This window comes from Phocoena phocoena, chromosome 14, assembly GCF_963924675.1.
Source record: "Phocoena phocoena chromosome 14, mPhoPho1.1, whole genome shotgun sequence".
Lineage (NCBI taxonomy): Eukaryota > Metazoa > Chordata > Mammalia > Artiodactyla > Phocoenidae > Phocoena > Phocoena phocoena.
Genome location: NC_089232.1, coordinates 32,807,633 through 32,932,441, shown reverse-complemented (window position 1 = coordinate 32,932,441; position 124,809 = coordinate 32,807,633). Strand labels below are relative to the sequence as shown.

The following is a 124,809-nucleotide window of genomic DNA, read 5'->3' as shown; positions in this document are numbered from 1 at the left end:
CACACTTTATGTATGACCAAGAGAAAAGTTTTTTAAAAGAATCCTTACCATTTGCAATGAACTCTGATTCATTCACTTATTCCTCCATTTGTTCAGTATATGTTTGTAATGTTATATAAACTAGATGGAGTAACATCTGTTTAGAGAACAGGGATGTAGAAAAGAGAACAAATACCCCATTTGTCTCACTTGATCTCATTTCTGAATATCTAACTAAAATTATGCAGGAGACATAATTTCTTTTCTGCCATAGGAAGCCCACAAACCTGATGTTCATGTAGCCTGATTATTATAAAGGAAACTTTGAGTATTTTTCTTGAGAACTGCAGAACCTAGGCACATATGTGTCATTTAGATCCTGTGACCTGTCCTGGGTCAAAATGCGTAATCCTAAAGGGACTGCAGAACTTCTGACCCCGGGCAACAGCCTCCACTCCAGTGCTCTCTTATGCCCTCTCCTGGTGGATTTTCTGCATCAAAGTATCCATCCAGGCAGCTCAGAGTCCCAAACCCTAGACAATTAAACATATCCTTTGCTTAAGCAGTGGGCAGACTACTTGAACTTCCGTTCACCCTGGACCCAGCAGAAAAAAGAAAATGAAAAGGATACGGAAAAGAGAGAAGAAAACATTTGGCTATGTCTAGCTTTGGTAATTCCAATTAAATTAGAATTATTTCTCATCAACCCATCTACCACTTAGTTTCTTTTTCTTTTCTTTTCCTTTTGTTCCTTTTTCAAGAAATAAACACAAAATAGCTCATCAAAATAGCAATGACTAAGGGGTTGGGAAGAAGGAGCCCAAGTTTGATGTTGCTTTGTTTCTAACAGAATGAAAAAAAAATTATAAACCCAAACCCTATAATTCAACCCAACTTGTCATGACCCTCTGATTAAAGCATTTTTTAAAAATAACAGATAGAAGTAGAGATCTGCACTGAGATAAGGATGGTTAGCATAGATCAAAAGGAATTGTACATATGTCAGTTAGATTAAGTGACAGGATGTGGGGAAGTGGTGGGTTCCATATCCAGTTACTTCATGCAAGAGTACATTTGCTGAATGCAGGTACTCTAACGGGAGCCGCACGTAGACGGAAACTGGGGAAATTAATGGAAGGCGACCTATAACGGTTAGAGTGTTTGTTCTAATACGGATCCAGGACCACATTTCTCCTAATTGGTAATATTACTGTAATTTTTTATAACTGTCTATCTTGCCCCACCCAGGATAGTAAATTATCTTTGAAGCTTTCATCTGGCATTTCTGAGAGGTCAGCATTATGTGGTAAGTACTCTATAGCCCACGTATATAAACTTAGTCATCAGATATAGACAGACTACTTCCCCAAGCCTAAGAGAAGGAAAAATATTTAAAATCCTCCCCCTCTCCACACACACACAAAGATTCCATCTATGGCATTTTAGGGAACAAAAGGGGCAAGTAATGTAGAAGAATGTCAATATCAATGGATCCCGAAAAAGAAGAGTCAGGAGGCTTTATGGTGAGGTGGGGCTGGGAGATGAGAGGATGAGAAGGAGAAATAGTAAAATGGGAAAGTCACGCCATGTTTATTTTTCTGACAGGGAAATTTGCAATAGAAGAGTGTCGCTAAAGAGTATAGTTAATGCCACGTATTTCGTTGGGATGCCATTCATACATTACATTTTATAATGAAGATGATCTTGGCTAACTGAGGCCAGGCTATAAATCAGAGAAGTTAGAAAGCCATGTTACAGAAATTCTATACAGCTTAACATAGGGGTGCTTCCTTATTTAACTTAGTCATCAAAGTCTAAAATTCTAGAGCTGGAAAAGACCTTCTCATTTACCTCCACCACGCTTACCTATTCCTCAGCTTAGTAATACTCAAATCGAATCACCTTTGAGCTGAAATGATTCCACACCCTTGATAATCCAACAGGTCAGGACTACAGTGAGGGGACTGAGGTCCTTGCCTGGGGCACAAAATTTAAGCGAGATGCCCCAAACCTCAGTAATCAAGATAAACAAGATTTTAACTTCCTCTATGCAAATCCCATCTCTGTTGGATCCTGTCTTTATTTAAAATTTTGATACACTGTTCATCATGGATTTTTTGCACTGATTTTTAAAAAATATTATTTATCTTGATTACTGAGGTTTTTGACACTCAAATTATGCACCCAGAGGCCAATGCTTCACTCACCCCACAGTCGTCCTGGACCTGTAAACCCACTCCGATACTTATATAACTCCAAGTTCAGAAATTTCTTTCTTACATCAAACCCAGAGTTTCTCAACTTCAACACTATTGACATTTCTGGCTCAGATAATTCTTCATTGTGGGATTTTTTTCCTATGCATTGTAGGACGTTTAGTGGCATTCTGGGCCTCCACCCACTAGATGCTAGTAGCACCCTCCCTTTTCCGTCTCCTTACCATCATTGCCAAATCACCTCTGGTTGAAAGCCACTGATCTAAGCAAGGTCACCTCATTTCTTCCCGTTCTCAGGAGAGACAGAAAGCAGCTTTTCATCATCCTCTAAATAACAACCCCATGAAAGTCTTTGCTTTGTAGAGTGTGTGTTTAATTTACAACCTGATTAGAGTGACGATAACCATATTAGTGTGTCTAGACTTACGAAGGTCAAACCCCTGGCCTCTGTAAGGTTTATTCCTATCTTATATCTGACATCTCAGTAGACCACTTGGCCATCTGAAGCAGTAGCTTCTTCCAGAAGTTCAGAGATGCCTTGTAATTATAAACCCCTTTGTCAAACGGCAAATTCAACTCTCTCATTGCATTAGGCCAGAGAGATTCGTTACCCGGCAACCACATTTCACCCTCTTCAAAGTGAATTCCATCTTGGAATTTATCAGTAACTTTTTTGTAAGCTATCGTATCTTCTTCCATCTCAGAAGCTAAGCCTCTAATGAGTCAGATTACGTTAAATAATTCAGCAGTTCAACTTCCTCTGTGATCTCAGTTTTGTAAGTACTACAATTTGAGGAAGCCATCTTGCTTATAACAGCAGGAAAGGTAAGTAGTAATTTTCTTTCTTATTATTCAAAGGTCAAATTCATCACAAAATTTTTAAAGCACAGAGTCAGACTTGGAAGTCAACTTACACTTGGAAGGTAAAAGTCCACTTCTGGACACCGGTTTTGTAACAACACGCTGAAAAATCCTATAATCATCCATGCAAACTGCAACATGAATCATAAATAGATCAACGAGCTAGAAATTGTTCCCAATGATCCACCACCTTCCACCTTCACCCTCTACTCTGTTGAACTTTCATAAAATTCTGGGTCCATGTGTGTTTTTTCTTCCAGGTGGGAATGATGTATGTTGGAGTCAACCTACATTAAAGGTAATGAGTCTATATATTATACCAGTCAGGGTCGTTGGCTGCAAGCAACAGAAACTAATTCTGGTTGATTAAGCAGAAAAAAAAAAGCATTCGTTGGTGAGTTGTGAAATAGTTCCAGGACTTTCCAACATGAGTGGAACCAGGCAAGAAAAGGAAACCAGACGAGGGAAGCTTTGCCGCAGGAGGACCCCAGCCAAGACACATCACCTAACCCACCGGGTAGGGAAACCACCACTACTGACCCACCATTGAAAAATGGAAGCCACAGATTGCCTGGCAACCACGGACACCGGACTTTAGTCCTGTGTCCACCCTGCTACCACCCCCTTGGCACCTCTGCATTCTCCACTGTCTCTGCCTCTTTATGTCACCAGCTCCCAATTCAGAGTCTCTAGCAGAGGCATCTGTTTAGTCAGGCCTGGGTCACCTGCCTGCATTCTAGCTGCAAGAGAGGATGGGACAATGTCTGGACTTTTCAGCTTCTAAAATAGGAGGCAGGTCGCCAAGGAAATGACAGGTGTCCATTAGAGGTGTGATAAAGGGAGGTGGTTAATAGTAACAGATGAAGTTTTGGTCTCTGAAGTCGGACTATCTGAATTTGAATTTATGCTCTATTACTAGTTACGTGACCTTGGGCAAATTACTTAAACCTTTAATCATTTCTCTTTCCTTATGAGGATTAAATTAAAATATCCCTGTATGTACAGTATATGGTACATAGTAAGTAGTTCTATCTATCTGTATATGTGTGTGTGTGTATAGACACATATGTGTGTGTGTGTGTATGCCAGCATGCAACATTGATAAAAGAGATAGAGTTCCTCCACCTCCATTCCCTTCCCTCTTTTATAAACACCTACCAGATACTGAGACCGTACTTGCCTATCTTAGACTTTTCATTTAGTTTAACGCAGGACAAGGCAATTCAGTTTAACTTTGGTCTCCCCAAGTTAAAGCATACGTGATCTAGCAGAGTGACACCAATGAAGGAATAATTATAATTCAACATATGCTATAGTAGCATGAAAATGAAATTTCAGAGAAGGATAGGATTAATTTTGTCTGGGGAGCTAGAAAAATCATTATAGAAGGAACTTGCCTGGGAACATAATGAATGGGTAATAAGATTTTTCCAAAGAGTTGATAGAGAAGGATTTCTACCAGGCAGTGAGGATACCCTCAGCACAGCTGTGTAAGTGCAGGGTGTGCCTGGGAATTGGGAAGAGTTCAGAAGGACAAAAACAAGGAATTGATGGGAAGGTGGGAAAAGATGAACTGGGAAAGATAGACTGGGGCCAGATGGTCCAAACCCTCAGAGTCACACCAGAGTGGTATCTTTTCTTCTGCTAACACACATGCCAGCAAGACTGCTAAGAACTGATCAAAAGCCCCAGCAATGTGTCTCATCACTGCTATCAATATGTTAGGTCAATATTTATTCCTGGTAAGATTTTTAATTCATTATTCAGAAGTTCAACCTATCAACTGAAAAACAATGCACAACTAAAAGTTGAGAATTATATTTTATTCAGCAGACTTGCTGAGGACTTAAGCTCGGGATACAGCCTCTCAGATAGCTCTGAGGGAATGTTCCAAAGAGGTAATGGAGGGGTCAGGATATATTGGAGGTCTTGCAACAAAAAACGGGTGGTCAGAACATCAAAAATTAATTACTGTTAATTAAAGAGAAAGCAGATATCTCAAAGTCATGAACTTAGCGCTTTTCTCTGTATGGGAAGATGCGAGAGTCTGGGCTCATTGAAGTCATTCCTTTGATATGCACCTTAACTACCTAGGACCACTGTCCTGCTTTTCTCCATCCTGAATCCCCTCAGGGTGGGTGCACAGTCGGGGGCGGCTGCCGTGGTTAATAGTTTGATGGTTGCACCATCCTTTGTTTACTGATATGGCAGGTGACATTTTTCATCCACAAACCCCAGGGATTAAGGTTGGCTTAAGGGAGACAGGGGAACAGGCAAAGCTTGTCCCAGTCCTTCATTTTGTTAAGTCTTCCTGTCCCTCCTAACCTAGGTCCCCAAGGCCACCTGGAAGCCTCTGCCTGTACAGGACACCCAATGCTATACTGCCAGAGGCTTCAGGCTCTCACTTGTGCTCCCAGCTCCATGTCCTGCCATTCTTCTTCCCCCACCACTCATCAGAGCCCCGATCTCTGTCCAGGACGAGATTGAGAATGGGCCAGACAGATAAACCAGCCTCCACGGCAGCCCTGGTCCATGGCCATTCTTAGCGACACAGTGTGCTAATCGCACAGGTCTCCCCAGAAACACCATGAACGGTTCTCCAACCTCAATTTCTGTTTGCTCCTAGACGTACATTTTTCCCAACCTCTCTTCCGCCCACCCCTGCCACAGTTAGAACAGATGCTCTCATCAGATAGAAGAACTTCTATCCACCACAAAATAAGCGTGCTCAAAAGAGGATTGCTCCAGAAAGTCTAAAGAGAGTGGCTGCTTCTTCGTTTCTCCTCAGGAAATAGAAGCAGCTTTGGGCTGGGCCTGAATCTGCTCTTTCCTTCTGCACCTAGAGTTTGGTCTCAACTTCTCCAACCCTATTAACCAACAGATCTGAGCCCAGTGGCTCCAGCCTCCGCAGGACTGGAAATGGAAGGGTTTGGCCCCTTCCTATGAACTGGGGCTTCAGCACACTGATTGCAGAGCCCAGTGGGTTTCTTTCAGCTTTTGTTTCAGCTGCCAAGAGCCCGGGGGCTCATGACCTGGGAGAAGCTCAAGAATGTCAGGGAGGAGGGGTGAGCCCAGCAAAGGCAAGGAGGCCTGGGGCTGAGGGCCATCCGCAGAGCTCAGGCTGAGAGGCCTCTGTGCTGCGGGGCCAGCCTCTTTAGTAACCTATTCTGGTAAGACACGAGGGATGGATAAAAATGAGCCATTATACACGAGACAGATCCGTTCCTCCAGTGGCAATATATTTTCCTCACATGCTTTTCTCTTCACAGCAAGTAAATGCATGTGAAGCCAGTGACTCTGAAGTCGGTCATATTGAATTTACTCAGTTTTCCTCAAGTCTTCAAGCGTGAAGTGTTACAAACCTTCATATGTACACTGGGGAAAGAAAGGATGAAAAAAAAGCTCCAAGGCAAGGCCTAAGGAAAAGCCTGTGAAAGAAAACGGTAAGATAAAGCAACACAATTTCAAATCTTAATCTCTTGAAATGGTGCCTTGAAAGCCACACTTTCCACATTTCTGAGTGGAGCCTTCAAAACTCCGTGTCAAATCACGTTATAACCTTGCTTCTTATCTGTTTGTGAGAGATTTCAAGGGCCAGTAATTCCCCCAGATGTGGCAGAAAAGTTCACAGTAGAGATTTGCACACTTGACTAAGCTTCCTGCATTGCTTTTTGTGAGGACTGGTGAAGGAGAGAGATTTGTTCTCCCTTTCAGAACTAAATCATGCCACTGCCAAGGACACAGTGTCGAAGCCAACTCCCTTGGTCAGATACTCTCCAGGACAATGACTTAATACTATATACTCCCTGCTCTGGTCCGGCAAAACACGTAGCCTGGGAGAATGTCCCTGCATTTTTTTCTACCTCATTTTTTTCTTCTCAAGTAAAAACTAAGAGACGAGACCTCTCCTATGAGGGACGCCTTTGGGTGCCCTCTCCCCAGACACTCTCCTGTGATACCCCATCCCATAACCAGTGATGGCCTGGATATTTGGGTGCTGGCTGGAGGCTGCGGTGATGACAGTGCAGGGGGACTTAGGAGAGAAGAGTCATGGAAACACTAATAGCTGTGGAGAGAGGGTGTCACCTGCCATAGGAAGGGCGGAGACAACTTATTTTGTCTTCTCCTCTACCCGCCTGGTGGCACTCTGACTGGCCTGAGGCTTCCACAGGAAGAGGCAGGCGTGATGAGCTCTCAACAGCATCCTCAGGACCAGGGGTCCCAACACAAGCGTCAACTGGGGTCAGGCAGGTAATGTCAGTGAGTGACTCACCTCAGTCGGTGAGGTGTAAGGCTGTAAAGATGGCTGGAGTCTAGAAGAGAAAAGAAGAAAAAGACAACATCTACTGTGTTATTTGTTTGTTTGTTAAAATAAAGATAACTTTCTGAAACAAAACCAAAATTAGTGCTTCTTGGCAAACTAATATACTTTCTTGTAGGCATGACATTCATCATTCCCTTTTCCTCTTGACTGTCCAGAGGCTCAAAGCTATATTTTGTGCTTTGATTTTTTGATTTTCCCTTTGATTTTTTTCCCTCTCCTTCCCATCCTCTTCCTCTCCCATACACACATACACACACACACACACACACACACACACACACACACACACCCCTGCTTGGTAGTCTGTAAAGATGTGACATAGATAACATAGGAGTAATACTGGTTAAGTATTTCAGAGTTCTTAATTCCTTTTTATTAAGCATTAATATATGCCAAGGTTCTGTTTTTTATTTTCTTCTGTTTTATGTATTTTCATGTAAAACTCTCTACTGAATGTCCAGACTCAATAGAAAAGACTGTTAGGTTAATTCTAAATTCTGGCTCTGCCAGTGAACTCCAAGGGATTCTAATTTTAAAAACATCCTGTTATCTTCATTTTCAGGACTTAAAGTATCTCCCTTTGGAAGCTTTTTCATTTTGTCGTTTTTGTTGTTGTTGTTTTCTTTCACTCACTATCATCTCTGTCTGCAAGCCAAGATCATGAATAGAGATAATATATTTTAGGGAGGGGCCATAGATCAAAAATTAATCTCTACCAAAGTTAATTCCTGCATAAATTAAGTTGAATGTGTTTTTCAACACCATAAATCCTGTGTCATAGGTATAAATAAAACATGAACGTGGGTTTCCTTATTTATAACTTCATATCTATGACACTCTAGTGCAGAAAGGGCAAATTTGTTTTTTCTTTTTTAGAGCTGTTGGGCTAGCCATCTCAAAGGTGGTAGCAGACAGTGTAAAATTAGATTTCCTCTCTATGGCTGAAACAGCTAATAATCAGAAGCTCACAGAAAAATTTCCTCTGTGTACTTGTGTAATACCTCATGACCCTCCTCTTGGAACCAGCAAACCAGTAGAACTGCCAGGGATGATTTGAGAATGAGGTGGGAGAGAAACCAACATCTCTGGGGACTGGGAAGTTTGTTCTGCTCCATGAAGTCGGTGGCCAGGTTGTTGGCTTCAGGTTATTCTGGGACTGTAATTCAGTTCTTAGAGAATCTGTGAGGTAGGATGAAAATAGGGCGTCAGGATGACCCAGTTGATCATCCTGTGACCTGCAGGGGGCGCGCTAGTGCCTCATCCGCTTTACTTGGCCAGAACGCACACCCCACACCCCTCGACTGTCTGAATGTCCACTGCTAACAGTTTTTTTTTTAAATTTTTATAGAAATAGAGTTGATTTACAATGTTGTGCTAGTTTCAGATGTACGGCAAAGTGATTCAGTTATACATATATATAAATATATATATTCTTTTTTTACATTCTATTCCATTATAAATTATTACAAGATATTGAGTATAGTTCCCTGTGCTATACAGTAGCGCCTTGTTAGTTACCTATTTTATATATAGCAGTGTGTATATTTTAATCCCAAACTCCTAATATATCCCTCTTCCCCTTCCCCCTTGGTAACCATAAGTTTGTTTTCTATAACGTATTTACAAAACATAAATAGACTCACAGACATAGAAAGGATCTGTTGATTAAGAAGAGAAATGTAGAGTGAAAAGCACTGCTAACAGTTTTGCCTGGGAAATTATGCTCTACCTACCCTCCCACCAAAGCCAGGGCAGCCCATAGCCAATGAGAGCATAAGACGCTCACCCCTTCTTCTCAATTCTGACTTGACATTTATACTCCAGGACTGCGTTGTCCAACAGTAGCCATGACTCTTATGTGACTATTTACATTTTAATTTAATTTAATTAAAAATTGTATGTCAGTTACACCAGCCATATTTCAAATGCTCGATGGTCCTATGTAGATAGTGGTAACTGTACTGGATTGTGCCAATTACATAGAACATTCCCCTCAGTGCAATAACTTCTACTGGACAGCACTGCTCCAGAGTCTACCTCTATGGATCACAAAAAGGCCTGTCCTGCTTCCATATCTGACTTCCCTACCTCCCTTGTATTTTTAAATTTATTTTCTTTTTTCTTTAATAGTTAACAGATTTTATTCTAATAGCTGTAATTATAGTGCTTGTTTGTCAAAATGAAAACTGAAAACAAGTATACAAAACAGTTGATTATTCATTGTGTATTGAAAGCCGTAAGAGGTTCCATGACGCCAAATAAACCAGTTGGGAGGTTTTCCCCAAGACAAAGTTTAACAGCTCCAGCTTCTTCAGTGTTTATCCAAATACAAAAGAAAAAAGTAGAGGTTATCGTTTTCGATGGCAAATCTGATGCTTGCAGGCTGAGGGAGCGAAAGCACATGTAGACAGGGGCTCCGTCCGAGGGGCTGGGGCTCAAGGATGACCACCCGCGCCCCTGCTGGTGAGACCCCAGAGCCCGGAGCAGGCAAGCAAGGGGGCTGCAGGGCTCCCGCTCAAACCAGAGCGTTCCAACCAAAGTGCCCATGCTGACCCAAGAAAAGGCTGGGGTTCCTCCAAGGGGTCTGAGAGTGGTGGATGCAGCCTCCAGCCCATCTCCTGGGAGGCCATGTAAGCACAGATACAAACACAAATGCTGCGGTGTATGGGATGACCCGAGACAGAGCAAATCACAGGGACTCTACTGTGACCATGCAGAATGGATCATGGCTGGTTCTGCCCTGTTCCACATTCCCAGTGGGAAGCAGACCACTGGTGGACTGGACTCAAGCCATTACTGCAGAACCTACACTAGGCACATTTCTCCCTTCTGTGTGTTCAAGTCTTCTCCTTATCTTGTATTTGTAACTGTTTTTAAAAATGCACTGCGGGCTTCCCTGGTGGCGCAGTGGTTGAGAGTCCGCCTGCCGATACAGGGGACACGGGTTCGTGCCCCGGTCCGGGAAGATCCCACATGCCGCGGAGTGGCTGGGCCCGTGAGCCATGGCCGCTGAGCCTGCGCGTCGTTGCGGAGAGGCCAGAGCAGTGAGAGGCCCGCGTACCACACACACAAAAAAGGAATACAGTTCAATTCAGAGTAGCCGCATTTTTATTTAATCATCGTGTAGTTGACTTACAATGTTGTGTTAGTTTCAGGTGTACAACAAAGTGATCCGGTTATACATACATATATATCTTTTCTTCTTCTTCAGATTTTTTTCCCTTATAGGTTATTACAAAACATTAAGTATAGCTCCCCAGACTAGCCACTTTTCAAGTGCTTGCTCTCACCGTATTGGGTATTGCAGTTCCAACCATGGCCTTAACTTAAAATCTGTCCATCTGTCAGTATATCAGGAATGAGTTCCATGAACAAGGACAAATAAGTTTGTCTTCTGGGGCCTCATGTACAACTACTTGATCTCTAAAAACCCCCTCAAGCTCTAAAGTTCTTAAGCTCTGTGATGTCTGTTTCCAAAGTCTCCTCCAGCTGATTTAACCAGTGTGACCTACTGCCTACCAAACCAGCAAGATTTGAGGTAGTGAGCTATCCATTCGTGTGTGTGTTTGGGCCTGTGTGCAAAAGTCGGCCCGTTTTCAGATGGCATAGGCTGTCTGCAACTGGGAAAGGAGACTGGCCTGTGAAAAGAGTACAGTTTGGTTCATGGCTTTTAAAGATAATTAAATTAATTTTTAAATCATTTTTAAATTTAGTTTAAAAGCAGTGAGCTTTACCCATCTATGTGTAAAATTTAACTGTATATCCACACAACTATTAAGTAAATATATACATACACACAGGGATATTCATTGCAATATTTTTTAATATAGCAAAATATTGGAAATTAATTTTGTCTACCCAAAGGTAGCTATTAAAAAAATAATAATAAGAGGCAGTTCTACAAACTAGTGGTTACCAGTGGGGAGATGGGGAGGGGTAATATAGGAGTGGGGCAGTAGGAGGTACAAACTATTGGGTGTAAGATAAGCTATAAGGATGTATTGGACAACACAGAGACGTTAGCCCATATTTTGTAATAACTGTAAATGGAGTGTAACCTTTAAAAATCGTATTAAAAATTGAACGTGCAAACAATAAAGCCATAAATCAACTTAAAAAAAATGAGGCAGTTCTAGACTGAAGTGGAAAGATCCCCAAGAAATTTTATAAAGTGAAAAACACTAGATGCAGTACAATGTATACTATCACGTATAAGGGGAAAGAAAAATACACACACATGTTGCAAGTACATAGAACAGTTCTGGAAAGTTGCAAAATCGACTGGTAACAATGAACAGGTGGATGTCTGTGAGGAGGGCAACTATATAGTTTCCTAAGGAATAGAAGAGGGGAGAGATTGACTCTTACTCTTGCTGTATACTTTTTCATACACCTAAATTGTGTGCATATATCATCTACACAAAATAAAGTGCAAATGATTAATTTTAAGTGAGATTAGAAACAAAATAATTTAGAACAAATGTTTCCAAACAATTAAACGTGTCCACCTTACAGAGGATTTTAAGGTCAAACAATATTGTTCACGTGAATGCCCTGCACAGCCTGCCATGGAGTAGGTGTGAAATAGATCATCAATAAGCGTGAATTAAAACAAGAAAAATTACAGCTACCCTCATTTACATTAAATAGTGAATTGCTTTGAAACCTATGGGTTTAAAAAGACAGAGCCACATACAGAAAATCCCACCCTCTCTTAGGAAAGCCAGATGGGACACACTTAAAATGTTCTCAACGTTGCCCAGATATATGCTGCATTCACTTCTCCCTCTTGCTTTCCCTTACTCTTCTCCAGTGGAACTCCTTTGCCATCAATCAGGCATCCAGCCTGGGGATTTGTATCAGGACACTCCATCTGTATGATAATGGCTAGGTTTGTCCATGGAAAGAAGGAAGAAATAGATAAAGCAAGTAGGGTGAGACAAGGAGGGCAGTGTAGAACCACCAATTATCCGGACAAAGAAACTTCCTAGTCACCAGCCCAGGAGAAAAGAAATCTGGGTAGGTGGATAGGACAGGAATGAACTCTCCTCCTACAAAAAAGTGTAAAGGAAAGCCTCTGGATTCTCTTTTGCAAAAACATTTCATCTAGTTCCGGAGTATCTCCCCTGGGATTTACGATGGCCCTGGGTGTGGCCCCAGGTATGAGAAGCAACCTCACTGCAGAGGCTCTGCCTGTAGACTGGTCCATAAGGTCATGGAAATAAACATATTCTTCAAAGACTGTGGTCTGAGACCACACAAAATGCAAGGTGTTCGAAAATTGGAAATAACAGGATAAACTTTAAACAGTCATATTAGTTACTTTTTAAAGAATCAGCTCAGTATATTTTCAGGTGAAATATCTCTAAATTTAAAGCAATGGGCCCAATTTTTAAAAATCCGGGGCCCAATTTTGAAAAAAATTGCAGTAAGAACTCCATTTTTAATGTGTTTCTCAGACTTGTGAACACCCTTTGGAATTTCTGGAATGTATGCACAGTAGTCCCCCACCTTATCCATGGTTTCTCTTTTTGAGGTTTCAGTTACCTCGGTCACCTGAGGTCTGGAAACGTTAAATGGAAAAATCCCAGAAATAGACAATTCCTAAGTTTTAAATTGCATGCCACTCTGAGTAGCATGATGAAATCTCACACCATCCCTCCCCGTCCTGCCCAGGGGTCCCCAACCACCAACATCATTGCTCCTGATATGTAACCATCAACATCATCATGTCTTAATGATCCAGGATCACCCAAAGCCGATGATCCTCCTTGATGTATTTGTATGTTTTGTTTTGTTTTTTGCGGTACGCGGGCCTCTCACTGTTGTGGCCTCTCCTGTTGCGGAGCACAGGCTCCGGACGCGCAGGATCAGCGGCCATGGCTCACGGGCCCCCAGCCGCTCCGCGGCATGTGGGATCTTCCCGGACCGGGGCACGAACCCGTGTCCCCTGCATCGGCAGGTGGACTCTCAACCACTGTGCCACCAGGGAAGCCCCCGTGATGTATTTTTAGAAGGTCAATAGTAGCCTAACGCTCCGTCACAATGCCTACATCACTCACCTCACTTTATCTCATCAAGTAAGCATTTTGTCATCTCACAACATCATGAAGATAGGGTTTGGTACTATCCACGGTCTCAAGCATCCACTAGATAAGGGGGGACTACTATATTACTTTTTTTAGAATTGTGTTGAATTGTCAGGACACCCAGCTGGTGTCTGGAGCATTGCTTGGTGGTGTGAAGGAAACCCCCTTCTCATGTTGGAATCGGGAACAATCCTTTTAGTAAATTAACAGTAAGTTTATCCTATAATTCCCAACTTTGCAGATATCCTATTGAACCACTTGGTTGAAAATGCAGACTCCTCTGCCGACTCCAGACCTACGGCAAGCGCGTTTCGGGAGGGTAAAAATTTGCATCAGTAGCTGTCCTTCTCTCCCAGGTGATTCTTACATATACCCAGGTCTGAGAAAAGGACCACTCTGGACGGGCTGCACAGGCTACTGCATAGCTGTCAGCTAAGACAGATTCTGAGGGCCGACCGCAGTCCATCACCTTTGATGCGCCTCACAGCAGAACGGGCCAAGAGCACCAGCTCTGAAGTCAGATGTGCTGGCCTGAATCTTGGCTCTACTGAAACCACACAACTCAGATGGCATTCGAACGCAGCCAGAACTCAGATTGGGACTCAAACCCACTGTCTTTTAATTCAGCCCCCAAACTTTTTGGCACCAGGGATTGGTTTCGTGGAAGATAATTTTTCCACAGATGGGGGGATGGGTGGGTTGGGAATAATGCGAGTGGTAATGCGAGCGATGGTTCAGGTGGTAATGCAAGCGATGGGGAGTGATGGGGGCAGGCAGATGAAGCTTCGCTTGCTCGTCTGCCGCTCACCTCCCGCTGGGCGGCGGGATCCCTAACAGGACTTGGACCAGCACCTGTCCTCGGCCCTGGGGTTGGGGACCCCAGGTGTGCAAGTAGCCCGGCCTTAGGACTTAAGAAGTTCATGTTCTTTATGTCTCAGCGCGGAAAGAATTCAGCAAGAGGCAAAGTGATAGGTAAGAAGTAGATTTATTGAGAGATAAACAATCCATAGACAGAGTGTGGACCATCTCAAAAGGAGAGAGCGGCCCTGAAATAGGGAGTGGTTAGTTGTTTTATGGGCTGGGTAATTTCATAGGCTAATAAGTGGGAGGATTATTCCAACTATTTTGGAGAAGGGGCAGAAATTTCCAGGAATTGGGCCACCACCCACTTTTAGGCCTTTTATGGTCTGCCTCGGAACGTTCGTGTCACCTGTTGATGGGGCATTTAGCTAATGTATTACAATGAGCATATAATGAAGCCAAAGGTCTATTGGAAGTCTTGGGCCTGCATCTCGGGCCTAATCAGTTCTAACCAGATGCTGTCGTGTTGCCAATGGCTATGTCATCCTTTTCAAGGCTGTGCCCTGCCCCCTTACCTCCTGTCTCACTACAGTTAGTCCACCACAAGTTGCAAACTTTCCAAGATGCTAGCGTGCATTCTCGTGTCCAGTCACGTAAGTTAGTTCACGTATCTGGCGTACACTGTCACGTGTGTGCATCCTCTACAAGTGGGGTTGTGCTTTTGTGTACTTCCTGTACAGTACTATATAGAGTACAGTAGTACGGTGTCCTTATTTCAAGCCCAAGGATGTTGGGAAACAAGCGTAAAAGCACAAGTGATGTAGCTGGTACTGCTAAGAAGTGCCAGGTGTTGTACCACACTACTGTACTTTTTAAGGTACTGTGCTGTAAGATTAAAAACGTTTTCTTTACTTTTTGTGTGTGTTTTTTATGTAGTATTTGTGTGAAAAGTATTATAAACCTATTACAGCACAGCACTACATAGCCGATTGTGTTTGTTGGGTACCTAGGCTAACACTTGGACATACGAACAAATTGGACTTAGGAACTCGCTCTCGGAACAGAACTCGTTCGTATGTAGGGGACTTACTGTACCACTTTATAGCTGGGTGACCAAGAGCAAAAGCTACTTAAACCCTTAACCTTTGTTTCCTCATCTACCAAGTAGGGTTAATGATTGCACCTAACTCGTAGGGTTGTAAGGATGCCATCAAGGGAAGTGATGGTTAATTCTATGTGTCAACTTGACTGGGTGACAGGATGTCCAAATAGCTGGTAAAACGTTATTTCTGGATGTGTCTGTGAGACTGATTCTGGAAGAATTGGTAGGTTGAGTAAAAAAGGTCATCCTCACCAGTGCAGGTGGGCACCATCCAATCTGTTGACAGCCTGAATAGAACCAAAGGGTGGAGGGAAGGTCAACTTGCTTTTTCTGCTTGAGCTGGGATGTCCATCTTCTCCTGCCTTTAGACATCAGTGCTCTTGGCTATTGGGCCTTTGGACTCAGACTGGGACTTTCACCAGTGTCTCCCCCCGTTCTCAGGCCTTCGGTTTGGGACTGGAACTACCGCACCAGCCCTTCTGGGCTTCCAGCTTGCAGAGGGTAGATGGTGAGATTTTTCAGTCTCCATAATCATGTGACCCAACCCCTCATTCTAAATCTCTCTCTATCTCTATAGATCCGATTAGTTCTGTTCCTCTGGAGAACCCTGACTAATACAGACTTCAACATATCTTTTTCAGGGGGGCACAGATCAATCATTCACTACATGACACATGGCAACATCCAGAGAAGACAAAAATCTGAGGAAGAGTTGGGAGCTGGAAGCCATGGACAGAGGACCAAATCAGGCATCAGGCCGTGGATCGTACTTCCTGAAGTTAAGGGTATGAAGGAGAGTGAAGGCGGTTAGATATGAGCTGCTATTTCTGTCTGTCTCCAGCCGAGGAAGCCAACTGCAATTCCAAAGAACACAAAGGGAAGCGCTCTAAAATGTGCCGCAAAATGCCCAGTTCCTGAGCCAGACGCCGTACTGGAGCTAAAAAAAGAAGAAAGTGGGGGCAGAGGGTGGCTTTGTACTTATTTTCCTCCAGTCCCAAGGGAACAGACAGTTTTAGCTGGAGACTTTTACTGCCGAGATTCTAGCAAGGTTTTTCAGAGTGCCCCAGTCATCGGCACATCCATTATTGCTTGGGAATCCCAATTTCTTCAGCATTTTCAACAACCCATTCAGACTCCGTCAGCAACCAAATCCTCCTACAGGGATGTCTCTTGATTTAATTTCATCAGACCTGAATGACTTGGCTGGAGCCCTCAGGATGCTTCACTTAGACATTACGCATCCGGAGTGAACATCCAAAAACATTCTGACGCACAAGCCACATCTGCTGGGCATTAACACAAAGATTCTGGCCCTTCGTACTTAGAATTCCCTTCTTGGCATCCATATATGTGCTTTTAAATGCTTTGTCGGACAAGCCCTGGGTATCGGTCATGCTGATGCTTGTGAGGGGGGCGTGGAGAGGAGAGGGTCTGGATGCTAGCATTAAAGCTGAGATGCACTGGGGTCCTAGAGGTGAAAATGAGTGGATGACACGCTGACACATGACCATCAATGAACTTGGTTGCACACAGTGACCAGAGGGAGGGAATATCCAGAAATAAAAGTAATAATAATAATTGCTCCTTACATTTTCTGAGCATTTACTAAGTGCTCTACAAGTATTATATAAGCCTCTAAGAGATAGGAACTTATTGCCCCCATTTTAAGGGTGAGAATACTGAGGCTTGAAGGAGATAAGCGATTTACCCAAGGTCATACAACCAGTTAAGTAGCGGTGGCAGGACTGAAACACAGGCAATCTGACTTTGAAGCCAGCCCTACTCTATTTTTTATTTTGTTCTATAATAATTGATACACACACACACACACACACATATATATATATGGCACATATGTTACAAAGTGTAGTAGTAACATAAATACTCATAAACCCACCATGCAACTTAAAAGATGTGTCATTACCAATATCTTTGAAGTGAGCCACATGTTTCCATATGTCCCATCTCCTGTCTACTCCCAGCAGAAACCACCATTCTGGGATTTTGTGTTTATCACTCTCTTTGTGTTGTAAAACAGCTTTTATCTAATAGGTATATATCCTTAAAATTCAGTTTAGTTTGGTTTTGAGCTTCAAAAATGGGGTTATATCATATACAATCTTCTGTGACTTGCCTTTTTTTTAGTCAACATTATGTTTCTAAATTTCATCCACATTGTACTGGTTAGCTGCCCTTTCCTCATTTCCACTGTTGGGCTCCGTTTGTTTAAATAGACCACAATTTTTTTTTGGATGAATAAGTGTTTTATTCACATTTTAAATTATAATTCACATTTAATTGCATGGAGAAACAAGGATCTTATATTGAGAAAGATAATTCAGGATAACCTGCTTGAAACTAATTTACTAAGTTCAACCTATAATCTCTATGCAATTTCTTTCTTTATTGAAGTATAGTTGATTTACAATGTTACTGCTATACAGCAAAGTGACTCAATTATACACATATATACATTCTTTTTTATATTCTTTTTCATTATGGTTTATGCCAGGATATTGAATATAGTTCCCTGTGCTATACAGTAGGCTCTTGTTGTTTAGACCACAATTTATTTATACATTCTTCTATTAAGGAACATTTGCATTGTTTCCAGTTTTTGCTGTTACAAACTATGCTGTTATGAACAATTTTGAACTTGTCATCAGGTACACATGTACAAGGATTTCTCTAGATATTGTAGGGCCAAATTATTTTCCAAAATATTTGCATCAAAATACACTCTTCAGATGTGTATAGGAGTCCTTGTTTGTCCACATTTTCACCAGCGCTAGGTATGGTCAGTCTTCTTAGTGTTTGCTAAGTTGGTGGGTGTGTAAAATGGTGTCTCACTTGGTTTCAATTTGCATTTGTATCTTATTATTATTATAAATCATATTCAGACAATGTTTGTTTACATTTACCCCAATTTAGCCTTCAGGTTTACTGGGTATTTTTGCTCAGCACTCCTGCTTATATTTCTGACCTTGCTACTGAGATAAATGTTGCTTCTTCTTGAATTATATCCTTTAGAATTTCATGTTGTTAAGAGCCATTGGTTGTAAATCCTCTCATTCTTTGCTACTCTGAAGATGCCTCTATTTATTCCTTGTTCTTAAAAAAAAAAATCTCCTGGAACCCAATCCTATTTTGACAGTATGTTAACCAACTTGAAGGTATTCTTCTACTGTTGTCTGTTTTCTTTTGTTATAATTGAGAAGTTTGCCATCAGCCAATTTGTCTTTACTTTGTGGGTGATCCTTTTTCTCTGGTGATTTTTGAGATCTTCTCTTGGGCTTTGGTATTTGGTAGAATCATACGGATATGTGTCTAGGTGTGGAAATTTTTATCCTGCTTGATACATGTTGGTCTAAACTCCACTTGATCATGGTGTATGATCCATTTAGTGTGCTTTTGGATTCTGTTTGCTAGTATTTTGTTGAGGATTTTTGCACCTACGTTCATCAATGATATTGGCCTGTAGTTTTCTTTCTTTTTGACATCTTTGTCTGGTTTTGGTATCAGGGTGATGGTGGCCTCATAGAATGAGTTTGGGAGTGTTCCTCCCTCTGCTATATTTTGGAAGAGTTTGAGGAGGATAGGTGTTAGCTCTTCTCTAAATGTTTGCTAAATTTGCCTGTGAAGCCTTCTGGTCCTGGGTTTTTGATTGTTGGAAGATTTTTAATCATAGTTTCAATTTCAGTGCTTCTGATTAGTCTGTTTATAATTTCTCTTTCTTCCTGGTTCAGTCTCGGAAGGTTGTGCTTTCCTAAGTATTTGTCCATTTCTTACAGGTTTTCCATTTTATTGGCATATAGTTTCCTGTAGTAATCTCTCATGATTCCTTGTATTTCTGCAGGGTCAGTTGTTACTTCTCCTTTTTCATTTTTAATTCTGTTGGTTTGAGCCTTCTCCCTTTTTTTCTTGATGAGTGTGGCTAATGGTTTATCAATTTTGTTTATCTTCTCAAAGAACCAGGTTTTAGTTTTATTCATCTTTGCTATTGTTTCCTTCACTTCTTTTTCATTTATTTCTGATCTGATCTTTATGATTTCTTTCCTTCTGCTAACTTTGGGATGTTTCTGTTCTTATTTCTCTAATTGCTTTAGGTGTAAGGATGGTTGTTTGAGATTTTTCTTGTTTCTTGAGGTAGAATTGTATTGCTATAAACTTCCCTCTTAGAACTGCTTTTACTGCATCCCATAGGTTTTGGGTCATCGTGTTTTCACTGTCATTTGTTTCTAGGTATTTTTTGATTTCCTCTTTGAGTTCTTCAGTAATCTCTTGGTTATTCAGTAGTGTATTGTTTAGCCTCCAAGTGTTTGTATTTTTTACAGTTTTTTTTCCTGTAATTGATATCTAGTGTCATAGTGTTGTTATTGGAAAAGATACTTGACACGATTTCAATTTTCTCAAATTTACCAAGGCTTGATTTGTGACCCAAGATACGATCTATCCTGGAAAACGTTCCATGAGAACTTGAGAAGAAACTGTATTCTGTTGTTTTTGGATGGAATGTCCTATAAATATCAATTAAGTCCATCTTGTTTAATGTGTCATTTAAAGCTTGTGTTTCCTTATTTATTTTCATTTTGGATGATCTGTCCATTGGTGAAAGTGGGGTGTTAAAGTCCCCTACTATTACTGTGTTACTGTTGATTTCACCGTTTATGGCTGTTAGCATTTGCCTTATGTATTGAGGAGCTCCTATGTTGGGTGCATAAATATTTACAATTGTTATATCTTCTTCTTGGATCGATCCCTTGATCATTATGTAGTGTCCTTCTTTGTCTCTTCTATAGTCTACTTTAAAGTCTATTTTTTCTGATATGAGAATTGCTACTCCAGCTTTCTTTTGAGTTCTATTTGCATGGAGTATCTTTTTCCAGCCCCTCACTTTCATTCTGTATGTGTCCCTAGGTCTGAAGTGGGTCTCTTGTCGACAGCATATATATGGGTCTTGTTTTTGTATCCATTCAGTCAGTCTATGTCTTTTGATTGGAGCATTTAAGCCATTTACATTTAAGGTAATTATCGACATGTATGTTCCTATTACCATTTTCTTAATTGTTTTGGCTTTGTTTTTGTAGGTCTTTTCCTTCTCCTGTTCTTCCTGCCTAGAGAAGTTCCTTTAGCATTTGTTGTAAAGCTGGTTTGGTGGTGCTGAATTCTCTTAACTTTTGCTTATCTGTAAAGATTTTAATTTCTCTGTTGAATCTGAATGAGATCCTTGCTGGGTAGAGTCATCCTGGTTGTAGGATTTTCCCTTTCATCACTTTAAATATGTCCTGCCACTCCCATTTGGCTTGCAGAGTTTCTGTTGAAAAATCAGCTAACCTTATGGGGATTCCCTTGTATGTTATTTGTTGCTTTTCCCTTGTTGCTTTTAATATTTTTTCTTTGTATTTAATTTTGGATAGTTTGATTAATATGTGTTTCTCTATGGATTTATCCTGTATGGGACTCTCTATGTTTCCTGGAACTGATTGACTATTTCCTTTCTCATGTTAGAGAAGTTTTCAACTATAAACTCTTCAAATATTTTCTCAGACCCTTTCTTTTTCTCTTCTTCTTCTGAGACCCCTATAATCCAAATGTTGCTCCACTTAATGGTGTCCCAGGGGTCTTTGAGACTGTCCTCAATTCTTTTCATTCTTTTTTCTTTATTCTGCTCTGTGGTAGTTATTTCCACTATTTTATCTTCCAGGTCACTTATCCGTTTTCTGCCTCAGTTATTCTGCTATTGATTCCTTCTAGAGAATTTTAAATTTCATTTATTGTGTTGTTTATCATTGTTTGTTTGCTCTTTAGTTCTTCTAGGTCCTTGTTAAACGTTTCTTGTATTTTCCCCATTCTATTTCCAAGATTTTGGATCATCGTTACTATCATTACCCTGAATTCTTTTTCAGGCAGACTGTCTATTTCCTCTTCATTTGTTAGGTCTGGTGGGTTTTTACCTTGCTCCTTCATCTGCTGCATATTTCTCTGTCTTCTCATTTTGCTTATCTTACTGTGTTTGGGGTCTCCTTTTCACAAGTTGCAGGTTCGTAGTTCCTGTTGTTTTTGGTGTCTGCCTCCAGTGGGTGAGGTTGGTCCAGTGGCTTGTGTAGGCTTCCTGGTGGAGGGGACTGGTGCCTGTGTTCTGGTGGGTGGGGCTGGATCTTGTCTTTCTGGTGGGCAGGGCCACGTCCAGTGGTGTGTTTTGGGGTGTCTGTGAACTTAGTATGATTTTAGGCAGCCTCTCTGCTAATGGGTGGGGTTGTGTTCCTGTCTTGCTATTTGAGTGGCAAGGGGCGTCCAGCACTGAAGCTTGCTGGCCGTTGGGTGGAGCTGGGTCTTAGTGCTGAGATGGAGATCTCTGGGAGAGCCTTCACAGTTTGATATCACATGGGGCCCGGAGGTCTCTAGTGGTCTAATGTGCTGAACTCAGCTCTCCCACCTCAGAGGCTCAGGCCTGACACCAGGCCGGAGCACCAAGACCCTGTCAGCCAGGCAGCTCAGAAAAAAATGGAGAAAAAAAGAAAGGAAAAAAAATAATAAATTTAAAAAATTATTAAAATAAAACAATAATAATAAAAAGAGAGCAACCAAACCAATAAATCCACCAATGATAACAAGTGCTAAAATCTATACTAAGATAAACATAAAAATCAGAAATCAGTCACAGACAGCAAACCCCAAGTCTACAGTTGCTCCCAAAGTCCACCTCCTCAATTTGGGATGATTCGTTGTCTATTCAGGTATTCCACAGATGCAGGGTACATCAAGTTGATTGCGGGGATTTAATCCGCTGCTTCTGAGGCTGCTGGGAGAGATTTCCCTTTCTCTTCTTTGTACGCACAGCTCCCAGGTTCAGCTTTGGACTGGTCCCCGCCTCTGCGTGTAGGTCGCTGGAGGGCGTCTGTTCTTCGCTCAGACAGGACGGGGTTAAAGGAGCCGCTGCTTCGGGGGCTCTGGCTCACTCAGGCCAGTGGTGGGGGGGGGAAGGAGGGACATGGAGTGCGGGGCGGGCCTGCGGCGGCAGAAGCCGGCGTGACGTTGCACCAGCCTGAGGCGTGCCGTGCGTTCTCCCGGGGCAGTTGTCTCTGGATCCGGGGACCCTGGCAGTGGCTGGCTGCACACGCTCCCAGAAGCGGGGTGTGGATAGTGACCTGTGCTCGCACACAGGCTTCTTGGTGGCGGCAGCAGCAGCCTTAGCGTCTCATGCCGCCATGTTAGCCGCGGCTCGCGCCCGTCTCTGGAGCTCCTTTAAGCAGCACTCTTAATCCCCTCTCCTCGCGCACCAGGAAACAAAGAGGGAAGAAAAAGTCTCTCGCCTCTTTGGCAGCTCCAGACTTTTCCCGGACTCCCTCCCGGCTAGCCGTGGTGCACTAACCCCCTGCAGTCTGTGTTCACGCCGCCAACCCCAGTCCTCTCCCGGCGCTCCGACCGAAGCCCGAGCCTCAACTCCCAGCCCCGCCCGCCCCGGCAGGTGAGCAGACAAGCCTCTCCGGCTGGTGAGTGCCGGTCGGCCCTGATCCTCTGTGCGGGAATCTCTCCGCTTTGCCCCCCGCACCCCTGTTGCTGTGCTCTCCTCCGCGGCTCCGAAGCTCCCCCCTCTGCCACCCGCAGTCTCCCCCCGCGAAGAGGCTGCCTAGTGTGTGGAAAGCTTTCCTCCTTCACAGCTCCCTCCCACTGGTGCAGGTCCCGTCCCTATCCTTTTGTCTCTGTTTATTCTTTTGCCCTACCCAGGTACGAGGGGAGTTTCTTGCCTTTTGGGAGGTCTGGGGTCTTCTGCCAGCGTTCAGTAGGTGTTCTGTAGGAGTTGTTCCACGTGTAGATGTATTTCTGATGTGTTTGTGGGCAGGAAGGTGATCTCCACGTCCTACTCCTCCGCCATCTTGAAGGTCCTCTCTTCCAGCAAATGTTTTTAAAGAGAATAGGCATGCTCTTCTTGCCCTTCCATCCACCGTGACCTGGAGCGTGCATATCTGGAGCCCTAGCAGTTCTTAGATCATAAGAACAAGGGCCCTAACTGAGATCTCAGAGGATGCACGGACCGGCCGGAAGCAGGTCCCTGACAAATTTGTGTTAAACCTGCTCTGGATACCTGCTTCCTGACTTACGTAAAAACAAATAAAACCATGTATGTTTAAGTCACTATGACTTTAGATTCTCTGCCAGGTGTGGCTAAATTTTGTCCTAAGTGACATAATCATTGCATCTTGTTTCCTTGTGTGTTTGGTAATTTCTTACTTTGATCTTTTTTTGGTTTTACATAATCTGTGGGAATCCTGAAAGCCTGAATTAATGACACCTTCCTCCAAAAAGGATTTGCATTTACTTTTTCCTGGAGTCATGTGTCCTACCAACAGGGAATGGCTTTAAACTTCTTAATGAGGGCATGGGCCCTGACAGCAGGCTCAGGGCTTAGCTTCCAATCCCTACATTTGGGGCTGACACTGGCATTGATCCTCCAAGCCTTGCAGTTTGCTTCCCCCTCTTGATTCTAGCTTTAGCTCATTATGCATGTATGTGTATGTTCTATTATTTTGTTTTGTTGTCATTGGAAATTTCCCGCTGTTTCTTGTGAGAGTTCAATGTATTACAAAGCATGTTTCATCTGGATCTAATGCCATTGCAGCAGAATATTACATCAGGGCATCATTCTGCCAGCAGCATCCCAGTTTCACCCTTAAGATGTGCTGCAAAGGCTTCACATCCGCTTGGCCCACCCAACATTTTGGTGCAAATTTGGTCCAAGCAGAACTCTTCTGGAAGCTAGGTTAGTACCACTTTCTCTGACCACAGACTTGACTCTTTTATTTGTATCAGGAGTTCAGCTCAGTCATTAATTATGTTTTTTAGCATTTCTGACAGCTCTTTCAACTTACACAGGCTCATTTCTCTGTCTGCTAAGACTCTGATACATCTCCAGGAACATGTATAATAAAATGTTACTAATGGGATCATATACTTATTACAATATGTATAATATCCTGCAGCTTGCTTCTTGGTTTAAGAACATATCCTAGTCCATCTCAGTACTTACAGTCACCTCATTCTTCTGTCATAGATGCAATACTATTCCATCATATTACCACAGTGATTGAACAATTGGATAATCGATGGACAGTTAGGTTGTTTCCAATTTTCTGATATTATAAGTAGTACTGTGCTGTAATAAACATATGTGTGTGTGCGTACGTATGTGAGAGTCATCTGTAGAAAGGATTTCTAAGAATAAAATTTTTGGTTCAGAGAGTATGAATATTTCACATTTTGAGGGATGTCACCAATTTATCTCCCTCCAAAACTGTGCTAATGTAATGGTGCTTGTGACAGAAACTACTAATGCCAACGCAGTGTCCATTTCCCCCTAATTCCTTAGTAAGAGATTCCCTTTTTCGTTTCAGAGTGGTGTTTTGCCTAACTAAAAGCTGCATTTCACAGCCTCGCTTTCGGCTAAGTGTGACCACGTGACTACCTTCTGGCCACGGAACTGTGAGTGCAAGTGTTTGTGTGGAACATTCTGGAATACTGGAAGTTATGCCACTTTGGGCCCTTCTGCCTTTATTCCTCCTTCCAACATGCATGGTGGTTGGATGGCTAGCATCCCCCTGGCCATCTTGGACCATGAAGTGATGAGGACAGAAACCATGCACTAGGCATTGTGGAGAAGAAAGAAAGGAGGCAGAATCATGGAGCACCACCCTACAACCCTAGACTGCCTACATCTTGACTGCCATTGTATTGAGAATAAACCCAGGATTCTCTGGGTCTTTGTTACATGCAACTGAATGCAATTCCTAAATGACACCTTTCCTTCCAAACATTTAACCAATAAGCCAGTCTTTACTGAGTGCTTGCTATGATGAGCCCAGTCATGTGCTGTGGATTATTATCACAGTGCCCTTGCCCATCCCCCAATTGGGCTGTCATTCTTGGAGGGGTAAGTGCCACCAGGTATGTGGCCTTGTACATTGACTCCCCATCCTTTCTCCCTCAAAGGTGATCTCAATCCACAGAACTGAGCAAACTTGACATTCTCATCTTTGGCTCAGATCACCTAAGGAAATCAGTCTATGGACATGCACACACAGACACACACAGACACACACACACACACACACACACACACACCAGTGCATACAGAAAACCAAACAGCTTCTCGCAGGATCCACAAAACTTCCTTATCTTCCAGTCTCAGGAATTCTCCAGAATAACCCTTTAGCACTCTTTAAGACAGGGGTCCCCAAGCCCCAGTACCGGTCCGCGGCCTGTTAGGAACAGGGCCGCACAGCAGGAGGTGAGTGGCGGGCGAGCGAAGCTTCATCTGCCGCTCCCCCATCGCTCGCGTTACCGCCTGAACAAACCCTACCCTCCCACCACACACCCCAGCCCGGTCCGTGGAAAGATTGTCTTCCACGAAACTGGTCCCTGGTGCCAAAAAACACTGGGGACCGCTGCTTTAAGAGACACCCTGCCCGATGACAAATGTGACAGCTCTACGGAATAAAAATGTACAGAGTTAATAATTCAAAACTACTATTACATCAATGCAATTCTTGTTGGTTTGTCAATATGGACTTTTTCAATTAGACAGTTGTATTACAGTGATTAATATCAACAGCACAATTAAGAGACTACTGTCCTAACTTATGGTTGGCTTTGCCTAACAATCCGTATTTGCTATTGAATAAATGTGGTGTCTGTGGCCTTCCAAAGACTGACGGGCCTTTATCAGCAGCTGAACCTCTCCTGTCCCTGGTGAGGCTCGGGCAGGAGTGACCTTGCCAGCAGGATCCTTCCTGACTGTTGTAGTGGCCCATCACCTCCCCTCCCTCCCCGGGGTCTTCTCTACTCTACGTCAGGAGCCCCACCCTGCTGGCGACAGGTATCACAGAGAGCGTCTGACAAGTAAGCTCTGAGTCCCAAACCAAATCTCACTTTTCCTGGTAAATAAAGACAGCAAATAAAATTCCTTTTCAATCGCCATGGGGTCCTATAGAACTTGTCAAATGGGAATCATGTGTGGCAAAAGCTCAATCAAACCAAGGGGATCTCTGTTCTGGGTAATCATTCATTGCCACCTGAGTCATTTAGCATGTTTGTAGGGGAAGGAACAGAAGTCTGGGGACCGAAGCTCACTGGTCTGGCTGGGCCTGGGCTCTCCTGAGCTAATCGGGATGGTCAGAGAGAAGGAGTGCTTCCATCTCATGACCCAGGCTGATAAAAGAAATGATCACATACTGAGGTCTGGGGAAGTCATTCTGGTTTAGCCATGAGTTAACTTGAATTTTATGTCAACTAAAGCAGCCTGTTTGGGGCCTGTCAAGCATACGGTGTACATGTGCTTTAATTATTAAAGAAAAGGGCACATTGACCAGAAGTAAAGATTGTCCATGTTAAAAATAAAGATTAAATGCCTCCCCTTCTGGGACACCAATGCTGGTACTCCTTCCGTGATAAGACTTCCTTTCCAGGTGCCAAAGCCATACGGACCCACTGTGTACGTGCTGGTGTGGTTTTTTTCGTTGTTGTTCTGTCTTTTTGAAACCTTGAAGGAATATATCCCTGACTTGTTCAATGTTCTTTGTTCTGACAACATAGAAAACTGTGCTGGAAACCATGCCTCTCCAGAGCACTTCCTCAGTCATCTGAGAGTTTGTCTCCCAGGCTATTGTCCTCAATTGGCTCAAATAAAACTTTCTATTCCTATTATAGATTGTTTATTGATTATTTTCATCAACAAGGCCCAATCATAGGCCCACAGATTCTAAGCAACGTGAAGTTTGGGGTGGTTCCCACAGCAAAGTCAGGCTGCACCCGCAGAGAAGCAGGCCTGCAGCTGGGCGGCCGGGACCACAGATGTGCGTAGAAGGCTGGGTCACAGTCTGCCCTGTGGACACCGAGCTCCGGCATCAGACCTGGGGACGGCAGCCTTACAGAGACTGTTTAACCAGCTTCCACAAGCTGTATGGTCACAACCCTGAAACAAGCCCTAGTGACTTCGCTTCTCTGATTGAACGCCAGCTGATACCCACCCCCAATCCTCCTAATAGAGTCCTCTTTAATGTAAGTTATCTAGGGTCTATTTCTGTTGCTTGCAGCCCCCAAATCCCAAACCATACACATTGCATAATGCATGTGAAAATGTTTTCAAATTATAAAGCACTACATACATGCATGTTCCTGTTCCTTTTGCTAGTACAGACTGCGCTAGAAAGACGAAAACTCTAGGGTCAGACGGACAGATGCACATCTGAACTCTGCCAGGTAATACGTGGACGACTTTGGATAAAGATACTTACTCTTTCTGAGCCTGAGTTCCCCTTTGTAAAATGTGGGTGAAAGTCAGTAGTTATTACGAGTATCCATGCATACAAGAAATTCCCAAGCTGTCTCTGGCTTAAAAAAGAAACAAGTCCATTTGTCTTCAGGCAGCAGTCAAAGTAAACAGGCTGGGGCAGGCCGGGGGTGGGGGGTGGCTCCCCGGCCATCAGGCCCCAGGCTCCCCACATTCTAGGCTCTACCGTCTTCCTCAGGGTGCCCCCCTCCCCATGGTAGCCACATCTACCTGAAAGGGAGGCCGGCAAGTGTAATCTTCATTATGTGTTGTAATAAAGACTGGGCTCCTGTTATTGAGGAAGGGGGAAATCGTGGGCACGGGCTGTCGTTAGGTGTGGTGGAACCCGGTGCCAGCGTACCCGTGAGGGGTAGTTTTCCTTCTCCCCTCCTCCCCTTACAGTGCTCCCTGCTCCCTTCTGCTCCCACCAGAATCCCTCCCAAAGTCTCCCTTCACTCAGATAACACTTTTTTTTTTTTCTTTTTTTTTGCGGTACGCGGGCCTCTCAGTCGTGGCCTCTCCCGTTGCGGAGCACAGGCTCCAGACGCACAGGCTCAGCGGCCATGGCTCACGGGCCCAGCCCCTCCGCCGCATGTGGCATCTTCCCGGACCGGGGCCCGAACCCGTGTCCCCTGCATCGGCAGGCGGACTCTCAACCACTGCGCCACCAGGGAAGCCCTGATAACACTTTTTAACAGGATTTATATCCTTAAGTTAAAGTGGCAAAATTGATGGGAAAAAAAAAAAAATGCTCCAACAGCTTCCACCAATGTATCAAAGAGGGGAGGTTCAGAGTTTGGGTTCTAGAGATGGACAAACCATGTTTCCACTTCCTGCTTCCTGGCCATGGGGCTTCGGGCAAACCTCCTAGCCTCTTGAAGACTGTCCCTCAATTGCCAATGTCCACAACGACAGTGCTGACCTCAGAGTTCTGTGGTGAGGACTGAAGAATCTAATGCAGAAGGGGAGACACTTAGTATAGGGCACAGTAAATATCACCTGCTATTGTTGTCAATGTTACTATCTGTATATATGTCGTCTTGGTCAAGTCTCTCCAGGAGCAAGCTAATGGTTTTCCCTCTGCGTTCAGCCTTTACGGCCTTCTTCAGTTTCAGTAGCCTGAACAGTGAGAAAGAGAATGAGGCTTCTGACGTTTCTCCTAAGAAGCTTTACTGAGCAGATCTGGGAAATCCAGAGCAAGCCTGATGGCCCTTTGCAGATGAGTAGGGACTGTGGCCGCGAGCACTCCCGAGACTTCTGGGTATGTCCTCTTAGCCTGTGACCACACCCCCCCCCCCACCAGGAGCTCAGCACCCCCTGGGCGGGTGTTAACATTTCCCCCCATCTATTGTTCCCGAGTCCATCGCTCAGAGCCATTGTTCTGTGGCTGTGAGGACCAGACCAGCTCCATTGTTACTGCAGGCACAGGCTTCCTCGAGTGTGAATGTTATCTGTCACCAGATAACGGATATGCTCAGCCCAGGTCAAACACTTGCTTATCTGCAGGCGGCTGAGCGCCAAGTCTCTGCTTCTGTTCCTCCAGGTCATTTATTTGCTACCCTTATCGCCTCTGACCATGGTGTGGTTTGCACACCGGATCTCAGATTCTGGTTTGTGGCCTGAGAGGTGCCCTGCTTCTAGGGAACTGGAGTGTGGAGCGGCCTCCTCGGGCAGTGCAGGGAGAAGAGCCCTGGGCCAGGGGTCAGGACACGCAGCACCCAGTCTGTCTCTAAATGATCGGATTGGGCTCAGCGGTCTCTGATGCTTCTTCCAGAGCCAATATTCTGATTTACTACAAAAGGCCCAGTGTGAGCATTCTTAGGGCCTGTGGATGAGGAGTGTCACCTGCCATATCAGTAAACAACGGATGTTGCAGCCATCAAGCCCTCAGCCACCGCAGCTGCCCAGACTGTGCACTCTGAGGGGATTCAGGATGGAGAAGGGCAGAATACTGGCTCTAGATACTCAAGGTGCACGTCAAAGCAATGATTCAATGAGCCCAGACTCTTGCACCTTCCCATACAAAAAAAAAGTGCTAACTTCATTAATTTGAGATGTCTGGTTTTCTTGAATTAACAGTAGCTTTTTTTTTTTTTTTTTTTTTTTGCGGTACGCGGGCCTCTCACTGTTGTGGAGCACAGGCTCCGGACGCGCAGGCTCAGCGGCCATGGCTCACGGGCCCAGCCGCTCTGCGGCATGTGGGATCTTCCCGGACCGGGGCACGAACCCGTGTCCCCTGCATCGGCAGGCGGACTCTCAACCACCGTGCCACCAGGGAAGCCCAACAGTAGCCTTTTGATGCTCCAACAACCGGTCTTTGTTGCAGAACTCCTGTGTATCCTGGCTACTCTCTTACCTCTCGGGGCAGAGTCCCTCAGAGCGCGTGAGAGGCTGCCTCCTGGGCTTGAGTCCTCAGAAAGTCCACCAAATAAAACATCATTCTCAAATTTTAGGTGGTGGGCTTTCTTTCAGTCAACAGGCCAGAGAAGAAAAGTTGAAGAAGATTTAAAACGAGGAGCAGGAAGTGGGAGTGTCTTCAGCCTCCTAGTGAGGGAAAACCGTGAGTTCCTCTTGTCCGCACTGTGGATTTGATGTTGCTCGTTTTAGCTTCTGTGGTCCACGGCGCCGAAAGTGGGCAGGTGGAGGCCTCCCGCTCATCGACTTGTTCATTCAGAAATAGCTTGTAGGGAAATTCCCTGGCGGTTCAGTGGTTAGGTTTTGGCGCTTTCACTGCCGTGAGCCCGGGTTCAATGCCTGGTTGAGGAACTAAGATCCCGTAAGCCACAAGATGTGGCAAAAAAAAAAAAAAAAGAAAGAAATAGCTTGTAAAAACAATGACTATATCCCATGCAGATCCCAAACAAGGTGGGGGAAAATTGTAGAACGACTGCAGGAAGTTAAGTAATGGCATAAAGTACTCCTTACTTTAAGAAATACTTCACGTTACAAACAACTTACAGAATGAACTGGTGGGGGGGGGGGCGGTGGAGGCGTATTTATTTACTTTATAAGATGATTCCTTACTTTATAAAAAGCCAGACGTCTCCTCTTGGAAGTCAGCTCTCACGGTGCACTAAAAGTACGGTTGACACTATAATAAAGCTAATTAGACAACTTTTGAGTAATAAACCCATTGTGTAAAACAAACATAGCCATGTTATGCAATGTTATATACGAAGTGTTTTGGGGGTTTTTTTGTAATAAACACACTCACATTTGGGGGATAAATTTCTGTTAAGATAATGTCTTATGTGACTTGTGTGCCTACTGTGAATTGAACAGTGAAGATTTTTCAGGTGCATGTGAAGGCAAAATCCATTTTCTTCTGTGATGAAAGGTCTGCAATGCCCACCTTTTTCCACAAGGCGGAAGCATGCCACAGGGTAGTTAGTTACAGCAAAGGCCTGGGGTCGGGGGGAGTGCATAGCCTTGGGCGAGAGTGCCTCCTTCCCCGGGGAAGACAATTCACTAAAAGTTGAGCAAAAGGGCTTCCCTGGTGGCGCAGTGGTTGAGAGTCCGCTTGCCGACGCAGGGGACACGGGTTCGTGCCCCGGTCCGGGAAGATCCCACATGCCGCGGCGGCTGGGCCCGTGAGCCATGGCCGCTGAGCCTGCGCGTCCGGAGCCTGCGCTCCGCAACGGGAGAGGCCCCAACAGTGAGAGGCCCGCGTACCGCAAAAAAAAAAAAAAAAAACCACTCTCCAAAAAGTTGAGCACGGGCAGATCTGATGGTGCCTTGGCAAATCGAAAGCCCAGAGTACAATATTTGCCAGGAAACTTTTGGCTGTTCTACAGAGAAAGGACGAAATCATTTTGTGTGATGGACATTCCTTAGACAGAAACAAATTATTTTTCCTGTATAAATACAAAATTTGCCCACCTAAGTCATCAACAAATGTGATTTTAGGTAGATACCAATACACACTGAATCATAAACATGTTGTTTTCCCTTCAAGTTTCTTTTGTGAATTTATAGAAACGCACGAGTTAAAATCATTCATTCATGTTCTAGTGCTTGTGTCTTTGGACAAGCCCTGGATGGAAAGAGTGCTTAAGACTTGAAGTAAATTGTTACTGAGTAAAAATAAACTCCCAAGAAAAGAGATTTAGGGTAGAAAATTAGAGTTTGGCTCTTTGGGTTTTTTTTTAGGGGGAATTTTCCTTTCATATTTTTGTACTGGGCTGTACTTCCATTGAATGTATGTAAAGGATAATAAAATGATTCAACAGGTCAGGAAACAAGTGATTCTACTGTATCTTGTCTATACCAGCTGAAGGAGAAACCAAAGGGCCTATTAGGTGCCAAGACCCAGATCTGGCCTAAAGCAACGTGAATTGATCACGCCATAGTTTTCACTTCATGGGAGAACTTAGCCAGGGGGACTTTATGCTTGACTATGTGGCAGAATCCACTTATGTCTCCTAATGCCCATTTCCCTGTCTTCCTCGGTACCAGAGCTCCCAGCTGTCAGCTGAGTATATCACTGCAGAGAATAAAGTCTGTGTTTCTCGGACTTACTCTGTAGGTGTAACCAAGCCGTGGCCAGTGGGATGAAAGCAGAAGTGGTGTTCTTCGAAGTGGCAGGGCATTACTTTCCTGATGGTTGAATGTGGATGTGATGGTTGGAGCTGGAGCAGCCACACTGGGTGTTGAGGAGAAAGGTGGATCACGAGGAGGGTGGAAAAACAAGAAAGAGAGACCCAGGTCTCTCATCATTATGGAGCCATCATAGCAGCCTGGACTGCCTACCTAGATTTTCATAAAAAAGAAAAATACAAATATTTTGTGTTCTTAGTTACCTGCAGCTGAACCTCTACATCAATAGAGGTATTTTGAGAAAACAGTTCAGAGGTAAGATGGAATTTTTACTCATTGTGTCATTATTTTATAATTTTTATCACCAGTCAACGCTTAAGTGAACATTGTGTGAAGGACAACGCTGGGTGACCTGGTGTTATCCTTAAGGATGGAGCTGGATCAGGACACCATAAGCAAAGGTCAGTTGCTAAAAAAAAATCCTTCAAGAAAATTGCTCCAGCACTATTGTATAAATGCCGCTATATGTGGTCACAGCCATAGCTGTGTTTTCCCTGGGAGCAGAGGTTGTGTTTATCCTGACTTTCTCTTTGCGATTTAAGAACACGAAGTCAAAAGCCTGTTCCTCCCTTCAAGGCTGATGTTTGATGCAAAACATGCAAAACCCATGCATACTGCATTAATAGCTGTGGCACTGTGAGGCCAAGATGCATCTGTGCTGTTCTGATTAAGAACCACTTTTCTGGTTCTAGGTTGAGGACGGGCAGGTTATTTTCCCTCTAGATCCCTAAACAGTGTCACAGATTCTAAATAAATGAGCTCCCGTGCTGTCCCTTATCCACGCTAGCCCCACAGGGAAGATGGAGTGGGGAGTCCACGGGCCAAAGGATTTCTCACCACTCGAGGGGTGTGAGGTCAAGTGGGCAGGGGACATCTTCTAGCAGCCTTGAGTCCTTAGCAGGCTGGGTGAGGGACAGGACTTCTGTCAGCAAGTCCCGACAGATCTGAGAACAACATGTGCCCAACGCCCAGGCGCTCTGAGGAGCAGGGTCAGGCCCTTATAGGGACTTATGATACGACTTAGAGGGCCTGCTGGGTCCAGCCTAGCTCTAAGGGAGAGCTCCGTGCAAACAGGGGCCTAGCAGCCTCATCTCATCCAGAGTAACAAGGTGGGGCTGCACAACACGATTACGTTCCAGGAGGAGGCTTCCTGGGCAAAAAGAAGCAACCAGTCCCTTTTAGACAGAGCTAAAAGCCAATGGCCCACTTATTTTCCAAACTAGCCATAGCATCTGAATGCAGATGGTGGTATTATACTCACGTTGCACAAGCCAGCTTTATAAAATCCAAAGCCTACATGCTTCAGCTACTTCAGGGGACAATCTGGTGACCAAAGGAAAAACATTTCTCCATGAAGCAGCCCTTGCCTGGAAGGCCATGATGAGAATTATTCCTGGGGTTCCTTACCAAAACATTCCATGATTTACCACCCCACCTAGCAAAGTGCCACATGCTAACACAAAAGAAGAGGGGAGACAAACTTGCAGTAAGAATGTGCCCGATGTCCAAGGGACTCCCTGAAGACAACAGAGAAGCATGTTTTAAAGAAGTGTTCCATCACCAACAGTTTGACAATATTATAAGAAAAAACACGAACATTAATGACTCAATTCAAAAATTTCTTCCTCTGAGTAGGAAGAAATTTGAGGAATACCATACACAATTTATTTCGTATATATTTTCCTTTTAAAGGACGTACAATATAATGAAAAACACCTACATCTAAATAAGGTTAAAAGAACACTCAATGAATATTAAAGAAATGCTAAGCGATAAGAAAGCATTGTATCAGTTTCATTGGCAATATTTTTCTCAGTGGTATAAGAGAACCTCACAATCAATGACATCTTAGATTTAATGAAATTCAAGTGTTTATTGTTTTTGAGTTAAGCTTCCCTACTTATATCACCAACTATAAGTGTTCTGAAAGAATTTCACAAAATTTTTATTTTTTCTTTGAAAATTAAAAACAAAAACAAAACCCATCAGGGATAGGCTTTTTTAAAGTTCAATTTAATTTTTACTTTCATAATTATGTCCATAGTATTGCTCTATAAACACTTTGGGAATTTCTTTTAAAGTTTAATTTTCTGAATTTAATATTCCAAACAAGTGACTTTCCAAGAACCCCCGAAATCACATGAATTTTATGAATGTTTTAGGTGGTTCTGTCTCTTGAAAGGGGGGCGGTGCTTAGTTAAAGGGTGATGAATTCAATTCCTCTGACCTTAGCTACAGACATGGTGGGCACTGGAGAAACAAAGTGACTTAAGAGGTACCTATTAAGCATTTATAAAGCAAAAGAAGGGATTGTGTTGGCTTTATTACTCCTGTTAAAAGAATCAAAACTTCTAGGGCTTCCCTGGTGGTGCAGTGGTTAAGAATCCACCTGCCAATGCATGGGACACAGGTTTAAGCCCTGGTCTGGGAAGATCCCACACGCCACTGAGCCACTAAGCCCATGAGCCACAACTGCTGAGCCTGCGCTCTAGAGCCCATGCTCCGCAACAAGAGAAGACACGGCAACGAGAAGCCCGCACACTGCAACAAAGAGTAGCCCCCGCTCTCCGCAACGAAGACCCAACGCAGCCAAAAATAAAATAAATAAATTTATAAAAAAAAAAAAGAATCAAAACTTCTGCAGATTTCAAAATATTTATTCACAAAATATATTAAAAAGTTTGACAAAAAACAAGGCTACAAAAGCCCCACAATCTTACACATCTCAAACGATATAACCACAGTCAACAACCAGAAAGGCTCAGGAATTCAACTCCTGTTTTTTAAGTTAAAAAAGAGGTCTCTGTCAATCATAGTATTTCATTTTATGAGTTAAACGGTCGAAAACAATGGCCTAAATCTTGGCTGATCATGCCATTTTGGTATTTTATAAAGTAATGTTCTTTACAGAGATTTACTGACACTGAAATGTCTCAAGGTGTATTTATTTATGAAGGTTAATTCACAATAGTCTTACCAAGGCAAACTATTTTAAACCAAATGAAGTCACTGCTACAAAATCGTAAACTCTAAAATGCAACACAAGTATTATTATAGAATATGGAACTTTGGGGATGCAAAACGAATTTAAAATAATTAAATATAGAAAACTTTCAACTTTTTACTAGAAATAGAGGGGAGAGGAACAGAGTTGGCGCTGGAGACTGTGGTGCCCCCATGTGCAACAGCAAACCACCATCCAGTCCGGTCGCTGGACACACCGTGTGGCCTTTCACCCAGAGGGATGCTGGCCCAGAGGTTTGCATCTGGGTCCTTTTTTCATCGTCAAATCCCACTTTGTTCAATGAGAATCAGAGGATCCCAGGACGTAGTCTAAATTCTCTGAGTATTGCATTGGAAGGTTTCAAGTCCAAAGTCTTCAGATCAAATTTTGTTGAGTTTTGTAACAATCAGTACTCTTACCATTTGGTCAAATGAACTACAGATGCACAGACCCCTCTTATCTGGACTCCAGTCCAAACTTGAAATGGGCTGGGTAGACAATGTGACATTCTGCAGAAGGCTGACCGAACCTGCAACTCCCATCTCTACACCCTCGGAATCTTTCTTTGACCGCTGGATTGGGTATTCGCTGAAAACAAGATCAAAGTGGTAAGAGGAGATAAGTCTTAGCATTCGTCATTTTCTTCTTATACATATACTCCAATAACTATTTTTATTTCTCACTTGACTACTGGAACTGATAAATACTTAAGGCATCTTTCTAATATTGAGTTGTATGGAAATAAGGAGACAATATTTCAACCTCAATCCCAACCCCCCAAAGTCTCATAAAGAAGCATTCGATCTACTAAAAACGTTTAAACATCATTTCTGTTCAGCATGAGTAGGTATCTTTTCTTTTACTATGAAAGTTCTACGTTGATCTAGCATTCTTTAATAAATTGACTTGGTGCTCTAGACATCACTGCCTCAAAAAAGAAAACAGTGATTCCTAGAACATTTGATTTTCTATCAGCTGAAAATAGAAATTTATAAAATGAGAAGGGCTGAAGGTTAACAGCTCATAACTATGACTTGGTCTAGATTTGAGAGAGGGAAAAATGGAACACCCCTCCCCCATGGAGGGATACAGGGGTATTCCTCCTCAGAAGGTCTTTTAAAGCCTGTTAGGTATCAACTATGATACTACCTTTATTTCAAAAGTGCTAATAAAGACCAAGACTTTAAAAGGCATGAAGCAACTCAGAAGCAGAACAGAAACAGAAGTAGTGATAAGCAGATAACACTCTATTCTTTCTTCCTCACAGACCCTACACCTTCTTTTGATTTTTTTTTTTTTTTTTTGCGGTACGCGGGCCTCTCACTGCTGCGGCCTCTCCCGTTGCGGAGCACAGGCTCCGGACGCGCAGGCCCAGCGGCCATGGCTCACGGGCCCAGCCGCTCCGCGGCATGTGGGATCTTCCCGGGCCGGGGCACGAACCCACGTCCCCTGCATCGGCAGGCGGACTCTCAACCACTGCGCCACCAGGGAAGCCCCTTTTAATTTTTGAAAGGAATAAAACATTCAGACGGATAAACAAGTTACAGAACATTTTTCATGTCTCTTGGCAGAGGCTGCAGTTATTTAGTATTTAAAAGATAACATAAAGATTTTTCTTCTAATCCTCCATATCATCTATTAAAGTTTTAAGAGCTCACTGAAAACCAACTGGAAACTGGCAGAAGGGCTCCTGTACAACCAGGGCTGCAAGAGAGATACACAGGTAAGTGGAAAGGGAAGAAAAGCGATCAGGTCAGGACCTGTGCCCCTGGGAGGGGACTCAGGAAAAGGGAGAACACACAGGCGGACGCCTGCCCTGGGGAGTGACTGATAAGAGCTACAGATTTGGCGCCCCCAGTCCCCAGATCCTACGCTGGGGAGACCAGCCCCCTTGGCTGGTTGGAGGGCCGCTGGGACCAACAGGAAGGCTGTCAGAAGCCTAGGCTCTGTTCGTGAGGAGTGTCCACATGCTGGCTTGCCCCCAAGGCAGGGCGGAAAGGTCTGCCCTAGCAGCTGCTGGATTTCCCACAATTGCCTTGGCGTGTGCCCCAGCCCAAGACAAGCGAACACGCCAGCCCCAATGACTCCACGGCACAGCACGGCACAGGATCTGGGGCAGCTATGATCAGGGAAAAGACTCGATCTTGGAACTCAGAGGCGAGCGGCCCCAGGGCGGAGGCCGGTGGGGCAGCAGTGCCTCTTGCTGGCTCTTCACTCAAGCAGCACACCACAAGCGGCCTGTACCTCTGACGGCGGCCGCTGCCCCACACAGCTCACCCCTCCCGACACAGGCCAAGAGTCTACACAGGCCCCTCCTGCCCTGAGTGTGGCTCCACAATAGCGTGGGGCAGAGGGGGCTGGGGACAGTGCTCAGCTGTGAGGGACAAAGGGGACTTGCACCCGTGGATACATCTGAACAGAGCAAGGGAAAACAACTGTGGGCGCCTACACAGGAAGCGCATTAGAGACAGCTTGGACCTTGGTCCGTGGCCAACACAAGCCGAGAGCCCGCACGGGCCGCACCTGCTTCAGCACCTTCCCACTCCAGGGCAAGGGTGCTGGTGGAGGAAAAAACACACTTAAAGAGAATAAAGCTAGCTTGGGCCGACCCTCCTGGCTTCTGTTCCAGCAAGTTGGGATCAGATCCCTACCCTGATAGGGCAATAATGGCCACTGAACAGAGGGGACATCCCACCTCATACGTGGCTCCAGCTCTAGCCCCTCCATCTCCAGCTACATCTCCGACCAGGGTGATAGCTGCCAGCACACCCCAAAGATGTAACTTGTGTCCACGTCAAATCCAGCTCTCTCACCAAAGAGCCTCCCATATGAGAACACCCCTTTAAGACTTAAATAAGTAACTATTTCAACTAAATTCATAGAGGCAGAGAAAGTAAAGCAAAATGAAAAGGCAGAGGAACTGCACTCAACTGAAAAGGCAAGAGAAAACCCCTGAACAAATAAATAATGAAACAAATAATTTACCAGATAAAGAATTCAAAGCACTAGTAATAAAAATGTTAACTGAATTAGGGAAAGGAATAGATGTACACGTGAAAATTTTAACAAAGAACTAGAAAACATACAAAGACCCAATCAGGGACTTTCCTGATGGCACAGTGGTTAAGAATCCACCTGCCAATGCAGGGGACACGGGTTTGATCCCTGGTCCGGGAAGATCCCACGTGCCGTGCAACAACTAAGCCTGTGAGCCACAACTACTGAACCTGTGCTCTAGAGCCCGTGCTCCGCAACAAGAGAAGCCACCGCAATGAGAAGCCTGTGCGCAGCAACAAAGGCGCAATGCAGCAAAAAAAAAAAAAAAAAGACCCAATTAGAAATTAAGAACTCAATAGGTGAAAAGAAAAATACAAGAAGGAATGAATAGCAGTAAGTGATACAAAAGAACACATAAATGATCTGGAAAATAGGATAATGAAAATCACCCAATTAGAAGAGCAAAAAGAAAAACAAATCTTAAAAAATGAAAACAGGGACTTCCCTGGTGGCACAGTGGTTAAGAATCCACTTGCCAATGCAGGGGACACGGGTTCAAGCCCTGGTCCGGGAAGATCCCATATGCCGCGGAGCAACTAAGCCCATGTGCCACAACTACTAAGCCTGTGCTCTAGAGCCCATGAGCCACAACTACTGAAGCCCGCATGCCTAGAGCCCATGCTCCGCAACAAGAGAAGCCACCGCAATGAGAAGCCCACGCACCGCAACAAAGAGTAGCCCCCGCTCGCCACAACTAGAGAAAGCCCACGTGCAGCAATGAAGACCCAATGCAGCCAAAAATAAATAAATAAAATAAATAAATTTATTAAAAAAAATGAAAACAGTTTAAGAGATCTCTGGGATAACATTAAGTGTACAAACATTCTAAAGGCAGCAAGAGAAAAACAAAAAGCCATATACAAGGGAATCCCCATAAGGCTATCAGCTAATTTTTCTGCAGAAACTTTGCAGGTCAGAAGGGAGTGGCATGATATATTCAAAGTTCTGCAAGGGAAAAATCTGCAACCTAGGATACTCTACCCAGCAAGATTATCATTTAGAATAGAAGGAGAGATAAAAAAACTTCTCAGACAAGGAAAAACTAAAAGAGTTCATCAATACTAAATCTACCTTAAAAGAAATGTTAAAGGGTCTTTTCTAAGTGGAAAAGAAGAAAGAATCTATAGGAAAGAGAAAATCCCACTGGAAAAGGCAAATATCTAGTAAGGGTTGATGCTCAAACGCAATGACAAGGCTTTTCCTGGAGACCAGTCAGGGTCCTCATGCTCTGTGTCCATTCTATCACAGTGATGTTACCTGAACTTGGGCAAGTCAATTATCAGGAACCAAAACTAAGAATTTCAACCCTCTTCCTTTCTTCTAGAGGTACTGCTCTAATGGCTGAATTATAATATTTCACGAAAGACTTTGGTCAAAGTTTTCCTATTTTTTAAAAAAACTAGCAAAAAGCATGATTTCAAATCTATGAAAAGAATTGTTCGTGAGCTACTCTAACATATGGAAGATGTCACTAAAATACATATTTGGTGTGTCAAAAGAATGTTAATATTTACAAAGTATAAAATAAGTATATGAGTTAAAAAAAGGCTTAGAGAGTAATGCTTATGTAATACCATGGAATTTAAAATCATATCAAAATGAACCAAGTTGAAGGAGGAAAAACAGACAAAAAGTTTAATCGAATTCTACTTTACACCCACAAGTAACTTAAAAAGGAGCACTGTGCACTGGTAGGGACTTACTACTTCCAGAGGTGCAGGCTGCCGGCGCCTCCCGCTGTCAGGAAGAGCTCTCTGTTCTGTGGTAGGTGTCGGACCTGCCACACAGTAGATTTATGAGCCTGAACAGAATGAGAGGCACACAAGTGGTTTATAAGTTTATATGATAAAGAAAGACTATCCTACACAGAGGACAGATTTGTGGTTGCCAAGGGAGAAGAGGGGTGAGGGAGGGATGGATTGGGAGTTTGGGATTAGCAGATGCAAACTATTATATACAGGATGGTAAACAACAAGGTCCTACTTGTGTTGCACAGGGAACTATATTCAATATCCTGTGATAAACCATAATGGAAAAGAATGTGAAAAATAATGTATATATATGTTAACTGAGTCACCTTGCTGTACAGCAGAAATTAACACAACATTGTAAATCAACTACACTTCAATAAAATAGAGGAAAAAAAGACCGTCCTAGAAGAGAAGCCTGTAAAAAAAAAAAGATTTTTACCTCTATCACTTCAACAACAATTTCAACAGCTTCTATCACTTCAATTATAGTTACTATTATAAAAGTTAACTATTTTCTGGCACTGCTCTTTATAATGGCTACAGAGAGTTACAGGGGCCCATCAGGAATTAGGAAAAGAACCATTCCTCTTTACTGTTTTACAAAACAAAGTACTGCTGGATTAAAAAAAAAAGATTATCAGATTAAAAGTCTTAACATTTAACCTTATAGTATCATACAAATTACACAAATAATTTAAACATCTCTAGCTCATTTCTAAGGAGGAAAAAAGCCTCAAAATACAAAGAAATACTTCTTGCTAAAGGGAAAAAAAGGATAGATTGAACTTCTTTTTAATAGACTTTATTTTTTTAGAGCAGTTTTATGTTCACAGCAAAACTGAGTGGAAAGTACTGAGAGTTCCCATAAACAGAATGAATTTTAATGTAAAGCTCTCAGAGTCTTACCTTCAATTTACACTATTTGACTTGTCTAGTCTTCAAAATAAGTACCAGGAGGACTTATAGACGGTGTTTATGGTTATAATAAGCTCAGGCCTTTATCAGTCATATTAAACAAAAAGATAGAAATGGCAACTGGATGAAGGTTAACAGCTTGTAAATCAATCCTAATAATGCTACATTCACTGTGGAGAATTTAACAAGACAGGGAGAGGGAGAGAGAGGGAGGGAGGGAGGTAGGAAGGAAAGACTTCTGCTTTATAGAAGCAACGAGACCAGCCAACTTGAGCTAAGCCACACATAAGACACTTTGCATTTTAGTTGATGATCAGTCTTGACATTTGATTTTAATAGTCTTTTAAGAGAATTACCATTAGCAGAGAAAAACACATATCTCAAAATGCACACTTTAAGTGTGTGAGAGTCCTCAAGTGATTAGGTTCAAGCTGTTAAACCTTAATTTGTTTTGTAGCTTAAACTTCTCTTTTTCTCCTGGAAGTTGATAAAAAGCAAAAAGAGGGGAAATGACTTGTTAAAATACACCGTCATGTAATTGACAGATTTAGCAATTACTGGATTAACTCAACGTAACAAAAAAATTTTGGAGACACACTATAATTTCCCGTTAAATGAGAAATGTGTTGCACTTGTATTTGGAACAATTTAGTAAGTGCTTTATGTTGTGGATAGATACTTCTGAAATGACAAAGGCAAACAATATTATAGTGTATAGTTAGTTACCTTAAGAATATAGTTCATCAGGCAGTAACAGCAATTTACATGCAATAATAATTATTTTAATAATGAAATAAGACAAAATAGGAAGGTTTGGGAAGTACTACTGACTCCATGACATAGGGAAAGGGAGCAAGGGAGTGAATTTTTATTTCCTGAGCAACTTACATATTTTAATCTTATGGAAACTACAAATCTATAACTGATTTTTCTTTATTTTTATATTCAAGAAAGCTCAGAGTGACATTTCCAACACATCTCTTGCAAATGACAGGATGTTTCAGCATGAATTTTATGCAATCCCCTTACTCCAGACATCAACTTCAGTTTTTTAAACCAGTGTTTTCCATTTGTGCAGCTTTCTTCATCAATTTTTCTGATGTTGTAATACCAAATGTTTCCCTCTAAGCTACCTAAAATACTATTTGGAACAAGGCAAAGTATGCATATATGTATGTATGAATAAATAAATTTATATTTACATTGCTACTATGTACCAATCACAGTGATTAGCACTTTAAATAATCTCATTTAATATATCAAACTGGAATATAAAAATAAAATGTGATGAAATGACATAATGTATATATGTTGATATACTTTGCAAAGTATATAATTAGTATTGAATATATATTGGCATATACCTAAAAGTATATAATGAGGTATTAATACAGATATATATTTATTAGGAAACACCAGGCTAGGTTTTGTTGACCAAATTCCTAAACCAGCTAGTTTTCTTACGATTGCTCCTAAACTACAAAATAAGAGTCATTACCAACTGAGGCCTTTATTATAATCAAGAAGTCTAGCAGAGAGTGGCACAACACTGTAAATCAACTACACTTCAATTAAAAAAAAAAAGTCTAAAATTGACAAACTTTAGAAAAGTACTCTTTGCACAGAAAAACTTGTCAAGATCCTACAATATATTAAAAATAGCTCCCTTCATATAAAAACCTGGAAGGAACTTGGTGACTCATTCTATTTATCAGTCTAAAACAAGCTATAGCGAATATTCCTCTTCATAGAAAGACATTTCCCTCATATTTACCTTTTCTGAAACAGAAGCAAAACCTTTGGTTGGATGCTGTGTTCTCATGTCAAAAACATGAAACTTTCCTTCCAGAGACGTAGCTACTAACTTATTCATACTTATGTCTTTTCTGTCAAACTCCAAGCTACATACCTGAAAATAGAGAATATTTATTAGTGATCATTCATTTAACAACGACTATTATTCAAGAGGTTCTTTCAAACTAAGTAAAACAACTTTAACATTATCAGCTCATGTGAAAGCATTTTAAATAATCACTTTATCTTTGAATCCATATATCAAATACTTGTAACTATAAAAATTTCTTCTTGGTTAATAAGATCCACAAAATCAGCTAGGGTACCCTGTTCTCGTGGGTACATTTGGAAAGCCATAATTTAGCTTTTCACTGTTATTATGTAATTATTTTATAAAGTTAAGTCAAGGCTGACTAGAGAAAACAGGAGGGAACCATTCTTCACTAAAGATGTACAACCTGGGAACCAAAAACCTGAAAGTACTTGGGAGGCTATTACAAGTTCAAGCTGCCTGACATTAGCAGAAGAAGGCCTCTTACTAGGTCATTTTAATACCACACTGCATGGCCCACAGGAGTCCACAGATGGGCCACGGGCGTAGTGACTCACCTGGTACATCACACCACATCTGGGTGTGTGTTCACTTTCTGATGAGAGCATCCCTGATTTTTATCAGACCCTCCAAGGTTAAGCCCCAAAAGGTTAAAACCATACATGCACAGAGGGGTTTTACTGAAATGAGTTATTAGAGGAGCTTTCCTTTTGTAGTAGTTCAGGGTGGGTAAAAACACATTCAGAGAATCTGGAAAGAATCCAAATGTACGTTACCCCATTTTTTATATTTGCCTCCCACCGTAAAGACATATTTCTGAGATCAAACAGCTTGATATCTCCGTTGTCATAGCCAGCACACACTACACGTTCCTCTTGATTGTAAGCACTGCCTGGAAATCAAAACACGACATTTCAGACCTTCATAAATGCTCATATGAAGACTGCTAAAAAAAAAACTTACGAAACTACACAGATGACTTGTATCAAATCAGGTGAAGAAATCACATTAGGTAGAATCTCATTTTATTAACCCTGACAGGACATCAAGATTATTAATTTGGTATCTAATATTGTTTACAAGAAAAAGCTCATTCATTGAGATTGTATACTCAAGGGATATATGAAAGTGTTTATTGGATTTCAAATTCTCTCTATTCTCTATTTGCAAAGACTAACAGTTCAAATGGTAGTAGGATTTGGTAGAATAAATACAGCTAGGCTTCCATTGCTTTCTTTGGCAGTAACTATATTTGAATGCCAACAGAAACTACTTTAAACTTATTTATATTTTGCAAAATGTTGTTCTGGTGTTATCTCGTCTTTGCAAGGAAACCTCAGATAAGCTGTGGTGCACTGTGATGTATTTTTAGTTGTATGGATGATTGCGCCCAAAGTAAATCTATAATCTGCAGTGAAACACATCCTGCTCGGATCCAGGGATTTTTTTTTCCAGAGTACCTCTTGCTGAGGAAAATGTGTTAGGTGAGAGGGAAGCCCCTGTTAACTGTGCCAGGCTCTGTGGGCATCTTAACCCAATGCCTTTGTTCTCTGCTGCTTGCAACTCCCTTTTTCTTATAGACTCCAGCCCTGCATTTCCACTGTAGGCTCCACCGAGATGACACGACAGCATCTGAAACTCATGATGTCTAAAACTGACCTCACCATCTTCCTTTACAAACCATCATATCCTCTGTGGCACTTCTTCAATTAATAACATCATTTACCCTACATTCAGCCTCAAAATTCAGTCACCTTGGAAATAATCCTTTCCCTTGTTCCTCATCTCAAAAAACCTGCCAAATTTTATTTCTTTTGCCAAAATATTATCTTCTGAATCGACCCGCTCTGCTCCCTTCTTATTGCATCTAACCTACGTGTTTCCTGGAATATTGCAAAGAGCTTCGGAACTCATACTCCCTCTGCCACTCACCTCTCTCCCCTACATGACACCACTTCAGTTTTCCTAAAGCTCTGATCATATCTCATCCTTGCAAAAGCCTCCAAAGGTTTACCACTACCTCCAGACCATCGAAACACCTCTGGCCATGGCCCTGTGCCATCTTTAAGGCTATTCCTACCACCATTCCTTCTCTGTACTTTCCTCCCAATGCTTGCAATCCCCTCCCAATTCCAGTGGTTCAAATGCTACATATCCTTGGTCTGAGGTTAGTATGTTCTTCCTCTCCAGTTATCACTCCCTTGGGATTCCTTCTGCATTTATCCATGCTTCTGGGACCTTTTATCACTCCTACCTCATACTATAATTAATGTAGATAGCATGCCCTCTTTATTAAAATTACAAGCTTTTTGAGGCAAGAATGAGTCTGTTTCACCTTTGTATGACCACAGCTATGCACATACTTGGCATTTACAAAAACAAACAAACAAAAAATGGTCAAATCAATGGATAAATGTTCTTTCTTTAAATTTAATGTCCTACATTTAAAATGGCACTTATGTCCCTTAGATCAATGATAAAAAGCCTTTAATGGACCCAAAGTTAATTACTTTTTAATTATTACATATATTTTTATATGATGATTCTAAACACTAACTCTGAAATTTCTGCACAAGTGTGCATGTCTTCAGTTTATATTATGGCTTGTAATATATATACACGCAGAGTAATTATAATATACACACACAATGAAATCTCTCAATTTCAGTGGTAATTTATTTTTAAAATCGGAAATCTAAAACTTTCCTCTGATTAAATAACAATTCAATTTAAAAATAACATAAAAAGCTGAACAGTTCACATATATCATTTAATCTCACTTTTACGTCTGTTAACTACACTGGCTTATATAAGAAAATAAAGGTTTAAAATGAAATATGGCCCATATCCTTTCTTCCTTTTATTTTAAATCTTTGGCTGTACTGTGTGGCATGTGGGATCTTAGTTCCTGGATCAGGGGATCAAACCTGTGCCCCCTGCACTGGGAGGGCAGAGTCTTAACCACGGGACCACCAGGGAAGTCCCGGCCCACATCCTTTAGTAGCAAAAATGATTGTAATTTTGGTGCTCAGTAAGAGATACAAGGGCAAACATCAATTAGTCCTACAAGATCAATACTCATTTTAAGTATATTACTAGAGGCACATGGTTAACAACTTTATAAGAAATAATTCTGTAATGGCATAACTATTTTCTAGAAAATAAACATACTCTGTACGTAGTAAAATGTAGGATTTGTTAGGTTACCATTCGCATCTGAGGCTCTACTTAGTTTCACTAATGGCACTTGGTTCTAAACTAGGTCAATATTATCAAGTTAAACGGAAGTACATAATAATAGCAAATATTTTTGAGCACTTAATATCTAAGCACTTTACATGTACTAACTGAATCCTCACAGCAATACTATTATTTGTTACTTCCATTTTATAAATGAAGCAAGCAAAAAACAGAGAAGCTTGATAACCTGCCCCAGGACACACAACCAATAAATAGCACAGTGAGGATTCAAACCTGGGCCCCAGAGGCTGCCATTAAACACCATGTCTATTTGCCTCAATAAACTGTCAGATAATCCACAAAACAGACTATAAAGAGACTATTAGGACTTTCTTGAAGCACCGTCCTTTCTACCATCTGATACTTCAAATGCAAGGGTACTTCAGTAATTTACCAAATGCCACCGTCCAACAGTCTCTCTTGTTTTCTCCTTGTACAGGTTCCATATTAGCAACAGGATCATCTTTTTGCCTTGGGTCCCACACCTTCACGGTTCCTGACATTAAAAAAAGTGAGTCGGCAAAATTCAATAGTGAATGATGACATTTCTTTCTGCATTCTCTTCATATGGCTTCCTATGTACATGAAGGTATTATAGATGTTATAGTACCTGAAAAATATTCACATTTTTCTGACTTCCAATTGGGCAAGTTGCACTTAATATCAGAGATATAACCCACATGTTACTGCCTGATTTGGTTTCCGATTAATAGATATACACAAAAGCCAACAAATGTTCCTAAGTCATCATCAACAAGATATGATTGACAAGGCAAACACAAATGTTATGTAATTCAAATCATGTCTTATTTTCTTGGTTTAAGACTAAAACAAATGTAGTATTTCTTTAGAATAAAGCCAGCGTCATTTTAATGCTTTTTCCTTACTACTCATATAATCATTGCCATTTTTCTTATGCAGATGAATAAAGTAATTTCTACGTCTATGATTTCTTATTTGGAGTTTTAGAATACCATTTCATACACAATTAAGTTTAATTTCCCCGTGGCAATAAAGAAGAAAGGAGGAGTTAATAAAAGTAACAAATAATTCTTCTCAATTTAATTTCAACTCCCTCATTTTAATGCAAATTACAGGATAACTAACTAGCTAGTGTCACTAACTTTGAGAAACACAAAGACATAATAAAGTGGCTAAAAGGCCTAAGTGAGAACAGGAAAAGGGTAAAAAAATTATTAAAAAAGGATAATAAATCCAGGAAAAGGGAAGATATTCCACTAGACTTATCATCAGGGATAAAATAAAGTTGGTCATTAAAAAGGCTGCTTCAAGGAGAAATAAATTTCCTACAAATGTGACGAGTTACATCATTCTACAGGGTTCATACAAATTGATAACATTTATATTAAGTCTGTAACAGTTAAATGAGAAAAGAACACACACAGACAATTCACAAAGCAAAATTAACTAATAAACAAATATAGAAAGAAGTTAACACAAGTCGGAATGGAATACCATTTTATCTCTAAAATTAGGGGGGAAAAAAGGAAATCAATGCTGGTAGGGTAGACTGGAAATCTACCTCATCTACTGTAGCTGATAAGGTAAACAGGTACTTTGGAAAGTTTGACAATTTTTTTAAATCATAAAGTATGATTATTCCAAAAGAGCTATATACATGATACTCATTTCTTCATTATTTTAAAGTCACTCTCCCAAAATAAACAAAAACTTAAAGCAAATCGAATGCTCATTAACAGGGGCATGGCTAAGGACACTGTGACACATCCACAGGATGGAATATTATGAAGTCATTAAAATGATAATTATGAAAACCACATGGAAACAGCAATATTTACATAAGGACAAAACATTAAATAAATAAGATACAAAATCGTATTTACACTGATAATACATGTAAAATTGTATCTATGACTGGAAAGGAAAACAAATCTAATAGTTATGTTGGTGTAGCAGACTGTTATTTTTCCTTCTATATTCCACACTGTTTCTATGATTGGAAAAAAAATACCTGATTTCTAAAACACAGCTGCTCTTGAGAAACTATTAGAAAAGTAAATTCCACTTTTCTTTGGAAACAATTTCCTCATGGTCTTGAGCAGCCACTAAAAAACTAGCTGAACCAACTAAGGTACCAAATCACTTACATACCCCTTGTGAAGCAACAAAAATTCTGACTCTGTTACATTCAGAACAGCTCAGGACACCGAAAGACCTTCCCTTGTTTGTCACTGCAGGGGGGAAAAGCAGAGTTGGAGCTCTTGGAGCTTTCTACAATGCTCAGCGGAAAGACCACAGAACTGCAGTGTTCAAGCAGCTGTCAATATGACCATTTTCACAAGTACTAATTCTGCTTTGCAAAGAAAGAAAAAAGCTGCCACCCACCGTGTATCATCAGCTGCCTCAAAAACCTGTAGAGACATTTTCAATCCTCAAGGTTCAGAGGAAACTATGGTTGTTAATAGTTGAACTAGCTCAGAACTAAAATAGTAAGTGCTATGCCTCTAACTTGAAATACCCCCGAAGCCTGAAACAACTGAGGGATATGCAATCAAACCTGCCTATCAAAAAAGTAGAATGTTAGGTTTAGGGGATCAAGGATTGAGGAAGATTTCCACATAGAATATACTGTTGCACAGAGACTTACCTAAAAATAAAAAAAGTAAAATACACAGAATATTCGGACTTACCGTCTCGGCTGCCGGTCACAATTTCAGGTGCCCCTTCCCCGATTCCAAGTCCACCTACACCATCTATAGTATTTATAATTTCTTTATGGCCCTGTACAGAATATACTGGGATCTCTGGAGCTTCCAAATTCCTAAACAACAGAACACAGCTTCTTACTTACACATGCCCCAAATGTTTAGTATACTACTCAAATTTAAGAATGCATGCCATATTGAGATTTTTGTTTAAAAATAAGGGTTTTGCAGTTAAGGTAATTTACACACTTACTTCCAAATTTTCCTCTCCACTTTAGCTTCTTTCAAGGCCTCAATGAGAGTTGTCATCATTCAACTTGGAATTCTAAATCCTGAGCCCACTTTCCTCAGTGGTCCTCAAAGATGATCGATCTAGGACCTCTGCACATGAATTACCACGTATGCTTGTTAATAAATGCAGATTCACGGGCTCCTCCCCAGACATAATGAATAAGTATATCTGGGATGGGGCCCCAAATCTGCTGACTTTCTGGTACACTGAGGTCTGATAATCACTGCTTTAAATACAGAGTAAATGCAAAGTGATTTAGAATATTTCCAAAGTAGTCTTGGTAGTTTGATCTTGGGATCTTTTGAGAGATTAAAATATGAGCGGTGTCTATTTTGTATACCTTTCTTCCTTAATAATATATTATTTTCTCACTGAGTTCCACACTGACTTTCAACTAGTTATGTTTTTCAGTTTATCATCATGCTGGTCACAATAAATATTATAGTCAAACTGGATGAAGTCTGTCTAATTCTAGGTTAGTTAAGTGAAGGGAATGCAGGAAAGTACCCACTCCTATGTGTGTCTGAAGACTACACTACAGGGCTGGGTGAGTGGCTGAAGTAGGTTATGCCAATACACCCTTCTCTTGCCTCCCAGCCCTTGCCCCCCTCTTCTGCTTTTCTACTGGAGCCTCCTTCCACATTTCTTTTTAACAAGTCAGTTTTTAACAACTTATATTTCTTCTTTTTTAATGAACGTAGCTCTTCATGACACGTAATCCCAATTTATTACTGGGCCCAGATTTATCAGTAAAATCTTGCAAATCAAAATTTGAGAAGTTCAACCTAGTTTAGAGATGATGTTTATCTTTGTGGCGTAATTGTGAAAGCATCAAGAGACTAAACAGGACTGAGGTTCTATTTAAAAGAACTGTTTTACTGTTTCCACAGACTTTGAAACATCACTTCTTTTAACATGAAATTATGACTCACCAATGAAAATAAAGCAGTAATACGTGCACTACACTAGGAAGCTCTATTAGGGAGATAGTCAACCGTTATATTTGTTGTATATTCTTGTGTTGAAATATATTTATTTTAAAAAATTATACTCAGACTGGTCTCTCTCCCAAGTTCTTTGAAAGTTTATGACACAGCAGGTAAAAACTAACGCATTCTAATAAATGCTAACTTAATTATTAAGTAGTTAAAGCAAGGGGAATTAAAATAGCTTCATTCTATGTTATATTATGACTCTAAGACAGATAAATATATCGATGTAATTTAATTACAAATAGCAAATTCTAAGTTAGAATCAAGAAAGGTCACAATAGAAAACATAATGTAGGGAAGACAGTTCCTCTAGAACATTACTGTATACTTTACATGATTAAGAGATATTGTTGAAAAGTAATTACAGAGGAATTTCAATTCATTCAACTCTAATTTAAATATGAGGAAATAACTCTAGGTAAAACATGAAAATTAAAAGCACTTGGGGGATTTCCCTGGTTGCGCAGTGGTTGAGAATCCACCTGCCAATGCAGGGGACATGGGTTCGAGCCCTGGTCTGGGAAGATCCCACATGCCGCAGAGCAACTAAGCCCGAGTGCCGCAACTACTGAGCCTGCGCACCTACAGCCAGCGCTCCGCAACAAGAGAAGCCACCGCGATGAGAAGCCAACTTAATGAGAAGCCCGTGCACTGCAACGAAGAGCAGCCAGCCCCCCGTCTGCCTCAACTAGAGAAAGCCTGCGCACAGCAACAAACACCCAATGCAGCCAAAAATAAATACATTTATTTAAAAAAGAACATTATAAAAGCATTTGGCACACTTGTGATTTTGCTCATTCGAAACAGGTTTATCTTGATTTACTCAACAGATGTGTTCCTAAAAACTTGTACCCAGCTAAAGCATTAAAAGAAAAAGTTTTAATGAATTGAGAGTTCTATGTTAAAAAATTAAAACATACAAAAATACAGTGTTTCATTCTGTAATGCCAAGTATCTTTTAAAAATGTAAATGATATCTAATTTTTTAGTGTTATACACGAGCATTTTTACATACTGTATCCTTCATGGTGGTGGGGAAGAGCCCTTTATTTACAAATATGGATATTAAATGCTAGCACCAAACAGCATGTGTGGAAATAAATATTAAAAACATTATTTGAAATAGCTAAAGAAAAATATGTTCGTATTTTAAAATGGATATTGAACATGAAATCTAAAAATATATATGAGGTAACTGTCATATTCTTATAAATAGTTAAAATTTAACAAAAAACATTTCAAAGTTAGAATTCTTTCAGAGGAAGAGTAACACAACTATCAAAAAAATTGCTTATCTCATGTCTTAACACCGATGCAAGAATCATACCATATATGAAGGTTGCCAGCAAAATCTCCAGTAGCTAAGTATCTCTGCTGTAAAGATGTGGCACCGAATGTTCCACATTTGATGGGTTTGGCCTTTTCAATCTTGATAGAAGGGAAAGAGAGAGGATACATTATTTATGTAAGCAGCTATCCATAATCCACGATATTTATGGCTCTATTATGGGAATTAAATAAGGCACACAATAAAAAAGGCAATTAAAACGTTTTCTGATTTAAAAAAACGATCATGCTTTTCCTTTAGTCATTTCTGTATCGTTTAAAAGTACAGGCAGACCTCAGAGATATTGCAAGTTCGGTTCCAGAACACCACAATGAAGCAAATGTTGCAATAAAGCAAGTCACGTGACTTTTTAAGTTTCTCAGTGCACATAAAAGTTACGTTTATACTATACTGTAGCCATGCAACAGCATTATGTCTAAAAAGACAATGTACATACCTTAAATAAAAAATACTTTATTGCTAAAAAATGCTAACCACTTTCTTTGCTCATCCATAAGAAGCAACTCCTTATCCATTAACGTTCTCTCATAAGATTGCAGCAATTCAGTCACGTCTTCAGGCTCCATTTCTAATTCTAGTTCTCTTGCTATTTCCACCACAACTGCAATTACTTCCTCCACTTAAGTCCGGAACCCCTCAAGGTCATCCATGAGGGTTGGAATCAACTTCTTTCAAACTCCTGTTCATGTTGAAATTCTGACCTCCTTCCATGAATCACTAACGTTCTTAATGGCATTTAGAATGGTGAATCCTTTCCAGAAGGTTTTCAATTTACTTTGTCCAGATCCATCAGAGGAATCATTAGCTATGGCAGCTATAGCCTTAAGAAATGTATCTCTTAAATAATAAGACTTGAAAGTTGGAATTACTCCTTAATCCATGGGCTGCAAAATGGATGTTGTGCTAGCAGGCATGAAAATAATGTTAACCTCATGGGTACATCTCTATCAGAGCTCTTGGGTGACCAGGTGAATTGTCAATGAGCAGTAGTATTTTGAAAGGCATTTTTTTCCTGAGCAGTAGGTCTCAACAGTGGGCTTAAAATACTCAGTAAAATATGTTGTAAACAGATGTGCTGTTATCCAGGCTTTATTGTCCCATTTATAAAGCACAGCCAGAATAGATTTAGCAGAATTCTTAAAGGCACTAGGATTTTCAGAATGGTCAATGAGCACTGGCTTAAAATTAGAGTCACCAGCTGTATTAGCCCCTAACAAGAAAGTCAGCTTGTCCTCTGAAGCCAGGCATTGCCTTCTCCTTTCTAGCTATGAAAGTCCTACGTGGCATCTTTTTCCAATAGAATGCTGCTTCATCTACACTGAAAATCTGTTGTTTAGTGTACCCTCCTTCATGGATTATCTCAGCTAGATCTTCTGGATAACTTGCTGTAGATTCTACATCAGCACTAGCTGCTTCATCTTGTACTTTTATGTTATGGAGACATTCGTGTGTTCACTGGAGAACTTTTAACTTCCTTCGAGGACTTTTCCTTTGCGTTCACAACTTGGCTAACTGTTTGGTGAAAGAGGCGCAGCTTTTGGCCTATTTCAGCTTTCAACATGCCTTCCTCCCTGAGCTTAAACATTCTTAGTTTTTGATTTAAAGTGAGAGACCTATGACGCTTCCTTTCACCTGAACACTTAGAGGCCATTGAGGGGCTAATTTCAATATTGCTGTGTCTCAGGGAATAAGGAGCCCAAGGAGAGGGAGAGGGACGGGGAAAGGCCAGTCAGTGGAGCAGTCAGAACACATACAACATTTACCAATTAAGTTTGCAGTCTTGTCGGGGTGTGATTCGTGGCACCCCAAAACAATTACAACAGTAACATCAAAGATCACTGATCACAGATCACCAGAACAAATATATTGTGAGAATTACCAAAATGTGACACAGACACAAAGTGAGCAAGTGCTATTGGAAAAATGGCGTCGATAGACTTGGTCAACACAGGGTTACCAAAACCCCGCAATTCATAAAAAATGCAGTATCTGCGAATGCAACAAAGAGAAGTGCAATAAAAGGAGGTATGCCTGTATGTCCAAAGGATGAGTTTTGCCTTTCCTCTCACCTCGCTAATGAGACATTCAAATGCTGGCACCTCTAACATCTTCACTGGTTTGCAAATATGCAGATTTCAGCATTTAATGTGGTATTCTTCTTTAAGATCCTCAAAGAATAAGGACAAAATGAAGGTATTATTCTTTCCAAGTGACTAAAGAAACAAAAATGCTTATGCGTCTCTTATAGTTTTCCCTGCAAAACCCTATAAACTGAGAATGGTTATGTCCTCTGAGACCCCTTCAGCACACAGAGATTTGTATACCTGTGTGCACCAAAGGCACTGCTATCAGCATGGATTAGCCAATCTTTTGAGGTTTCTTTAATTTGAAAGGCTATTGGGAATTCCCTGGCAATCCAGGGGTTAGGACTCTGCACTTTCACTGCCGAGGGCCCGGGTCCAAACCCTGGTGGAGGAAGTAAGATTCTACAAGCCACACAGTGCGACCAAAAAACAAAAACAAAACTATTGCTCCAAGTATTATATACAACAGTTGACCCTTGAACAGCACAGGAGTTAATCCACATATAACTTATAGTCAGCCCTCTGTATCCGAGGTTCCTCTGCAACCGTGGATTCAACCAACTTGAACTGTGTAGTACTGTAGTATTTACTCTTAAAAAATACCTGAGTATAAGAGACCCATGCAGTTCAAACCCATGCTGTACAAGGATCAACTGTAATCACATCAGTAAAACCACCACATGCAAACTCCACCTGCCCAAGTCACTGAATCAGTCTCTCTTGGAGTCTACCTGTCCGGCTGTCTTGGCCCCCGGAAACTCTAGGCAATATGGAATTGAGGGCTGCCCCACACCACACTCTAGATGTATAATAGCACCTTCCACTTACTGTCAGCCTCAACAGGGCAAAATGATTTCTCTTATTTAGTTTCTTACAATCTTTTTTTAAATTTTTTAAATTTTTAATTAACTTATTTTAATTTTTTTATCTCTAACATTCACAAAAGTAATACGTGTTCCCTATAGAAATTCAAACAAAACTGTGGAATCTAGAAAAATGGTACAGATGAACCGGTTTGCAAGGCAGAAATAGAGACACAGATGTAGAGAACAAACATATGGACACCAAGGGGGGAAAGCGAGCGGGGGGAAATGGGAGATTGGGATTGACATATATACACTACTATGTATAAAATAGATAACTGATAAGAACCTGGTATATAAAATAAATAAATAGATAAAATTAAAAAGAAATTCAAACAAAACCAAAGACTGAAGGATGAAAAGTAAGTTTCCCTTCGATATGCCTCAGAAGTAATCCCCATTCTTCTAGACCCTTTTCTACACATTGACAACCACATATAGATTTGTTTTAATATGCAGAGGGTCATAATATATTGTTCGTTAACTTGATGTTTTTTCACTTAGCACTATATCCGGATGAACTTTTTTCCCCTCCACAGAGTTCCCCAGTTTCTAGGGTACCTCCTCTTGTAACCCTTCAGTTGCTGAGCCAATCTTCAACCCCCCACCCCACCAGGGTGGGTCCGATTCACATACTTTGTGAAAATAATTTCTCCGCCACTTTCAATGTTTGGTTGGGCATTTCCACATAGGATATACATAGCAATTTTCAAAGAAGAAAATAAAATTCATGTAACACAAACTATAACTGAACTTCTCCTTCATGATTCAAAAGACATCAACATATGCTCCAGGGCTTTGGAAACTCCCACCTTGCTGAGCTTTATCACTGTTTGGGATCTGGATAAATTAGCAGTTACTATGTAGCCTGGTCTAAAATAAAGCATTCACAGCCTCCTTGGAATTGTCCGGTAAACTTTGATTAAATTGTGTTTAATCAGTCGCCTATAATAACACGGTTGTAAAAGACTGTATTGATGAGAAGCACAAAACCACAGAATGTTATTTTTCTCCTTTTTAATATAGGTGGTCCAAGAGAGCATCAGATATTCACTACACCAGAAAACTGATATTCATTTATTTCAGCTATTTTTCCAATTTTATGAGAAACCTATCTCACAATGGGGCAGCATGGAGATCAAAATTTTGTCAATTTAACAAAGCAGACAGTTTCCAACTCCAAATCACTTATGTTCTCCTCACCATCCCCTCCCCCAAATAAAAGTACCTGAAATAACATATTAATAGTGATACAGCGGACTTCCCTAGTGGCGCAGTGGTTAAGAATCCGCCTGCCAATGCAGGGGACACAGGTTTGATCCCTAGTCCGGGAAGATCCCACATGCCGCAGAGCAACTAAGCCTGTGTGCCACAACTACTGAGCCTGCGCTCTACAGCCCGTGAGCCACAACTACTGAGCCCACGTGCCACAACTACTGAAGCCCATTGCCTAGAGCCTGTGCTCCGCCACAAGAGAAGCCACCGCAATGAGAAGCCCATGCACCGCAACAAAGAGTAGCCCCCGCTCGCCGCAACTAGAGAAAGCCGGCACGTAACAATGAAGAGCCAACACAGCCAAAAATAATTTTTTTTAAAAAAGGAAAGCTTTGCTTAAAAAAAAAAAAGTAGTGAAATAGCTAATCATTCTTAATTAACTAATTAATCACTGTAGCTAATCACCTAATCACACTATTAGAACACACTTTTTTTTGGCTAAACTAATTCAGACTTCCAACTGAGGCCAACTGATAAAATAGCTACCCACCCCTTCCTCCCATTTGTCTCCCCCAGCACGAAGTCACTGATAATGGCTCCCATGATCTAAGGCAGAGGGTGAAGACAGGCCTCTCAGGCAAGAAACAGGTGGGCCCTGATGGACAGGAATATGCTTCCAGGGATTCGGGTATTAAGAGCTGCAGGAGGGCTTGCACCATACACTGATATAACTCTCTGGGAAAATTCTTCCCCAAGTAGTCCTGGGAAGACTGGTCACCCATTTTCTTCTCTTCCACCAGCTAGAGCATTCTGCTTCCTGTAATTCCACTGCTATCCCCGGGAGCCTCTGATGGGATCTCTATTCTTCTTAGGCCATGGAAGAGATAAAAGCTGACCCCTACTTTTCAGTCCCTACAGTAAGCACACAGTTCTAAGAGTTTACTGCTGCTAATAAAAAATTGGGAAGCAAAAGCTTTCCTTTTATGGCTTTACCTAACTTTTGCCTTTAGGCCCTTTGGAATAGAGAAACCATGCAACTGGAACCACTGATCTTCCAGTACCAACATAAATTCTTTCTCTCTCTCTCTCTCACACACACACACACACACAGCTAATGGATATGTTTTACTCAAATTTAGGTTTTCTTCAGTAATTTTTTTAGCTTGTCTATTAGGAAATACTAGCTAATAAAAACCAATAAGAAAACCTGGAAATGAGGATTAAAAATTTTATGTATGGTTACTTCTTGTGATCTAAAGATCAGAGTATGTATAATATAGTCAGATTTTTCTACTGGGAAAACCCTTCCTTGTGCAGAGATGGAAATGATCATTGCAATATTTCATGGTGTTCTAAAAACAGCACCATAATGTCCAGATGTTCTGACACCTGAACACATCTGAGAATCACTACCTTAGGAGAAACCAAACTGGGAACCATTCCATTACATGATGGGCCCTATACTAGTTTCACATTTGTCATCGCAGATTCGAAAAGTGGGTTTTATTGCAAATACAATGAATGAAATGAAACAACATGTATCTACATTTAGAGGCACAGACTCACAAGAGTAGTACCAAGGCCTGTGGTATATAAAATGTACAAAGCCCTTTGAAGTCTGACCTTGCCTGTCTCTTTGACCTCATTTCCTGCTTCTCCCCTTCCACACTCCAGCCACACCTGCGGCTTTTTGTTCTTCAGATTCACTGAAGTCATTTCTATCTCAGGGAATTTGCATTTACTGTTCCCACTGCCCGGACTGCTCTTCCCTCAGGTCATCATGTCCTCTCCCAACTCAGATTTCAGTTTAAATGTCACGACCTCTAAGAGGCCTTCCCTACCCTTCCAAATCTGAAGTGAAACCCCCAAATCACTATCACTTGCCGCTCTCTTTAATCTTCATTTCACTTATCAACAAAATTCTTTTATTCATTCAATTACCTATCTCCTCCCTTTCTAGAATGAGTACCAGGGGAACGGGGCTGTGCCCAACTTGTTCAACATGTAGATGGTGCTCAACATTTGTTAAATGAAAGTATAAATGAACATGGATTAATCCCTCAGTCCTAGCGCTGGGGAGAGAGAAACCACTGTCAGAGGTCATGTTCCTATTTCTCCCACCATGTTTTCACCTGACAGACTGTACAGTTTCCGGTGTTGTTTATATGCAATAATGAAAATGGCATCCATACATGGAACACTAATGTATCAGACACTATTCTGGATGCTCTTCTGTACTAGACCATCCTTTCTCTTTCTAACACATGCAACTGCAAACTAAGTGTTTGAGACACCCCTTTCCAGATGAGGGACAGGCTCGGAGGACTAAGTGACTTGCCCAAGGTCCCCAGAGCCAAGTAGATTCCAAGCTCCTTCTACTAAACTACGTTGTCTCCAGGCCTGTATGTAAATCAATTAAATAAACATTTTCTTATGTAGCCCCCATTCTGTCAACCTGAGTCATCAGAAGTACCAAAGAGATGTTCCAATCCTGAACTAGACTGGTGAAGTAAATGAGGCCTGAATTAAACCTACTTTCAGATTTGTGTCCTTTGGTTTTACCTTCATTCATGTCTTTATTTTTTATTTTTTTTTTAAACATCTTTATTGGGGTATAATTGCTTTACAATGGTGTGTTAGTTTCTGCTTTATAACAAAGTGAATCAGTTATACATATACATATGTTCCCATATCTCTTCCCTCTTGCGTCTCCCTCCCTCCCACCCTCCCTATCCCACCCCTCCAGGCGGTCACAAGCACCGAGCTGATCTCCCTGTGCTATGCGGCTGCTTCCCACTAGCTATCTACCTTACATTTGGTAGTGTATACATGTCTTTATAAAATAAATGACATGTATGTATGTATGTATATGTATCCTGATTCATCCTTAAATCAAATCTCTTTTATCCTTGTATACTTATATCAAAGATTTATAGGTACTAGTGGTCTGTACTGCAAGAATCAAATTAAACTCAAAATATAGAAACCTACTGAAAAATTAACTCACACGTATAAGCATCTTTCATCTGCACTGCAGCGAGGGCTGCACTTTGCTCAGAAAGGCTGAGCTATGCTGGCAAGTGGACTTAAAAAAGCAGAGGTGTTTGCCCTTTCCTTAGACATTCATGGAAATCATAATAGTAGCTAAATTAAGAGGACATTGGAATGAAGCTAATTTTTTTTATAGTTCATAAAAGGGCCCCCTCCCTGTCCCTGTTAAATCTTTTACCTTTGGAAAAGGAAAGATGCAAAGAATTCAGCAAACACTTAAAACTTTTCTTGCTGGAAAACTGGTTAAAAAAAATAAAGATCTATTTTGCGAAATTTGTCCCACAAAGAAAATTAGTATATATTAACTTTTGCCATGTGATACTGAAAATGACCATCAGTGATGAGCATATTTGACCTAGCTGTTGGTTCTCTTTGCTCTAATAAGTTAACCTGACTAAGGAAGCCCAGGATCCATAATTCCCAGCAGAGCTATTTTTGTTCTGTCTGTGGGTGGGTCTAGTACAGCTTGTCAGTGTCTCCTCCGCCACATCCTGGCACCACTTAATTAACGTTAAAAGGTTTAGTCACCCAAATGTTAACAAGCAGTGAACACTGCTGCACAAGGGCTAAAAAAGCAGAACTTTATTAGCCTATTACTAATTTTTAAAGTGTAACCAACCCCAACTGTGATTCCACTTTGCAGGGCCACCCCTAGTCCTTTGGGCCAATTAGAAAAACAGGTGCCCGCTATGGGCTGAGGGAAGTCTCACACACGCAAGGCTTGATGAGAGACAGAGATGGATTACAGCTCTCTCTCGAACCCTTGGCCAGACACCTGTGTGCACTTCAACAAACTGCTTAACTATATATGAAGGCCCTGCCTTCACTCCCTATCTATCTGCTTAGTAACAAGATAAGGAGGCACCAACAAATACCCATTTGCTTCCTTCATTTTATCTTGGACGAGGCTTGAATTCTACAAGGATATAATCAAGTATGGTTCCTAATATTTTAACAAATAATTCATCTGGCCCAATGACAGTCAACCCTAGTACTTATTAGAATCACCTGGTGGACGTTTAAAAAATACCGATGTAAAAAAAACAAAACAAAAACAAAAAACCGATGTCCGGGACTCACTCTAGTCTAGAGGCGAGAGTCCCAGTGCATCAGAATTTCTAGGGGTGGGACCAAGGCACGAATATTTTAAAACACACAGACACACAGACACACAGACACACACACACACACACACCCCACAATAGCAGCAATACACATTCGGGTGATCCTGATGCACAGTAAGAGTTGAGAATCACTGAGATTGTATTTAACCTATATTCCTTCCACTGCATCATCACAGCTAAATACAATGTAAGCTCTCAAATTTGTTTGTGCATTGTTTTATCCTCTCTTTACACAGTAGGTTCTTTAGGAGGAGGGACTCACCTTTCAAATATCTTTGGTTCTTCTTTAGCATAGTACCTTGAAATGACAGGTTCTCAATGGACAGTTTATGGTAGAAAAAGAAAAGAGCCAAAGGATACAGGCAAAAATATAAAAAGTGGTTACTCCTAGTGTTGAGATGGGTGACATTACTTTTCTCCTTTTTCCTATCTATATTTTTGGTATATTCTATCATGAACACACATTACTTTCATTAAAAAGCAAAGTTATTAAGAAAAAAAAAAACCTGCTAGAATCTTCCAGAATCTCTAGAATAGACAAAGAGCACTGTTTCTCTTACAGAACAAGCGTATTCCTGAAATGTACCCAAGTCATACAGCCTTATAAAAAGAAGTCAGGAGTCTATAGATACTCTCTGGTTAAGCTTTGACTAGTATTTGTTCCTAATAATTCACTTTTCTTTCTGCAATTCCAATGTTTCTTATTTGTTCCAACTCCTGACCCCAAGTGATTAATGATCAATAAACCAATATTTAAATGTCCCAAGTTATATCTTTTTACAGACATAAATTTACTCATTCTTTTTTTTTTTTTTTTTTTTTTTTATGCGTTACGCGGGCCTCTCACTGTTGTGGCCTCTCCCGTTGCGGAGGACAGGCTCCGGACGCGCAGGCTCAGCGGCCATGGCTCACGGGCCCAGCCGCTCCGCGGCATGTGGGATCTTCCCAGACCGGGGCACGAACCCGTGTCCCCTGCATCGGCAGGCGGACTCTCAACCACTGCGCCACCAGGGAAGCCCTACTCATTCTTTTAACAAGTAATTTATTGAGTGGCTGCTTCTTACATAACACATGAAAGAAAGAACTACTGTCCTTACTCTCCGGGAGCTTACAATCTAATTAGAGATACATGGGACAGAATGATATATTTCTGGCACAGATAATAAGTACCATAGGAATGCAATGTAAAGAAAAGTTACTTTGTGTTGACTGGGGACTAAGTGATGAACAACATAAGGAAAGGTAGAAAAGAACAAGCCATGTTTAGGAGTAGAGTGCCTGGCCAGAGAAGACAAACTGAACAAGAAAAGCGGCATTCATAGAAATTTAAAGTGGGATGAACCTTATGTACCTTCTAATGTAATCCTTCCTACTGAAAGTGTATTCATCCTTTACCTACCAGTTTAAGCCCTAAAAGCCCTAACTCCTCCAAGCAGATTCCATAGCTTTTGGCCCCTGGAGTTACAGACTTCCCTGCAGTCTATTAGGACTCTAAACATCTGAGTATGACTGATCTTTTTTTTTTCAGGCAACCCAAATAAAGGCATTTTAAAAACTGTAAACAGGTATAAAAGTGTTATTTAATATAGTTATTCTCCAATTCTTTCACTAGTAATCTTTTACACAACTTGTAAACCTGATCGTGCCACACCCTGCTTAAAGCCCTTCAGTGATGTCCCATTTTTCTTACAAAAAAAGGCATAAATCTTTTAAATGACCTACAGCTCTTGCAACGTCTGGTCCCTGCTTACTACTCTTTTTGTTTCTGAAGGAGATAAATGTGTCTCCCATCGCTGAGCTGCTTCCTCTGGAACTATCCTCTACTCCTAATTTGGCCTAGTTAGCTTCTACTCAACCCAAATCTGTTTTTTAGTTTTTGTTTTTGCTTACTCTCAAAGAACCGTGTTCCTTTAGATTAGATAATTCATCTCGGTTTGTGTTTTATGTATCATTGGTTTGATTCTTTAACTGATTCTCTCTCCCACTAGAAAATAAAGTCCATGATATCGGGGACGTTGTGATTTACATGCCTGGGCCTACCAGGCAATCAGCTGATACTTGTTGAATGAATAATTGTTGTTAGATTGTCTCCTCCAATTACATAGCAGGCAGTCCAGTGCCTGCTTTGGCTCTGCTTGTCTGAAAAAGCATTTTACTAACTTGCACCTATTAAGAGACTCTCGACAAACCACTGCGCACTGCCCAGAAGGGCCTCGAATTTAAACAGGAAGTCGTTACGTCACTTCCACGGGCCTCGCGCTAGACTGGGAGAGTGGCTCTGGGGTGGCTGGAGGAAGGGACCCGCGGCGCGCGGATGAACTAGCCCAACGAGTATTCAAGTCTCCAACCAAATCGTTTTGCCTCTGAAGTATTCCTCAATCTCGGTCAGCTTAGCTTCTCCCGCGCAGCTCGAGCGGAGCTTTGGGGGGACGTTGAGCAAACGCTTTGGCCAAAAGGAATACAGACCCCCCGACCCCCAAGATCCGCACTCTCCCCCCAACGTTAGTCTCAGATCTTGGAACTGGGCAGTCTCGAGCTGGCACCTACCTCCCGAAGCAGCTTTAGGTCCCCCTGCTGGATCTCATACAGTTGAATGACGCCAGTGCCGCGTGCGAAGTTGCCCATGGTCACAAATTTGGCGCTGCAGGGCACCCACTTACAGTCAAACACCGTGTAATTGAGGCCCTTCTGGATATGGGTGATGATCTGAGGCTTCTCGAAGGCCGACATGGTCCAGCCGATTGATTTCGCCTCCACCAACAGGCACACTGCCGACAAACCCCGACAAAACACTAACCTGGAAACCAGACTCCAAACGTCAAGGATAGTTTGTCCCTCCCGCTTGCCGTACGCGCCCCCAGACGCCCTAGCAAGTTGGTTTTAGGTGTCTCAGATAATGCCGGATGCTCTACTGAAGGCACAGAAGATTTTTCTTCACCAACAACACAGACTAGTTTATGCCTTTACCTTTTACCTTTCGTACATATACAGATTAGCGATTACAAAAGTTTTGGCTGCGAGCGGCGGGGCAGAGGGCGACCATAAGAATCAGTCATATTTTAGGACAGCCCATCCCTCTTCCCAACAAACACACACACAAACTCCTGCTCCAGGTCCCCTGCATGGGACTTCTTAGGAAAGGGGGCGGAGCCCTAGGGCTGGTTGGCGAAGGCTGGGTCCTGCGAGGCGCGCCTGCGCCGTGCAGCCCAGCACGTGTTCGAGCAGCAAGCTTCCGCTGGAGTTTCTTGAGGATGCAAACCGAGATGGAGGCGCAGAGTCCCTTGGCCGAGGCCGGCTTCACCCAGGTCACCCGAAAAGGTGGCCGGCGGGCGAAGAAGCGGCAGGCTGAGCAGCTGTCCGCACCGGAGGAGGGCGGGGACGCGTCCCGCATGGACACCGAGGAGGCCCGGCCTGCCAAGAGGCCCGTCTTCCCGCCCCTCTCCGGGGACGGGTTTCTGGTACTGGCGGGGACTGAGGGACAGGAACGGGGCGGGGGCCACAGGCGGGTCAGGACGGTGGCCTCTGGGTGATGTTGAAGCTTCTTCTGGCGTGAAGCTCTTAGAGAGGTGACTCTCCTGATGTTTAATTCGTCCAGTTAAAGGGGTCTTTTTGATAATCAGCTGTTGTTTCATATCTCCACCCACCCCCTGTTCCTCCAGATAACTCCTGAGTTGTGTTTTCTTGTATCATAGGGTGGGAAGGAAGAAACCAGAAAAATTCCAGTCCCAGCTAACAGATATACTCCCTTAAAAGAGAACTGGATGAAGATATTTACACCTATTGTGGAGCATTTGGGACTTCAGATACGCTTTAACTTGAAATCGAGGAATATAGAAATCAGGGTGAGGATAATATTAACTATTTTCAAATATACTGCGGTTTCTCTTTTCTGCGGGGATGAAAAGGCATGAATAGACTTTCCTTAATGAGGCTTATTTTGTTGAATGATTTTCTTCCAGTTTTCTAATATATTTTAGTGTTTGAACCTCTCAGATACCTTCAAAATTTGCATACAACACAATTATTAGTTGAACTCATAATTTCAGTCTGAAATCATACTAAAATACCAGCTGTGTCTTAGAATACTTTTAATTGAGAAAAGGCTTAGTAAAGAGGTTGTCATGTTTCAGAAGTATTTAAATAAGAACCAAAGTATTTGCTGCAATACAGGTGCTATATATTTTAGTGGTATTTTTTTGAAAAAAAAAGTATTAAGTGTAAATTGTGTATAAATGTGTTTATTTACTTATTCACTTGTTCATTCCATGATGTCAGTCTAGGAGTTAGACAAATAAAAGTAGTAAACTTTGGGGTATTTTGTTTTTTGTCTTTTTTTAAAAATTATTTATTTTTGGCTGTGTTGGGTCTTCGTTGCTGCATGCAGACTTTCTCTAGTTGCAACGAGCGGGGGCTACTCTTCGTTGCAGTGCGCGGGCTTCTCACTGTGGTGGCTTCTCTTGTTGGGGAGCACGGGCTCTAGGCGCGCCAGCTTCAGTAGTTGTGGCGCATGAGCTCAGTAATTGTGGCACACGGGCTCAGTAGTTATGGCTCACGGGCTCTAGAGCGCAGGCTCAGCAGTTGTGGTGCACGGGCTTAGTTGCTGCGTGGCATGTGGGATCTTCCCAGACCAGGGCTCGAACCCGTGTCCCCTGCACTGGCAGGCAGATTCCTAACCACTGCGCCATCAGGGAAGCCGGGGGGGATTTTTTCAGGGTGCCAATTTTGTATCAAAATGAGTGACCAAAAGTAATTATATCTTCCTTTTTAACGATTCATTATCAGGACTGGTATAGACTCATCTCTGTTGAAGGACTAGAATAATGGAATAAAGCAGAGAGGTACCGGTCTAAATAGTTGGCAAAGTTTAAAATACAGAACTTGACAGTATTGGCACTTTCATTCAGGTTTTTATGGCTTTCTGCCAAAACCTCTTGTTTGCTTATAAGTGTCCTTTACCTCATTGCTTTAAACCTCCTTTCACCACTCTATCCTCTATGCCAGAGCCAGATTAATTTTCAGACCACACTGGTTTTATTGATATCTTGGTATCTTCAGTAATTCTGAAAGATAAAAGTTATTGACTGAATTTGCCTTTCAAGTAGGAGTCTCATTCCCAAGTTCTCTCACCATCTCTTTGGACATTTTTTCTGTCCATCATTGTGGATGGATTTGCTCTCTGAAGGCCCTCTCCTCCCTACTCCCTTTTTCTTCCTCAGTTTCATCATCTTTCAGGGTCTAGCTCAAGTTCTTTCTCCTTTACCGTCAGTCCATTTTTCAGTCTTGTCTTCAGGGCCTAAACGTTTATTGTGCTTAACTGTCTTATGAATTGCAGCACATTTGTTGATACTGCTTTGTGCCAGACACATAGCAGTGGTTTGGCAGGCACTACATCATTTTGGTCTTCAGGACAGCCCTATGAGGTAGATGACGTACCCCATCTAACAGATGTGAGGAAACTTGCCAAGGAGTTTCTTGGCCAAAGTCATCAGTGCTAGTAGGGACTCTTCCATTCCAACCTCCTTATTTTACAAATGAGAAAACTTAAGACCTAGAGCATTCATGGGACTTGCCTGAAGTCACATATAGAATTGCGACTGGGATCTAGTTTTATATGTGCCATTACACAACCCTGTATGGTTTCAAATTTGTTAAATATGTGGTCTCCTCAACTCAGTTGTGAGTCTGTGTGGGGGAGGAGAAATGATGGTTTTGGAATCAGATCTGTGTTCAAACCTTATTTTTTTACTTTTTGGTACTTGAGTTTCCTCAAATACAAAAGTATTTATCTTACTTAAATTTAGGTTGACATGAAGATTAGAGCTATAGTGTGTCAAGCACCTTTGTAGTACACATCATTTACAGGGATGGGCATTTTATGAATAGCACCTGTATCTGTGATTATGGAATAAACTCTTTGAGGGCAGGATCCCCTGCTTAAACCATTCTTGGTAATTAGTACTAGAGTTGTTGCTTTGGGAAAGAAAAATCAGCACAGGAATGATGGTTGAAGTCGGGAGATTAGATCAGGACTCCCAGGGAGACTGCATTGAAGGAGAAGAGAAGAGGACCAGCTTGGGTGGGATGGGCCGAGGATGGAGGTCCTTCAGAATGGGAGCCATTGGAGGAATCTTGCTGGTAACTCCAGAGTCAGATCAGCCTTGGAGTACAGTAAGTCATTTGACAGTCTTTGGGGGGCACTGCCCAGTTCTGGAGTTAGCAGAGTTTTGTTTTGAAAATTAAACACGGTACTTACCAAAAACTGGGTCATAGAGAATATATAGAGGAAGGGTGGTAGCGAAGGAAATTATAATAATTGGAAAGGTCAGTCCTAGTAGTTTGTTAGAATATTATCTTTTTCATTCCGAGCTGTAATTTGTGCTCCGTAGCCACACCTTTTTTTTTTTTTTTCTTCTAACAGACTTGTAAAGAAACCAAAGATGTTAGCGCTCTGACAAAAGCAGCTGATTTTGTGAAAGCCTTTCTTCTTGGGTTTCAGGTAGAGGTGAGTGATTTCATGATATCTGAAATGGGGGCTCGGAAAATACGCCATATGACTGTTTTGATGGATCTGGGCTTTGTTTTGTTTTGTTTTTTGAGTGTTGTAGTTCTACAGTTTATGAGAGTTAGCTTAACACTCATTCGCAGGTGCCTGAATGGAAGAGCTTCACAGTGTGTTTCTGTATTGCAGGACGCACTTGCCCTCATTAGGTTGGATGACCTCTTCCTAGAGTCTTTTGAAATTACAGATGGTGAGTGTATGGTGGTCTTTTCATATGAACTACTGGATGGTACTTTTCTATTGCTTTGTCTTGTACCTGAGTCTCAGCTTTCCAGTCACATCAGTTGAGTTGTGTCATTAGCAGCTTTTTCAAAAATGCGTGTTTTATGTCTTTCAGTAGGGAACTTTGGCTAATGATTAAACTTCCCATGGAAGTGGGTGATGCTGGGATGGCTTCCCTCCTGAGGTCTTGCTTTTCTCATTTAGTTAAGCCCTTAAAGGGAGACCACCTGTCGAGGGCAATAGGAAGAATCGCCGGCAAAGGAGGAAAAACCAAATTCACCATCGAGAACGTGACACGGACGCGGATAGTTCTGGCTGATGTGTAAGTATGTGATCTTGAGAAAATTATTGTCATAGTTTATAGTTGATAGTTTGCTGGTTTCCAGAAGTGATAAAGATTGTATTTTACTTATAATGTAGCCACTAAATCTTTGTCAGGATATGGTTCTGGATCAATAGTTATCTACTTTGAAAACAGATTTAGTTGAGAAAATCTTAGATATTATAGCTTTTTTCTCAATTAGTAATGAAGGAAATGTTTAGAATCACTGTTAAAAGAAATTATATGACAGGTGAAGATTGAAGTAGTATCTCAGGAGAATCTATTAAATCAGTAGAGGAGAGCAAGGAGTAGGTGTGTTGAATGCCATCGTGAGGCTTTCCTTTAAGAAAGAAAAACATAAATGTATATACACACATGCACGTATATATAAAGGCCTTTCATAAAAGGAAGGTGAGCATTGCACATTGTGGGGAAAACTAGAGAGCAGTTATATGTGAACATCAATAAGATGATACAGGCTTAAAATAAGGGTGCAGGAAGTCAAGCTGGGATTACCCTTCCCTGCCGGAGGTTGAAGCCGCTCTGTTGCCAGTTTGGGGTTACTGGCAGATGGCGCAGAGATTATATAATGCCGTGAAGTTGGGAAACGAAGCAGTTGACTGAGAGGAGGAGGGACCTGCCTACTGCTAAATCCAGAAATAATTTTATTTAAAACCATCTCATCTTTGCTCTGAACCAAAGGGCTCACCATTATTTTCGAATCTGAATTTTAGACTATTTTTTGTACTGTAAATAGAAAACTGGTAACACTATATTGGTGGCCCTGTTTACCTGAAGACAGGTGTGTTATAATTTTGACCTTTTATGACTTGAGCCTGGAGTTGGGACCACGGAGCCATGGGAAAAACTCTTTTGAACTAGAAATTTCAAAAATTGAAATGTTTACCACACTTTAAAATATCATAAACAGCCCTAAAAGTTTTTGTTAATTTAGAAATTTTAAAATGTAACTGATTTGCTAGTCCAATTATGGTTAACGCATCATATTAAGTTTATAATTTATAAATGTATCAGTGTATTTCTAAGGGTTAACTTAAAATTTACTCATTGAACTAATTTTTTAAACAGCTGTATTACAGTGTGGTTTACATACAATTAAAGTCACCTGTTTTAGGTATATAATTCAGTGGGTTTTTGGCAAATACTCTGCAGTCCTGTGATCCCACTGTGCTCATTTCCATCAACCCAAAAGTTCCTTGTGCATCTTTGCAGCCCCTCCCAATTCCCAGGCAATCACTCATCTCCTTTCTGTCACTATGGTTTTGCCTTTTCTCGGAATTCATATAGGTGGAAATACACAATATGTAGTCTTTGATATATGGCTTCTTTTAATTAGCATGTTGTTTCAAGTTTCTCCATTTTGTTGGGGGTTAGTAGTAGGTTTTTTTTCAGTGCCAAGTACTGGCAAAGAAATGTACTGTCTTGCAGTTTTTGCTGTAAATAGGCTAATTGGAATCCACATGTTCAACAATTTATATTAGTTGTGATACAGCCATAAGATGGACTGTTATGTACCCATAAATGTTATTTTTGATGAGTTGCTGAAAACCTGGCAAAGATCACAGTAGGATGTGAACAAAATATAAAACTGAAAACCATTTGTTCCAGATACATTCAGGATATCAAATGGGAAAGAATGTGACCTATATGTCTTGGGATCTGTATGCCATTCCAACCACTGCCCCATTGCTTTGGTTGTTTTAGCAGCAAAACTACTCACACTGTATGTATCCTTGCTTCTGTATCTCCTCATCTTTCATGCTGTACTTCACAGAATATTGTTTTTATCGAAGTTACACGTACACGTACTTTAAAATAATTCCTCCTGTCTGCTTCCATTTCCCCCTCCTCTGAGGGAGGAAATTTCAAGCCTTCAAGTTCAGCTAGTTAACTTGTAAAAATTATTTTTCCTCTGTATTTCTAAATATCTTTGTATAGCAGCTTAATTTCCCCCCCTCAGATTCACTGTTGCTTTTCTCCTGTGAAAGATGAAGATTCCTCTTTTGGACTTCCCCACCTCCGCCCACATGCTCAACCTTTCCAGCGCTCCCGTTTGCTTGCCCCTCCCTTTACACTGTGGGTTTGGTTCGACTCAAGCTCAGTATTACCTGAGCATGAAATCAGTGCTCAGGGTATTAACAGCTGAGCCAGGTGGTGTACTGTGGTTACTTTATCTGTCCTCTGCAACTTTGTTGTCACATGAAGAAATAATTCTTATGTTTCTGTGTGCTTTCTCAATATTTCAGCGTACTAATTGAATAGAAAGCCATACATTGTCTGTATCTCCGCTTGGTGGACTCAGATGCATCAGACATTTTAGAAATCTCTCCTGGAGCCTTCTGTTCCAGAAGCACTGCTACCCTCTGCCTGGCACACAGTTGCCATCCCGGCTCCTTCTTTCACCATTGCCCCTTCGGTGTTTGAATCCCTCGGTTCTTGGATTCTTTGTCCTGCGTCCTCCTTGTTTTGGTGGTGTAGGTAGTCCTGGAGCTCGCTTAGCACAGGAAGGACATTTTGTGAGACCTGGTTGGGAAGATGTCTTCTATTCTGGCCGAGTATACAAATCTATTGTAAATCATTCTCATTCAGAATTCCTTCCTGCAACTTAGTCTTCTAATCCTTCTATTCAGTTTTCTTAACATCCTGTTGTCAATTCATGTGTGCCTGAAAATTGCTTTTCTGATCTCACTGGTTTTGGGGTTTATTTTGGTTTGTTTTTCTTCTTTTCTCCCTGGAGTTTCTGTTTCTGTACTGCTTTATTCCGCTTGCTGGTTGTGCCTTCAGCTCTTCTGCACCGGGTGCTTTCCTCGGATTCTGGTTCCTCAGTGTGGGCGTCGTATGTGAAGGGTGGGGCCGTAAGGAGCAGACTAGAAACCTGGGCTCGGGATGCCTGCGGGTGGGCTAGGGGTGGGGGGCTGGTGGCCTATAGGCTTCACTTAGGATGATTGCCAGCCTGTTTCTTTGGGGAAGCCCTGATGTCAGTATCTTTGGTCTTTCCCAATGAGCAGGCCAGGTTCCCCAGAGAAGTATTCTCCAGTCTCTCTGCTGACAGACTCTTGGAGCCCAGTTACGAAGACAGTTGGAAGTCTCGCGGCTCATCGTGCAGATGTTTGCTTGACATTGCCCCTGTTTTCGTCATGGTGCTCCTACTTCCACTGTGCCTGGTGCCCCTGGTCCAGCCCCCAGGGCTTTCACCTTCTGCAGTGAGCAGCCCCACCCCTTAATTTTACCAGAGTTACAGAGGGGTAGCAAGGTGGTTGCCTGGTCGCCCGGAGTGGGGAAGGAAACCTGGGGATCATCCTGAACAAACTTCAACTGATTCTCTTGTTTTTAGCCTCGTTTTTACCCCAGTTTCAGAAATGCCTGAGCCTTTGGAAGGGAGAGGGTTCTGTTTGACGTTCCCCCTGAAGATTTTGGTGTCAGTTTACTAAGTTTACTGGTATTTTGGAAGATGGGCTCAGAAAAGCAAAATGCTATGTTGTCAGTCTAATTTGAGGCATTCGGCAAGGAATGCCCAGTAAAAAGGTCTGGATGATCTCCAGAGACTAGTGAAGAAATTTAGAGAATCTTAAATCTTTTTTATTTCTTTTAATTTATTTTTATTTATTTATATTTGGCTGTGTTGGGTCTTCGTTGCTGCGTGCAGGCTTTCTCTAGTTGCAGCAAACGGGCTTCTCATTGCGGTGGCTTCTCTTGTTGTGGAGCACGGGCTCTAGGCACGTGGGCTTAGTAGTTGTGGCTTGCGGGCTCTAGAGTGCAGGAGTTGTGGCGCACAGGCTTAGTTGCTCTGCAGCATGTGGGATCCTCCCGGAGCAGGGCTCGAACCCGTGTTCCCTGCAGTGGCAGGCGGATTCTTAACCACTGCGCCACCAGGGAAGTCCCTAAATTATCTTTAGAAAGCTTTGCAGTTAAAATACAAATATGTTTTAACTAAGTACAGTATTACCTGCATCTGGGTACTTTAATATTCCCAGCTCTGCCAGTGCGTCATCTCGGACAGGTGTTTTGATTTCTCACTAACTTGTTTCCTCGTATGTAAAGTGGGCATAACTTCTGCCTGATGAAGCTCATGCGAGGATTAAATGAGAACGTGTATGTAAAGCCCTAGCGTATTGGAGAGCACTCAGTGGATAGGAGCCATTATTCACCAAGGGTCTTAAAGAACTGAGTTTTGTTTTTTAATTTTTTATGTCTTTCCCTCGTAAGTTTTTACTGGGATACAATGCACTTATCATTCCCCTTCAGCGTGGTTTGCGGTATACTTACAGAGTTGTGCAACCATCACCACCACCTTTATTGAGGCATCTGTATCTACCGTGAGTTTCCAGAGTTCCTGGATCATGGGGCTTCGTTAAGGAAATGCTTTTTGTTGCTAACCTGTCTCACTGTATCTCTTGCAGGAAAGTTCACATCCTTGGTTCTTTCCAAAACATCAAGATGGCAAGAACGGCTATTTGCAATCTCATCCTGGGTAACAGCAGTTTTCGTCCTATGTTGTTTTCTCTGAAAGAAAAGAACAGGGAATTTAGGAACTCAGATCGCATTTGCAGGTCACTTTAGGGTCAGGGTGATGACAAAGGTAGCAAGCAGAAACTCCTGGGGGTTGGCAAATGTGGGCCCAGAGAGAAAGCAGGAATATTTTTGCTTGGATTCCATCTGCAAACCCGAGAGAAAGGGTCTATTGGATCACGTTGCTTACATCCTCGCTGCGTCCCCTGATGAGGTGCGCTAGGGAGCCCTTCCAGAATAGCAGGCAGCATTGTTTTAGGTTCAGCCAAAAGGGAGCTGCTGAGCAGCATCAGTCAGTCATCTTAGTTGGCTGACTTAGTCCCATTTTCAAACCACGAAGTACGGTCACTTGCGGCCTGAGCCGTGGGTTGTAGCGCTTGCTCGGGAAACGTGCGGGATCCACCGCGGTGCCCAGGTCAGCTGTGCCCAGGTCTGACTGGCTGCTTTTCGAAACATTTTGACAACTCAGGGTCTTTGGCTGTTAGGATTTAAAATGTTCTTTGGAGAATATTTATGTGGTTTCCTTTATGGTTCTTTTGTTGATTTAAGGTAGATCCAGCGGAAAATGTCCCTGTCCTTTGTAGAGTTGCAGACCATTTTCCATGGTAGCATCTGTATGTATACGTGTGGATAAGCTTTTTTATTTTCTCCTGCAGGAAATCCTCCATCAAAGGTTTATGGCAATATTCGTGCTGTGGCTAGCAGAGCGGCAGACCGATTCTGATTTCAAATCAGAGACTTTTTACCTTGTCTTTGAACTCTAGAGAAAATGCCTTTCCCCTCTACAAGTGGTCACCAGACACCATGTGAAGAACTTTTCAGTCGTGGATACCATTATTTATACTAGCACATTAAGTATAATTTATTTTTTCCATTTTAAATCACATATAGATTTGCATAGTTTATAAGCCTCTCATTTGGAGGGAAACTTATTTAAAAAAACAGTTCTGTATTAGCTTCTCAGTTTTTTGTTTATAAATTTATAAAAAGTTATTTCTTCTCTGTGAGTTGTAATTAAAAGAATTATCTCAGAAAACCTCTCTTGACTTGTGACCCTTAATACTGGATGGTGTGTGAATATTTTAGACCCAGGTCATAGCAGCAGTTTGGATATACTCTGTGGGCCAAGGAAGGCTAATATTTGTACCTGTTTTTGCAGTTCGTAAAATTAAAGACTACATCACAAGGTTGATGTGAGGAAGGAGTTTTATTTTTTAAATAAGTGTTTAATGAAAGCAGTCAGACCTTTCCAGTGTTCGGGTATACTTGTTCTAAGTAGTAAAGGTGAAATATGATAAAAGAATATTTTTACTCCTAAGAAAACGACTGTATTCTGCAAATGTAATAGATTGTTTTAACAGGTGTCTGCCTAAATGTTCTGATTTATATTATGCATTTTTTTAATGAAAGGAACCTACTTCATTAAACTGTGTGATGTTATTCTCTTGTACATCTCTGCAACCCTTAACCAAAACTTTTAATGATAGGAGTATTAGAAAGTACATGTGAGAACTAGAAAAAGTGTTGTTTTTAAGTATTGCTATTAAGCTTTCTATTAGTTACATGTGCCACTATCCCAAACTATTTTGTACATTGCATTGGGATTAGATATACTTAATATTACAGTGGGAATCCAGTGGGAAATTGCTGGAAATGTCCCAGCAGTAATTTTTTTATCCTTTGGCAACACAACAGCATGGAGAGTGTATGTGTATGTTGATACCATTTGACTCATATCCTTTTGAAAAGGAATTTGTCGGGACTGTCTTACTCTGGAGCCTGCAAAGGCTTCAGGAGGTACTTGCCTACCCCCCACGCTTTGTCCAGGAAGTTATATGCAAAATGGTGAGTACTTAGGGTGTACTTTTCTAAGGAATGGGTCCACAGTTTTAATCAGGTTTCCAAAGCGCTTGGCTGAGATGAACCATCGCTACGTAACCATAAACATTTTGTGTTGATTCTTAAAGAGCATAATTTTGATTGGAAAAACACGGGTTTTCTATGTTAAAGTGAAGGAATCTTCTGGTATTGTTTGCATTTACTTCCTTTTGAAGATTTCTTACGTAGTTACAACTATCAGTAATATAGGAGCAAGTTTTCTATGTTAAAGTGAAGGAATCTTTTGGTATTGTTTGCATTTACTTCCTTTTGAAGATTTCTTACGTAGTTACAACTATCAGTAATATAAGAGCAAATATATTTCTTTGGCAGTTGCTAAAACTTGGGATACTGAACTTTTACCGTCTTGAGTTTTGGGCCTCTCCCTGGGCAAACATCCCCAACCCCCAGGGAATCAGCACTGCTTGGGGCTTGAAAGGGAAACAAAATGTTAGAGGAAACCCAGCTAATTCCTGGAATGGAATAATGAAGAAAAAAATAGAGGTAATAAATCTGACTACATCACAGTGGTAGTTGCAGTGGGAGTTGATCCTGACCTGGATCAAATCACTTCTTCAAATTCTTCTCTAAGGCCCGGACATGAAATCTAATAACCAAAAGCCTTAGCGATGCTTATCCATATTTCTGTGGCATCTGTCATGCTAACCTGTGATTATTTTAGTGTCTGCCTCCCACCCTAAAGCCTCTGATCTTTAGATTGTCAGTATCTAGTACAATTTCGGACACATCATATAACAGTTTATTAACATATTAATTGCTACTTGGCTGGGGAATGGGCATGAAAGGGGAGTATTTTCTTAGATATTCAGTGGCCGGTAAGGGAAGAGACCTTGTTGTTTCCTCCTAGTCGTTCCAGAAGATATGGACTCCAATTCTCATCCTGTCTACAGAAGAAAGCTCATGTTCATTGAGCATCTGGGAAAGAGACCTGATTTTCCTGATTCCAGAGCCATGGGACAGCATGCTTAATGTTAGATTATTGAGTACACGGTGACAGTGTACATAACCATCCTACAACTTGCAAAATGCTTGTATTATACAAATGTTAATTTCTCATTTGCTGAAAGAAATCATTCAAAGACACCAGTAATCCGAAGGAGGTTTGGGAGAGCAAGGACTCGCTAATTTGATCTGGCTAGCTGATAAATTTATAATGCCCAAGGTTAGTAAAAGGTTGAAGTGGCAGTGGACCTTAGCTTAAAACGTGAGCTAATTTAATGAGCGATTTTTGAGCATGTGGGAATTTCTGAAGACTAAGAATTGTTTGAAGGACTTCCCTGGTGGTGCAGTGGTTAAGAATCCGCCTGCCAGTGCAGGGGACACCGGTTCGAGCCCTGGTCCGGGAAGAGCCCACATGCCACACAGCAACTAAGCCGGTGCGCCACAGCCACTGAGCCTGTGCTCTAGAGCCCGTGCGCCACAACTACTGAAGCCCGTGCGCCTAGAGCCTGTGCTCCGCAGTAAGAGAAGCCTGCGCACCGCAAGTAGAGAGAGCCCAGGTGCAGCAGCGAAGACCCAATGCAGCCAAAACAAAAATCCATTCTATAAAACAAAAATTGTTTCAAGACATATAAGAGCTTGAACAGCATTTCTTTCTAAGTCCTGGAAAGTATCCAGAAAGATTTCTACCATCTTGTCTACTCTTTCTTTTAAACTGTGGTAAAATATACATGATTCCCCATTCTAGCCACTTCGAACTGTACAGCTCAGTGACACTAAGTACGTTCTCATTTCCAGAACTTTTATCTTCCCCATCCGACAGTGTACCCATTCAACACTCTACCTCCCCCTCCTCCTGGCCCTTGGGAACCACCATTCTACTTTCTGTCTCTATGAGTTTGACAACTCCAGGAACTTATGTAAAAAATACAGTATTGGGCTTCCCTGGTGGTGCAGTGGTTGAGAGTCCGCCTGCTGATGCAGGGGGCACGGGTTCGTGCCCCGGTCCGGGAAGATCCCACGTGCCGCAGAGGGGCTGGGCCCGTGAGCCGTGGCCGCTGAGCCTGCGCTCCGCAACGGGAGAGGCCACAACAGTGAGAGGCCCGCGTACCACAAAAAAAAAGAGAAACAGTATTTGTTCTTTTGTGACTGGCTCCTTTTTCTTAGCATGTCTTCAGAGTTCATGTGTGTTACAGCATGTGTCAAAATTTCCTTTTATGGCTGAGTAACATCCCGTTGTATGTATATACCACATTTTGATTATCCATCTGTCATGGATGTTTTGGTTGCTTTCAAGTTTTGGCTACTGTGAATAATGCCGCTAAGAACACGGGTGTGCCAACACTTCTAGTCCCTACTGTCACTCCTCTTGGGCAAGTATCCAGAAGTGGAATTTCTGGGTCATATGGTAAATCTGTGTTTAATTTGAGGAACCATTATACCACTTTTTCACGATGACTACACCACTTGATATCCACACCAGCAATGCACAAGCCTTCCAGCTGCTTCATATCGTTACCAACACTTTTATTTTGCTGATGGCAGTGCTGACGGGCATGAAGTGGTAATCTTGGTTTAGTTTGCATCTCCATAATGACTAGTGATACTGAGCATCTTTTCACGTGGTGGTGGCCACTTGTGTATCCTTCTGGAGAAATATCTATTCACGTCCTTTTGCCCACTTTTTAATCAGGTGGTTTTTGAGTCGTAGTCTTGACATATTCTAGATAGCAATCTCTTAGCAGATCCATGATTTACAAATATTTTCTCCCATTCCGTGCACTGCTGTTTCACTTCGTCATCTTTTCTACTCTTAAGACCATTAGAACTAGGTAAAGAAAGGGAGACCTAGGGTTTAAAATGTTAACTATTGGTTTAGGCCTAACTAACCTATACTCCTAGTTCAAAGAGCCAAGGAATCCAGTGCATAGTATCTCATAACTAGTGCATGCCTGACAATATGGGTGTTCTGGGTATAGGACACCAAGAGCCCATAATTCATGTGGGCCGTCATTTCCCGTCACGAGAACCTCAAGTGCTTGTTACGGGGCGGGCCTGGCGTGGGAGCCCTCCAGAGTTGCTGAATGAATAAAAGTCTCAAAATTATACTGATGCTTACCTTTTATGAAGTGAGAAAGTAGTGGACAGAATTTAACATCACAACCTGGAGAAACGAGGTGTCTCCTATTACCTAATTCATTGGTTACGTATTCATTAAACACTAAGAACTAGGCAGAATCTAGGCAGCCAGGTCTATCAGTGAACAAGGGACAGAAATCCCTGCCCTTGGGGACCTTTCATTCGTGTCATTTCCAAAACCGGGGAAGACAAATACAAAATGCTTAAATGAATCATGTCAGAAGAGGTTAAACGCTATGGAAGAAAACAGAGTGGGGTAAAGGAGAATCAGGTGTATTAGTGTGTTTAAATGGTGGCCAGGAGAGTTCCTGTTGAACCAGGACACGGCTGAAACCCTTGGAAGCATTCCCTGTGGGTAGCCTGGGGGGCGAAGAGACGGTGCACAGGCCTACAGAGGAAGCATGCCAAAGGCTTGGGGGAAGCACGGAGGCAAAGGAGCCTGGAAGCAGAGGGAGGGTGACACACCGGGTTCTGCAGGTCACTGTGATGACTTGTGTTTTCACCCAGTGACAGAGCAGACTTACTTATGGCTCATAGTCAAAGATCAAATGTCAACTTACTAGAGTTTTTAAAAAATCTGAAAGAGTGAAAAAAGACTATCCAATGGCTGGGAAAGCCTGAAGACCACTGTGAATACACTCAATCAAGTTTCAAATATTTTATTTTCTTATTCATACAGTATGAAGTTTTCTAAAGATCCCACAACATGATGTTTCATGCAGAAGAAAAACTAAACATTCAACATAAACCATCCCTCCCCACCCACCCACGCACGCTAAAAAAAAAAAAAAAAAGAAAAAGAAAAAACCCTCAGTCCCCAGTAAGGAAATAATGTTTGCACTATTTTTCTGTAATGCCAGCCAAGATATGCACAAGCAAGAGAAATAGAAAGCATTTGCTAAAATATTTGTAACAAATACTTATGTACAAAAAATTCACAAAAGACTAGTTCCCCCCCTTGAAGCAGAGCACATGGCAGTTGACACTGGAACAGATCAAACCACTGGCTGGGATTATAAGCCACGCACTGATCCAGAGGAAGAAAGTTACATGTAGTGGAGATTTTCAGTTTGAACATTAACATTTCCAAAGTTTGGCAACATTATGTTTTAAAATTATGCAAATTATGTAAACAAGAGGTACATATTTTAAATCGATCTACATGCAAAACTCCATGTCATGCAAGGACACCAAGCACCGGGATTTCTCTCACAGACAGAGCCCATGGCGTGCAGCACTCAGTTGAAGGAACAGCGATGGCAGGCGGGTGTGCCCAAAGTAAGATTCTTTCCTCTTGATTCAACCTGCCTTTTCCCACTCATGATTATAAAACCAGTTTTCTAGAAAAACTATATAGGGAAAGACTACAGTCCTACAAAGCTAACCAGAATGTCTTCTTCCAGCCAATAGTACCTTTGCAGAAAAGGGAAGGGATAATATCAAGTGGTGGAACATGGTAAACTACTTTTATATCACACAAATTTATTAAGTTACCTGTTACGTATGTGGGCAAATCAAGAACACCATTATGCACTCTCTGTGCCTTGTGGTAAAGAAATGTAAGAGGTATAAATTTGGATATCATTTTGCTCTTCTGTGGCATAGAGATTAGTAAGGTTTCTCCCATGTAAGTCATAAATAAGTATATGTGGGTGTAGAGATACACACATGCACATTAAATACCACCAGTTTTAGATTAGCTGCAAGTCTTTTGAAACAGAGAAAGGAAATTTATGGTTTAAACTAAGTTTAATGACAATTTACCACCCATGTAATGAAACAAATAAACGGATATCCTAAGCAGTTACATGATTATTTCAGGAACTCTTCAATAAGTCATGTCCGAGATAAATCAGGATTGCCTCAGATAGCTTCTGTCCTTTGCGAATAAAATCACAACAAACTGACACTCACTCAGGGACATCTAGTGAATGTAATGGCTCCTAGTTATGAAGTAACAGAATGAGGTGGCCATAGGCTCTGTGCTGTTGCTATATGAACACAAGGGCAGCAGCGCTGAACTATACTTTCTGCTCAAGCAGAGACGTCGTCAAAGCTGCGCAGCAATGAGACACAGTCCCTGGAAATATATCACAGGTATAGATAAAGTTACAAACCCCTTTGTTACAAAACCGTAATCAAGGTAAATAATAAGATGTTAACAAATGCTTTGTCAATCTCTCAAAAGAGAAAGGGCAGGACAAGGAAAATAGCTGGCCTAACACCTGGCTCAAATTGTACAATCTTCAATCTATATATAAAACTGTGTGAAATAAAAGTAAGGATGTTGAATGTTCTGCTTGGCACTTTTGTACTCTATCATTTTGCTTCTGAATCAAGTATATTAAATTAAAGCCAACCTACTACACATATAGAAAGCTACATATATCTATATATAAATATTTACATATGTATATATAGATACTTTCTTGTTATAAAAGATGAAGAAAAATAAATTAAAAAGCCAACCCCTTCCCTTTCTTCACCACATTGATATGCTCTTTTCATGCTGCTGTCCTTCAGCTTTAAAGTGCTACACTGAGTTATTGAGAGAATAAGAGTTCAATAACACTTAGTTGGCTTCATGAGGCTCATGTTGGAAAATGTGGCTTCACAGAGAAAAATACTTCCATTTAAATACACAGAGAGCATTGCTGGACGTCTTGAGCAGATCTTCAGAGATGGAGAAGAAAGCAAAAGTGTTGGGTGGTACTCTTTACAGAAGAGTCACACGTCTACCACCATCTTTTTGTGAATATCGAGGCCGCCTACAACCTGCAACAGAGAGAACAAATCAAACTTGACCAGGTTCGACGGACTCCTTTGTACTAGTCTAACCACCTTACCAAAACTACAGCTTAAAAAACATACTACTTTAGCCATTTCCAGAAGCTGTTGTTTTTAAAAACCTGCATTGCCTTTTGTTAGAACTTTCATGGCTTCTTTCTCCTAGGATAACATTTTCTTGTGTTCTAGCACGAGGGCTGGCAAATTTTTCTGTAAAGGGCTAGGCAGTAAATATTTCACGCTCTGTAGGCCATGTATAGTTTCTCTTGAATTCTCTTCTCCCATTTTTTTTTTTTTTTAAACACCACTTTAAAATGAAAAAACTTTTTTAGCTCAAAAACATACAAAACAGGCCACATGCAGGATTTGGCCCACTCTTTCGACTGTCGTTTCGACATGGCCTTTAGTAGTTTAATATTAAATGATAACCAGACGTTACCATAAAAACTGTCAGAAACCAAATGCAGGCTTCACTTGTCAGTCTGTTCTACAATATATCAGAAAGTAATAAATGAATAAAAATTTCTGCACATTACTTTCCCATGGAGTCAAATACTTGTAAAGTTGTTACAGACACCTCAGTGAATACTGACATGGCCATGTGAAGTGCAATTACCTGTATTATTATTTGGGGCATAAATTTTATTAAGTATAACCTATATAAAGAAAGTAAACCATAAATGTTCACAGCCTGATGAATTTTCAGAGCGAACACCCAAGTAAACAGCAGCCAGGGAGGGCATCACTGGGGCTCTTCCGTGGCCCCCTTCCCGCACTGGCCACCTCCCTCCTCCCAAGCCACCGCCTGCCAGAGGTGGTCACTATCATGATTTAACACCACAGGTTACTCTGGTCTGCTTTTATACATTTTATAAATGAAATCTTTTGTGTCTGGCTTGTTTCACTCAGCGTTGTTTGTGAGATTCATCCATGTTGTTCTGCATAGCTACATCTGTATTATTTTTAAACCTTAAAAATTTTTTTTTGAAAAAGAAAGCTTAAACAGCCAGCTAGTTCTACAACTTCTGTTATGAAAACAGCAGTTTGCTATCCTGCCCTCAAATTTCGTTTTACTTAGAGGCAATCATTTAGAATTTTCAGCTGATTCTCAGTATTTTACCTATAGGTCTCCAAATAACACCCCTACATTGCTTTTTCTCGGATTCAAAGTTTTAGGCATCATCCACTGACTTCCCACCACAGAAGATGAAGATTATACTTTCACACACACCTCTCCCTTCTGTCCCCTCCACGTATACTTCCCACCTCTCCCACGCTTCAAATAATTGTATCTTTTTTTTTTGACCAGGCAGAAATTCAGCATTTTATTTATGACTATATAGAATACTACTTACAGCAGAAGAGAATTGTGTACTATAGTTACTTTTTCTTTCCTGCACATTTGTTTTGCTACAGTTAATAACTGATCTTTTTCTTTGCCAGGTGTTCTATGGATTTATCATTAATTCAACCCTAAACTTTGTTCTAAACGCACTTAAATATATTATGTAATTCTATCAATTTTACTGTCTTGAAATCACTCCCAGAACTTTCCAACCTGCTCCAATCCAGGCCTGTCATCTATGGATCCTCCTTCACCATCATCCTAGAGATTTCCTTCTTTCATGTTGGACCTTCTGCTTCCTGGATCCCACATTGTCTTCTTTTTTTGATTTATAACCTTTTTATAGTGGGAGCACATCCTCTAGTAGTTTCCCAAAAAGGGAGGCCTTGCATACCTGAAAATGTCTTTATTTCTACCACCTAGTTTGAGTTTATTGAGAGTTCTCACTTGGAAATAACTGTCCCTCAAAATTGTGAAGGCAATGCTTCCATTGCCTTCTAGTTGCCAACTCTGCTGAGAAATTTGCCACCATTATGATTCTTTGTATGACACCCTTCCCCTCCTACCCCTCTACTTTAGCTCTTTGCAAGTTTGTAGAACCATCTCTTTGTTTTAAACTTTCATGACAACGTGCCTAGGCCCACATTTTTATATACTATGCTGGGTACTTAGTAAGTCCTTTTGGTCAAAGAAGCTCATTACTTTTGATTCTGACGTATTTTCTTGATTCATTTTTGACATTTCCTTCCCTGCATTTTTTTTTCTGGACCCCTAGCATCTGGGTGTTAGACCTCCTAGAATGTATTTCAAAGTTTAAATGTCCGAGAGCTCTTTTATATATTCTCCAATTTCTGTTTCAAAAATCCAATACATTATATCCCTGAGGATAACCATGACAGATTTTTGTGCTACTTTGAAAGTTGTCACTGGCCTTGCATAGCCTGCTTCGCCAAGCTTCTTTTTCAGGTGTGATCTCATCTCTATAATCCATTTTAGAGGCTTTCCTTGAATGTCTGGTGATCCGTGGCTCTCTGCTCCTGTGGAAAGGGCACTAGAGCCTCCACATACAAAGTGGGGCTGCTGACTGTGGCCTGCACTTCGAGTGACCAGTTAAGACCATACCTGGAGATCAGATTTCCCAAAGAGGGCTGTCCCGCCTCTTGCCTGGAGAGTACAAGTCTAGCTGCCAGGGAATCAGGTTAGGGAACTGAGCCTTTCCGGGATTCCACCTTATAAACCAAGATACTTCTCAGCTTTCCAAGTTTCTAGCTTAGAATTTTTACTCCTGTCTGCTAAACCAATTAACCATTCAACTTTATAAGTTGCCAAATCTGGTTAACTATCCTCTCTGCTATTCACTTGGCCCTTGTGGGTTTATAACCTTTTCTTTTTAACCGATTTAATTTCAGTGGAGGTTTGAGAGGAAGCAAAAGTAAATAGATGTGTTCAGTCCACCAACTTTAATCCTGTCACTAATCATTTATAGTATTTGTGCATGGTAAAGTATTCTGAAAATGTTAAAGTAGGTATGTAGTATGTGATCTTATTTAAAATAACTTCCTTGGGACTTCCCTGGTGGCTCAGTGGTTAAGAATCCACCTGCCAATGCAGGGGACACAAATTCAAGCCCTGGTCCAGGAAGATCCCACATGCCATGGAGTAATTAAGCCCATGCACCACAACTACTGAGCCTGCGCTCTAGAGCCCATGAGCCACAACTACTAAGCCCATGCACCACAACTACTGAAGCCCATGCGCCTAGAACCCATGCTCCGCAACAAGAGAAGCCACTGCAATGAGAAGCCCGCGCACCACAACAAAGAGTAGACCCCGCTCGTCGCAACTAGAGAAAGCCCGTGGACAGCAATGAAGACCCAATGCAGCCATACATACATACATACATACATAAACTGTCCTTTCTCTTTCACTGTTATAGCTTAAGAAATCAGAATAAAGAGAAATCAATGAAGCCAAAGTTAAGAGCTTGATAAATGTTCCAAAAAGTTGGCTTAATACACAAAACATTTTTCTTCATTCCTGAACTATGCCCTCCAAAAATACAAGTAAAGGCAATTTATCACAAAATGCTGAAAAACAAACTCAAAGCTTAGCTTATGTCTTCAGTGTAAATAGTATCATTTCTATACCTAGGGATGTATTTTAATTTCCTTTCACTGGTTAGTGATTTACATGCAAGTTTGAGTTTATATTTACTAAATGCAAGTAGTCTTCACTTATACACATCCTTTCCATTAACACTCCAGTCAAGAGTTTCTCTTTTTTGTTTTGTTCCCTCAAGTCTTGGAATTAATTTTTTTTCCTTTCGAAAACTGGCTGCTACCTATGATGTCACTACCAACATGGTCTCAGGTCGCACACAATGCGATGTCCGTCCACGGGAGTCCTTCAGCAAGTACTGGCAACAGCGAAGGAGGAAGGACTTCCCTGGTGGCGCAGTGGTTAAGAATCCACCTGCCAATGCAGGGGACACGGGTTAGAGTCCTGGTCCGGGAAGATCCCATATGCCGCGGAGCAACTAAGCCCATGCGCCACAACTACTCAGCCTTCGTTCTAGAGCCCATGAGGCACAACCACTGAGCCCACAGGCCACAACTACTGAAGCCCAAGTGCCTAGAGCCTGCACTCTGCAACAAGAGAAGCCACCGCAATGAGAAGCTCATGCACCGCAACAAAGAGTAGCTCCCGCTCGCTGCATCTGGAGAAAGCCCGTGCACAGCAACAAAGACCCAACACAGCCAAAAATAAATTAATTAATTTATTAAAAAAACAGTGAGGGAGGAGACACAACGGAGGGACAGGACACAGAGCAGTACCACCTGGCATGGGTTCCAAATCTCAAGGCTCAAGCCTATCTAACATCTTCCAAAAAGACCTCGAGTGTTCTTTAAACTAGAGCACCACCCTACTTTTTGAAACAAAATGCAAAGATAGTATTCCCTTGAGATGAAGAAAGATCCTTAAAGGATCACGTGAACTTCTACTTAAATGCTGAAGTAGATACTTAAGTCCTTATATAACACACAAACAAAGTAATTTGTTTTCCCTGGTGTCATCTAAGTAAAAAATGAGAAGAAGAGGAGGGAAGTCTTTTATAGAAAGATTTCCCAGTCATGACTGAAATTTTTCAAAACTTTTTCTTTGTTATCTTTGCCTTTCCTTTGCATTGCTCAGTATCTCTCGCTTACAGTTAAAACTGCTTTTAACACATCAAAAAGTCAGTATCTTTGCTTTAGGGGCAGGAGTAAAGAAGAGAAGCAGTACACTGGAAGCTAAGCCGTTGCCCCAGTTTCCACCTAGAGCTAGTTGTCGAGGCCTTCCCACACCTGTAGCCCCTGCCTCTGTGGAGCCCTTGCCCCAGATTACAAGAACTACCCATCAGTAGCTCAGAAAAATAAAATCACCTTTTTACAAGGCCTAGCTGCTGAGTTTAAGACGGACAGGGACTCCATTTCTGTTGTCCTCACGAAACCAAGCCTCTGGATTCCTAGCTGAAACTCATGAACTCATATTTCCCACAAAAGTATTTTCAAACAACCTAGCTGTTCATTTGGGAGACTACCAATAATAAGTAAAAGTCACTAGTACCATTCTTGTGGCATTTTATCAGACAATCACTGAGAATAAAATCAGTAACAATTACAACAAAGAACATTTCAAAACCTTGAATATGGAGCAATTAGGCAAAATCAAAAGTAGAAATGTCTAGGGCAAAATAAAGGAATTCTCTAGTAAGTGGTATTAAAAATGTTTTCATGAAGTGTAACTACGAATGTACTTACAGCACAGAATTCTTCAAAGGATATTCTTCCATCTCCATCCTTATCTGCATTTATTATGGTTTTGTCCACGATTTGCTGTAACTGTGTATCTTTCAGATTGTTCCCCACCATCATCTTCAGCACCTGGAAGAGTTCCCCATTGGAAATATAGCCATCTTTATCCATGTCATAGATACGGAAAGCAACTAAAAAGAGAGTAAGGAAAATCAATGGCAAAATCAAAGGCAATCACAAACGAATACTTTCAATGAGAGAGAGAACAATAAGCTGCCAAACAATTAGAATTCTACTATGAGGACAGCTCCTTCCTACACAGAGATGTCTTTAGGTGAAGATGGTTAAGAGTATATGGGCTATGGGACTTCCCTGGTGGTCCAGTGGTTAAGACTTCACCTTCCAATGCAGGGGGTGGGTTTGATCCCTGGTCAGGAGCTAAGATCTCACATGCCTCATGGCCAAAAGACCAAAACATAAAACAGAAGCAACAAATTCAATAAAGACTTTAAAAATGGTCCATGTTGGGCTTCCCTGAATCCGCCTGCCAGTGCAGGAGACACGGGTTCGAGCCCTGGTCCTGGAAGGTCCCACATGCCGCGGAGCAGCTAAGCCCGTGTGCCACAACTACTGAGCCTGCGTTCTACAGCCCGTGAGCCACAACTACTGAAGCCCGCGTGCTAGAGCCTGTGCTCCGCAACAAGAGAAGCCACCACAACGAGAAGCCCATGCATTGCAACGAAGAGTAGCCCCCACTCGCCGCAACTAGAGAAAGCCCACGCACAGCAACGAAGACCCAATGCAGCCAAAAATTTAAAAAAAAAAAAAAAAAAAAGGTCTACATTGAAAAAATCTTAAAAAAAAAAAAGTGTGTATGAGCTATGGAATCAAGACTGCTTTGGCCAATTAGTGTAGCCTAGTGGTAAGTTATTTACCCTTCCTAAGCTTCATTTTCTGCACATATAAAATTGGGGCTAATAATAGTTCTAACCTCTCAGGTTCTTTACAGTACCGAATGAGATAATATACAATCAAAGACAGCAAATGCTATTACTATTATTCTCATTTATATCAAAAAGAGTTCGTTTGCAAAGGATGTTTGCATATAGCCTGCACCTCAGAGAACTGTTATAAATACAACATCTCTCTAGTTAAGAGCTGAATGTTTTAAAAAGATATCAGATGTTCCCTATGATAGAGGCAGCCTACGTAAACCAAAATAGTGGACTTCTGGCTAAATAATTCTGAATACAACGAGTGTAAATGAAGTTAACCTAATCATATTAGAGCATTTCTTCTCACTTTCATGCCAACATTTTATAATAACTATAAATGGAATATAATCTTTAAAATTGTGAATCACTATATTGTACACTTGTAACTTATAAAACACTGTACATCAACTATACTTCAATTAAAAAAAAATCTCTTATCTAAGACATGTAATTCATATGGCTGTAGAAGGAAATTCTATTTTCCTTCTATCCAACTAAAAGCAACAACGACACATCATTAAAAAATGCAAACTGCAAATGTCCAGAAAGGATTTTCTCCAGAATGTAAAATTTTTGTTATGTTTACTAAGGATCTAGAATAAAAGACATCTTTTAGAATATTTTAAAAGGAGGTTATAATGCAGTATGGGGTAGTGGTCTTAAGAGGGAGAATGAACTCAGTGAAGAGAAATACTTACACCTCAACTTCTGTTCCTTATCTCCTTTGACACTGAACTGAGAGACTCCCTCAATGAACTCTGAATAAGAATAAAATATATTTACAAATCAGAAGTTTCAATTTTTTACAAAGAAAAACAACACATACCCACATACACACACACACACACAAACCCCTACATGTTCACAAAAAGATATTTTCTTGCTGCAAAAGAAAATATTACTAGCTGTGTTTAAAACTGAAAATATTTGAAACTTCGCAACAAACGAGGTTCTATATATATACATTTTAATCTGAACCTGGAGTTCTCTAAAGTCAAATCAATTTAAACAAATACTTATGCTACAGAGCATAACACTCAAAAAAAATATATTCTTTAAGCTATTTAACTCTTTTTTCTTAGAATATGACAAAAGGAGGCTTTAAAAAATTTACATTGTTTGGCATAAAAAAAAATTTTTGGATTTCTGCCTCCAAAATTCAGAATCATTTAAATAAACTGTTGGATGTTTCATTAACAAATGGTCATTTTTCTTCACTGCCTGCTAAACACTAAATCATAACCAGTTTTAAAGCCCTTCACTTATAATCCAATTCCTCAAACTAAAATAACAAAATCTGTTGATTCCCTGATGAAATGAAATGTTTATTTACTTTAAAGTGTAGAATCGTATGGTTAATATTAGCAAAAGCACTACTGTCTTTGTAAAATCTTAGATTCACTAAATTAATCCTTTCTATGATAATACTTATATCCTTATTACTTCTGCTTACTTTTTATTGCTGACTTAGTATTAAGTCTCATTCTTTTATAAAAGGTTTTAAAAATGTAGCTTCTAATATTATAAGTTTCCCTAAAGTGAGACTAATTTTTGAACAACAAAAGAAATTCTAAATCCCATTTTTCAGATTACCTTAAAGGGCAATTTGATCATTTATGACCCCAAAAGTAAAAGATCTTATTAGCCCATTAAGGTTCATATATCACAGATTTTGAGGTTTTAATGTAATCTATCTTTATAAGAAAACCAGTAATACACATTCAAGAAAAACTAAATTTTTCAGACGTTTTTGTACACAGAGCTGTAAGACGCTATTCACAGATTATCTAACTGGTAGTTTTAAAAAAAACTACTTCCTTACCTTTAAAGTCTACTTCTCCGTTCCCATCTGTGTCAAATATATCTATTACTCGCTGTACTAAGGGATTCTGTTGTAGCTCAGGCAGAGACATGAACTCTTCCACACTCAAAGAACCAGAATTGTCCAAATCGAGCTTCTTAAATCTCTTTCCTAGCCTTTTAATTTCATCAGCATCAACTAAAAGCAAACAAAAAGAGGCAGCAAGATTTACCAAACGATTTTGTGATAATTATAGGAAAAAAATTCACCACTTATCCAAGAGTTTAATTTCCAATTTAAAGAGTTGCATATACGATTGACTAATTTCTTATAACAAAGAAAATATATCATAAAATTTTTTTGTTACCCTTTTGTTTGTCTGCACCTGCCATAACATACAACCAACTGTAGGCTGAGTAAGATATTACAAGATTAACAATGCTAAGCTGATCATGGGAGTCAGGTGGTTCCTACCAGGCAGACTAAATCAATCTCTATGTACCAGGCACTCTAATTTTCACTTATCTTGTAAAATTTTAATTTAGTTTATTTCTAGCAGTTCATCGTTCAAAATTTGAACATGGTTTGAACAAAGTTCAATATTCAAAGCCTCCCTCCAATGTTGCCAGCTTCTTGAATATTCTTCTAAAGATATTCTTTGCAAATATGAGCAAAGAAAACGCAGCATTTTTAGATTTTAATTAAATTTTTAAGAAAAAATTTTATAAAGGTCAAATTTTTAAAGGTTACTATCCATTTACAGTTATTACCAATATCCTAAAAATCAGGCACAGATCTTTAAAACAGATCCAACCCACCTTGGCAGCACCATTAAGTGCTTCAGCTTTGCACTTCGCACAAGAATATAAAGAATTCCAACTTTTGGCACCAACTTTCATCAAAGATTTTTTTCTGCTACTTGGGATCGTACTCCCTTAAAACAGATGAACAAGGAAAAACAAACAAACCTCACCCTTTTGACTCATCTTGTGACTCAGAGATACTGCTTTTCATATGTTTTGCCAAGCTGAAACTCATGTTATTTTTCCACTTTTTGTAAGGATACCTTTGGGAGGATTATCTTTTTTAGTAGTTGGAAGTGCCTACATATTCAATTTACATTATATTATACAAAGTATTGTAACAGTTAATCTTATAGTCATACATATATGTATGTCTCTAAAATTTAAGATATTAAAAACTTAGATATTTTAGTCTGAGTTTATAATATAGGTATATATTATAATAATATAGGTATTACTATGGAATGTTTACATGGAAAACAGCAAATTGAATTGTTGAGACCATACCCAGATCACTGCAGCCTTGAATACACTCAGGAATAAATGTGAAATCTAGATGGTTTCCTATTTTAACAAGTGATTTCAAGAATCTTATTAATATTACCACATAAAATAATTAAGAAGTTGCCTTTAGAGAGCTCATGTTGCTACAGTAAATTTAAATAAATATTTCCAACTGGACATATTAACGCTAGAGAGTATATAATATTAATAGAGATAGAAAGGTTACTTATTCATTCATCATCTTCTCAGATGAAGAAACATTAACCACCTCTCTTTATTATACATATATTTTTTATCTTTTAGAAAAAAAGAATGTAAGAGATTCCCAACAGTAGCAAAGAGATGCAGGCCTCTGGCTCTTCAAGCACTGTTATTACTATACACACACACCAAGCTGCTACTCCACTGTTAGGTGATTTTGAGGTTTCTCAGAATGAAAAGGAAAAGGAATAAGCAGAATGGTAGAAAAATAAATTTTCCTCAAATTTTAGCCAATTCTCCAAATTTGTAAAACAGTAATAAGTAGCAACAAGACTACTCCTTCAGGAAATTCTTTTAATAGCCACTTTATAAATAATTTATTACCTATTAGTCCATAAACAATTTAAAACAAAATAAAGCAAGTCTTATCAAATCCTCCTAGTGATAATAGTATCTTCAAAGAAACAACTGAATGCAATGTGGGATCCTGAATAGAATTCTGGAAAAGAAAAACTTTCCAGTGTCACGATTTCTTTTTTCACTAAAATATATAGTTTAAGAGTACTGTAAGAATGTTAATTTCTTGATTTTGATAATGATAATTGCACTTTACGTCTGTGAGATGTTACCATCAGAGGAAGCTTGGGTGAGTGATATTTGGGAACTCTATGATTTTTGCAACATTTTTGTAATTTTTCCTTAAGCCTTCTCCTATTTGTGACAACTCTTAATTTTTCTCCTTGTGTTTCATGACTTTGAAACTTCTGATCCAGTATTTTGTAAAATATCTCCCAGAGTGAGTTGCTGATGTTTTTTTCATGATTAGAATGCTTTGGGGCAAGAATACCATAGAAACGATATGTCCTTCTCAGTGCGTCATTATCAAGGGGTTCATGATGTCAACGTGTCTTTTCACTAGTGATGCTAATTTTGATCACTTGGCCAAGGTAGTTTCTGCCAGACTTCTCCACTATAAATCTACTATCTTTCCCTCTGTATTAAAATATATTGGGGGGGGCTTCCCTGGTGGCGCAGTGGTTGAGAGTCCGCCTGCCGATGCAGGGGGCACGGGTTCGTGCCCAGGTCCGGGAAGATCCCATATGCCAGGGAGTGGCTGGGCCCGTGAGCCATGGCCGCTGAGCCTGCATGTCTGGAGCCTGTGCTCCGCAACGGAGAGGCCACAATGGTGAGAGGCCCGCGTACCGCAAAAAAAAAAAAAAAATACTGGGGGGAATACTCTGAGACTATTCAAATATCCTACTTTCTCCTCAAACTCTGATCTAATTGGAGCATCATCTAGGTAGGTCTTGTTTGCAAAATTTTATTACTGTGGTATTGCCTAATAATGATTTTCTTTTTCCCTCATTATTAACTGGATTGTTCCTGTCAAAAAACAAAACAAAACAAACCTGTCCCCTTTCCCTATTTGTTTCTTTATTCAATTATTCGTATCAGCATGGATTCATGGGTACTTATTTTATCCTATGGGTTAAAATCCAATGTCATTACCTGTTTACCAAATTATTCCAGCTTTCTTCTTTAGGTACTACCTCAAGCTGGCTCCTGTGTGACTTTTCAACAATCCCCAATTTGAGCATTTCCTTATTTTCTGGCACCATAGAATGTTCCATTCTCATCCTGACTATGTATTTCTAAGAAGATATGCCCCAATCTCGTTTGTATGGCAGGATATTTAGAACTATGCTATAGAATGAAAACTATAGATCCCTAATAAGGGATCTTAGAGGTACTGTGGAAAGAGTTCTCAGATACGATAAAATTACCTATGGAGAAACGTGTTGTTTTTTTTTTTAATTTATTTTTATTTCTGGCTGCGTTGGGTCTTCGTTGCTGCACGTGTGGGCTTTCTCTAGTTGCGGCGAGCGGGGGCTACTCTACTCTTGTTGCGGTGCGCAGGCTTCCCATTGCGGTGGCTTCTCTTGTTGCGGAGCACAGGCTCTAGGTGCGCGGGCTTCAGCATTTATGGTGTGCGGGCTTCAGCATTTGTGGTGCGCAGGCTCAGTAATTGTGGCTCGCGGGCTCTAGAGCGCAAGCTCAGTAGTTGTGGCGCACAGGCTTAGCTGCTGCACGGCATGTGGTATCTTCCCGGACCAGGGCTCGAACCCGTATCCCCTGCATTGGCAGGCGGATTCTTAACCACTGTACCACCAGAAGCCCCGAGAAACATGTATTGAATAACCTTGTAAAGACTAGCACAAGAATAAAGCCTTATAGTGTTGTCAATGGAAGCTATTGGGTAGTTTTTCAACATAAAGATTAATTTAAAAGTTTTAAAGTCTTCTGTAAAATTCATCTTCTACAAAAGTAATGACTGTATTTCCAATGTTATCCCAAATAAGAAATCAAAACCACCAGGGGGCACAGATAAAACCTTCATAAGCAGCTCCAAAAAACTGCCTAATTTTATAACAACCCTGTGATTACACTAGCAGTCTAATATTTATATTCTACACAGAATACTTTAACAGAACAAAGCAAAGAAAGCTCCCTATTAATACTGAAAGAGAATCAAAAAGGTATATTATGAAAAATGGACATTTGTGCTGTGTCTTTTCCTTACAAATGGAAAACTTTCATCCACTTTAAAAGGTCTAGATTCTAGAGGTATATCATAATTTTCTAATGCAAGAGGCAACACATGCTCTTGGTGTTTCCAGAATAAAATTATTACACACTTAAAAATTATTAATTATCAAATATACAAGAGCTACACATCAGCACCAACAAAAGAATTATCAAGTTGTAATCAAAACGCTAAAAAGAAATTTTAAACCAACTTTGGGAAATAACTGATATTCCAAAAACGCATTATTAAATATACAATTCTACAGGTTTTGACAAACATATACACCTACGTAAGCAGCACTGCAATCAAGACAGAAGCACATTTCTATAATCCCAAAATGTTTCCTAAGGCCCTTTCCAGTCAATCACAAACACACCGAACCCCCTCCCCACCACAACCCTAGGCAACCACTGTTCTGCTTTCTGTAACTAAATTCTGTCTAGAATTTCACATAAATGGGACCATAGATACGTACTCTTGTGTCCATCTTCCTTTTCCCATTAAGTTTTTGACATTAATCCAAGTTGTTTCATATGTCAGTAGTTTCTTCCTTTTTATGGCACAGTAGTATATATATAGTCCACTGTACGGATATACTACAATCAGTTTACGCATTCATCTGTTAACAGACATTCCTACTGTTTCGTTCGGGACTTATTAGGAATAAAGATTCTAAGAATATTATACTTATACTTAAGTCTTTTTGTAAACAGATGTTTTCCTGGAATTGCTGGGTCATAGGGTAAGCATACATTTGACTTTCAGAAACTGTTAAAGTTTTCCAAAGTGGTGTACCATTTTACACTCCCACTGGCAATATCTGAGAATTCCAGGAGCTCTACACCTCCTTGCCAACTCGTGAAATTGTGAGTCTTTCTAAGTTTAGCCACTCTGCTGGTGGCAGCACTATGCGATTATAGTTTTAGCCTGCGTTCCTCTGAGGATTAATTATCTTGAGCATCTTTTTCATGTGATTATTGGCAGCTGATATATCTTCATTTAAGTGACTTCAAATATTTTACCCTTTTAAAAGGTGGGCTGTCTTTAAAAAGTTGTCTGATTCTCTCTTTATACTGATTGGTGCAAGTCCTTTGTCAGGTGTAGGCATTTCAAGTATCTTCTCCCAGCTTATAAGCTGCCTTTAAGGAGCAAAAACCTTCAATTTTGATGACACCCATTTTTTTCATTTATGATTCATGTTTTACAAATAAACTAAAAATCCTTGCCTATGGTGGTCGTGAAGATTTTCTCTGATGTTTTCTTCTAGAAGTTCCATAGTTGTGGCTTTTATGTTTAAATTTATGACCCATGTTTTTGTACATAAGTAAGGGTAAACTTTTATCCCAGTTACTTTCTTCAAAAGGCTCCCCCTTACACTGGTACCTTTGATGTTTTTGTCAAAAATCAATTAACTGTATAAAGTAACATGTTGTACACCTTAAATTTACACAATGTTACATGTCAAATATCCAATTAAAAAATTTTTTTTAGTCAGTCAATGGACTGCCCTGGTGGCGCAGTGGTTAAGAATCCGCCTGCCAATGCAGGGGACACGGGTTCAAGCCCTGGTCCGGGAAGATCCCACATGCTGTGGAGCAACTAAGTCCATGCGCCATAGCTACTGAGCCTGCGCTCTAGAGCCCGTGTGCCACAGCTACTGAAGCCCGCACACCTAGGGCCCGTGCTCCACAACAAGAGAAGCCACCGCAATGAGAAGCCTGTGCACCAAAACGAAGAGTAGCCCCCGCTCGCAACAACGAAGACCCAACGCAGCCAAAAATAAATAAATTAATTAAAGAAAAACTGTTTTTAAAGTATACCTGAATAAAAGACTAGAGTTATTTTAAAAAAAAATCAATCGAATACACACACATGGGTTTATACCCTCTACTCTGTTCCACTGATTTATCTTATGCCAATACCACAGTTTTATGTTTTAGTCTTTAAATCAGGGAACACTGTCCTCACACTTCGTTGTTCTTTTTCAAAATTGTGCCAGCTCTTCTAAGACCTGGGTGTTCCCATATAGAATTAACAATTATTTGGTAATTTTTATTAAAACCCTGCTGAAAACAATTGGGATTGTCTTGAATCTACAGATCAATCTGAGTAGAACTGATACCTTAACAGTATCAAAGTCTTCCAATCTATGAATATGGTACCTCCCTCCATGTACTTAGGTCTTTTTAAGTTTCTCTCAGTGATGTTTCATAGTTCGGTGTATAGATCTTACATATATTTGGTTAAATTTACACTTGAATATCCCAATGTTTTTATTCTATTATAAATGGTATTTTTGTCAATTTCATTTTTTTTTTCAATTGTTCACTGCTGTTATAGAGAGATTCCACTGCTTTTCGTATATTGCCCTTGTATCCTACAATCTTGCTAATAAGTTGCCTTCTTATTTCTAGGAACAGGATTTACTACATACACAACCATGTCATCTGAGAATAAAGACAGCTTTACTCCTTCCTTTCCAATCTGAACGTATTACGTTTCTTCTACTGGACTTAATGTACTGGCTAGAACTTCTAGTACAGTTTTGACTACTATGGGTCAGAGTGAAAAACTACTTTTTTCCCCATGGAAAGCATTCAGTCTTTCATCATTAAATAAGTATGATGCTAGCTATAGGTTTTTGGTAGGTGCCCTTTATCAGGATGATATAGTTCCCTTCTATTCCTAATTTGCCAAGACTATTTATGATGAGTGGCTACTGAACTCTGTCAAACAAATGCTTTGCTACAACTATTGAGAAGATGTTTTTTCTCTTTTATTACATCAATATAGTGAATTACATTAATTGATATTTCTAGATAAAATCATACTCCTGGGATAAACTCCACTTGACCATGCTTTATTGTCCTTTTTACATATTGCTGGATTTGACTTACAAATATTTAAGGATTTTTACACATATGTTCATGTTGAATACTGGTCTACAGTTTTCTATAATGTCTTCGGTACTGCTATCGGTATAACGCTAGCTTCTATTTTCTTAAGGATTCTTTATTTTTTTTCCATTACATGTTTGCTAGAATTTACCAGTAAAGCCATCTGGGCCCTGGAGTTTTCTTTGTGGGAAAGAATTCAATTTCATTAATAGATATAATGCTATTAAGATTTTCTATTTCCTTTTGTGTCAGTTTTAGGAACAGGCATACCTTGAAGATATCGCAGGTTTGGTTCTAGACCACTGCAAAATAGCAAGTCACATGAATTTTTTGGTTTCCCAATGCGTATAAAAGTTATGTTTACACTATACTGTAGTCTATTACGTATGCAACAGCATTGTCTAAAAAAAACAATGTACATACCTTAATTTAAAGGTAATTAAATTATGCTAAGTTTAATTAATAAATTATGCTAAAAATGCTAACCATCATCTGAGCCTTCAGCAAGTCGTAACAGAAACATCAAAGATCACTGATCACACATCACCATAACAAATATGATAACAATAGTGAAAAAATTTGAAATATCGCGAGAATTACCAAAATGTGACAAAACAGACGCAAAGTGAGCAAGTGCTGCTGGAACAATGGTATCAATACACTTGCTTTACACAGGGTTGCCACAGACCTCCAGTTTGTTTAAAAATTTTTAAAAAGCCAAAAAACAGTATCTGTGAAGCACAATAAAATGAAGTACAGTGATAAGAGGTCTGCCTGTATTCGTTTTTTCAAGGAATTTGTCTTGTTTCATCCAACGTGTAGAACTTATTGGAATAAAACTGTTTATAAAATTCCCTAGTTATTCTTTTAACATCTGTAGGATCTGTAAGTGATGTCAGTTGTTTCGTTCCTAATATTGTTAACTGTGCTTTCTTTCTTTCTTCTAGAATGCTTCTGCAAAATGTGAATGCTATGTACCACTAACTTCCTCCTACCTTAGGTAAAAGATACAGTCAAAAATGATTCACCACCTCAAAACTCACAAAGGCAAATGAATACTGTCCAAAGATGTCACAAAAGAAGCTACACACTCAATCCTAAAAATACATTCTTAGAATTGTCTTCAAAGCTCACTGAGTTTCGGGAGAAAATCTGTAATAGAAAAGCCATGTAACGTAAAAAGTTGGAAGAAACCTTGGAGATGAAAAACTCCAGATGAGGATAAAGACCCAGAGAGTTAAGTAAGTTGCTCAGTCTGTAAAGCTTGATGGCAAAAGCTGGGCGACGGGATTTCTTGAAATACTTTCCGATCTCATTTCTTTCCTTGTTAGTTACATCAGAAGAGTTAACACAGAAGGTTAGGCTAAGAGATACTAAACACTGTTGTTCCTCAACCTGCACTCTTGGGCCAAGTCTGGAGAAAAGGGAATAATAAGAATATTTCCACTTCAGGTAGATAAAAATCAAACAACCTATTTTTAAGATGTTCCCCTACTGGTTTTCCCGCTGAAGGTGTTTGTATTGCTGGTGTTCTTCTCTTTTTGGTTTATTTACATTGTGGTTCAAATGAGAATATGCAATAAGCATATATTTGTAAGATCATAAAAGCACATCTTCAAGTTTTCTCACTAAGTTATTAATAACCCTGGCTTGAAAGTCACACACTTTTTTTCTTTTAACCTAAGTATACTGTGTAGGTCAGTAACATATCTTAATCAGAAGATATGGCTCTCAAAGAGTTCCACTGTTTTTGTACGTCAAATCCAACCCTAACCCATTATATCACATTCTCCAAGCTTTTCTTTTATCTTTTCCTATGATATGCTGCAGTTAAACATATTAGTTGCACTTTTCTTTAGCTTTGTTATCAGTCCCCACCACCAACTCCCCCCAAAATGTGGTATTTTCACAAAAGCATGCATATTCAAGAGTCTTCTTTTACTTTCAGCCCCATTTAGTCAAAAGACTTATTTATGGCTGCTCGAGAGCTCAATCTGGTTTATCGCCAAGAATGTAATACTGCATCCCCAGTCTCTGCTTTTTTCCCTTGCTGCCTTGCCTTTTACCTTAACATTAAGAAATTCCAGCATACAATTTATATAATGACTTTTACTTTCTTCTTGATGACATCTTCCACAGACAATTCTGGCTTCTTGCTCTAATTTGAACCACCTGCTTTCCAGGTCCCTGGCATAGTTGTTATCCTGGGATCTTCACTGGTGTCTTAAGAGATTTAGTTTCTTGGATCTTGTTTCATCTTTTTTGTCTAACTGCTCCTTCATTTTTCTGGGTACATATTCAAGAACGTGTGAAAGGTAAATTTCCCAAGTCCTTACATTTCTGGAAATGTCTTTAATTTGGCCTCTCACCTGAGTAATCATTTGGTTGCTATCAAATTCTAGATTTAGGAACTCAGAACGAACTTTGAATTAACTGCCCTATTGCTTTCTAATATCTATTGCTGCTGCTAAGAAATCCAATGCCAGTAGACTCTTATTCTTTTTGAGGCCAACCTTTTCCCTGTCTAGCAGCTCTTAGGATTTTCTTTTTGCTCTTGGACTTTTAGAACTACAAAAGAGGTTGACACCAAATGGAGATCTTTTTTCATCTAAACTTCCCGAGTATCAGAATGCTCTTTCAATCAGAAGATACGATTTTTTGGGTGAAGAAAATTTTCTCCTACTATTTCACTGATTATTTTTGCTTTTATTTCATGTAATATAACTTTTGAGATGTCTTTTAGACAGATGCTATTACATTCTGTATTTGTTCTCCAAGTTCCTCTTTTCTTGTGTATTTTTCCATCTCTTTTGCTCTAACATTCTGAGGGAGATCCAAGAATTTATACTTTTGCTAAATGGCTAGCTAGGCTTTCTTAAACCAGCTAAAGTAACTGTCTTCTACATACCAGCTACAAAATCACTCAATTTTGTGGTAGACTATGAAATTACTACATGCCACAGGCTTCACTGCTGAAACTACCAATTTGTTAAGTGCTACCATGATGCCAAAATTTGACAGTATGGATAAAGAAAACAGAGCTAGCACTTCACTTTTCTTAAGACTACTCATCTAAAAACCTGAAATTTTTAGAATACAGTAAACAATCCAGGCATTGTTTTTTAAAAAGGTACTGTGATGGTAAAACAAGGTAGCAACTTCAAGCCTAGGCGTTCAAGTTCGTGCACTATACTTCATTACTCAGCAATAAAGCTTTACTGAAAGAAAACAGAATATAAGTAATTCTCAGTGGACTAGGTGAAATAAATTAGAGTTCAGGATCACTAATTACTAAGTAAATGATAAATCATGGCTGGCAGATTAAGCAGCATGAATGATTTGATACATTTATGAAGATTTAAATCTAAAGTAACAAGTGTACAAGTCAATTTCAAAGTTAGTGACATAAAATTTTTATGGATATTAAAAGTTTCCACCAAAGATTTCTGAGATGATAAATAAAGATTTGGGAGTAAACCAGAAATTACTCTTTAGAACACACATCACTGAAAAATTTAAGTGAACTGGAGGGCAGGAGGCACTGGCGGGACGTGGGCCTGCAAAACCATGAGTGAAGCGGGTTTGGGCCCTCGACGGTGGGCGCGAGTGTCCCGCCTGCTCTCCTTTAGTGCAACCCATCGGCTCCACAGGAGGCAATTATGAAGCCCCTTGATCATAAGAAGCTGGATCTGGATGTGCCATATTTTGCAGATGTCGTAAGACGACAGAAAATGTAGCTGTTTATATCTGGGAAGACCTTCAGAAATTTCTTCCTGCAGGAGTTCTTCATAAAGTAAAAGTATATGAGGGCTTCCCTGGTGGCACAGTGGTTGAGAGTCCGCCTGCCGATGCAGGGGACACGGGTTCGTGCCCCGGTCCGGGAAGATCCCACATGCCGCGGAGCGGCTGGGCCCGTGAGCCATGGCCACTGAGCCTGCGCATCCGGAGCCTGTGCTCCGCAACGGGAGAGGCCACAACAGTGAGAGGCCCGCGTACAGCAAAAAAAAAAAAAAAAAAAAAAAAAAAAGCATATGAAACTGACAATAATATTGTAGTCTATAAAGGAGAATAACTCTTAGAGGTTAGTACTACAGAATGATTTAATTTCTTTCCATATTTGAAGAAGATCTTTATCCCCTTGGACAATTAAGAAGTCATCACATAATTGTTACATCTCCGAATTGTGTTCTGGAGCACTTGATTTACTGGAATCATTGTAAGACCTGTTTTAAACTCAAATCTATCTTAAAACCAAATTGTAATGTATTCTGAGTATCATTTAAAGAGTGTTTCACCTATAGATTAAAATCATTTCAGCAACAAAAGAAAAAAATTAAAGTGAGTTAAGCTAGTACATATAAGAAAGAAAACATAAAAGAATGCAGAAAAAAATAAATGTAAAATATTTAAAGCAAACTCAAAAAAAAAAAGAATGCAGAAATGAAGGAGGAAATCAAATTAACTTTAGATTAACCTCTTCTGTGAAAAAGTTTTCTGTTTTCAAAACAAAGAAAAACCCTAGTCTAAGTAAAGAATATGAACACGTAAACCTCGCCGAGACAACTGACTGTGAGCAGAAATTAAGAGCACAAATTGAAGTCAATACCTCTATGTTTTCAACTCACTTGTAAGTATTTAAACCAGAAACAAAACTGATTGAATGAGACTGTTTACTCAAAGTGAGAGCAGTGTCCTAATGGCTAAAGGTGTCTTCAAGGTTTCTACAGATAGTTCATTATGCAAAGGGAAACGTTCCTTCAGAGGCTGCCAAGCTCCTCTTGGTTCACCTTCTAACGAAAGAAAATTGAGAAAGCTCTTCAGATAAAAGACTGTTTTAGTCTTTCATCTACATAAAATCTACAGAACAGTCCCTCTGTTCACCAACTTCATCAAAATTATTCAGAATTATACTGGTTTTATCAACAGTAAAAAAATATTAGTTGAATCTGACTTTCCACTCATACTTCCTCCCGTGCTCCAATCTAGCCCTCTGCTGAACTATCTAACCTAGTATCTTGCACTCAGCCACTTTTCCAAATTATCATGCCAAGTTACAACCACAGTCTCAACTTTGAGCAAATCACCCCAACAGAGTATACATTTCCTACTCCAGACAGGCTAGCCAACAGACAGAAACAAAGTCACAATGGCCTAGAATAATTTAACTCAACAAAAAGCAAACACTCAATTAAGAGACAAAAAAAAATCAGAGAATACCTAACTATGTCTTAGACAAGTCCAGTTTTGCCTAAAATCGTTCACGTAGACAAACATAACATTAAACTTGTAAGAGTTACTATAAGAGAGGCTGTACAGTATTGTGATTAAAAATATAACTCTAGAGCACGACTGCTTGAGATTAAATCATGGTTTTGTTACTCTACCTGCTGCTGTGTGATCTCAGACCAGTTATTGATGCCTGTTTTCTCATCGATACAATGGGGAAAGTAACAATACCTCTTTCGTGAGGCTACTGTGAGGATTAAGAAGGTAAATAAACGTATGTGAAATGCTTAGAACAGTGCCTGGCATGTGTTAATGCCACGTAAGTACTTGTTATTATTTATGAAAACAAGTGGGGTGATTGGTAACTACTGGGTTTTTCTAAAGATACAGCCTTTAAAATTATTCAACTAGCTGTCTCTACAGTCCAGCTCTGAGCTCTTACTAGCTTATTCAGTCAACAGATACTTACTCAGTATCTGCTCTATGCCAGGCATCGCACTTCCACTTCCACTGTCAATACCTCAAATCTTTTACGGGTGAAAATGAGCTCAACCGCCTCGTATTATTAAGGCTTGCAGGACTGCATGCCATACTTAACTATAATTAAATAATTACTTCTCCTTGATATTACTCTTAGTTATTTCCCGCCTTTTTCCACTCATTAAAAAAAAAACTTTATAAAGGAAACTTTCAAACACGTACAAAGGTTGAGAGACTCATAAAATGAATCCCACATATCTATCACCCAGTTTCAACCACTGACACATTAGAATCTTATTTACACACCCACTTCAATTATTTTAGAGCGAATCCCAGATGTACCATGTCCTTATAACTGTTCAGTATTTACCATCTCTCTCTAAGGTATCCTTTTAAACCACAATATTATTACAACTAAAACATTAATTATTAATAATTAATTCCTTGATATTAAATAATCAGTGCTCAAATTTTCCCAAATAGCACAAATGATTTTACAGGTCTTTCCACTCCATCAGATTTAGCAATTAGGCAATGTGTCAATAAAATGAAGGGGACCATGGGAATTCCCTGGCGGTCCAGTAGTGAGGACTCTGTGTTCTCACTGCCAAGGGCCCAGGTTCGATCCCTGGTCAGCAAACTAAGATCCCACAAGTCACACGGTGTGGCCCCCCCAAAAAATAAATAAATAAAACAAAATAAATAAATACAAGGAAGGTGACACAACAGTGTCAGCAAAGTAGTAGGAGATGAAAGCCAGATTTGAGCAGGCAGAAATAAGGAAACGGAGATCACTGTATATGCTCACGCAAAGCTCAAATATGAGAAAGAAAGGAGAAGAACGGGGAGGCACGTGCAGGATCAGGATCAAAGGGGAGTTGATTATGTTTGTAACGTGAAGAAAAATGAAGAAGCGGAGACACAGGTAAAAACAAAGAGAAACTAAAAACATAAGGTCCTAGAGATGAGAGGGGATGAGATCAAAAGCACAAGTGCCAAGGCCGACCTTGAATAAGAGAGGTATAACCTAAACTCTGATATTGAAAGGAAGGAGTTATTAAGCATGAGTACGAAAATGGGAAAATTTCCGTGTGTGGCAGGCAGGGGGTGATGGGGTGAGGAGGTAATGAGGTTAACGCTTAAAAATGTTCTCGGTTTTCTTAAGCATTCGGAGATGAAAATCACTGATTAAAAGTAGGGTACTGGAAAGAATTATGCAGGGGGTTTAGATAAAATATTGAAGATCTGGATGGAATTTAAGGAAACTGAAAGGGACAAATGACCAGACAGGTGAAAGAATTAATCAGCATTCAAATCTTATGTAGATTTCAAAAAACAATTTCAAACATCACCCCTTCCATGAAGCTTTTCTTAATTTTCTTAACCAAAGGTAATTTTCCCTCCTTGGAACCTTTGCTTTTATTGCTCATAATGGTTTGTTTCCACTGTAAAAATTAATGCATTTCTTCTCTTTTTCCCAGTAGCTAGACTGTAAGCATTCTGTGGGTACTTACCTGTGTGTCACAGGGTTAAAAACAGTACTTTACAGCATACAATTTAGAATCTTACTACCGTTTTAAAAAATAGCATAATTTAAATACTAAAAGAACATAAGAGACAGTAACTACTAAGGTGAGAGGACTACTGAAGGCCTCACAGAGAACACAGACCTGAGCTAGGTCTGGAAGGGAAGAGAAAGCACAACTTGAACAGGGGAAGTGTAAAAAGTAAAGTGCCTCAAGGATTGGTTTTAACATTTTATACATGGTAACAGCTGTTTACAAATAACACTAAGCTCTCCCATTAATGAAGAAGTTTTGCAAATGAGCAAAAAAAGACTTACTACAATGTGTGGGTGGGGAAAAAAGTGGTGGTTTTAATGTGAATAAGTTCAAATTCATCCAAATCATGTACAAAATATATTCTAGTAAACCAGTTAGAAAACAGAGGAAAACTACATTTTTACTGGATGACAGAAGAATTCAGACAGATTCATATCTAGTTGAACAATCACTGACAAGTACAGATCTTTAGTGACAAGGCTCAAATTTCATCAAAGCACTGATGAAGTCCTAAGAAAGAAGACTTACTAAGTTCTAAAGATAAAACGGAAAGAGATAGCTTTTAACAGTGTATGAAATCTATTTCAAATACTTACTATTTAAAAAAACTTGGCTTTCACCATCCTGGATGTACCGAGGGGAACATCCATCTTGCCTTTTGCCCTGGTACATTTTTCTTTGCAATCAGGTAAATGACCCTCAGTCCCAGATCTTAAAGGAGTGCAGAAGGTAAGAACCTGGGACATCTTGCCCCCTTAGGACCTCTGTTCCCTGACCAAGAAACAAAAACTAACCTCCCAGTACCTCATACTTTTCAGAGCTGTACTCCCAACAGCCTACCCCAACTCTGCTTGCAGCCTGAATCCTAGCTAATTACAGGCTTCTACACCTCCTTCTTGCCCACTAGCAACAGGAGGAAAACACCACAGGCTCAAGCTGAACAGTAAGTGGCAAGGCACAGTTCTGAGCAGAACTCTTTCAATTCTAAAGAAACTATACAACTGACATGTCAATTATGGCACAGACAAGAATTATAGATCCAGATAACACTTGGAGCACTAGTCTGTAAGTACTCTATCTTGACCACATTTCAGAGGTCAAACAAAAACAGCCATAGACAATGTGAGCAAATGGGCATGGCTGTGTTCCAATAAAACTTTATTAAAAAAACTGTAGGTAAGGCAGTAGTTTACCAACCTCTGGTCTAGAGAGTCATAATTAGATTTGATTTTGGTCAATTCTAACAATACACTGGATACAACATTTTATCTTCATGTTTAAAACAGAAATACACACCCACATATGATCAAAATTATATAAGAAATTCATAAAGGAAAGCCTGGGAGGAAACAGTAAAATAAAATGTAAATAGTAGTACGGATGGCCAAACTATGGGTCATTGGTCATAGAGTATCACCGTAAAAAAAAAGTTTAAAAAACTGTAGAAATTACAAAATGGAAAATAAAATGGATTAATAAACAAGTAATTTAAGCTTATGGTAACTGTTCTAAAGAAAATAAACAGGGTACTGCCCATGTTAGAGAGAATCTGAAGAGAGCATAGAAAGAGAAAACATCTCCAAAGAGGGGACATTTTATAGGAGACATTTATGCTGAGATCTGAAAGACGATGACGTTGCTCAAGAAAAGAGCTGATGGAAGAGCATTTATCCAGAGCTCATAAGCAAGCAAAGGTGTTGATGAGAATGAAAGAAACTGACAAGTGTTCTGGGAAAATAAAGGAGACTAATGAAACAGTGAGCAATGGGGAAATGGTTTTAATAAGACAAAAAAGAAGAGACATCTCATTTGCAAAGTAAGATGTCTCCAAACAAGGCAGGACCAGCTTCATCAAACAGGGATGGCAGAAAGGGCAAGGAAGGTTCAGAAGAGTTTGGGAATTCTGGGACCTCAGGACGGTATCTAAACTTACCAGCGTCCCCATTCCAATTCTCATGATCTCCCTCTTCCCCAATCATTGTACTTTCACACAAGAGACCTTCTGATTTTTATTTAAGCTCCCTGGTCCTCTGATCCTTGAATCAAGAATTTCTAAGATTGTCATTTTCTTTCTTTATGTTCTCCAGTATAGTCAGAACAGCCAGCCCACCCACACTTCTTATACTCCTCCTCCCCAGAAATGTCTTGTACAATAGCTCTTTAGTCTCTCAGTTTTGCCTTCAATAAGCACTTCATTTTACATAACCACAAGTTAAGTAAGTTAACTGTTTACTTGCAGCTTTGTTAATCTGAAAAACTTCAGTTGGGTTAAGCCACTGAGATTTGAGGGTCGGTTTGTAATTACAACATAGTGCAGACACTAATAATAAAGAGGTCTATAAAAAAATCTTTCCCTATTCTGGTAACTCAAAAACGCTCTAAGTCAAATTCACTGCCATTTAAAATGGTTAAGGGCTAACTTCGCTATATAAATTTATAGAGGCGTAAGATTTACATACATACATATATAGAATGTGAAAATAGAAGAAGTTCTTGATAAGAATATTTGACTTACAGTGTGAGCACATTTCCAAAGGATAACTTGCCTCATTTCCCTGGAGGAAAAAAAAAAAAAATTAGTCATAAAATTGGCACAAATGTCTTTAAAAGATTGAACTTAAATATTCTGAGTCACAAAACATTGGGAAATAAGCCATAAACGAAATGTGTCTAGATCTATAAATATTTTTGATAAAAAAATTATACAGTACGATAGAAAGAGCTCTTGCATTAAACAGGCCTGAGTTGTGGCCCTGTCACTTAAGATTTATGCAAAGATTTGATTAAAATTTATTTTAAATATTTTTAACACCCTAAACATACTGTGTATCAAATTTTAACACACTACAGACTGTCAGTGCACTAAGCTGTCTTGCTGGATGAACTCGTTTTTGGGTAGAGCTCAGAATAAAGCTTCTCCTGCCATTTCTGTTTAATTGAAGAGTCTACTGAGACTGCAAAGCTGTTAAGAAAACAAAAATGCTTTTATACCTGCATTGAAACAGAATGTTCTGTACGCTATGCAACAAAAATAAGAAAAATATTAATAGGAAGGTAGGTCCAATGTAAGACAGCCAGCCACTCGAACTCCAAATTTTTCTTTTCATGAGAAGTCTTATCTCATGGATAAACTCTAATATAATTCACCTGAACTCCTAATTTACAAAAAGTTTACCTAAAAGTGCTCTAGAAAAACTACAGACCTGACCCAATGCTTACATTTAAAATTCTTGATGACTGGGTCCAGGGAGGTCAAGTAAGCTGGTGAAAGTTCACACCATTTGATTAGCAATGGAACCAGAAGTAGTTCTAAATCTAAGACTGTAAAAATTCCAAGTATAACAGACTCACACAAAGTAAAAATCATGAGGAAAATCTTTTTAAAAGTCTACAGAATTTAAAGTAATACAAATTGAATTTTTAAAGTTCAACAACAGATTGAGTAGACCATGCATCCCATATCCCATCCATCTAATCTTGACCCTGTCTAGCAGCAAGTGTACAATGGGATTAACACATTTAAATATTGATATTTGAATATACCTATGTATCCTAAGAAGTTATTGAGTGCCACCTGAAATAAGAAGTACCATTTTAGTGTGGCGGGCTAGCTTTTAAACTCTCAAAAGTATCTCTTATTCTGAGTAAACTTAAGGTCTGAGAAAAGTTTATCAGTAAATTAGCATCTTTAATTCCTATCTTGCTGACAATAATTAGTCTTTTCCTTGGAAATTATAGCAGATAATTTAACTGGTTAATCTAGTTTTAGGTCACTTTAAACATCAAACATATATTAAAACAGAGACAGGAGTAGCAAACATTAATAAAAATGACATTATTAATTAGCAGAGATGGAGTTCTACTTATTTTGCACCTTACTTAATTGACCTTAAGATTCTTACCATGATTCCTATCTTTTACTGTCTCACATATTCTTTCATGTCTAAATTTTTTAAATACCCTTTAAAAAATATTATTCCAGGGCTTCCCTGGTGGCTCCCTGGTTGAGAGTCTGCCTGACGAGGCAGGGGACAAGGGTTCGTGCCCCGATCCGGGAAGATCCCACGTGCCCCGGAGCGGCTGGGCCCGTGAGCCATGGCCGCTGGGCCTGCGCGTCCGGCGCCTGTGCTCCGCAACGGGAGAGGCCACAACAGTGAGAGGCCCGCGTACCGCAAAAAAAAAAAAAAAAAAAATTGATCATAAAAATACTCAATCCAAAGAAAGGCAGATAAATAGGAAGGATCAAAAATCAAATGAGGAAAAAAATACAAAGTAACTAACAAGATGGTAGATTTAAATCCAAGCATTTTGAGAATTATATTAATTACGTTCAACGTAAATGGTCTAATAACTCCAATTCAAAGAAGATACAACTATATACTATCTAAACGAAGTCTACTCTACAGATAGGCTGAAACTAAAAAGACAGGAGGAGATATACCACACAAGTAATAATCAAAAGAAAGATACAGTGGCTAAGAATACTGGACAATGTAGAATTCAGAACAAGGAATATTACCAGGGATAAAGAGGACTATTTCATAACCTTAAAAGAGTCAATTCATTAGGAAGATGTAACAATCCTAAATATATTGTGATATATAATGAGAAATATCCTTGGGTCCTCATTCATTTCTAGCACAAGAGCTCCTTAGAATGTCTCAAGTGTGGAGAGCTATAAAGATTTCTTTTGTTATGTTAACGAGGTGACTATAGGAAAGGACTAAAGGTAGGGGTTGGTGGCCAGGAGAACCAATCATGTGATTAGAGGTTGGACCTTCCAGTCCCACCTTCCAATCTCTACGGAAGAGAGATAGGCTGGGGGTTAAACCATTCGCCAATGATTTAAGCTGGGCTGGAGACTGAGCTCAATCACCACTGATAAGTGATTTAATCAATCATGCCTATCTAATGAAGCCTCCAGAAAAACCGAAAGGATGGGTTGGAGAGCTTCTTGGTTGGGGGGCATGTGGAGATGCAGGGAGACTGGAGCACCTGGAGAGGGCATGGAAGCTCCACACCCCTTTCCATGTACCTTGCCCTAGACATCTCTTCCATCTGGCTGTTCCTGAGTTACATCCTTTTATAGTATGTCAGTGATCTAGGCAGTAAAATGTTTCTCTGAGTTCTGAGTGGCACTAGCAAATTACTCAAACTCAAGGTGGGGGTTGTTGGAACCTCCAATCTATAACCGGTTGGTCAGAACTTCAGGTAACAACCTGGACTTGCAATTCGCATCTAAAGGAGCAGGGGGAGGGGGCAGTCTTGTAGGACTGAGCCCTTAACCTGCGGAAGCTGATGCTATCTCTAGATAGTGTCAGAATTGAGTTGAATTGTAGGACACCCAGCTGCTATCTGAGAATTCTGTGGATGTGTAGGGAAAAATACATTGTAACTGGGTCCCAGAACCCTTTCACATACAGTTATCCCTCAGTATCTACAGGGAATGGGTTCCAGGACCCTGGCAGATACCCAAATCCATGCATTCACTTGGATCATGCAGTATCGATGCTACAGTATTTATTGAAAAAAATCCCTGTATTAGTGGACTCACACAGTTCAAACATCTGTTGCTCAAGGGTCAACTGTATATACTTAATAACAGGGCTTCAAAATTAAATGTGTCAAATACAGAGAACTGGAAGTTAAACAGACAGTCATATTTGGAGATTTTAACATTTCTCTCACAGTAAATAACAGAAAATAAGTAGACCAAAGGAAAAAGTAAGTTGTGGAAGATCAGAACACCACGCTTTCCGCCAGGATGCCCTCAGACAACGAAATATCCTTTTCTGCTGCACACGGACATTCAGAAGACAGACATTATTCTGAGCCTAAAAAAAAGTCTCACTCAACTTTAAAGGTTTGAAACCATACAATATATAGAATATATTTTTTCATTACAATGGAATTAAACAAGAGAGGTATTCAGAAACATCCAAATATTTGAAAATGAACAACACAATTCTAAATAACCCATGAGTCACAGAAGAAATGATGAGAGAAATCAGAAAATATTCTGAACAGAGTAAAAACGGAAGCTATCAGAATTTAAAGGATGCAGGTTAAGCAGTCTTTTGAGGAAAACGCTATTACAAGGGAAGTCCAAAACACAGCGATCTGTTCCCACCTTAAAAAGCTAGAAAAAGAATAAATTAAACCCAAGGCAAGGGTTAAGAGAAAAAAAGCAGAAATTAATGAACTAGAAAATGGACAAACAGAAAGAAAAATCAGTAAAACCAAAACTCATTTTTCGGAAAAGGTCAATAACTAACACCCCAGGCAAATCACTAGAGATTTTACAGACATTAAAAGAAAAATAAATGGATATTCAAAAAAAGTAGGAAAATAAATTTTATAACTTAGATGAAATGGACAAGTTTCTTGAAAAATAAAATCTACCAAAACTGACTCAAGAAAAAAATAAAGTTGAACAGCTCTATTGCTATTAAAATAAACTGAACTGGAGTTAAAAAGAACACACAAAACCTTCTTGACAAAGAAAACTAAAGACTTTGATGGCTTCACTGGTCAATTCTATCATACATTCTAAGTCTGAAAAACATACCAATCCTATACAAATTCATTCAGAAAGCAGAAGGGGAAGGAATAGTTCTTAACTCATTTTATGAGGCCAGCTTACCCTGACAGCAAAATCAGACAGTGACATTACAAAAAAGAAAACTCTACTCCAATATTTCTTCATGACCATGGATGGAAAAATCCTTAACAATATTTGATGAAATTAAATCCAGAAAAAAATTTTAAAGAATAAAAATCATGACCAACTGAGGATTATCCCAGTAATGCAAGGTTGGTTTAATATTCAAAATTAACATGGTTCACTATACTAACAGAATAAAAAATGCCATACCTATGGTCATCTCAACAGACAGAATAAAAGCATCTGACAAATTTAAATACCCCTTCGCAACAAAACAAGAACAACTCAGTAAACTAAGAATCTTTCTCAGTCTATAAAGGCTATCTACAAAAAGCCTACAGCTAACATCATACTTAATATCGTGAAGGGATGCCTTCTCCCCAAGATCAGGAACAACATAAAGTTATCTGCACCAGTGCAATAAGGCAAGACAAAAGAAATAAAAGACATACAGATTGGAAAAAGGGAGTTAAACTGCCTTTACTTGCAAATGACATCACTGTACATGTAGACAAATCCTAGACAAACTACAAAAAAGCTATCAGAACTAATAAATGAATGAAACAAGGTCACAGGATACAAGGTCAATATATAAAATTGAATGTACTTCTACATTCTGCAAGCAATGAAAAATGAAATTAGGATCCCGTTCACTTAGAAAATCATCAAAAATACAAAATACTTAGTAAAATATGTGCAAGGATTGTACAATGAAGACCATGAAACATAACTGAGAGAAATTCAAGATGATCTAAAAAAACAGAAAGCTATATCATGTGCATAGATCAGAAGACTCATTAAGATGGCAACTCTTCCCATACTGATTAACAGATAAAAAACAATCCCAATTAAAATCCCAGTAAAATATTTTATAGAAGTCAATACACTGATTCTAAAATGTATATGGAAATGCAAAGGATATAAACAGCAAACAATCTGAAAAAGAAGAACAATGTTGAAGGACTTAAAACTTGAAGAATTATTATAAATCTAAAGTCATCAACAGAGTAACAGTGGTATAAGAGTAGACATAAAGTTCAATGGAGCAGAATAAAATGAAAAAAAAATACATAAACACCCAGAGTCAAGTGATATCTAACAAAGATGTCCAGGTAATTCAGTGAGGGAAAACCTCTGCAACAAGTGATGCTAAAACAAATGGATAGCAGTATACAAAAGAAAAAAAAAGAAACCCCCCCCCCAAAGATCTGAATAGATATTTTACAACAAAAGATATATACATAACAAATAAGCACATGAAAAGATGTTTCACACCATTAGATATTAGAGAAATGAAAATTTAAACTACAATGCGATACCACTACATGTGCAACTAGTGTGTGTTTGTGTGTGGCTAAAATTTAAAAACAGAGATACCAAGTGTTACCGAAAATGTAGAACAAATGGTTGTGTGCTGCGCAGAATCCCAGGATGTCCTGAAATTTCCAGCCTCTGGTATATAAACATCTCCCAGTTATTCAAACTCTAATCTAGGTACTGCTGCAAAGTGATTTTCTATATGTAATTAAGGTTCCAAAACAATTGATCTTAGGATAAGATTATTCAGGTGGATCTGTTCTAGTCATAAGAGCCTTTTAAAAAGAGAGAGGGGAAGTCAGAGATTCAAAGCCTAAGAATTCAACACCAGGGAGATGGAGTGAGTCTCTAAGAGCTGAGAGTGGCCTCCAGCTGACAGTGAGCAAGGAAACAAAGATCTCAATCCTACAACGGCAAAGAACTGAATTCTGCCAATAATGGAAATAAGCTTGGAAACAGAATCTTCCTCAAAACCCCCAGATAAGAACTCAGTCTGGATTTCAGCCCTGTGATCCCTGAAGACCCCATGCTAAATTTCTGACCTACAGAACTATGAAACAATAAATAGGTGCTGTTTTAAGCTACTAGGTTTTTGGTAATTTGTTACTCAGCAATAGAAAACTAACACCCAGACATACAGTACATGTAGCTAAAAGGAAAATGTTGACATATCAAGTGTCAACTAAAAATGAAACTCTTATACATTGCTGGTGGGAACTAAAATGAAAACATGGCCACACAAAGATTTGTACTCATATGTCCATAGAAGCTTTATTGTTAATAGCCTAAACAAGACACAACCTAAATGTCCATCAGCTGTCAAACAGATAATACTGTGGTGTATCCAAACAATGGAGTGCTACTCACTAATGAATAGGCAAAGACTACTGATACACATAACATAGATAATTCTCAAAAGTTATGTTAGAAGAACCCAGATACAAAAGGTTACATGCAGCATGATTCCATTTATAAATCCCAGAAAAGGCAAACTATAGTTACTGAAAGATCAGGGGTTGCCACGGATCGGAGGGTGAATGCAATGGGGTACCAAGTAACATCTGAGGGTAACAGAAATGTTCTACATCTTGATTGTGGTGATGCTTAAAAAACTATATACATTTATCAGGACACATTAACTGTATACATGAAATTGGTAAACTTTATTATATGGCAAGTTATACCTCAATAAAGCTGATTTTAAAAACTTAATAAGGAGTCCCAGGTATAATGGAATTGTTTCAGAACACATAAATTTAAGTCTGTAGTTAAGATAAAAATCTTATCACTTCTTAAAAAATAACAATATAGTTTCCGGTCATGCTATTATTCCAAAACCATATGGGATCTTTATTTTTATAAGACACATATGCACTTCAAGATAACAAATTATATATTTTTTCAGATTATCTTGTAGTATCATGAGGAACCAGAAACTATTTATTAGTAATCTTGACCCTTATAATTTTTTTCATCCGTTATTTAGTCCCTTTCTCAGATTATGAAGTCCAGGATGGCAACAATCTCTTATTATCTTTTTATATCCCTAGCCAGATTTAACATTATCCTAAATTTATTGAAGGAAGAGTTTTACAGTTGCATGTAAAAATCTACATAGCCTTAAGGAACTTGGTTTAAGTGGAATTTTAAGCATCAATGTGTTGAACAGTGAGCCTGTCACTTTGAGGAAAATAACTGACACATGAAACATGAAATATAGAAAACCTCAGCAAAGAAATAAAAGATATAAAAAAGAACCAAATAGCAATTTTAGAACTGAAAAACAATAATTGATACAGTAACGCAGTAAGTAAACTCAACAGAATAGAGCTGACAGAGGAAACAGTCAGTAAACTGGCAGATGGGGGAAAACAAATTACCCGGTCTGAACAACAGAAAGAAAAAAGACTGAAAAAAATAATCTACAGAGCCTCAGGGAACTGTGCGACTATAAAAAAGATTTAACGCTTGTCTTATACTTCTGAGAATAAAGAATATCTGTTTTAGGAGTTACTAAGATGGTCTGATTTTATCCTAGAAAAAAAACTGATTTGTGGTAAATTGGCAAACTTTGTCTTTCAGCAAATAAAGACATTTGGATTGATTCTAACTTTTTCCTCAAGTCCATATTATTCAGCATTTTAAAAATAAATTTATTATGCTTATCAATTTTGGTATACAAAAAAATCAGTAAGAATATGAAAATATGTTCTAAAGAAATTTTCTGGCAAAGAAATGAAAAAAATATTTTTGGATCTTTTTATCTCATTTTGTTTAGAGTTTCTTTGATCTTAAACTGTCAAGATGTGAGAAAACCAAAATAAATTTTATAGATGCATACTGTAAAGTTTAGAATATTTTCAAAGGGCATGCTGTCAGAATATTTAGACATTCATCTTTATCTAGCAGACTTTAAGAAGTGACGGCATTGTCTTATTTGGTTATAGACTCTCCTTGTGAAGTATAAATATTATTTCAGTAATAAGAGTAACTGCTTGCTTATCTGAAGTGCATATAAATGCTTAAAAGATAAAAGTGAGCATCAAGGAGGGTAAAAATCTAAAGTTTTTTAATAACTGAAATTTTAAGAATTTGATTCTCCCAATATACCATTAAAGATAAGGTAGGTTTTTATAAATGTTCCTTATCTGAGTTAGTTCCCCCTAAGTATCTTTTCCCTAAATGTTTTTTTTTTCAAATTATGAATGGGTCCTGAATTTTATCAAATGCTTTTTCTTCATCAACTGATATGATCATGTAATTTTTCTTCTTTAGCATGTTAATATGGTGTATTAGTTGATTTTCAAATAGTGAAGCAGCCCTGCTCTATCCCTGCCTGCAATGAGCCATAAATTCTATTTGCTTATATTTTGTTAAGGACTTTTGCATCTACATTGATATAGTAATACTGACCTACAGTTTTCTTCTTGGGATTTTTTTTTTTTTTTTTTTGTATCAAGGCAATAGGGCTAAACTACCTAATTCATATTGGGTGAGATGTGGTGGTCTGTATTTTTCAAGAAACTGGTCCATACATCAAAGTTGTCAAATTTATGTTTGTAGAGTTGTTCATAGTATTCCCTTTATTATCTTTTTCATATCTGCAGGGTCTATGGTGATACCTTTCTCTTTTTTAAAAATTTATTTATTATTATTACTTTTTGGCTGCATTGGGTCTTCGTTGCTGTGCGCAGGCTTTCCCTAGCTGCGGCGAGCAGGGGCTACTCTTCACTGCGGTGCACGGGCTTCTCATGGTGGTGGTTTCTCTAGTTGCGGAGCACAGGGTCTAGGCACACAGGCTTCAGTAGTTGTGGCTCGCGGGCTCTTGAGCACAGGCTCAGTAGTTGTGAAGCACAGGCTTAGTGCTCCGCGGCATGTGGGATCTTCCCGGACCAGGGCTCAAACCCCATGTCACCTGCACTGGCAGGCGGATTCTTAACCACTGCGCCACCAGGTAAGTCCAATACCTTCTATTTCATTCCTGATACTGATAACTTCGTTTTTTCTTTCATTTCTCTCAGTCTTGCTAGAAGTTTGTCAATTTATTGAGCTTTTTGAAGAACCAGCTCTTTCACTGATTTGCTTTACTGTTCTTCTGTTCTTCTGTTTTCAATTTCACTTTTCTTTATTCCCTTCCTTTGGGTAGATTTTTCTTTCTTTTTGGTTCTTGAGATAGAAGCCCTCTTTCTTCCTCTCTCAGGAATCCAATGACACAAGTGTTAACTCTTTTTCATAGTCCCACAGTTCCCTGGGGCTCTGTAGATTATTTTTATCAGTCTGTTTTCTTTCTGCTGTTCAGACTGGGTAATTTCTTTTCCTCTATCTGCCAGTTTACTGATTCTTTCCTCTGTCCGTTGAGTTTACGCACTGCATCACTGTATCAATTATTGTTTTTCAGTTCTAAATTGCCATTTGGCTGTTCTTTATATCTTCTATTTCTTTGCTGAGGTTTTCTATATTTCATGTTTCACGTGTCAGTTATTTTCCTTGAAATGACAGCCTCACTATTCATTTTTGAGAACGTGTCTGTCAAATACTCAAGTGTGAATGACCAGATTTTGTCAGTTGTTCTCAAGCAATTTTGGTGTTCTATGAAAAAGATAGCTACTTCAGCTTAAAAATCACATAAGGGCTTGTTTTCCCTTAAAACAACCGCCATAAATTACATATGCAGAAGTGATGATTTATACATATCATTTCGTCATACAGGGTATTAAAGATACATGCAGTGGTTAGATTTGATAAAATTAATACTTTTTACTGCTTTACCAAGGATATTGTGAAACTGGTATTTTTTAAAACTGCAATTGCATGGCAGAGAATACAATGGTTACTGGTACAGTACTGTGTCACTGTTCTGATTCATGCTAAGGTATCAGCAGTTTTACCAGCCAGTGCTTTTGCACCATCAGTGCAAATGTAAACAGAGTGGATTAAACAAACATTATTTTTGTGTTATAATGAAAACATTTTGACCTCATGGACCCCCTGAAAGAGCCTTGGGGATTTCCCAGGTATACATGGACCACTCTGAAAACTACGGATCCAATCCAAAGATCATATTTAAATTTTGCGAATTGAGAGTATTAGCATTTGAAGAGAAATTCACCAGTGAAAAAGAAAGCAATCCAATACAGCAACAAAACCAGTAGACTATGGATCTATTTTCTATTTGTTCTAATACTTTGTTATGGTTCCATAATAATATTCTATATTATTCTACAATACATATGTCCCAATAGCATTCTTTATAGAAAAAAGAAATCTTGGATCATGTATTGTATTCAATAGTCATGGCTCTCTTTAGCATACTTTAAATCGGAACAATTCTTCAGTCTGTTTATATCTTTCATGACTTCAACATTTATAAAGAATACTGGCCAGTTATTCTGTAGACTGTCCCTCAAAGGGTTTACCTAATGCTTTCTCAGGATTTGATTCAGATTATACCCCTCTGGTAAAATACCAAAAGGGTGGTAATGTGTTCTTCCCAGATATCAGGAAAAAGATAATGTTGGTTTTTCTCATTACTGGTAATGTTAACTTTGATCACTTAGATAAGCTCTGCCAGATTTCTCCATTATAAAGTTGCATTTTCCTCTTTGTATTTAATACATCTTGTGGGAAGATATTTTTAGTCTATGTAAAGATCCAAGTTACTCCTCAAACTTTCATCCACTCATTTTAAACATCCACTGATGATTCTTGTCTGAATCAATTATATTATAATGGCTGCTGGGATAGCCAGCCTCTAAGATGATTCCCACCTCCTGATATTCACAGCCTTGTATAATTCTCTTCCCTTGTGTCACTTGCCTTTAACCAATGGAGTGTGACAATATCAAGGGGACATCAGTTTTGTGATTAGGTTACAAAAGACTGTGACTTCCATCTTGCCAACAAGTCTTTCTATAACTTTCTCAGCTTGCACACTTTAATGAAGCTCACAGAGCAAGAAACGAAGGGTGATCTCCAGCCAACAGCCCACAAAGAACTGAATGCTGCCCACAACCAATGAATGAGTGTGGAAGTAGATCCTTCCCCGTCAAGCATTCAGATGAGACCACAAACCCAAGGCCTTACAAGTGACCATGAAGCAGAGAACACAGTTAAGCCCAGAGAAACTGTGAAATAATGTGTGTTAAGCCATTGCACTTTGGGGTAATTTGTTGCAAAGCAATAGGCAACTGATACAATTGCCATGATAGTTTTCTAATTTCATCATTCCTTCAACTTTTTTTTTTTGTGGTACGTGGGCCTCTCACTGCTGTGGCCCCTCCTGCTGCAGAGCACAGGCTCTGGATGCGCAGGCCCAGCGGCCATGGCTCATGGGCCCAGCCGCTCCGCGGCACGTGGGATCCTCCCGGACCGGGGCACGAACCCGTGTCCACCGCATTGGCAGGCAGACTCTCAACCACTGTGCCACCAGGGAAGCCCCCTTCAACATTTTTTACTTGGCTTCCTCCTGCGGGGAAAGATTTCTTTTTCCTCCCTATCTATATGGACTTAGGTATTTCAGTGTGGACTTAATGGATTTTATTTCAATAGGTTATAATCTTTTATCATTATCTAATTTGATGTTTAAATTGTCCCACATTTGGCCAGTGGGAACCTTCCCCTTCAGGCTGGTTCTTGTGTCCTTTTTAATATATTCCCATCATTCTATGGGCCTTCCTAACCTTCTGGCACAAGACGTTCCAAGTATACATTGTACTTCCCCTGCCCCAGTCCTGAAATCAGCTATTTCTCCAAGGAGCCCAAGATTCTTTTAGCGGAGAATGGTTAATGGTACCACTTGATGAAGAAAAGTTCTTAATTTTAATGCAGTCTAACTTATTCATCTCTTATTTTACACTATGACTAATTCGTAACACACCAGATTATTCTTTTACTGAGCTGTCTGAATATAAATATAGCTTTACTATATGAATTTATAACTTTTTATATTGCTTTATTAATATTCTGAAGTATTTTTCTGCACGTAAAGTGCCTGCTATTTATACCCTTTAACAGAACAATTAGTGAGGAGAGGGGGAAATGCCCATCCATGTGTCATACAACATGCTAGGCATGGTCAAAGTATAAACACAGCAGATTCTCAAGTCCCCCAAACATACAATTTTGAAACTGTAAAGGGGCTACGGACATCCAGGTAGATATATCCAGCAAGTACAGAACCTGGGTTCAGGGGCAAGATCGTGACAAGAGATACGATTTTGGAAATTATCAGCATACAGATAATAGCCTTCACCACTAAAAGGAGAGTCCATTAAAAAAGGGAAAATGAAATAAAAAATAGGAGAATACTAACACTTAAAAAATTATATGAGAAATTCACTAAGAATAAAGCAAATTATTAAATACAGAAAGAGAATCAGTAGAATAAGGATCTATTTTAATAGTTTAATATTCCATTATGGCTTTATCATAATCTATATTATTCCATAATGTTTTCTTAGACTATAATAGAGCATATATAGTATTTTGTTTCTATTATGGATCATATTCTTATATTGTTCTAGAAAGCATACAAGGAAAAATTTTAAGAGGGAGTTAAGAGTCACAAAGGAGACAAATAAAAATTATTCCCATTTTGCGGTGTAGGTTCAGACTTTATATAAGTCATACTATTAAAAGCAAGGTGTAGGACTTCCCTGGTGGCACGGTGGTTAAGAATCCGCCTGCCAATGAACCCCAGGGGACACGGGTTCAAGCCCTGGTCCGGGAAGATCCCATGTGCCACGGAACAACTAAGCCCATGTACCACAACTACTGAAGCCCATGTGCCTAGAGCGCACGCTACACAACGAGAAACCACTGCCATGAAAAGCCCGCGCACCGCAACAAAGAGCAGCCCCTGCTCGCTGCAACTAGAGAAAGCTCGTGCGCAGCAACGAAGACCCAACACAGTCATAAATAAATAAATAAATACACTTTTTTTTTTAAAAAGGCAAGGTGTAACCTTAATTTGCTCAGTAACAACTCTTAGTTATGCAGATTGCTACACAAAGAGTAATTACCAACACTAGCCCTACAAAACTATCTCTAAAATGATCTTAACTGGTGGCTCTTTTCATCTGGTTTTATTCTAACAATGAAATTACTTTTCTTCAAATTAAGACAATTTACATGAAGTTCTAAAATCTTTCAGCTACTTTAAATGTACCAATCTAAATTTCAGTAACTACTTTAGCTCAAACTAAACATGCAATTGGGATTTTTTTTTAACTTTGGTTCTTTTAAAATTATTTATTATTTATTTATTATTTATTTATTTATGGCTGCACTGGGTCTTCGTTGCTGTGCATGGGTTTTCTCTAGTTGTGGCGAGAAGGGGCTACTCTTCATTGTGGTGCACGGGCTTCTCATTGCAGTGGCTTCTCTTGTTGCGGAGCATGGGCTCTAGGTGTGCAGGCTTCAGTAGTTGTGGCACATGGGCTCAGTAGTTGTGGCTCGTAGGCTCTAGAGTGCAGGCTCAGTAGTTGTGGCGCACGGGCTTAGCTGCTCCACGGCATGTGGGATCTTCCTGGACCAGGGCTCAAACCCATGTCCCCTGCATTGGCAGGCAGATTTTCTTTTTTCCTTTAGAATTATTTTATTAAATCATAAACATACAACTGCTTCTTAACTCTAGTTAAAAAAGTATTACGTGCTGGGTACTCTGTTAGAGACTTTATATACCTTCTCATTTATCCTCCCAACAATCTTCTGGGTAAATGGGATGTCAAGGTTAAACAGTTTGCACAAGGTCACACGGTTGGTAGTAGTAGAAACATACAAAGTTTTTCAAGGAATAACATTCTATCCTATTGCACTATGATCCTGGCTAATATTGTTTCAAAACTCTGAGAAAAACTGTTAAAAATATTTCACATGTTACCACTTACACATTTAACATTATCTAAGAAGGAATGCTCCTGTTGCAACAAAAAATAGAAATGAGGTTTTTCCTCTCCTGGTAACAAGGAAAATAAAGGGAAGAGTGAACAGGCTAGGGAAGCAGCATAAACTGGCCTGAAAGAGTTAATCAATCCTAGTTATCTTGTAACTGTTACTAGTCTGTATTATCTGTAACTAGATTTGTCCTTCACAAAGCTAACCTCTAACACTCTGACTCTGTGAATTACATCCTGCACCTAACTGCAGGCGGATTCTTAACCACTGCAACCACCAGGGAGGTCCCTGCAATTGGAATTGACATGTACACACTGCTGATAAAATGCCTTTCCATGAAAACAAACAAACTAAAAATACAATACAATAAATGTTGTTACTCTGTCAAGTTCTAATAGATTTTTTTAAAGGTAAAAACTGATGGATCTAGAAAACAATCTTTAAAAGTTAGCTTTGTGAACATAGACATGGATGGAAAAAGGAAAGTTAACATCACAGAATACAAAAAAAAAGTATTACGTGCTGGGTACTCTGTTAGAGACTTTATATACCTTCTCATTTATCCTCCCAACAATCTTCTGGGTAAATGGGATGTCAAGGTTAAACAGTTTGCACAAGGTCACACGGTTGGTAGTAGTAGAGATCAAATTTGAACTCAAGCTAATATAATTCCCATAGTATTCTTACCAATATATCATAAAGCCACACGCTTTCTGTATTATACAAGAGAAGAAGTAAGTTAGTGAAACTGTTTTCATCCCAACTTAGAACACTTAAATTCAAGTGGCTTGTTGCTGACAACTCACACATAGCCATTTAAAAATGTGTTGTTCATATATCTAACACAGTAGTAACAATCACAGAAACATGACAGTGAGAGGGCGTGAGATAGGTGGAGACAGCTGAGAAGAGGAGGAGTAAAGGGATGGAATACTTTACATGGAAACAAACTGTCCAACAACTTCTTGTAGAGAACAATACTAATTTGGTACTATATTTTAATTTAAAAACACACACAATCCCAAAACAGAAAACTCTAAAGTCATAGCATTTTCAGTAATTATAATTGAGAAAATAATCTCAAAACAGAGGAAATAAAGTCCTAGCTGTGGAAGAGTTCTGGATTATGGTAAGAGACCACCCCGCCTATGGCCATAGGATATAGTTTTAGTAGAAAGAAAGTATATGGGGTTATGGAGGTTAATGTTGCTAAAGCAAGGGTGTACATGAAGACAAAGTGATAGTGGAACCTAGAGGGACAATATGACACAGGTACTTAAATTCTGAATGAAAAACTGTAGTATCCAGAAAGATGTCAGATGATAACAGTGAGAAGAAATAAGGAACGTTCAGTCAGAAGAAATGACTTTGCAGGAGAAATTAGAAGTAATAATCTGTTAGGTAGCCAAATACTACCTCAGGCCTACTACCTCAAGTATTTTTTTTTAACTGAGATATAAGTAATTGACATATAACATTATATTAGTTTCAGGTGTATAACACAATGACTCGATATTTGTATACGTTGCAAAATGATCACCACAATAAGTCTAGTTAACACCCAACACCATATACAGTTAATAATTTTTTTTTCTTATAATGGGAACTTTTAAGATCTACTCTCCCAGCAACTTTTAAATATGCAACACAGTATTAACTATAGTTGCCATGCTGTACATTACATCCCCATGAGTTGTTTTTTTATACCTGGAAGTTTGTACCTTTTGACACCTTTACCCATTTCCCCCACCCACCGCCCCTTGCCTCTGGCAAACACCAACTCTTACCTGTTATGGGTAAGTTTGGTTTTGGGGTTTTGTTTCTGTTTCTGAGATTCCACATATAAGTGAGATAAGGTATTTGTTTTTCTCTGACTTATTTTAGCAAAATGCCCTCAGGGTCTGTCCATAATATTGCAAATGGCAAGACTTCCTTCTTTTTTATGGCTAATATTCCATTGCATATACAAATATATATACCACAATTTCTTCATCCATCCATCCATGGACACTTAGATTGCTTCCTTCCATGTCTTGACTACTGTAAATGCTACAATGGATGGGGACGCATATATCTTTTTGAGTTAGTTTTTTCATTTTTTTTGAGTAAATACACAGAAGTGGGATTGCCGGATCATACAGTAGTTCTATTTTTAATTTATTAAGGAAACTCCATACTGTTTTCCATAGTGGCTGTCACAATTTACATTCCTACCAACAGTGCACAAGGGTCCCTTTTTCTCCATATCCTTGTCAACACTTGGTATCTCTTGTCTTTTTGCTAACAGTCGTTCTAACAGGTGTAAGGTAATATCTCGTTATGGTTTTGATTTGCATTTCCCTGATGATTAGTGATGCTGAGCACATTTTCATGTACCTGTTGGCTATCTGTACGTCTTCTTTGGGAAAATGTCTATTTAGATTCTCTGCCCATTTTTCAATCAGACTGTTTTTATGCTATTGAGTTGTATGAGTTCTTTATATATTTTGGATATTAACTCCTTATTGGATACATAATTTGCAAATATTTTCTCTCATTTGGTAGGTCTCCTTCGTTTTGTTGACGGTTCCCTTTGCTGTGCAGCAGCTTTTTAGTAGTCCCACTTGTTTATTTTTGTTTTTGTTGCCTTTGCTTTTGGTGTCATGTCCAAAAAAATCATGGCCAAGACTGATGCCAAGGAGCTCATTGCCTATGTTTTCTGCTAGGAATTTTATGGTTTCGGGCTTTATGTTCAAGTCTTTAAACAATTTTGAGTTGATTTTTGTGTATGGTGTAAGATAGTGGTCCAGTTTTCCCAACACCATTTATTGAAGAGACTGTCCTTTCCCCCATTTTATATTCTTGGTTCCTCTGCCATAAATTTATTGACCATGGATGCATAGGTTTATTTCTGGGCTCTCTATTCTGTTCCATTGATCTATGTGTCTGTTTTTATGCCAGCACCATACTGTTTTGATTACTACAGATTTGTAAGGGTTTTTTTTTAATAATAGCTTTATTGAGATATAATTCATATACCATACAATTCAACCATCTAAAGTGTACAATTCAGTGGTTTTTAGTACATTGACAGAGCTCTGCAGCCATTACCACAATTAAGTTTAGAGCATTTTCATCACCCCAAAAACAAAGTCCACATCCACTGGCAGTCACTCCCATTTCCCAGCTTCACCCCAGCCATAGACAATCACTAATCTAACTTTCTGTCTCTTCTACATATTTGCCTATTTTGGATATTACATATGAATGGAATCATACAATATGTGTTCTCTTGTAACTGGTTTCTTTTACTCAGCAGAATATTTTCAAGATTCATCCATGTTGAAGCAAAAATCAATACATTTCTTTTTACGGCCAAATAATGCTTCGTTATATGGATATACCACATTTTATTTATCCATTCATCAGTTAATGGACATCTGAACTGTTCCCATTTGGGGGGCTATTCTGGAACATTTGTGTACGTGTTTTTCATTTTATGTCTTATGAGTATATACTTAGGAATGGAATTACCGGGTCTTACGGCAACTCCGTGTTTAACATTTTGAGGAACTGTTTTCTAAAGCAGCTACAACCATTTACATTCCCACCAGCAATGTTATGAGGGTTCCAATTTCTCCACATCTTCAACAGTTACCTGGTCTTTTTGATTACAGCCATGCTAGTGGGGTGTTAAGTGGTATCTCACTGTGGTTTTGATTTGTATTTCCCTAATGACTAATGATGTTGTGCATCTTTTTATGTGTTTACTGGGCATTTGTTTGTCTTCTCTGGAGAAATGTCGATTCAAATCCTTTACCCATTTTTTGGTTGGGCTGTCTTTTTATTATTTAGTTTTAAGAATTTGTTATATATTCTGGGTAGAAGTATCTTATCAGATCTACGATTTTGGTTATGGTAAACTTGGTACAGAAAATATTTGTGTTAACGAGACTGACAACACGGGGTGGCAGCTATGTATTGGTGAGGGAAGAGGTACAGTATAACATCAGAAGCCAGATATAATTCTCACTGCCAATGTTCCCATCAAAAATCTGCGACTTTTGTTCCGAGTACCAAATAAAATATTGATGAGGCTGCTTTTAGTACTATAAGGCCTATCCTCTGGTGATGTAAAGTAAGCTAGCCAGCTAATGAAAACTCAGCTGCCTGAATAAGGAATTTGGTCTTTTTTGTGGTATGCAAGAAACATGAAAAACACAACGAGACCTAAGAAAGAACTTGCTATGAGACTTGCAAGAAAGTTTTTCCTCTCTAATAAAGAGAACTTGAGGAAGTGTCCCCTGCTCTTCTTCAGCCAGATGGTAGTGTCAAATTATGACAGCCCTCTCCTGACACGCAGAGCTGTAAAGTACACTGGACTTATGTCTCTGATGGAACAGTTACCCCGTAACTGTCTGGCTCTGGGCTTCTTATTCTGTGAAATAATACATTCCTTATTATTTAGGCCACTTTTAGATGGGAGGATACTGTTACTTGTAATCCAAAACATTCTGATACATTTTCTACTTTGTCAATAAGCACATTACTGGATGGGCAGAGCTATACAGAAATTAGAATGACGTGATTATGAAAGCTAGATCTGCCTAGAACACTACATACTAGTTTTCAGTAGTTTGATTTTTAAAAATGTAAACAGTATTTTGCACTTTATCAAACATCTTAGGTACTAACTTACCCAATACCCACCAGAACTCTAATAAATCAGGCAGTCTTGTGGCTATTTTACAGATAGATATATATATATATAAAATCCTCCAGTATAGGTCTTCCAATTCTATATCCCACGTGTGTTCTACCACATCATAGTATGTCTCATAGTATCAAATATAATGCATTAAAAGCAATATAATCGATAAACCATAATGGAAAAGAATATAAAAATAGTATGTCTATATGAGTAGTCTAACTGAGTCACTTTGCTGTGTAGCAGAGTGGCACAACACTGTAGATCAACTGCGCTTCAAAAAAAGCACCATAGTCAACAACAAAACGACTGCAGTATTCTTTCAGCACTTAACTGCTTGACATTATACAACTCTACGAGATGAGTAAAGTGACTAAAATGAACAATAAAATGTCCAAAGAGCTGCTATATGTTAAGTTTAAACTGGGCAAGCAGAGTGACCAGAAGAAATCTAGCACCTTCTAATAGCTCTACTGAAGCACTTACAGTGTATTAAAAATTTTCCCTCTACATGCCTGACTCAATCGATGCTGTGAAGTCTTTGGGGCTATTTATTTTTTCCTGACATCTCTGCACCTAACACTATGTTTGATATATGTAGTATGTTTGCTAAATTAAGAAATCAAAGATTTAGAGTCTCAGCCCCCCTTTACCAGCTGTTCTAGAATACATCTAGAAAATGTTAAGATAAATCAGCTTAAGTAAACAAAATTAAACGTTCTTTATAAATTTTGAGTGTTATTTATGAAAAAGTTTGCTTACCATTTAACAAATGAAAGTAACACTCACATATAACTGACACTTTACTCAGATATGTAAAAAGAATCTTAAAGCATAAAAGAGTCCTATAACTTTTAGAATCAACAGCAATTTCCTTTTTGGTAGCTTTCCCGTTGTGCCTAACACACTTGTGCTTTCTAACTGTTTATTCACAGGACTTTCAAAGATCTCCCTATCCCTAGACGACAGATATAACTAATTCAGTTGCACCTCAGCTTCCCAAACCACCAGGACAAGTGCCTACCTACCCATCCTGCATTAGCATTTACATTCCAGGAGAGATACTACACAGGGAACTGGCTTTACCAAGATGAATAAAAATGTATGCTCTGGGCTTCCCTGGTGGCGCAGTGGTTGAGAATCCGCCCGCCGATGCAAAGGACACGGGTTCGCACCCCGGTCCGGGAGGATCCCACGTGCCGCGGAGCGGCTGGGCCCGTGAGCCATGGCCGCTGGGCCTGTGCGTCCGGAGCCTGTGCTCTGCAACGGGAGAGGCAACAGCAGTGAGAGGCCCGCGTACCGCAAAAAAAAAAAAAAAAAAAAATGTATGCTCTGCCCATGGCTCGGCAGAGGAGGCAATGAAACACAATGAAATATGGGGTGTACTATAACGACAGTTACTTACAAATGGCCACTGATTGCCTGGAGGAGCTGGGAAATGCAACTGGGACGGGATCTTGATGTTTGCCAGACAGAGAAAGCAAGCAGAAGGACATTCCGATGGAAAAAAAAAAGTACATACAAAGGCACCAATAAGTAAAAAATGATGAGGCATTTGAGAACCAAGTAGTTTGACTTGGTTATAGCATAAGCCTGGCTAGAAATAAGGATCAGAACATGAGTGCCATGAAAAGGAGTTTAAATGTTTAATTCTGAAGATATGTCACTGACTTTAAAATAAGGTAGTGACACTAGATTTCCTTTTCAGAAGAAAACCTAGTGGCAGTATGGAAGACAGAATGAAGAAGAACTTGGGAGGTAAAAAGAGCAAAGCCTCAAGTAGGCTATAGAAATAGTCCAGGTGAGAAATAAATGAAACTGCAATGATGCCAGTGGCAGCGGGGATAAAGAAGAATTTGACTCAAGAGATATTTGGGGATCTAAATGACAGGACACACTTACCATAACATGATACTTATGTTCCTGAAAAATCTCCATGCTCTTAAAACTACACATTAAAACAAACAGTTGCACATTAAAAATAACATGGCTTAAGGAAAAGAGTTGGAAGCAAGACACTCAAAACCTGTGCAACTCTGTAACCAGAGCATTAACAAAACCAACAAGAATCCTAATAAGCATATTAACATAGTTAAAGATGTGCTAAGTAACTAATAAGCCTGGCACTTTCTAAAGGCACAGCTCAAACAAAGTACAGCTGTCCCTCAGTATTCACAGGGATTGCTTCCAGGACCTGCCACAGACACCAAAGTCCGCAGATGCTCCAGCTCCATAGTCAGCCCTCGGTATCTGCGGTTCGCATCTGCAGGTTCACCCAACCCCCACGCTCGCAGTACTGTAGTTATTGAAAACAATTCACGTGTTAAGTAAGTAGACACACGTAGTTCAAACCCACGTCGTTCGAGGATCAAATGTAATAGAAAAAAGTGTAA

At 39.9% G+C, this 124,809-nt stretch overlaps 3 protein-coding genes across 4 annotated transcripts; 1 reads left to right on the top strand and 2 right to left on the bottom strand.

Moving 5' to 3' along the window:
* Positions 1-34,947: 34,947 nt before the first annotated feature.
* On the bottom strand, positions 34,948-62,530 carry DNAAF10 (dynein axonemal assembly factor 10). The gene is made up of 8 exons (XM_065890645.1): positions 62,310-62,530; positions 51,405-51,505; positions 48,779-48,909; positions 46,501-46,602; positions 43,643-43,758; positions 42,795-42,929; positions 40,058-40,155; positions 34,948-35,885 (listed from the first exon to the last, which is right to left on the bottom strand). Exons 1-8 carry the CDS (start codon positions 62,490-62,492, stop codon positions 35,678-35,680), a joined length of 1,074 nt encoding a protein of 357 aa, XP_065746717.1. The 5' UTR covers positions 62,493-62,530; the 3' UTR covers positions 34,948-35,677.
* A 465-nt stretch (positions 62,531-62,995) lies between these two features.
* PNO1 (partner of NOB1 homolog) lies at positions 62,996-72,479 on the top strand. Of its 2 annotated transcripts, XM_065890646.1 has the most exons (7): positions 62,996-63,220; positions 63,455-63,604; positions 66,181-66,264; positions 66,451-66,511; positions 66,748-66,865; positions 71,287-71,357; positions 72,052-72,479. In XM_065890646.1, exons 1-7 carry the CDS (start codon positions 63,014-63,016, stop codon positions 72,117-72,119), a joined length of 759 nt encoding a protein of 252 aa, XP_065746718.1. In that variant the 5' UTR covers positions 62,996-63,013; the 3' UTR covers positions 72,120-72,479. The 2 variants fall into 2 exon arrangements, with proteins under 2 accessions (XP_065746718.1, XP_065746719.1); XM_065890647.1 differs by lacking the exon at positions 71,287-71,357 and having other exon boundaries at positions 63,014-63,220; positions 72,052-72,097.
* A 6,349-nt stretch (positions 72,480-78,828) lies between these two features.
* On the bottom strand, positions 78,829-103,903 carry PPP3R1 (protein phosphatase 3 regulatory subunit B, alpha). Its single transcript, XM_065890648.1, has 5 exons — positions 103,870-103,903; positions 87,116-87,292; positions 85,992-86,051; positions 84,305-84,489; positions 78,829-79,147 (listed from the first exon to the last, which is right to left on the bottom strand). Exons 1-5 carry the CDS (start codon positions 103,880-103,882, stop codon positions 79,100-79,102), a joined length of 483 nt encoding a protein of 160 aa, XP_065746720.1. The 5' UTR covers positions 103,883-103,903; the 3' UTR covers positions 78,829-79,099.
* Positions 103,904-124,809: the final 20,906 nt, after the last annotated feature.

Bases quoted from the DNA above. Each gene is read 5' to 3' on its own strand.
- PNO1 (XM_065890646.1), top strand. From the start codon at position 63,014: ATGCAAACCGAGATGGAGGCGCAGAGTCCCTTGGCCGAGGCCGGCTTC. The intron at 63,221-63,454 runs GTACTGGCGGGG...CTTGTATCATAG, and splicing joins TCTCCGGGGACGGGTTTCTG to GGTGGGAAGGAAGAAACCAG. The intron at 66,512-66,747 runs GTGAGTGTATGG...TTTCTCATTTAG, and splicing joins GTCTTTTGAAATTACAGATG to TTAAGCCCTTAAAGGGAGAC.
- DNAAF10 (XM_065890645.1), bottom strand. From the start codon at position 62,492: ATGTCGGCCTTCGAGAAGCCTCAGATCATCACCCATATCCAGAAGGGC. The intron at 40,156-42,794 runs GTAAATATGAGG...CATTCTGTTCAG, and splicing joins TTGCTTCTGTTTCAGAAAAG to GCTCATAAATCTACTGTGTG. The intron at 35,886-40,057 runs GTAAGTCCCTAC...TCTTGTTTTCAG, and splicing joins AGCCTGCACCTCTGGAAGTA to CGAATACCCAATCCAGCGGT.
- PPP3R1 (XM_065890648.1), bottom strand. The intron at 86,052-87,115 runs GTAAGGAAGTAG...ATTCTTATTCAG, and splicing joins CGGAGAAGTAGACTTTAAAG to AGTTCATTGAGGGAGTCTCT. The intron at 79,148-84,304 runs GTAAGTACATTC...TCTCTGTTGCAG, and splicing joins CCTTTGAAGAATTCTGTGCT to GTTGTAGGCGGCCTCGATAT.